The sequence below is a fragment of the Vipera ursinii genome, assembly GCF_947247035.1.
Source record: "Vipera ursinii genome assembly, chromosome: Z".
Classification (NCBI taxonomy): Eukaryota; Metazoa; Chordata; class Lepidosauria; order Squamata; family Viperidae; genus Vipera; species Vipera ursinii.
In genome coordinates this window covers 90,774,267-90,892,958 of record NC_139517.1, presented here as the reverse complement: position 1 = coordinate 90,892,958, position 118,692 = coordinate 90,774,267, and the positions used below count along the sequence as shown (strand labels likewise).

The 118,692-nt window shown below is 39.8% G+C and overlaps 1 protein-coding gene across 1 annotated transcript; it reads left to right on the top strand.

The window, feature by feature from the left end:
• Positions 1-8,408: 8,408 nt before the first annotated feature.
• On the top strand, positions 8,409-89,566 carry STK31 (serine/threonine kinase 31; the record flags this gene model as incomplete). The annotated part of the gene is made up of 23 exons (XM_083376692.1): positions 8,409-8,436; positions 8,511-8,563; positions 8,823-8,921; positions 9,640-9,714; positions 14,934-15,092; positions 16,102-16,439; positions 26,349-26,517; positions 27,376-27,491; positions 28,934-29,093; positions 31,359-31,481; positions 49,386-49,565; positions 50,642-50,758; positions 52,490-52,609; positions 52,912-53,043; positions 59,918-60,019; positions 61,407-61,487; positions 61,886-62,008; positions 67,617-67,742; positions 67,952-68,038; positions 72,112-72,261; positions 79,049-79,174; positions 79,657-79,725; positions 88,941-89,566. 23 exons carry the CDS (start codon positions 8,409-8,411, stop codon positions 89,190-89,192), a joined length of 2,985 nt encoding a protein of 994 aa, XP_083232818.1. The 3' UTR covers positions 89,193-89,566.
• Between the last annotated feature and the right edge of the window lie 29,126 nt (positions 89,567-118,692).

Sequence of the window (118,692 nt, the reverse complement as noted above, 5' to 3'; positions counted from 1 at the left end):
TCTCATGTCTTGTTTTTTTAATAGGATATCCCTTTTTATACCAACCTTATAGATGATAGCTTAAAATGAACCAATCTCTAATAACGGTACTTTACTTGTCTTATGGACTTAGAATTTCAAGAGTCAGACTATTTCTCAGCATTTGTTAATGAGGACTATATTGCTAGATGAGAGTTCTTAAAATTATAACTTTCTATTTTTTTCTCTTAATCTTTTTGAAATGGTGAAACAAGATGTAAGAGGATTGGTAATGCATATTTCATTAATTAGCCTTTTAAACTTATTCAGAGCAGAAACTGACAGTGTGAATAGCACATGGCATTAATAATTGTAAATAGCTTTATTCTTTGCCCCCTTAAGATGAGATTGATTTATGACAGACAAAGATCACTGGACTCCTTTTATATAAGGCTAATTTAAAAAAGACTTTTTCAAAAATCACTGACAAAGTATACACTTCATGAATGTGGGAAAAAGAGGCGGCTTTACCCAGGAAGATTCTGTCTAAGGGTGATCAGGGAATTGTTACCTAAGATCAGGGGGTCTTCAAACTTGGCCCTTTGATGACTTGTGGACTTCAACTCCCAGGATTCCTCAGCCAGGCACGCAGGCTGAGAAATTCTGAGAGTTGAAGTCCACAAGTCATCAAAGGGCCAAGTTTGAAAAACCCTGCCTAAGATGAAACATACACAAGTGTTCTGTAGCAACCATGGCGAGGGAACATGCCCATCGTGGCATACGGTAGCCAAATGGGGTGAAGGGATTTTTCCCAAAAAAACGAAAGGCACAGAACGCTCTGAGTCAAAGGCCAAAGAGCCATTCTGCCCAATCAGATGTGAGAACTACTCTTTGGCCGTTAAATTCCCGCGCAGGCTTAGATTGGTTTAGTGTCTCACGTGATTGTGTTAAGGGCGCAATTTTGGTTGCGTGGTGTGAGTGCCTCCTTCTGCCGTTAGGGTGAGTGTTCGATCGTTTTTCTGTTATTTTTGAAATCCTAATTGGCCGTTATTAAAACAAACAGTTGGCTATGATTAAGAGATAGAGTGAGCGCAGGGAGAAAAAAAACAATCCAAAGAGCATCTCCCACTCACTTGCAAAGTGGTGATTTAATTCTAAAAAGCTGAAGGGCTTCCTCGGAATCGCCCCTTTGCCAAAAACAAACAAACCCCGCGAAGAGTACGGCTGTCTGAATCACCTAGTCTTGGTGAATGGAGAGTGGAGTCTATTAACATTTACGTGTTGCTAGATTGCATCACGCATTAAAAACGAAAACGTGGTCAGTTGGCTAGTAAGTCGGGAGCTTCAGCTGCGTAAGAGTTTGTGATTTACTAAGCGCTGCAAAGCCAGCCTGTCAAGCAACTGTGGTTAAGTAAGTGGCTTACTAAGAGTCCTCGAGATATTTGTATTAGTACCAAATTCGAAGAGGTTCATCCTGTAAGATATCAGCACAACCTCGTGGAATAGCTGTCGTTTTAATAATTTAATGATAATTATATTAAGATAGGCATTTGAAGTTCGATGGGTAAATAAATATTTTCTTCTGGTTTCTTTTCATAAGTGTGAGATAACAGTTGGCTTAAAGTTATTGAATAAATATTCAGGGCTGTAACTGAACAGAAAGTTGGATTTTTTTGCTCCTAGGCCAACATATTAAGCACAGTTCCATTTGTACAGCATATCAAACTTTTTACTTTAACTTTGCTTTGACTTTTGTGGAATGGAGCAAACTCAGTCTGCTTGCTTAGTTTATGGCTCTGTGCTTTGCTAGATCGGAAAATCAGTTTATTCAGTATTCAGATTAAATTTATTGCAGGAACACAGTCACCAAATCATAAAACAGATGACTATATTTTAGCTGAATGTGTTTCATGGTTAATTTGTAGCTTAAGAGGTCATTTGGAGTTGGGTTAATTAAGAGAATTATGATTGTGTAAACCATGAGTAAGTGTATTATACAAACATAACTTCCCTCAGTATTAGGATTGATTAAAAGGATTGAAAATTTTTTGACAAGGTTATACCGCTTTTGTATAAAATCTAAGGTGTGGCTGCATTTGAAATAATGGTGTTTTAAGTTTAGATTCTAGGTGAATCTAGAAGGAGTTGTGTTGAGAAGCTTGTTTAGGAGTGACGAATAAAAAGCAGGGATATCTGACAAAACAGTGGTGCTCTAATTACAAAAACAAATGTTTTTAGTCAGATAGCATTCTTCTAAAACTTAGAAAGTGATAGTTGCATCCATAAGAGAAACCCTTTTGGTATTACTGCTACATGCTAGAGAAATGGCTTGTGATACATCATATTAAACTATGAATTATTTATTCAGGACTTTTTGAATGAGAGAGAAGAGGCTGAATTTGCTTTTGTATGAATAAATAAATGGTTTCATATGACTTACTAAGCCTTAATTAAACTAGCTTCATGGTGTTCAGATATTCCTTGATTTACAACTGTTTGTTTAGTGATCATTTAAAGTTACAAAAAGTGACTTGCGATTGGTCCTTATACTTATGACCATCATAGCATCCCCACAGTCACATGATCAAAATCCAGGCACTTGGCAACGGACATATATTTACAACAGCTGCAATGTCCCAAGGTCATGTGATTGTCATTTGTGACTTTCCCAGCTGGTTTCCAATGAGGAAAGAAAATGTGGAAAGCCAAATTCACTTAACAACTTACGATCCACTTGACAATCATTGTATTAGTATGATATCTGAGCCTTATCTATAGGTTTTGAGAAGGGACAACATATTTTATCCTAAGAAAGTGGCAGGAAGATGGATCTCTAGTTTCCTGTTTTTTTTTCTTCCACTGAAAAGTTGTAGGTAATACAGGTAGTCCTCGAGTTATGAGTGTAATGGAGTCTGCTTCCACTCGTAAATCGAAAACTCAGAGTGAATCTCGTTCCTTTAGCGAGATCACACTCTTTCCTTGTTAAAACGCACACGGTTCGTTAAGTAAACATGAGGTATCTCGGTGGGGAAGGGGGCCATGGGGGACCTAGTGATGGAACAGGCCCCCAAGGCCTCCCTGACCCACTAAGAAACCTCATGGTTTCCCCTCCCTTCCTGCTGCACAGGAGTCCCTTACCTTACAAAATCTGTCTCTGCCAAAAAACCTTTGAGGGAAAGAGAAAATATTTTAAATGCTTTTCGTGCTGACAATGAACGCTGTGGATGCAAGTTCAAACACCCATTCTTTGCAAAAGAGATCATGGCCCTAGAAGCTTCCTTTCTGGGGTGGGGAGCAGTGTTTGCTTCATTTGCATGCCTATGGAGCAAAGCATGGAATCAGAGTCGGCCGGGCGCAGGAACCAATATTGTCAGTGGCCTGGCTGTGCCAAATGCTTGCGTGTGAGGACAGGAATGAAGCTTTCAAATGAGCGGGGAGACATTGCAGGGCCAGGTCCTTTGGACCTGCATCCAAGCCAGCAGCGGCGGCAACCACATGAGCAGCCATGATCCAGCCTCCCCAGGCAGCCACCCAACCTGCCTGACCTAGTCTTTGCCTGGCTGACCTGCTGGCACACATCCTTACTACTCTTCTCCTCACTCAAGCCGGGACAGGAGCTTGGGTTTCTTGGCTCCATCTGAGTGGAGGAAAGCAAAAGCAAAGCAGCAAGATTGCTCTCAAAGAATAAGACCCAGGTGCACTGCTTGCTTGTGTGCGCCAACCTTATTGAGACCAATCCTGCTGCTGTGCCTCCTCTTTCCTCCATGCAGATGGACCTGAGAAACCCAAGCTCCTGCCGCTAATAAACTTCTTATCCAAGGGAGACCTTGGGGAAACTGGATTCTCCCTCTGAGCAAATGTGGCGGTTCAGAACAAAACAAATTCACCGTGTTTTCAAGCGTTACATTCACACTCAGATTGTTGTTGTTAGTTGCGAAGTCATGTCCGACCCATTGCAACCCTATGGACAACATTCTTCCAGGCCTTCCTGTCCTCTACCATCTTCTGGAGTCCATTTAAGCCCATGCCTACTGCTTCAGTGACTCCATCCAGCCACTTCATTCTCTGTCGTCCCCTTCTTCTATTGCCCTCAATCTTTCCCAGCATTAGGCTCTTCTCCAGTGAGTCCTTCCTTCTCATTAGGTGGCCAAAGTATTTGAGTTTTAGCTTCAGGATCTGGCCTTCTAAAGAGCAGTCAGGGTTGATCTCCTCTAGGGCTGACCGGTTTGATCGCCTTGCAATCCAAGGGCCTCGCAGGAGTCTCCTCCAGCACCATAGTTCAAAGGCTTCAATTCTTTGGTGCTCAGCCTTTCTTATGGTCCAACGTTCACAGCCATACATTGCAACTGGGAAGACCATAGCATTTACTGTATGCTCTTTTGTTGGCAGGGTGATGTCTCTGCTTTTTAGTGTGCTGTCTAGATTTCCCATGGCTTTCCTCCACAGGAGCAAGCGTCTTTTAATTTCTTGGCTGCAGTCCCCATTTGTGGTGATCTTGGAGCCCAGGAAAATAAAATCTGTCACTACCTCCATTTCTTCCCCATCTATTTGCCAGGAATTGAGAAGGCCGTATGCCATGATCTTGGTTTTCTTAATGTTTAGTTTCAACACTCTCCTTCTTCACTTGCAAAAAGAGGCTCTTTAGTTCCTCTTCACTTTCTGCCATTAGAGTGGTATCATCTGCATATCTTAGGTTGTTGATATTTCTCCCGGCAATCTTAATTCCAATTTTTGATTCATCTAGCCTTGCCTTTCTCATGATGTGCTCTGCATATAAGTTAAATAGGCAAGGCGACAGTATACAGCCTTGCCGGACTCCTTTCCCAATTTTGAACCAATCAGTGGTTCTGTGTCCAGTTCTCACTGTTGCTTCTTGGCCCGCATATAGGTTTCTCAAGAGACACAAATAAGATGCTCTGGTACGCCCATCTCTTTAAGGACTTGCCAGAGTTTGTTATGATCCACACAATCAAAGGTTTTAGCATAGTCAATGAAGCAGAAGTAGATGTTTTTCTGGAACTCTAGCTTTCTCCATGATCCAGCGTATGTTGGCAATTTGATCTCTAGTTCCTCTGCCTCTTCGAAATCCTGCCTGTACTTCTGGTAGTTCTCGATCCACATACTGCTGGAGTCTAGCTTGTAGGAATTTAAGCATAACTTTACTAGCATGAGAAATGAGTGCAATGGTGCAATAGTTTGAACATTCTTTGGCACTGCCTCTCTTTGGAATTGGAATGTAAACTGATCTTTTCCAATCCTGTGGCCACTGTTGAGTTTTCCAAATTTGCTGGCAAATTGAGTGTAGCACTTTTACTGCATTGTCTTTTAAGATTTTGAATAGCTCAGCTGGAATACTGTCACCTCCACTAGCTTTGTTGTTGCTCAGTTTTTCTAAGGCCCACTTCACTTCACATTCTAGAATGTCTGGCTCGAGGTCAGACATTGTGATTATCAGGGACGTTAAGCTCATTCTTGTATAGTTCTTCTGTGTAATTTTTCCACCTCTTCTTAATCTCTTCTGCCTCTGTTAGGTCCCTGCCATTTTGGTCCTTTATCATGCCCATTTTTGCATTAAACATTCCCTTCATCTCTCCAATTTTCTTGAAAAGATCTCTGGTCCTCCCTATTCTGTTATTTTCTTCTATTTCTTTGCACTGTTCATTTAAGAAGGCACTCTTATCTCTTCTAGCTATTCTCTGGAATTTTGCATTCAATTGGGCGTATCTTCCTTTTTCTCCCTTGCCTTTTGCTTCCCTCCTTTCCTCAGCTATTTGCAAAGCTTCCTCAGTCAGCCATTTTGCTTTCTTGCATTTCTTTTTCTTTGGGATGGTTTTGGTTGCTACTTGTTGTAGAATGTTGCGAACCTCTGTCCATAGTTCTTCAGGCACTCTGTCTATCAGATCTAATTCCTTAAATCTATTTGTCACCTCTACTGTATATTCAACAGGGATATGATTTAATTCATACCTGACTGGCCTAGCGCTTTCCCCTAATTTCTTCAGTTTAAGCCTAAACTTTGCAATAAGAAGCTCATGGTCTGAGCCACAGTCATCTCCTGGTCTTGTTTTTACTGACTGTATAGAGCTTCTCCATCTTTGGCTGCAGAGCATATAGTCAATCTGATTTCTGTGTTGACCGTCTGGTGATGTCCATGTGTAGAGCCGTCTCTTGGGTTGTTGGAAAAGAGTGTTTGCTATGACCATCATATTCTCTTGAGAAAATTCTATCAGCCTGTGCCCTGCTTCATTTTGTACTCCAAGGCCAAACTTGCCTGTTATTCCAGTTATCTTTTGGCTTCTTACTTTAGCATTCCAATCCCCCATGATGATAAGGACATCATTTTTTGGTGTTGTATAAGGTGCTGTAGGGCTTCATAGAACCAGTCAATTTCATCCTCTTCAGCACTGGTGGTTGGGGCATAGACTTGAACTACTGTGATATTGAATAGTTTGCCTTGGATTTGAACTGAGATCATCCTGTCATTTTGAGGATTGCATCCCAGTATTGCTTTTCCTACTCTTTTATTGACTATGAAGGCTACTCCATTTCTTCTGAGGGATTCTTGCCCTCAGTAGTATACCTGATGGTCATCTGAATTAAATTCACCCATTCCTGTCCATTTTAGTTCGCTGATACCTAAGATGTCAATGTTCAGTCTTGTCATCTCTTGTTTGATCACGTCCAGCTTTCCTTGATTCATGGATCTTACATTCCAGTTTCCTATGGAGAAAAAATCATTACAGCATCGGACTTTGCTTTCACCACCAGACACATCCACAGCTGAGCGTCCTTTCGGCTTTGGCCCAGTCGCTTCATTCTTTCTGGCCCTAGTAGTACTAGCCCTCTGCTCTTCCCCAGTAGCATATTGGACGTCTTCCCGGCTCATCTTCCAGCGTCATATCGTTTTGCCTTTTGGTACTGTCCATAGGGTTTTCATGGCAAAGATACTGGAGTGGGTTGCCATTTCCTTCTCCAGTGGATCACGTTTTGTCAGAACTCTCTGCTATGACCTTTCCGTCTTGAGTGGCCCTGCACGGCATACTTCATAGCTTCATTGAATTACCCAAGCCCCTTTTCCACGACAAGGCAGTAATCCATGAAGGGGTCACACTCAGATAGAGCTCCCCATCTCCCCAAGATCTCCTTTGGGATTAAGGGTGTTTGGGGGCCTCTGGGAGCCTTGAAAACGCAGCGAACCGTTGTGTTTTCAAGCATTACATTCGCACTCAGATGGATCTCCTCATGTCCCAAAGATCTCCATTTGGATAAGACGTGTGGCAGCCACTTGAGTTTCTCTGCTCTGTCCAAGTGAAAATAAGCAGAGCCGCTGCTGCTCAGACCAGGATTACTCTGAAGAATTTGTAGGTGCGCTGCTCGCTCTCATGCGCTGGCCTCATTGAGAGCAATCCCACTGTGCGCCTCTGCTTATTTTCACTTGGATGGAGAAATTCAAGCTGCTGCCGCTCAAACACCTCTTACCTGAAGGGAGATCTTTGGGAGATGAGGAGCTCCATCTGAGTGTGAATGTAACCCTTGGAAACACAGTGAATTTGCTTTGTTCTGAACTGGCTCATTTGCTCAGAAGGAGAGTCCAGTTTCCCCAATGTCTCCCTTCAGATAAGAAGTTTAGTAGCAGCAGGAGCTTGGGTTTCTCGGCTCCATCTGAGTGGAGGAAAGCGGAGGCACAGCAGCAGGATTGCTCTCAATAAGGCCAGCAGATACAAGCAAGCAGCGCACCTGGGTCTTATTGTTTGAGAGCAGTCTTGTTGCTGCGCCTCCGCTTTCCTCCACTTAGATTGAGCTGAGAAACTCAAGCTCCTGCTGCCGCTTGAGTAAGGAGGTCTGGCGCATGCAAGCGAACCGCTTAGCCGGGCCACTTACAGTATTGGTCCCTGCGCCCGGCCGACTCTGATTCCATGCTTTGCTCCGTAGGCATGCAAATGAAGCAAACACTTCTGTTCTCCCCCCCCTGAGAATGGAAGCTTCCAGGGCCATGATCTCTTTTGCAAAGAATGGGTGTTCGAACTTGCGTGATATTACGGCACCCAGGAGCTCCCATTGTCAGCAGGAAAAGCATTTGCAAGCTTTTCTACTCTCCCTCAAAGGAAAAAAACTGTGGCAGAGAGGAGACAGATTTTGCAAGGTAAGGGACTCCGGCGCAGCAGGAAGGGAGGGGGAAAGCACTTGTAGGGAGTGGGGAAGGGAATAGGGTGAATACTGTACTGCAGAGCTTCTGCGGTCGCTTGTAAGGGCGAATGACTGCCGTGGTGCTGTAATAGTCATAATTTCGGGAAATACTCATAAGCATTAGGGGGCGCTGATCACGTAACTTTGAACGAGGGTTAAGTGAATGCTCGTAACTTGGGGATTACCTGTAGTGAAACTGCTTAAGTTATTAATAGGCTATTATTCTAATCACTGATTTCTTCCATATTTTAGGTTCTGTCATCATGGAGGAGGATTCAACATATAATAAAGGTACATATATGAAGAGGGTATAGTTTTATTTTTTTAACAGTAAAATTATGATTTGACTATTTTTTCTTTCACAGTCGAAAGTGCAGTTGGCTGTCATGTAGAAGATGCTGTAACCTTTTGGGCACAGGTAAGGTCAGAATTGTGGGGTATTATGAACAGCAATGTTGATTAAATTGAAATTAAAATAATTCATGCTTGAGGTAGTTATCTAAAAATTGAAATTCTTGATGCTTAAATTTGATAAAATCAAGCTTTTTAAAGATACCGGTAAATTCATAAATTTTTACACACAGAATGTTTTATGTTTGAATCACTAGTATTTGTCATTTGTGGTATAAAAACCTTGAATGTATATATTGATTTGGATTTCAATGTGTGTTGTTTAGAACATTAATAAATCTCAGGAAATTTTAAAGATTAGCTCTGGTCTGGCTGAAATCTGTCCTCAAGCCGTCCCAGTTTTTGGCAATCCTGATTTCAATAAGGTAGGTTATGCCCATATTTTCTTATTTTATATAAGCATAAGATAACAGCTTGCAGGGATCACTTAAATTTGTATATTTTAACATGTACTCCAAGGATTTTTATTTGAAGTAAATTGATGAGCTTTTAAATAATATATTCCTGTCTTCTACCTCGGCTTTTAGTACATGCACAGAAAATATTGACTAGTTTTGCATTTCATGCTAAATGATAATATTTGTTACTATTTTCTGTTGCTGTGGATTATTGTGTATAAAACTTTTCACACAGAATTCTTTGTATAAAATTGATTTTTTTAAAAAAAACTTTTCCCAAAGGAGCAAAGATAATTTTTACAATGTTACCTGTAACTTCTAGATTTCCTCCCAATATTTGAGAAGAATTATTTTTTTCTCCATAGTTATAAAGGAGAAACAAAATTTTTCATCCCAGATTTTTTTTCCTTGGAAATTCAGATCTCTAATACCTAGTGGTATTAGGATGAAATTTTGGCTGCAAAAATTATAAACCCAAATAACCTGTGTGCATATCCAACTAGTGAGAATATCAGAATAAGATACTAAGCATGAAAAAACTATGGGATATATCTTTGGCAAATTGCTGGTAATCTTGATTTCTTTTCTGTTTATATTTATTGGGATGTCATGATGACTTTCTAAACAGGATCTAAAAAAATACATGGAAAGTTATAAATTGACCTAAATCTGTTTTAATCCTCAGATATACGGAGGTTGCTTTTCTGAAGATAAATGCTGGTACAGATGTAAAGTACTCAAAATTATCAGTGATGAAAAAGTGAGGATGATATTTTGATTAATAGCTGCTTGGCTTGATTTTTAAATATGATTTTGGAAATACAAAAATGGATTGACAAGAAAAATGAAGTTTTGCAAAGTACAGCAGGTTTAATTTTGTATCCTAGTTAATACACTATTCAAATTTCTTTTGCATTGTTCTGCTGCTGTATTTTAAGAAGTAATGTTATATTTATGGGGAATTCAGTGGTTCTCCCCACTTCATTGTATAATTGGGAGAACTATTGACTTCTGATTTTAATGTCTAGGTCTAAACAGAGAAACTGTTTTTGTACAACTTGGACCAACTTTTTCATCCTATTTTGTTACATTTGCATACTTGCAAATAAGCCCACCAAAAATCTATGGGCTTGACTTTTTACTGACTAGTGTACACATTTGTATTGATGCCCTGAAAATTTTAAGTGCTGTGACAGACATGTCAAACTTGCGATGTCATGTGACATCGTGCAACGTATCGGGACTGTTGCCATTGCTGGCAGTGGGATGGACACGGCTTCTGCATGATGCGTCTAGCCCATGGACCGGCCTTTGCTATGGAGACAGTTATTGAGTCTTTCTATCAGAGCAAGGAGTAGGTGTAGGAGATTTTCAAATAAAAGGCAGGTGTTTAATGGTCAAACAATTCAATAGTGTTCACAGTTCTGATTGAGAGAAAGGCTCAGACATTAACTTTCAAAAAGAGAAAGTTTATGGAAGTGTCCCTAGAGCAGGGCTTTTCAACTGGTGGTACATGGCTGGTGGTATGCGGCGTTGCCTCCCTCCCCCGCTCTTTCCCAGCTCACTTGCAGAAAACATGCTGCTTGGCGGTGGCCTGCAAGAACCCTACTGAGGGGTGTGTGAAGAGCGCAGGCGCAGAGCGAGGCCCTGCTTTCCCCAGGGACTCGTTGTGCAGCAACCAGATTGACTTCTTCTCGTGTGGGATCTGTGTCGCCCTTCCCCCCCTCTTCTTACTTCACAATTAAGTGTGAGCCTGATGGGAATAGAGCCATCCACTCCCTTGGCAGGTACGTGTTTGAGACCACGTTGTGGCCCTGAGCGCCAACCTCACAACCGCACCTCTTTCTTTTCCCCCTTCTCTCTGTCTCTTGTGGTCTTACGCTCTTCCATCTTCTCCCCCCCCTGCGAGCTTGCAATACCCCTCACGGACCTCACGTTTCCTCACGGGGCTTGAGACTTTTGCCCCTCTCTTCTTCCCGAGGTGCCCGGCTTTATTGAGGGGAAAGCAAAGTGGCCAGACGGCGCGCGCCCTCCCAGAGGACTCATCCCATGGCAGCAGGTGGGAATTAAGGCCCACGTTTGTTTTGCTGATGCGCGCCAGGTGAAGCCATCAGAATGTGGGTGTGGAGGAAAAAATGTGCCCGCCTGACTCCACCCCCCCCCACTGTTTCTCAGCATTTAACCCTTCGTAATCTCCGCGATGGCCGGTGGGCCTGCTCGCCAGTTTCCCCTTCCGGGCCAGGAGAAGCACAGAGCGTTATCTGTATCGCGGGCTTAAAGTGTGAAACAGCTGGGCTCTTGGCTGACTGATCACCTTTCTCCCCCCCTCATCTTTTTGGGTTTCTTTTTTAACTTGCCGCTTTAGAGGCACTGTGAAGGCAAACTCCGGGAGGCGTGCACAGGGCAAGTGTCTTGGTCGTCTTCTTCCCCCTCGCTCCGCTTTTTTCCCCTGCCCCTTCCTCAACGGCCTTGAAAGCATGCTGAGGAGGAGCTGGGGCATCCGGCCCTTTTTCTCTCTGCCACCGCTGCCACCGCCCTTTTGAAATGCCAGCATCCGACGAGAAGGCCACAAGTGGCAGTTCAGTCCCTCGCCTTCCTCCCCCGCAACAGGGACGTAGGACTGGCAGCAATGTCCCCTGTGGCGTCGAGCCGCCATTCTGTGCTCCATGCCATGGACTGCGGGGATTCCCCTCCCCACAGCTGCTGCAGGGAGCTCCATGCCCTCAGCTGTGATGACGCCACGGGGATTGCCCTCCCCACAGCTCAATGTCGGGGTGTCCCTCACCACACAGTCTCCCAGCTCTAACGCAGAATGAGCAGCAAAGGTGGCACATGGGTGTGACACTGTGTGCCGGGAGGCCGCATCCGGGGCTGCTAGTCAGCTGGTGATTTCGTACGGCCGGCCCTGACCTCCGCCGATGGGCTCCAGTCCACAGATAGCTCCTGGTGGGTTGATGGCTTCCCGGAAGCTGGGAGGAAGGTGGCAGCCCGGCACTGGGTTCCCCTTTCCTTTGTGTGTCGGGCCCATTGGCTCGACACAACTGTTGCTGCCGTATTCCCTGCAAGCAAGTGAGCTGGGCAGGAGCCCAGGCGACACCGGCACTTGTGGCTTTTCTGCAGCGTAGACCTGAGGGCTGCTTCATTCCCGCTTGGCCTCTCGCAGGACCCGGACTGCCTTTATTGGCGGGAAACGCAGCACTTCTTTCTCCACAGCAATGAAGCGGAGGCTTTGCTCTGTCTGCTTTGCTCTGCTAGAGAAATCCCTGTATATGCAAGACAGGCAGAAGTGATTGCCCTTTTGTAAGCAGGAAATCTTGCGGGTCTCCTCGCGAGGAAGGAAACCCCAGATGCGGGGCAAGTCAGGGAAAGAATGTATGTGTGGTTGGGAGAAATCCCCGGATACAATTCCCATACAGGGATTTCTCTGGCAGAGGATGCCAGCAATTCAGGGTGGGGCTGCGGGCAAGGAGCATCTGGGATGGGGAAACCCCCTGCCCCGTTGCCTGCCTTCTCCTTTTTATCTGCAAGGGGAGGAGGAGGAAGTATTTTTAATGAGGCTTGTATGCCGCCCTATCTCCTGAAGGACTCAGGGCGGCTAACAACAATAAAATACAATAAATACAAATATTAAAAAAGAATTAAATTATGTCGAAGTCCCACTAAAACCAATAAAAACATTTAAAATCATAATTAAAACCCCATTATCATCAGTCCAGGTTGGCCTGTTGGAAAAGATATGTCTTAAGGTCATGATGAAAGGACCGAAGGTCTGGGGCCATCCGGAGCTCCCGGGGGAGCTGATTCCACCAAGCAGGTGCCCCAACAGAGGAAGCCCTCCCCCTGGGGGTTGCCAGCCGACATTGTCTGGCCGACGGCACCCTGAGGAGGCCCTCTCTGTGTGAGCGCACAGGGCGATGGGAAATCGCTCCTGGCAGCAGACGATCCTGCAAATATCCCGGGCCTAAGCCATGTAGGGCTTTATAGATAAGGACCAGGTAGATAGTGCAGAAGCAGTGGGTGAGATTGCAGTCCAACCCAGAGAAGGGGAATGAAGAGCAGGTTGGAGAATGTGTCTTTCTCCCCCCACCCCTGGAGGGAGAAGCCCTTCTTGCTTGCTTGCCACCCTGGCAGCGCCGTGCAAAGCTGCCAGCACCCAGCTACGGTGGGTCAAGCAGCAACCCCGGGCAAAGGAAGGGCGTGCATGCGGCCCCCTTCAAGCATGTGCTCTCCTCTGCCTCTGCATGCGCACAGGCAGGGCCGTGATGTCGCTGGTTCACTTCACCCTCGGCCACTCCGTGTGGTGAGAATCCTCTGTTGCCTGGGGTCTGGGCAGCATAGTACAGGACAATGGGAGGGAGGGAGGGAAGGAAGGAAGGGAGGGAAGGAAGGAAGGAAAGAAGGGACAAAGAGGAGGGAGGGAGGGACAATGGAAAGGAAGGGACAGAGGGAAGGAAGGAGAAAGGGAGGGACAATGGGAGGGAGGGAAGGAAGGAAAGGGAGGAGGGACAAAGGGAAGGAAAGAAGGAAGAAAGGAAGGAAAGGTAGGGACAATGGGAGAGGGATGGAAGGAAGGGATAAAGAGGGAAGGAGGGAAAGAAAGGGAGGAAGGAAAGAATAGTAGGGACAATGGGAGAGATGGAGGGAAAGAAGAGGAAAAGGGAAGGAAGGAAGAAAGGAAGGAAAGAAAGAAATGTAGGGACAATGGGAGAGGGAGGGAAGGAAGGCACCCACCCCAGTCCTACCCCCATCCACCAGAGACCCACGGATTCTCCCCCCCCCTTACAGGCACCCCACAACCTGAGTGATGAGCTGGTCACGCCCCCCCCAGCCATTGGGACACAGAATGTCATAAGTATGAATCAGTTGCCAAGCATCTGAATGACCCTGGGGATGCTGCAACAGTCATAAGTGAAAAATGGTCATAAGTCACTTTTTTCAGTGCCGTTGTAATTTAGAACTAAGTGAATTGTAAGTCGAGGACTACCTGTACTTTATCATTTTTTCCTTTTTGGGGGGGGTGTCAAGTTTTTGACACCTTGCTGGGTGACTGGTGGTACTCGGAGAGTTCCTTATCCTAAAAGTAGTACAATGGGTGAAAAGGTTGAAAAGCCCTGCCCTAGAGAACAGACTTTGATTACTTAGAGCAGACATGTCAAACACAAGGCCCGGGGGCCGGATCTGGCCCGCGAAGTGGTTTCATGTGGCCCACAAAGCCATCCTGGAAACAGTGAGGGAACGGCCCCCTCTGCTTTAGCCCTCCTTCTGCCAGAGACCCTCAGATCTGTCCCACTCCTGCCTGGGGCCCCATAGGCACCCTTGATGCGAACAATGTAGAGCTGGCCACGCCCACCCAGTAGGCCATACGCACTCTAGCCACGCCCACCCAGTAGGCCACACCCACCCTGGCCATACCCACCCGGCCCCCTGAGGGCAACCGCAATGCTGATGCGGCCCTCAATGAAATTGAGTTTGACACCCCTGACTTAGAGTATATTTTCTCTTGTCTTTGTTTATTTTGTTCTATTGGTTGTTTTTATCTGTAAACACATATTCAGTAATTAGATTTTATTTCCATTATCCTTTAGTTGCATGTTTACTTTTATTATAAATTAAAGTGATATTTCTTTATCCAGATTGTTTGCCCATTGAAAACTGATTCCTAATACATTGTGTTATTTATAATGCTAAGCTCCCTGATTTTTACATAATATCCCTATGAAGAAAATCAGAAAGGAAGAAGGCTTTCCTGCTTTGCTCAAAACGAAGGAGCAAAATAAAGGTGATCCTCAAATAAAATAAGTACATGGTATAAACAGAGTTTACTTTGTGCTCTTGGAGAACCCAGTATGTGGGAAATGGTTATAAGATGCCCAGCAAGAAGGGAATGGGATGGAGTATCAACTGGAAAGAACAGGCTTCACTACCTTACAACTTCAAAAGGCAGATTTTATTTTTATCGCTGTTATTTTGCTTTTACAGTGTCAAGTGTTATACATTGACTATGGGAACTCTGAGGTCCTCAGAAGATCAGAAATAGTTGAGATCACAGAAAACTTGCAGTTTCCTGGTGTGGCAAAAAAGTATAAATTGTGGGGATTACAGTTATCAGCTAATATAGATTTAAATCAATTTGATCGGGTAAGCCAGGTTTCATGTGATTATGTTTGTGCAAGTAAATTTCAAATGTAAACTCTATGGTACTTATGATAAGGGTGTGTAGAAAAATGCATATAAAAATTGCAAAGAAAAGTAGCAGCATTAATTCTTCTCTTGGTAGCATTCCTGTTATTTTCATTGTGAACTACGGTATTTATTCTTCCTCTCTATTTTACTGATTGTGAAAAAACTAGTTTGACACAAACATGCCTTTTGTAACATCTTACTGACTTCATGAAGAGATACCTGAACAAGGAAATGAGCTTTTGTTTTCTTCCTGAACCTTTCCCATTTTAATTTCATTTATACAGAGGCAAAATGGTGAAAAGCAGTCTGGGTCATTCATATTTCCCCAAGGGTTGTATAAAAGTGGGTTTCACTTATAGATAGTTTTTAATTTCTGGCCAGGACACCATAAATGGAACATTGCCCTTGATTGCCAGTCAGTATCCTCAAAGATCCTCAGATTATAAGAAACTGAGAATAAATGCTCAGATGAAAGGGATAGGGGGGGAAAAGGCACAATCAGTAACAAAACAGGTATGTTTTGATCTGATCAGGTCATTACTCCATTTTATGCACCTTTTTACCTATAGAGGAATTACCAATTAAGATGAACAGGCAAGGGAGATATCTTGAATATTTATATTAATCACCCAGCTAAAGGCATTCAATTTCTGTTTTATGTATAATGACAAGAACCGTCAAAATATTTTGCAGAAAACAAGTGGATATACTTTCTAGGTTTTGATTAAATGCATATAATGCTAAATTAGATTGAGTGGCTCTGATAGATATCAAGGTGATGCAAGTACTGGAAGCAATTTGTGAATTTGTTTAATTTGTTTTTTACGAGAGAGAGAGAGAGAGAGAGAGAGAGAGAGAGAGAGAGAGAGAGAATATACAGCAGTGCACTTCATGATTTCTGAGATTCTTTAATTGTTATACCATATTTCAACTTCTGTAATACTTTCTAAATTTTATTTTGCAGGGGAGGATATTTCTTAATAGTTTGATATTTGAAAAAGAGGTGAAGATAACACATAAAGCCATGCATCGGGACGGCACCATTGTTGCCCAGGCAGAATGTGGTTTACTGGATGTTGGGGAAGAAATGGCTAAGAAAGGCTTTGTTGAACTTCGCAAATCTCCCATAAAAAATAAATTCTTTGAGACAAAAGTGGATTTCTTTTTGCATAGGAATTCCAAAACATCAACTCCAAGATGGGGAATGAACTCTGTAGCAAGCAGTAGAATGCCAGGAAGTCATGGTGATATGTTTCTGAGTGAAAAAAATGAAAATTCTATAAATCATTTTTCTTCGATTCAGTAAGTTATAGTGGGAAAGGGTTTTCTGTGATATAATTTGAAGGGCAAGGGTACATAATGATTTCTTAGAATAACTATGCAACCTGAACCCATGGGTACAATATACTGCATCCAGTTTTTAATTTTTAACTTGATATAATGGAAAATTATTATTCATATATTAATTACATTAACATAAATGGGTAATTTATCTGAATTTTAAATTTGATCCTCATTTTATTAAAGGTTGCTGTCTTGGTCCCTCCTGCATTTTGGAGCATATTCTCCAGCAGAATGCTGAAAGACCAAGGGTGGTCCAGTTTTGGTTAATTTAGCCTGAATTTTTCTTCAGAAGGAAATGAGAAAAGCTAAACAACTTTTAAGTAATAATTTTTATTATTGTTTTGCTGATATAAAATATAAATAAAAATAAAGACAATAGGAAAGAGGTAAGGGCAAAAGGAAAGGGGAATATAAGGAGGAAGGGGGTCAAATCTGTGCCTTCCAACTTTTTTGGTGCAGTAAGTTAGATGATAAAATTAGTCTCAGCTTTTTACCTATATAAAGATAGTGCTAGCCATTTCTATAACAACTACCTATTTAACCATCAAAACCCAAAATTAAAACTTCATTTTTATGTCTTTTGAGCAGAAACTCCCGAAAGTGGTTTCCAAATGAAAACAAAAATAGTTACATTATTTTCCTTAATTAAAATAATTGCAATAAAGTTCCATTTTTTTCTCCAGATCTGTGTCCAATAGTCATAAAAGAAACTTTTTTGGTTTCTATTTTCTTGTTTTTTATATATATATTTTCTCATTTTGCATTTGAGTATTTTAAAAAGCAATGTGAAGACTGGGTTAATCAATAGTTCAATGGCATACATAAATCTTTAGTATAAACCTCATGTTACAACATCAGATATTTCCTCTCTTTTCCCCTTTATATCTACTATCTCATGTTAAGCTATATTATCAACTGAATAAAAATATCTGTGTTACAATTATCAATAGTGTTTAGCTTATACATATTTTAATTGCCTTTTCATTCTATCCTTATATACAGGCAATGTCCTGTTACTGCTCCCCCCCCAAGCTTTTCCATCAATATTCAAATTACCGTAACATTTGTTATTTATGATTTCCAAGTTTTTTATATTTAGGTGACCAAAGTTTCCCTTATCTCAACTTCTTCCAGTATTCTAAATACACAACTTATCTATTTGATTATAGGTTGACCCTTCTTTGTGGCAGCACCTTCGATATTGGAACACTGTTATTGTGTCACCCCTGGTCGTTCTTTTTATTAAACTAGAATTATCCAATTCTTGCAACCATTCTTTGTATGTTTTAGCCTCCAGTCCCCTAATAATCTTTGTTGTTCTTCTCTGTACTTTTCTAGTTTCAGTATCTTTTTTTATACTGTGGTGACCAAAAATAGATGCAATATTGTAAGAGTGTTCTTATCAAGGCATTATAAAGTGATATTAACACTTCACAAGATCTTGATTTTATCCCTCTGTTAATTGGCTTTTTTGGATCGCATTGGCTTTTGGGGCATGTGCAGCACACTGCTGACTCATATTTAAGTGATTATCTACCAGGACTCCATAGTTACTATTGGGCCAAGTATCACCTATTTTATATATATATTTGTTTTTTCTTTCCTAAATGTAGAATCTTAGTTGTCTCACCATTGAATTTCATTTTGTTATATAGGGCCCAGAGTTCAAGTCAATCAAGATCTTCCTGTATCTTGAGCCTATCTTAAGTGTTGGCTAGTTCTGCAAATTTGATAAGTTTCCCTTCTATTCCCTCGTTTATAGCATCAATACCTTGATAAGATATTAAACAGTACTGGGCCTAAGACAGAGCCTTAGGATACCCCACTGCATAGTTCCCTCTATGTAAATAAAGTTCCATTAAGGACTAAATGTTGAGTGCGATTGGTCAGCCGGCCATGAATCCATCTGGTGGTGATGCTGTGTAACCCATATTTTTCTATCTTAACAAATAGTAGGTTGTTGTCTACTTTATCAAATCCGTAAAGGTAAAGGTTCCCCCGCACATGCGTGCTAGTTGTTTCCAACTCTAGGGGCCAGTGCTCATCTCTGTTTCAAAGCCGAAGAGCCAGCGTTTGTCTGAGGACGTCTCCGTGGTCATGTGGCCGGCATGACTAGACGCCAAAGGCGCACGGAACGCTGTTACCTGCCCACCGTAGTGGTCTCTATTTTTCTACTTGCATTTTTACGTGCTTTTGAACTGCTAGGTTGGCAGAAGCTGGGATGAGTAACAGGTGCTTACTCTGTTACACGGCACTCGGGATTCAACCCACCAAACTGCCGACCTTGACAAGCTCAGCGTCCTAACCCACTGAGCCACTGCATCCACTTCAAATCCACAGAATTTTGGTAGTCTAAAAAGATCTTATTGTCAAAGAATGCAATAAGATTTGTTTGACATGATCTGTTTTTGGCTTCTGGTTATGACTTTGTTTGCCTCTAGGTGTTTATAGATTCGCTGCTTGATTATCTTTTTTATTATCTTGATTATCTTCCCAGCTGTCAGACTGATAGGTCTGTAGTTTCCTGGATCCAATTTTTTTTTCCTTTTTTGAAAATGGGAACTGCATCAGCCCTTTTCCAGTCATCTGATAGTTCCTTAGTGTTACAGGATCTTTAAAGTATGTAGTTTAGTGGTTCTGAGATCACATTTGATAATTCTTTTAGAACCTTGGGTTGTAATCAATTTGATCCTGGTGATTTGAACTTCTTTACAATGAATAGGTGTTATCATTTTCTTACTTATTTAGACTTGCATAGTCTGTATGAAAGCAAGTATTTTTTTAATAGGTTGAACTGTTTTTTTTCTTTTGTGTAAATATAGATGCAAAAAAATGAGTTAAGCAATTCTGCTTTCTCCCTGCTATTTGTCCCCTTCTTGCTGTTTTCTCCCATTAATGGACAATTGTTACCTTGACTTTTTTCTTGTTTTTTACATGTTGAAAGAAGCTTTTTTTGATGTTAATTTTTGACTTTTGTCGCAAGCCTTAGTTTATTTTGAGCTTTAGCTTTCCTGACTTCATCTTTGCAAGTTTTGGGTATTTGCTGATATTCTGCCCTAGTTAAATGCTCCCTTTCCACATTTTTTACTTTTCTTTTGTGTCTTTCAGTTTATCAGAGTTCTTCGTGAGCCATGCTAGTTTATTTTGAGATCTCTTTATTTTTTTTCTTAATTGGAATTGTGTTAGACTGGAGTTTTATAATCTTACTTTTCAAAGTTTCTTAAGCTTCTTGGATTGTTTACCCTGTAAGGATTTTTATCCATGGAATCCTTCTCAAGCTCTTTCTAAGTTTGTTGAAATTAGCTCTTTTGAAGTCCAAGACTCTAGTATGACTTTGTTCTATTGCATATTTGTATAATGTTGAATTCCAGGATTGTATGGTTATTCCCCCCCCCCAAGGTTGCTGTAACTTTGCCTTCTATCATTTCATCTTTTGTTACTGAGAATTAAGTCCAATATGGCTGACCCCCTAATTCTCTTCTCTACCTTTTGGAAGACAAAGTTGCCTGCTAGGTTTGTCAGATATCTCATGAAAAATGGCCTCCATGTTTATGTGTCTCCCACTGCCACCATCGGCTTCCATACCATATGGTCCGACCCAGCCAATCAAGTCACACTCTGGCTGTGGTGCTCTGGCACCTCATGGCTCCTCCTAGTGGAGGCAGACAGTGCTGGAAGGGACCCCGCTCACACCGTACTGCCAGCGGGGCATTTTCAAAAACAAATGAGGATAAGAAGGGAAACAATGGGAAAAGAATGCAACTCTGGAAAATCACTGAATAAGAATAAAACCAATGTCTTGTGATTTGGAAGTATTATTAATAGTACTATACATTAATTATGTATTGGTCAGATATAAAGGTAGACTTACAGTATGAGGTTTAATCAGATGTATTTATTAAATTGGGTTTAACTTAAAGGTAAATTAAAAGTAATCTGTTCACTGACAAGTTTCAACTTTAATTTGTTTCAAGTCAATATCCATATTAAACTCCAAGTGTAAATTTTTCCACCTTGTTTGACAACTTCTTAAAAATGAATCTTTAACAAGCAACCAAATTTTGTTTTATTGGGCCAATTTCATTCTACATAGAAAGCTGATATTTCCACTCATTAAACTAAATAGGTATGTCAATGGTAAATGTTTGAAAAGATTAATAAAATGCCTTCTTGTAATTTAAAGCCACACAGTGCATGGTAACATTAATAGTATTAACTTACCTTGAACAAAATTCTAGTTTTTTAGATACACTATAAATTGAAGGATTTTTTTTTTCCAACTACAAAGGTAAACCTTGTAGGGTAGGCAAGGCGGGTTGTATGACATGTTCCGGCAACTTTTTTTCTTTTTTCTTTTTTACAAAAAAAGCACTGTAGCGGTATGCTCCATTCATGGGTTTCCTCCCACCAAGTTTCCGTAATGGTAACAATATGATATCTACCCTCATGTACTTTGATTTCTATCTCATAGGTGCTTTTTCAAAAGGCAACTGGACTATTTTTCCTTGAGAAAGAAGAAGACAATTCACTTCAGAAGCTTCTGGAGTGAGAAGTGAATGTCTTCTTTTTCTTCATATAAAAACAGTCCAGTTTCCTTTTAAAAAGCATCTTTGAGAAAACTGTGATCTAGATGATTAAGAATATCCATAGACACTTGGATTTCTAGTTCACCCTGTTTATTCTTCATACTTGTGCATTGGTATACAAGTATTTTTGACTGATTTCTTTTTTTCTTTTTGTAAATATTTTATTAGAATTTTTTAACATAACATAAATCATTATAAAACAGAATGTTGTCTTGGTAACATTTATAAGACAGTCCTTAACAATTTCTATAATCTATATTCCATATTTTAATTATTTGATTTCCCCTTTCCCCAATGTATCTTTCTTTGCAAAACATTACATTAAGACAGTTTTATTTGCTTAACAACAGTTCAATATATAGTTTAAATAATCCTGTATATCATTTTAGTTGCCTTATCATAAATCCTGTCACCATATTTATTTCAGCTTATTTCTCCCCTTTTTAACACTTAACTATATTTACCTTGGTGGATTTCATTTTGTTTTTTCCATACCCTCTAATATTTTTATATTTCCCAATCAATAAGTAAAAAAAAGAAACAAAAAGAAAGAAAGAAGAGCAGCTTATTTCTCCCTCCAAATTCCAAATGTTCTTACAAATAACAATCAGTTCAATATTCAACTATATTTACATTAGTGGATTTAAGTACTAAATTACAAACAATAACATATGAAAATATGTATTTCTCCTAATTTAATATATATTTATTCCCTTAATTTCTCATTCTTTTTAACCATAGCTAAGAATGTATTTAGTCTATTTAAAACTTTGAACATTCCATTCAGTAGTTCTAATCATCTAAACCTTTAAATCTCATTCAAAACACATTTTTTAATATTTTTCTTATCATCACATTTAAGTAGCTAAAACGTTTGCTTTTGTTTAAATCAATTCAACTCAGAAGAATAGAAAAAAAACAAAACAACAAAACACAATTATATTGATTTGGAGGAAGAAAAAGAAGAAAAAATTTCCCTCTAAGAGTAGTATATTTCAAAATTTTCCCATTTCTTAGCCATATTCAAACAAATGTTTCTTTTTGAAGTATTCTTTCTGATATATTCCATCTTTTTCCTGATGTTTCATCATCATCACTTGTTTACCTACAGGGAATTTTTTCTCATTTTCCTTATCTTCAAAGTTGTTTAGACGTATTAAAATATTTCCCAATAGAATTAAATCATATTTTTTTATTTTATATGATTCCATCTTCACGTCTCTATTCTCAAAATTATATTTAATCATCTCTACTGTATTTTCCTGAGGAATTTCTTGGAGTGAAATTAAGTTGAATATGAGTTGATTCATACTCTGAAAGTTATTTTGGATTTCTATGTAGTTTAAAGTCATTGTCCTTTGAAATTGTTGTCGCTCATCACATATTTCCTTTTGTAAAGTATTCATTGCTTCAGCTGTGTTAACTTTGTTTAAACAGGTGCATTAAAGTTCAAAGGGAAAAAAAAAGAAGAAAAATCCTCATCCATCAGCAGGTGTCAGCATTTGCTCATTTTTCATGTCTTTCTAGTTGTTTTCTTTCTCTAAAGGGTAAATGTTGCCGCCCGACTGAAAGGGAGGGAGCGAAGTCCCCCTCCCCCTTTCCTTCTTCGGAGATCTCATATTTTGGGGATTTTTTTCTTCAGGAAAGTTGGTAGGATAGAGAAAATCAGTATTCTTACCCAGATTCAAGCATGCTGTTTATTATTTCGCTTAGTTTACAGGGAGTGCAGAATTATTAGGCAAATGAGTATTTTGACCACATCATCCTCTTTATGCATGTTGTCTTACTCCAAGCTGTATAGGCTCGAAAGCCTACTACCAATTAAGCATATTAGGTGATGTGCATCTCTGTAATGAGAAGGGGTGTGGTCTAATGACATCAACACCCTGTATCAGGTGTGCATAATTATTAGGCAACTTCCTTTCCTTTGGCAAAATGGGTCAAAAGAAGGACTTGACAGGCTCAGAAAAGTCAAAAATAGTGAGATATCTTGCAGAGGGATGCAGCACTCTTAAAATTGCAAAGCTTCTGAAGCGTGATCATCGAACAATCAAGCGTTTCATTCAAAATAGTCAACAGGGTCGCAAGAAGCGTGTGGAGAAACCAAGGTGCAAAATAACTGCCCATGAACTGAGAAAAGTCAAGCGTGCAGCTGCCAAGATGCCACTTGCCACCAGTTTGGCCATATTTCAGAGCTGCAACATCACTGGAGTGCCCAAAAGCACAAGGTGTGCAATACTCAGAGACATGGCCAAGGTAAGAAAGGCTGAAAGACGACCACCACTGAACAAGACACACAAGCTGAAACGTCAAGACTGGGCCAAGAAATATCTCAAGACTGATTTTTCTAAGGTTTTATGGACTGATGAAATGAGAGTGAGTCTTGATGGGCCAGATGGATGGGCCCGTGGCTGGATTGGTAAAGGGCAGAGAGCTCCAGTCCGACTCAGACGCCAGCAAGGTGGAGGTGGAGTACTGGTTTGGGCTGGTATCATCAAAGATGAGCTTGTGGGGCCTTTTCGGGTTGAGGATGGAGTCAAGCTCAACTCCCAGTCCTACTGCCAGTTTCTGGAAGACACCTTCTTCAAGCAGTGGTACAGGAAGAAGTCTGCATCCTTCAAGAAAAACATGATTTTCATGCAGGACAATGCTCCATCACACGCGTCCAAGTACTCCACAGCGTGGCTGGCAAGAAAGGGTATAAAAGAAGGAAATCTAATGACATGGCCTCCTTGTTCACCTGATCTGAACCCCATTGAGAACCTGTGGTCCATCATCAAATGTGAGATTTACAAGGAGGGAAAACAGTACACCTCTCTGAACAGTGTCTGGGAGGCTGTGGTTGCTGCTGCACGCAATGTTGATGGTGAACAGATCAAAACACTGACAGAATCCATGGATGGCAGGCTTTTGAGTGTCCTTGCAAAGAAAGGTGGCTATATTGGTTACTGATTTGTTTTTGTTATGTTTTTGAATGTCAGAAATGTATATTTGTGAATGTTGAGATGTTATATTGGTTTCACTGGTAAAAATAAATAATTGAAATGGGTATATATTTGTTTTTTGTTAAGTTGCCTAATAATTATGCACAGTAATAGTCACCTGCACACACAGATATCCCCCTAAAATAGCTATAACTAAAAACAAACTAAAAACTACTTCCAAAAATATTCAGCTTTGATATTAATGAGTTTTTTGGGTTCATTGAGAACATGGTTGTTGTTCAATAATAAAATTAATCCTCAAAAATACAACTTGCCTAATAATTCTGCACTCCCTGTAATTGCTTATGACTTCTGTTGCTTCAGCTATGACTGGATATGGTGTTAGCCAGCCTTTTCTTCCGTTGGTTTCTGGGAGGCTTCTCCTGGACTGTTCGGAGAGACTGCCACCTCTCCTAAGTCCCTGGGATTTCGTTCCTTCATTCCACCCCTTCATGGTGGATTTTGGCCCCTTAGGGTCCCCAACAAAAAGAAATTTCAGCCGGAGGATCCGACGTTTCGAATTCTCCAACTGCTCTGCTGAGAAACAGGAAGCGGAAGTCGTATTTTTGACTGATTTCTATATAACCTGTTTTGTGTCTAAATTCCCCTACATACTTACCACCTGTTTGATTAGTGTACACGGTATGGCACATACTATGAAAGGCTTCATTTTTCTTAATACTAATGTTAATATTCTTATCCTCATAAACATCTATGTTAACAATGCTGACAATCCTATTAGTTTTAGATTGCTGGGAGCAGAAATGTTCTTCACTGATTTACTCTCTGTCCCCATTATTCAGTTTAAATGATTATTCTTCAGAAAACCCTTTCACACTAAGATGTTCATCATTAACATACAACACAATTTCAAATTCCTTTTGAACCACTTCAAATCCACGTATTTTCCTGCCTAAATTTTAAAATTATAAATAAGAAAACCAGGCAACACATTTTTCTGACTCAAAATCTTCTTTCGACTTGAGGTTAGACTTATCTTGAACAAAAGTTATTATTTCATCGTAGGAGCAGAAAAGCTTAGGGGAAAAGCTAAATAAAATATGTTCAGAAAAGGTTAATATTCTTGTGGCTTTTCAAAGCCTAGGTTTCACCTTCTAAGATAGGTTCAGTGAAGCAGGCATTTCTAATATATTATTTTACAACCTAACTCTTTTGCTTAAGTTGGCTGAAGTTTGTGCCCCTTACACCATAGAAAGCCTTGGAATTGTGCTCAGAAATCCATTCTTTGACCATAAGTGGCCGTTGGGGTACCAGTGAAGTTTTACCACAGTAGTCTTGAAATGTAGTCTCCAAGTATATAAAAAAATGAGAAAGTCATGTGAAATTGTAAACCACAGCTTATAAAGCCCAATGGCTTTATGTTTTAAAATCACATAAAATAAACAACATAATAGCTCAGCATGGAAAAAGGTGACTACTTTAAAATGTTGCAGATGCTATATTAATTCTCCTGCTAAAGTGTCTCTCAGCCCAAATAGCTGTATTATTTTAGAATTGCAAGCACATGTTTGGGTTTGCTAGTATTTGTGCCACATAGTCACAATAAATATATATTCAAAGGGATGTCTTAAGCATTGCACTGCTGCAACACAAGCTCAATGCCTTTTGTATGTATGTGTGATTTCATGAAAAATGTGCAAAAGGGCCAGAGCTTATAGCACTATGAGGCTTACGTGAGGTTTTGTAGGCCCTGATTCTGACTCCATGTAAAGCAGCTAACATTTTCTATGGGTTTGAACAAATAATTGCAGAACAAGCAAAAAGGGAGAAAGCTATGTGTTTGTCTTGATTACAGTCAGAGTATCTAGATGGCCTTGAAAAAGCTAAGTAAAATCAGGTACCCGTAGTTTTGGATGATCAACTAAGGTTTTTACTTGAAAGGTGAAAAAAATCTCAAAACAACTTATGTTCATATTATTGTCAATAAAACAAGGATGTGCCACAGATTTCTAGGTATTGAAGTTGAAGCTTAATTATCCAAGTGTTAATGTGTGATGTGAATTTTTTGAACTCATTGGGAGTAATGCCTATAATAAGCTTTTGTGCTAGCTTAGCAGTAGAGTGGAATATACTGGAAAAAGATATTCTTACTTTCTTAGGAAGCAGAGCCATAAAAGTTGTTTTTGTTTTACTCAGGTTTGTTACAACAAAGATAAATTAATTAGCTAGTAAAGATGTACTTGATGGACTTTGGACACAATTCCTTAAAACACCGCTTTAAAATTCCTTTGATAAGTGTGTTCCAAGAATAATAGAATGGTAATTTGTGATTTTAGAAGGATGTCAGATCCTAGCCTGGAAAAGATCAGAGAGGATCAGAAGTTGATTGAGGAGATTGAGAAATTAAAAGAAGAAAAGGTGACTTTCCAAAAAGAAAACCAAATTCTTTCCCATCAATGTGAAATACAGGAATCAACAATACATAAACTGACGTGTGATCTGGAGGTAGGATAAATAGAATGTTGCTACATCCATAATTATGTAATTGTCAGTCTTACAATAATGAAATGATGTAGAAAACATTTTTCCTTTCTCCTTAGTGGAAAATGAAGGTGGATGCTTGATGATCAGTGTTTCTCAGCCTTGGTCACTTTTAAGAAATAGGGACTTCAAGAATTCTTATCCAACGCTCTTAAAGTGTCCCAGGTTAAGAAACACTGACCTTGATGTTCTTTCTTTAATGTGTTAACTTCTGTCAGTGGATTCTGTGGGCCTGACCAAATGTAATTAGTAACGAAGGTGCCTGAGACAATAGAGATCCAGCTAATATAAGCAATTCTTTAGAGTAGCATTTGTTAACCTGGTACCCTTTAGCTCAAGGATAGCTAGTCCACAATCACTTTTACTAACCAAGCGCTTCTGGTCAGGATTGGTAAAAATCACCATTTAAGGCAGAAACCCACTAAAGTATAAGTTGTAAAACAAGCTTATCATGGTCTTAAAATCAAACTCTGAAACTCATCTTCCATGTTGGGGAAATGTTGCCTTGCCTGCTTGTCCAGATGTGTAACATGGCTTCTTTCAATTTGTTTTATCATGCTTACCTTTGCCTTCCTTAGTAATAATAAATGTGGCCCTTGACTGCTGAAAAGCTGCTTACTCTCTGTTTATCTTGGCTCATCGTCACCACCATTTCCAGTTAAAATATTTATGCCAACACTGTTTTCCTTTGTGATTCTAATTGCCTAAAGCAAAAATCTGTGTATGTGTATGAAAGATCTACTTAGTCCTGTGCAGTTCTTCAGTGAAAGATTGATAGCCTGAAAGAAGTAGGGCTAATGCTTTCATTGGTAATCAATGCAGAGAGAGAAGAAAACTTACAAGGAAAGCCTTGATTGTATGGAAAATAGGCTGTTCACTTATGTAGGAACTACAGTGAGAAAATTGGCTACCAGCTTCGAAAAATTGAAAGAAATGAGGTATGCATGTTTCCAGACTATATCTGTAAATGATAATTTATAGCTGATGTAAGTGATGATAATCCTGGAATTTTCCCCCAATATTGGTTTATTCTTATGGTAACCTATGATTTATTTAAACATATTTTATGAATTAGACATAGCAAACTAAGCTGGTGATTATTGAGAGAAATAATTTGAGATATTGCAGTCAACAAAAACTTACTTCTAGTTTCTTGCAAAAAATACTCATTGCAGACAATAAGTTTGCTTTAACAACCGCAGCTTTTGCTTTACGACAGCTGCATTCTCTTAATAACTGCAAAAAAGGTAATAAAACTTGCTTGGTCAAATGGGTGCCTCAAGTTAACGACCATCATAACATATGACAGAAATTTCAGGCTCTGTTATAGTCATAAGTTGAGGACAATATGTATTGGGCCCAGTTAATTGAGTAGAATGGCAGCTTACTGTACTTTTCAGTAATGGTTAGAGACCTTAGTAGGAATGTGTAAAATTTGACAATTCAAGTACACATTATCTCAAAGAACAGTGAACATTTAAACCTTGATTTTTTTAAAGATAAATTCACTGAATGGGAAGTTGTTTAAAGTGTCTTGGACATAGTAGTTCCATAAAAGTCTTTTCTGATCTCTTTGCAGAAAAACATGGTTTTTCACACAATGTCAAATAGCATGATTTACTTAACATAAATAAAAATATAACTATATATAATATATAAGCCAGTGGGTTTGATTATATAAAGGTGGATGATAGTACCAATGTCAACAAATGTAAAAAGGTCTCTGTTTTGGCTGCCATCTTGATTTCTTTGATTTTCTCCTTCCCTCAATACCCCTTGTTGGCATAGTGAAAAATTTGAGCAGATGTGAAGAAAAAGGTGTGTCAGGAGGCAGAGAAAGTAGCTGGAAAGAAAGCAAGACAAAAGGAAGAGTTGGAATAAAAGATGCAAGTGGGGAGGTAAAAGAAGCAGAATAGAAGTTAGCAGCTTGGCAGTCAGTGAAGAAATAGGAAGGAGGGTAGGAGGTTGGGGTGAGGGAAATGAAGGGGAATATGGCAGCAGGCAACCTGATGGGAAGGTGCAGGAAGGAGGAAAGGGAACAAGAGGGTTCAAAACCTGAACATGGTCTGGGCTATAGTTTATGCTTTCCTGATAAATGGTATTGCTTTATCTTTGAATACAGTTACTTAAGCATATTATTTTATTATGTCCCTGATGATGGTATTCCTACATGGGAAGATTTAATCTGTTGTTCCTCTTGTGTATTCTTCTACTGTATGTCAGATAGAATCAGTTATACTTGGGATATTAAGGGACATATTTTATTGAGTAAAAATAGCTGTAAGAGATACATAGCAATGGACCTTAATTATATAATGGATCTTAATTATGTAGTATTATAAATGTTCATTTTTAAATATTATTTTTAAATATTATTCAGGCAAAATCATGCAAGTGCTCATTTTGGAGAAGATCTTTTAGAAGCTGCAAATATAGTTACCAAAGAAAAAATTCTGGCCCTTCAGTCCATGGAAAAGCTGGAAAAGATATGGGCAGATTATAACATCTCCCAGCAAGAAATACGTCTTTGTAAACATGTGGTAGGTGATATATCATTTTATGGCAAATCATAAGCTTCAATGATCTCTCTTAAATTTTGTTCATGTAGCTGCTTATGCTTGTTAGCAAAAGAATTGTCAAGGATTTAAAATGTGACCATGTTTTGCTAATATATGATGTATCCATATTAATTGATTTGATTTTTATCCTACTTTATTACTTTATAAGTAACTCAAGACAGGGAACATTCATAATATTCCTGTTTTTACACAACAATCCTGTGAGGTAAGTTGGCTGAGAGAGTGTGATTGGCTCAAAGTTACACAGCTGGCTTTCAAGCCTAAGGCAGGACTATAATTCATAAGTCCCCTGGTTTCTAGGCCTTAAACATTAGACCATGTTAGAGCTATCACAGGTTATAGATTTTGTGAAGAGGAGAAAGAAACTTACAAGTAATCACTAGGAAATTCTTGCAGCTTTTCTCTTCCCTCTACTGATCAGCAATGGAATAGTTGAATGAAGTCATAATTTGAGAATTTGTTAGACTGCAATAATGTGTGTTTGTGTGAGTGAGCGAGAAAATGAGAACTTAAAAAATTTACAGCTTGCTAGTCAAATGAAAAAATTCCTGTTGCTAGTCCTACTCATTATTAGAATAATCTTCCTAGATGTAGCTACTAGGAAGTTAAATTCAATTTCTAATAATTACATCCAGGAAGATTATTATATTGGGTAGGACCAGTGACAGGAAATTTTGAGTGAAAATTGAATGTAAGGCTTCCGTATCTTTTTTATCATTCATATTATTGATCTTGTTAATTTTATATGATTGTTATGGTCGGCAGTTTGGCGGGTCGAATTCCAAGTGCCGCGTAACAGAGTGAGCGCCTGTTACTCGGCCCAGCTTCTGTGAACCTAGCAGTTTGAAAGCTCGTAAAAATGCAAGTAGAAAAATAGAGACCACTACGGTGGGAAGGTAACAGTGTTCCGTGCGCCTTTGGCATCTATTTATGCCGGCCACATGAGACGTCCTCAGACAAACGCTGTCTCTTCGGCTTTGAAACGGAGATGAGCACCGGCCCCTAGAGTCGGAAACGACTAGCATGCATGTGCGGGGGAACCTTTACCTTTATGCTTATTGCATGTCTGTTACTTACAGATTATTCTATTGATAAATTGTAAATGTTTGCAAGAGAGAGGAAATTCATTTTCCCTGTGTGAGAATGGGTATTCTCTTTATCTCTGTATCCCCTTCCCCCCAAAGGACTCAGCATCTGGATTAAAAAGCTATGTAAATTCATGTAGAAACAGCCATAAGATTTTGGTCTTAAAAGGTCCTATAGAGTAGCTTGGGAAGAGTCCAGTAATTGATGGTGAAATATTTGACTTTAACAAATACAGCTTTTAAAAATAAAATAAAATAAAATAACATTTTAAAATAAATAAAAGGTATGTAAACAAATTAATGTATATATTTTCTTCATTGGTTATCATATGTCAGGAAATAAAGAAAAAGGACTGCTGTGAACAACAGTAAAAGTTTGAAAATTCCCAGAGGGATGTTCTTTCTGTTGTTGCTCGCTTGTCTAACTGCAAGCATTGAGAATTTGGCTGCTTTTGTTTTCATCTGCAGATTTATTTGTACTGGCTTGAATTATAAATATGTACATGATAAAACATTGTAACTGCAGCAGTATCTGAAAACCAACATCTTGGATCAATGTCACTGCTGCATTAGGTTGTAGAAAAACCTGAAGGTAAATCAGGATGCACTGTAGAGAGCAGTTGACACTTCTTGTGATTAAGTTCATTGTCCTATAGTATTGTCCTATATAGGAGGTCCTTGACTTAGAACCATTTGTGATTTAGTGATTGTTCAAAGTTACAATAGCACTGAATATAGTGAAGAGTCCTCACTGTCAAAGCAAAAACATTCTCACACAAACTCACACTTACATCTGTCACAGCATCCATTAAATTACAGGATCAAAATTTGGGTTCTTGGTAAATGGCATGTGTTTATGATGGGGTTGCATTGTTTCTGGATCATGTGATTGCCATTTTTGATCTTTTCAGATGGGTTCTAATAACCAAAGTCAATGGGAGAAGCAAGGTTTGGTTAACAACTGCATGATTCACTTAACAATGCAGTGGTTTATTTAACAACCATGGCAGGAAAGGTCATGAACTTGGGCACAAGTCCTTTGCGTAGCAAGAGAAATGATGTTTCCATTTGTGGTTGTAAGTTGATGAGTACCTGTATCTCTACTGAGGAAGACCTCAATTGTGTGTTCTCTTCTACACAGGATGAAGTACAAAGCTTGATTCTCCAGAGGAATGACTTGCAACATAAATTGCCCCAGGCTTTAGAAGAATTCATTGTGGAAGTGAATGAACTGCCGCTTTCTGAGCGCTTAGAAACATTGAAGGTTGGGTCCAGAGTGGCATGTGTAGTTACTTTATTTTATGTTTATAAGATGCTCTCCAGATCAGATTACATTTGGTATTATAAGTGATATCATAAACAGTAATTTAAGAAAGTCACAGGATCAGTCTTACAGTTCTTTTTGCAGACATTAATAGTTAAATTAACTTCTGAGATAGCCTTAGAACTCCCTGATGCTGTTGTTTCTAATCTGGAATACTGACAAAATTTCCATTATGTTCTACTTTTTAACAGTCTGTGCAGTCTGAGCAGGTCATGCTATTCAAAACAGTATTTAGAAATGGCACAGTAATAAGCGTATGTATGTACATAGCAAACATGCTGTTCCCATTTGGGATATGCTGTGTAATGCAAAGAAAACAAATGAGTAATAATAGATAAAGGAAATTGAAGCTAAGAAAAAAGAGAAAGAAAAGGATCTCTAAATAAATGTACTGTTAAACTTCTCACTGTTCTTTTTTTATATCAGTTCTTTTTTTAAAAAAAGAGATAAAACTAGCACAAACTAATATTTAGAAAAAAAGAAAGGAAAAGACAGGAAAGAATATAAAAAGTAGCTTCTTATTTTCTTTACAGCATTTGTAAGTATATTTATCTTACACTATGGTTACCACATGATTTATATTTTTTCTATAATTATTGTAATAAAAAATATGTTTTTTCTGTTTCACATAGAAAGTCTATGCATGGTTTCTAGTCAACACTAAAACATAGATAATGTTTTTCTCTGATCAAAGCTGCTAATTTGGCCATCTCATCAAGTTTCTATCATCGTCACCATCCATTCTTCCCTTATGAGTAATGTTTGTTTTTGAGCATATAATAGTCTCACTGTTGTTATATGAAAACAAAATTCAATTATTTTTTCTGTCTTATCAAGTGAGCCCCAAATGAAAACCTCTGGTTTCAGTTGTATATTAATCTTTAAAACCTTCTGAATTTGTATATGTAATTGAATCACAAACATTGCTTTTTGCACATCCACGAAACATTATGAAATGTCCCCTTGTTTACATTCCTGACATAAATTTGAAGTGCTTTAAACATTCTAGACCAGACATGTCAAACACAAGGCTTGTGGGCTACAAACGGCCCGCCATATGATTGAATCCGACCTGCACAATTCTCCTGGAAATTACGAATGTCTGGCCCCCACCACCTTGGCGCTGGCCCAGCTGATCACTTGCTCAGTAGGAGGCAAGTGCACGTGGGCTTGTGGAGCCCAGCAACATTTGCAGCTCATTAGCCCCTCAACAGTTCATTAGCCAGGGACATCCAATCAGCTTCACTTGGCCCCTGCAGCGCATTTTCGCACCTCAGGACCCAGCATTTAGGCTACTCCACACTTAGCAGGGGAAACAGGAGCACCGCCGCCCCTCCACCTTCCTTTAGCCCGGGAAAGTTGTCGAGCCCAGAGGTGAATTTTCTACCATTGCAGCCCGCCAGGCATATGGTAAAGCACGTTCAGTCCATCCCGCCTTTCCCCACCTGCATGTTCCCAGCCCGACACACGCCATGAGCCATCCCTGCCACTGCTGCCAAACCTGAGGGTTCGTGGGCCTTCCCCCACCACCGCATGTTCCCAGCCCAACTCACACGCTGCCGTCCTTTTCCGCAGGCGATCCCTGCCACTGCCGCCAAACTGGAGGGTTCATGGAGGGAATTGGGCATGTTCCCAGCCCAATTCACATGCTGCTGTCCTCCTTTTCTGCGGGCTATCGCTGCCACTGCCGCCAAACCAGAGGTTCAAGCCATCTGAGAAGGACACGATTTGGAGGGGGATTTTGTCCACAGGAACTGGCCTTCCAGCATTTGGGGAGCCATTCCCACGACCTGCCACGCCCACGCGTCCAAAAAAAATATCGCAGATCCAGGAGGGGGAGGAGGAGGGAGTGAGGCAGGGTCCGGGGCTGAAAGCTCTCCCCTTCCCATGGCAGGAAAACCCGCTCAAGCAACCCCGCATTTGGGAAGGGCGAAGGAAAACCCTGGCCATTGCAGAGAAACGGGGGTTGCAAAGCCCGTGCACCGCAGCCTGCAGGGTCCTGGATGGGGTGGATGGGGATAGATGTTCCCAGCGCAGAGGGCGCCCCGCAGGGTCCGCCTGCCCCTTGTCCACCACTCACCCCACTTGTCTGATCAGAAATGGAGATAGCTTAACTAGAGAGGCTGAGTAGTCCTTGTGGCTGCTAGACCAGCTTCTGAGTGATGGTGGATTGCTGATTTTTTCCTCCATCCATACAGGATCTCTCTTGTATAAAACATATAATTTCAATTGTATCAAGGAGGGCTGCAGTCACTTGCTTTCTCTCCACAGATGCTGTGATGTTGCTAAACCTGCTCCAAACATCTGGACTTGCAGCATCCTACTGAGCCAACAGAGTGGATACCTAGCGTGCTCACAACTACTTGCCTCACAGTACTTGGGACTTTCTGTCCAGTCTCATCCATATATACATCTGCAGGGAAGAAGACGTGTGCTGATATTTAAACCTCCCAAAATGGCCAAACAGAAAGTGGACTTTAAAAAAAGATGCTTTCAAAAGAGGTGAGAGCCAGAGTACCTGTTTGTTGACATTGAAGATAAGGCTGTGTGCCTTGTTTGTGGAGCTACTGTGGCTGTATTTAAAGAATATAAATTGAGACGGCACTATGAGACGAAGCATCAGGACAAGTGCAAAAACTTGAACGTGGAGCAGAAAGCACAGAAGGTGGATGACTTGAAAAAGAACCTGATGTCACGGCAGCATATGTTCACAAAAGCAAAATCACAAAGTGAAGCTACTGCGAAAGCTAGTTTTATAGTGGCAGAAGAGACAGCCAAATCAGCCCGGCCATTTACAGAGGGGGAGTTTTTGAAGCGCTGTATGATTAAAGTGTGTGAAGTCTTGTGTCCAGACGAAAAGCAAGCTTTTTTGAACGTAAGCCTAAGCAGAAATACTGTTGTTGATCGGATATGTGAGCTTGCCACTGATTTACAAGGACAATTGGTTGAAAAGGGAAAAAGAATTTATTGGTTATTCGCTTGCTGTGGATGAGAGCACTGACGTCTCTGACACAGCACAGCTGACAATCTTCATCCGTGGAGTGGACTCAGGTTTATGCATTACAGAGGAGCTTCTGGATATAAGATCACTGCATGGCACTACCACAGGGAAGGACATATTTGAAGTAGTATCCAAAAGTATACATGATATGAAACTGCCCTGGGACAAACTTATAGGAATCACAACAGATGGAGCACATTCAGTGTGCAGGGAAAAGAGTGGATTAGTAGGAAGGTTGCGAGACAAAATCAAGAGTGAGAATTGCACAGTTGAGCTGACAGCATATCACTGTATTATACATCAAGAAACACTATGTAGCAAAGCCCTGAAAATGGACCATGTAATGCACACTGTAACACAGACAGCTAACTTTATAAGAGCCAAAGGTTTAAATCACCGTCAATTTAAGTCTTTTCTTGAAAAAATAAATTCTGAACTTGGTGATCTCCCTTATCACACAGAGGTGCGATGGCTAAGTCGAGGGAAAGCACTCAATAGAGTTTTTGAATTGCGCATGGAAATTTGTTAGTTTATTGAAAGTAAAGGAAAAGACTGCACGGAATTGCAAGATGAAAAGTGGCTGTGTGAATTAGCATTTCTATGTGACATTACTATTTATCTCAGTGCACTAAACCTACAGCTTCAGGGACAGGACTGTGTGATCACAGACGTACGATGCTGTAAAAGCTTTTCAAGTAAAGCTGCCACTGTGGGAGACACATGCAGCAAGGAAACTTGAGTCACTTTCCCAGTTGCCAAACAATAAAAAACCAAGTCTCCACCACTGCCTTCTCAAATGCTGAGTTTGCTGATAAACTGAGCAAACTTCAGATGAAGTTTACACGTCACGTCGCTTTGTTGATTTTGAAAAACAGAAATTCAGTTTTGGACCACTCAGCAATCCATTTTCAGTCAAAGTGGACAGCGCTTCTGTAAATATCCAGATGGAGCTGATAGAACTCCAGTGTAATAGCACGCTGAAGGGAAAGTACAATTCTGTAGGACCCGCACAGTTCACCAGGTTCATCCCTGAAACAATGCTCCAACTCCGCCTTTAATTTAATTTAATTTAATGGAATTAAAATAAAATAAATAAATAAATAAATGCTCTCCATGTTTGGGAGTACATACCTCTGTGAGCAACTTTTCTCTGTCATGAGGGTGAACAAAAGCACACACAGAGGTCTGCTCACGGATGCACACCTCCACACTATCTTGAGAGTATCCACTGCTCAAAACCTATCCCCAAACATGGATGAACTTGTAGGCAAGAAAAGATGCAAAACATCCAGTTTGGACAAAATGGCGTGAGAACTAAAAAGCTTGTGTTTTTCTTTGTTTTAAATGTGTTTTTTCAGATTTATTTGAAATAAATAGTTTATTTGTTCATATTTGAAATTCTCCTTTTTGCCCCACTCTTAGAAATAATACGCTTCTGAACTAATACGATACAATAGTCTTACATGCAACTGGCCCTTTGAAGGCAACCACGATGCTGATGTGGCAGAAGTTTCCAGGAAGCAGTTTCCTCCAACTTCTGCCTTGAAAGATCTCTGGAGAGGAGCAGGAGGTGGCAGGGAAGCTGCATGAGGGAAGGCTGCTCCAACACACACACACACACACACACACACACACACAAAGCTTGGAGACTAGGAGGCTATCCACATCTGAGCTAACAAACTACCAATCATGCCTGTGCTTGAGAAGAAGACCCTTTCCATCCTCTGTGGATAAAAGTCCCCAAACGTGGAATGCAGTGTGTGTGCATGTGCACATGCTTGGCTGCAGAAGTTTGGGGAGGTGAAGAGCTTGTGGGGCAACGAGTTGTCCCCACATCAAATTAGCCGGTGCAACTTGTTCTCTCCTGACCCAGGTATCTCGAGTCAGCTGCGCTAAATGAGCAGCATTGAGCTGGCCATGCCCACTCAGCCACACCCACTTAGTCATGCCCACTCGGCCACACCCACCCGGCCCTTTGAGGGCAACCATACTACTGATGCGGCTCTCAATGAAATTGAATTTGACACCCCTGTTCTAGACAATTCTGGTGACATATACCATTGATAACATTATTTAATTAAAAAAATCTGTTAACATTTTTAAATAATGTAAACTTCAATCTTTTCAATCCTATTCTCTCACTATTCTCTTTGTATCTTTGTAAGCAAAGATTGTAACTCATTTTATACATTCTTTTACTTGCTCTTCTGTTTAAAATTTCAGCAGAAATATATATACCTTAGCAATAACATGTTTATCATTTGTAGACAATTCTGTTTCAAAATCAGTCCTACAGTGCTCAGACCCAGAGGTTATTAAATTGTAGAATGGTATATAAGAAAACCATTGACAAGTATATCCTATCACCAAATCTGTTCCTGACTTTTTATATTCCATTGAGAAAAAAAACTAATATAGCCATTTGAGCTTACTTATCATTTCTTTTCTACAAAATGATTCTTATGCTGAGATCCACAAAGATATTTTCAAGTATAGTCTAGTTTATATTTCTTCCATATTCTCAATCTGACTGTAATGTATTTTTTAAATTATACCCAATTTATTGTACACTGTACCCAGAGTCCCTCTTTGAGCAAGATGAGCAGTACAGAAATGTGAAAAATATATAGATAAATGTGATTAACTTACCTTCCAAAAATCCATTAAAAGCGTTGGATCTTAAATAGTTGGGTTTTTATATCTCTCTGTAAGAGTTGGTTTTATTTTGGAAAAAGAATACCCAAGATATGAACGTAAAACAGAAACATGCAGGTTTCTATGGGAATTGTCCTATACCACCTTTTGTTTCTATTACTATTTGTAGTATATAGTGTTCCCTAAACATTACTGTATACAATATTCTACTAATATTCTCTGCTATATAATATTTCTACTAACATTACTATTGGTACTGTACTATTATTAGTATGATGGTCATGTTATCCATTCAGTCATGTTCGACAGTGTATTGTTACAGTGGTCTGTTTTTTAATCCTCTCCTTCCCCGGATTTATTTTATTATTATGTTCTTCTTTATTAACAGGGAGCAGGTAAAGCACTAGCACTTTTCCAATATTGGGGTTGGCTTGGCTGTGCCTCTTCTTTTTCCTCCAACATTTCTGCCTCTGTGAAAAAAAACCCGCTTTTTTATTGAGTGGGTTTTCTGGCAGCAGCCACTGTTGTTTCAAAAACATGCATATTTCTTTTGTTCTCCCTTCTTCACCTGTTTCAGAGTGAAGCATTTTATGAACAATTCTGCACGCTGAGCCTGGGAGAGGGCTCAAATAGGAAAGAAAGACAACACAGATACATGCAATTTTCTCTATTCTTCTACAGTGGTACATCTAAAAAATGATTTTTACAATATTCAGTAAAACCTTGGCTTTATCCTACTATAAATATACAAACCACCCAAGTTTCAAATCATGTGCTGTTAGCTCCAAACCTTTTCTACTAACATCCATTCTTTCATCCAACTAAATAACAAGCTGCAAAATACAATTTTAAATAGGGTAATCCCAAGCCTTCTTTTTTTTACATCTTGTAAAATCTTATATTCAATTCTAATTAATACCTATATATTTACTTTCAATCTTAAAACCCATTTTATTCTTTTTTTATTTTATCATCATCATTAGTTGGAAGGGACCTTAGACGTCTTCTAGTCCAACCCCCTGCTCAGGCAGAAAACCCTATACCATTTCAAACAAATGGCTGTCCAGTCTCTTCTTAAAAACTTCCAGTGTTGGAGCATTCACCGCTTCTGGAGGCAGGTTGTTCCACTGGTTAATTGTTCTAACTGTCAGGAAGTTTCTCCTTAGTTCTAGGTTGCTTTTCTCCTTGATTAGTTTCCATCCGTTGCTTCTTGTCCTGCTTTCAGGTTCTTTGAAGAATAGCTTGACTCGCTCTTCTTTGTGGCAACTCCTGAAATACTGGAACACTGATATCACGTCACCTCTTCACTAAACTAGACATACCCAATTCCAGCAACCATTCTTTGTATGTTTTAGCCTCCAATCCCCTAATCATCTTTGCTGCTCTTCTTTTTACTCTTTCTGGAGTCTCAACATCTTTTTACATTGTGGCAACCAAAACTGGATGCAGTATTCCAAGTGTGGTCTTACCAAGGCATTGTAAAGTGGTATTAATACTTCACGTGATCTTGATTCTATCCCTCTGTTAATGCAGCCTAGCACTGTGTTGGCTTTTTTGGTAGCTACAGCACACTGCTGGCTCATATTAAAGTGATTGTCCACTAGGACTCCGAGATCCCTCTCACAGTTACTACTATTGAGCAAGGTGCCACCTATACTGTACATGTGCAGTTGGGTTTTCTTGCCTAAATGTAGAATCTTTTTTCACCATAGAATTTCATTTTGTTAGATAGTGCCCAATGTTCAGGTCTGTCAAGATCCTCCTGTATCTTAAGCTTATCTTCTGGAGTGTGTTGGTTATTCCTGAGAGCTTGGTGTTTGCAAATTTGATGAGTTCCCCTTCTATCCCCTCATCCAAATCATTGATGAAGATGTTGAAGAGCACGGCCCAGAACAGAGCCCTGGGGCACCCCACTCCACACTTCTCTCCATGTAGATGCAGTTCCATTAAATTTTTATTCCCTCATCCTATCTTACATCTCTATTCAAAATATCAAGAACACAAAAAGAAGATAGCTCTGTCAAGTTCCTTATTCACATGATTTTGTTAAATCTCTATTAACAATAATTTGTACATTCTGTGAGGTATAAATCGATTATAGCAATTTTATAACATTCTTCCCAGAATTCATATCTTCCAAAATTGTAAATAGAAAAATTCATTTCAAATTTTCAAAGGGTTTCTCTGCACCTAAACAAATCAAGGCAGTTTTGTTTTGTAATAAATATTTTGGAATATCTAGCAGTTTTGACATCTTTTAATTGTCTTGTAGGTAAAAACCCACACTGATCTTCATGAATAAATTCTTGCAAAATTATCTTCAATCTATAAGCTAGGATTGTTGTAAACAATTTATATTCAATAATATTGTTCTATAGTTTTTTATTAAAATAATATTTTGTCCCTCTAGATATTAGCCTCTAGAATTTTCTTCCCTATAAAATAGAATTAATTGTATTTTGCAAAAGTAGGTATATGAATTCTCAATACCATAGTCTTAGCCCCATGTAAGTAAACATTCTGTCTCAATAAATCTATCATGTTCTAGTCAATAGGCTTTCTGTTTTAGTTGAGGATTAATATATAATAATAATAGTACCAGTAATAACAATAATATTAATATAATAGTAATAATAATAATATAATGTTGGAAGGGACCTTGGAGATCATCTAGTCCAACCCCCTGCTCAGGCAGGAAACCCTATACCAGTGATGGTGAACCTTTTAGAGTACGAGTGCCCAAACCGCAACCCAAAACCCATTTACGTATCGTCAGGTGCCGGATATGTGGCCCATTGGGTGAGTGCGGCCCATTGGGTGGGCGTGGCTGCAGTGGTAACGGCAGGCTGACTGGGACTAAAAAGCTCAATCAATCAATTCCAACTTTGTGAGATCTTTTTTCCCAGCGAGAAGTTGAAATTGATTGATTGATTGAATCTTTTTTTGTACACGGTGGCGGAGGCCTAAAGCGAAAAGGTTTTATAAAATCCAGCTGAAGGCCTAAGACTGGAGAAGGGCGCATGTGCCTACAGAGGGTTTTGCGTGCCACCTGTGGCACAAGTGCCATAAATTTGCCACCATAGCCCTGTACCATTTCAGACAAATGGCTGTCTTAAAAACTTCCAGTGTTGGAGCATTCACCGCTTCTGGAAGCAGGTTGTTCCACTGGTTAATTGTTCTAACTGTCAGGAAGTTTCTAGGTTGCTTCTCTCCTTGATTAGTTTCCATCTGTTGCTTCTTGTCCTGCTTTCAGGTGCTTTAGAGAATAGCTTGACTCCCTCTTCTTTGTGGCAGCCCCTGAGATATTGGAACACTGCTATCATGTCACCCCTCACCCTTCTCTTCATTAAACTGAACATACCCAATTCCAGCAAACGTTCCTTATATGTTTTAGCCTCCAGTCCCCTAATCATCTTTGTTGCTCTTCTCTGTAGTCTTTCTAGAGTCTCGACATCCTTTTTTACATCTTGGTGACCAAAACTGGATGCAGTATTCCAAGGGTGGCCTTACCAAGGCATTGTAAAGTAGCATTAACACTTCACATGATCTTGATTCTATCCCTCTGTTAATGCAGCCTTGCACTGTGTTGACCTTTTTGGCAGCTGCAGCACACTGCTGACTCGTATTTAAGTGATTGTCCACTAGAACTCCGAGATCCCTCTCACAGTTACTACTATTGAGCAAGGTAGCTCCTATACTATACCTGTACATTTGGCTTTTCTTGCCTAAATGTAGAACCTTACTTTTTTCACCATTGAATTTCATTTTGTTAGATAGCGCCCAGTGTTCGAGTCTGTCCAGATTCTCCTGTATCTTAAATCTATCTTCTGGAGTATTGGCTATTCCTGACAGCTTGGTGTCGTCTGAAAATTTGATGAGTTTCCCATCTATCCCCTCGTCCAAATAATTGATGAAGATGTTGAAGAGCACTGGGCCCAAAACAGCCATGGGGCACCCCACTACACACTTCCCTCCATGTAGATGCGGTTCCATTGAGGACCACATGCTGAGTACGACCGGTCAGCCAGCTATAACTCCATTTCTTTTTTTTTATTCCTGCTGAGAGAAATTTTTCATCCAAATTTTTATAAATCAAATAGTTTATATTTTTCTTTATATAATTCTCTTGCAGACAAGTATATTTTGTTTTAATTCTTTAACTACTGAAAAATATCTCTTAAGCATATGGTCCATTTATATTTCATGATAGACATTTGTAATCATAGTTAAGCTAAAAATTTAGTAAAGTCAGTATCTGTAGAACCTAATTCAGAACCATCTCTTTCAGATTCCTTCTGCATCTGTTGTATCCTCTCTTTTTTTGAGGATCTCATTTAACTTTAACTGATCCTAATGTAGTCTTTTCTTTCCCACCAATTTACTATTCTTTTACACATTTGTTCTGCATTTTGAGTTTTGCTCATTTTCTCAATATGACCAAGTCACCTCAATATACTTCTTTCTATTTCATTCCACAGATCATCTATAAACGTATTTTGTAACAATTTAAACTCCCTAACAGGCTTAAGGCTTTTTAAAAAAGTTTTGCTTCAAACTTAATAGTGCATATGTTAGGTTAAACTGTCTCCACAAGATGGCAGTCTTCAAGCTTTTTCAAATGTGTCACTAGCAAAGGAGTATACTGTCAAACCTTTTCACTGGGCATTTACAAATTAAAAAAAAAGATTTTTTTAATCAGTCAAATTGCTGTTTGCCATTGTCTCCTTTTATTCTTTCTTGGAATGGCCTTGCAAAAGATGTATTTAAAATAATTTCATATTCTGTTATTTTTCTTGCCAATGCTTTAGAAAGTCTGACTTTCTTGCTTTAAATATTTTGGAATAGTAATATATGCCTTTAATTGCTTTTCTGCTATAAATTAAAAAAAATTGAAAGGCTGAACATTTTCTTAGAATTGAGAAAGAGGAATAAGAAAATGATATATTGCTTCCTGGAATGGATTTATTCTTCTGCAGTCCAACAGAGTCAATTTTCCATATTCCTGTGAAAAATGAATGTGAGAATTTCTTTCCCATAAACTTTCCCAGCTTTCTAATTCTATGTTATGTGCATAGTTCTTTGTCCATGTTATCACTGTTTCTTTTACTTGTTCCTCTTCCATTTTTAAGCTTAACAAATATTTATAGAGTTTCTTAATCAGTTTTTCATCTGTTTTTAGCAGTATCTGATCGAATTCTGTTTGTTCTTTATAGAATCTCATTGTTTTAGCATCTTTTTCATATCTCGTTTGGATTTGCAAATTTGGCCACCATGATAGATCAATACCTTGTTCTTGTAAATCTTGTCTGTCTTTCAATTTCCCCTTCATTGTCCAAAATATCTTTAAAGGTCACAATTTTGTCATAATTAAATTTGGGTAATCAGATGCTTCCATTGTTGAAAGTCATCCAGGTATCTTCATACAAATTTTTGCTTTTATTTTTTCCCATTCTAAAAGAAGTGTATTTCTTATAAAGTGGTTTTGTTAATATAATTGCTTGGTAGTATAACGTCCAGTCCGGCAGTCCAAATCCTCCACTTTCTTTCGCATTTTCAGTCTGATTCTAGCTTTTTTTTCCTTGCCAGATAAATTTCAGTATTGTTGTATTTAGTTCATCAAAAAAGGTTTTTCCCAGTGTTACAGGTATCATTTGGAATAGAAAAAGTATTTTCAGTAAGATATTCATTTTAACTGATGCTATTCTCCCCAGCATTGAAAATTGTAAATTTTTCCACTTTTCCATATTCAATTTTATTTGTTTTAGCAATCTTACATAATTGTCTTCTTTTATTGTTGCACATCTTGCTGTTAAATAAATACCCAAATATTTAATTTTTTTAAAGTATTTGAAGAGTGAGTGTCTTTTACTCGTCCCAGCTTCTGCCCACCTAGCAGTTCGAAAGCATGTTAAAATGCAAGTAGAAAAATAGGGACCACTACGGTGGGAAGGTAACAGCGTTCCTTGCGCCTTTGGTATCTAGTCATGCCGGCCACATGACCACGGAGACGTCCTCGGACAAGCGCTGGCTCTTCAGCTTTGAAACAAGAGATGAGCACCAGCCCCTAGACTTGGAAATGACTAGCATGCATGTGCGGGGGAACCTTTACCTTTATGTAGTGCTGATACTTTGTTTCCCAAATAAAAGATTCTTTAAGGAAAACAATGCCTCGAAGTTCTTTTGCAGGGTTTCATCTGTTGGAATCATGACACCTCTAGTTGCTGAAACATAAATTGCCAGTTTACGTTGTCGAACACTTTTTGTGCATCGAGAAATATTAAAGACATCTGTTTCCCTGGATGAATTTCATAGTATTCTCAAGCATCTAGAATCATTCTTATTTTTTTTTCTCTGTCTTTTAGGTAGACAGCCATTTTGGCCTATATGTATAAATTCAGACAAATTTCTTTAGTCTTTCTGCTATTATTGAGGCAAAAATTTTATAATACATTTAATAATGATATTGGTCAGTAATTTTTTATTTGCATTAGATCAGAGTCTTCTTTGGGTATTAGGGCAATATTGGCTTTGGTCCATGTATTTGGTATTTTAGCACAGTTCTTTCAATATTGGGCTTAGTATATCTTGTAATGATTTATAAAGCTTTGCAGGTAATCCATCTGGCCCCGGATCTTATCATTTTTTTGCCTTTTTATAGCCTCTGTAATCTCCATCACTGATATTTTTCCATTTAATATATTTTGAATATTCTCTGAAATTTTTGGTAAGTCTGCTTTTTTAAAAAATACTGCTGTATTTTTTTCTTTTCTTTTGAAATTTCCTCTGTGTTGTAAAGTATCTCGTAATAGTCTTTGATAATTTTTTTAATTGTATCATTTTGAAACTAACTCACCTTTTGAGTCTTGCAACTTGTTTATCAGTTTTTCTCTTACTTTTTAAAGTCTATATGCTAACCATCTCCCCGGTTTATTGGCATTTTCAAAAAAGTTCTGTTTAGCCCTTTTAATCTGTTGGGCCATTATTTCCATCTCAGCTAAGTTTAATTTATGTTTTATTATCTCCATTTGCTTCTTAAGTATTTTCTTTTGTGGGTCTATTTGTAATTCTGATTCTTATTTTCTGAATTCTTCCTTCAACTTTAACTGTTTTTGTTTCTTTTCTTTATTCTTTTTAGCAGTATCAGTTATAGCTAACCCTCTGAAATATGCTTTAGCTGTGTCCCACACATTTTGAAGTGATGTCTCTTCTTTTTTATTTTGGAAAAAAGTCCCATTTCCTTTGTCACTAGTTGTATGAATTCTTTTTTCCCCAATATAGATTTGAAAAAAGGACCATCTTAATTTTTTCTTGCCTCGTCTCCAAGTCATCTTTATTGGATTATGATCTGCCCATATATTAATTTCTATCTCAATTTCTTGTATCATTGTGCTAAGTTCCAAGGATGTCCAAATCATATCAATTCTAGACCATGATTTATGTCTATTTGAGTAAAATGTATATTGTAGCTTCTTAGGATTTTTTTTTCTTCATATATCTTGGATACAGAGTTGTTCTGCCATTTTTTGCTAAGCACATTGATTTGTGCTTAGAGTGTAAGCCGCCCTGAGTCTTCGGAGAAGGGCAGGATATAAATGGGATTAAAATAATAAAAATAAAATAAAATAAAATAAATTTTTAAAAACGCTTTAGGTAATATATTTCTTCCTTTCTTCCCTTGTTTATTGCTTTTATAGTCCAAAGTTCCATCTATTATTGCATTGAAGTCTCCCATTATACAAAGATTTCGATAGTCCAATTCTAATATTTTTTATATAATTTTTGATAAAATTGTTCTTGTTTATCATTTGGTGCATATATTGCTACCATCAGTATCTGTTTTTATCCATCATTATTTCCACTATTAATATTCTTCCCTCTTTATCCGCATAAATTTGTTTAGGGTTCATCGTTTCTTTAATGTATAGAGTTATTCCTCTTTTCTTGTGACGTGCTAATGCAAAGTGAAGTTTACCAATTTTCGGTTCTAACAGTTTATAGTGTTTCTTAATATGTGTTTCTTGGAGGGAAATTATATCCATTTTTAATTTTAGTAGTAATGTAATTTTTTTTCCTTTTTGAGGGAGAATTTAGTCAATTTATATTCATTGACAAGATCCCACTTTCCTTCTCCATCTCTTTCAATTATATCTAGGTCTTAAATCTTCTAGTTGATCTTACCTGTCTCTGTTCTCTTCCTCTTGCTCCTTCTTCTATGTCTTTGTTTTTAATTTCCTCCTCTCTTGGTTTGACTGCTCCATCTACTGCCATCTCTTCCTGTTTCTTTGTTTCGCTCGTTGTACCAGATTCAAAATCACCTCCTTCCATAAACGCTCTGTGGTTGTCATAGAATTCCATTGCTTTAAGTGGTGTATCCAGTCTATATCTTTTTGTGTCCCAATAGATTAAAATCCTTTCTGGAATCAGCCATCTAAAATTCATTCCTTTTTCAATTAATTTTCTAGTGAGAAACTGATATTCTCTTCGGGATTCTCTTATTCTCCTAGGAACTTGTTTTTTTTTCTTTGTATTTCAAAGGTTCATCTCCTACTCTTCTCAAAATCTCATCTCTCATGGATCTTTTAAGAAATCTAATGTGTAGTTTTCTGGCAACTTTATTTTTTCTAGTGTAGTTTGAGTTGACACTATAGATCTGATCTAATTCTCCTTCCATTTTCTGTTTCCCAATTCCTAATGCCGCTTGGGGTGTGTGTGTGAAAGCCCTAATAAGCAGGCATATACATAGAATGAAGGCTACTGCTAAGCTTGTAAGCCGCCCTGAGTCTTTGGAGAAGGGCGGGATATAAATGGAATTAAAATAAAATAAAATAAATTCATCTGCCAATAATTTCATTATCAGAAGGTCCTCTTCCTTATCTTCCATTATATTTGAATTCTTAAAAAGTATGAGGCCTTTTCCATTTTCATGACAGCTATTGAGTCTTCTAGTTCTCCATTTATTTGCATCAATTTCTCGTTTTCATCTTTTAAGTCTTCTAATTTCTGGTCAACTTCAGTTGATTTATCTTCTATTTTTTGAATTTTTTGTTGATTTTTTGTAACTATCTGTTTGAAATTTTCAAATTGAGAGTCCATATTATTAATTTTTTGGTTCATTTTGGCTTCTCGTAGCTGCCATGTCAGTAGCAATTGCCTCTTGGATTGCTTGTAGTGACACTTGTGTTTCTTTTTGGAAGTTATTAGCCTTTTCTTGTTGGAGCATTGTATCAACTGATCTCTGATAAACTGGACTTGCAGAAGCAGAGGAGGGAGCAGAAGTTACTTTTTTTCAGCTTTAGATAGATTTGGGATGCTCATCTTTATCTTTTAATCATACTTTATAATCCAACAGGTAAATCAGAATTTGTAATCCAATAGGCTACTAACAAATAGGAGAGGTAAATAGTGAAAATAATAAATAATAAAAAAGAACAAAAGGGGAAAAAGAAAAAAATATACTAAAATTTGTAATCCAAAGTGTTCTGCTAGTAGAAGTTTCTTGTTATTCACTGTCTCAAAACAGCTTGGAAAATTCCAGGTCAAGCTGTATTTGTAATCCAGGGAAATCAGATGAGTTCAAAATAACTTTTATTTGTAATTGTAATGCATCCTGTAAAAAAGGGCAATCCAAAAAAAATCTCTTTTTAGCCACTATCTCCAGGACTATAGATTCCAAGGACATCAACAAGTTTAAACTATAAGCTGTTTCTGGGCATCTAGCCAAGTTCTAGGGCTCCAGTCATAACAGCTTGATAAGGTTAAAACTGAAAGGCTAAATTTAGCTCTTAATTTTGCCACCAGAGGTCATTAGATGTCCATTCCCACCAAACTTTAAAAAATTTAAAATCCAATTGTTTCCAAACAAGGAATAAAAATGCAAAAGTTTCCCAAAATATCCTTCTTCTGTCTCTGTTATCTCCACAGTGTTATTATAAGTCAGTTTTAATTTTCCCCAAAGCTTAAACTGCCGCTTATAGTTCAGGAGGGAGGGGTGGAGAACCCTCCCCTCCCCAGAGCTTGGGGATTTCTTACTTTTGGGAGCTTTTTCCAGAACCGGTATTTTTCACTTGTAGAGAGATAAGGAAAGTAGCCTCACCCAGATCAGCTGTTTTGCTTTCCGCTTGTTTATGTTCGTTGTCTCTGATGATCAGCCGCTTCTGGCTAGCCACATGGGTGCAGTCAGCCTTTCTTCCTGCTGGTCCCGAGGGCTTCTTTGGATCAGGCAGGTCAGCTACCTCTGGCCTGTGATCTACAAAGCGTCATCCCTTGGCCAGTCGCCTCTAAAGGGCGACTTTCGGTCCTATTGGACCCCTCTCCAGCGGATAGAAATCAGGCGTGGGGAATGGATCTTGGGGGGAACTTTGTTCCAGAACGTAGGTGCAGCTATGCAGAAGGTACAGTTCTGGGAATTGAGAAGTGACATTGTTTAATTGAAGGAAACCAAAGCATGTCAAACCTTCAAAATCAAATCAGATGTAGACAGCATCTTGGCGGCACCTTTCTTTTCATGCACTTCAGGGACTTTCCTATATTTTCTCTTATATCTCACTACTACATTCTTCTTACAGATAATTTTCATATCTATTTCTGCTTTTCATTATTTTCAAATAGTATTTAGTAGCCATTAACATCCATGACAGTCGGGTGCATGTTGTGCTATAGTGTTAGAACTGGCAAGCTTTAAAACATGAAATTAGCCTTAGGACCTTCAGTCTTTTGACATTTTCCATCTACAAGCATGAAGCAACTAGATGAGTTGTTTCAAATTTAAATAGTCCTCAACTTACAACCATTTGTTCAGCAACCATTCAAGGTTGCGATGTGATAGAAAGAAGGCATTTTAGATCGATGCTCATAGTTGTAGTTCATGGTTACATGATCAAAATTGGGAACTTGGTGGCCCACCTGCTCTTAGTATTGCAGCACTGCAGCTCACCCCACCTACCATTTTCCCCCTCCCCCATCTTTGCCATTTTGGTCCCCTGCTGACCTTTGCAACCACCTTGTTCCCAGTGTTGACGAGGTCTGCCTGGCCTGGCTGCTGGCTTTGCATACTGGAGAAGAAAAGGTGTAAAGGAATTCAAGCATGTCAAAACACCCCTTTGCACTGGGGAAAAGAAGAAGAAAAAAAGCTTAAAGGAGCCTTTTCTGCAATGCGCTGGATAGAACATGGGCTGCTCTTGGCTTTTTTTCCTTTTTCACAAAGCAAAACCAACCCCATACAACCAGTGGTGAAAAGGGGCATTTTGGTGCACTCCTATTCCATTAAGTTGCTTTGTGTTTATTTTTTATTTTTTGCCATGTTAAGGCATGCCAAGACAGGGCATGCCTTGTGAATAGCAGGAACAAGAAGACTGTTGAAGGTCAACTGTGGTAGTGGAGGGCAGGGTGGCAGCAGTCTCAGAATGTAGGCTTGTGAGGGTGACTGACCGATCTAAGGCAGCTGCAGCTTCCCAGGGTGTGGCAAACTGTGTCGAAGCCATATGGTTCTGTGACTATTTGCTGCCCCACAAGGCAGGGTGCAGAGATGTCATTGGGGGAGAGTTGGAAGCAATCCCCTTACTTTACTGAAACTTGGGACCGGGAGGGATGAAGACCAGGATAGCTTGGATTGGGATGGGTTCTTGGTAGTAACTAGCGAAATTTACTTAACAAGAAGGTTGTAGTCACTAAGTGATGTGGTCATGTGATCTTTTGTTTCTCTGGAATTCTGCATTCAATTGGGCGTATCTTTCTTTTTCTCCCTTGCCTTTTGCTTCCCTCCTTTCCTCAGCTATTTGCAAAGCTTCCTCAGACAGCCATTTTGCTTTCTTGCATTTCTTTTTCTTTTGGATGGTTTTGGTTGCTACCTGTTGTACAATGTTGCGAATCTCTGTCCATAGTTCTTCAGGCACTCTGTCTAATATAGGATTACCTATATAAAATATATATTTTATGCATATTTGAAATTCTCTTCCTTCTGTGTATAGATAAGCAATAATTCCTTCTCTTCCTGATGTATAGGTCAGAAATTAAAAATATTTAGTCCTTAACCTAAAAATTGCTTACAATTTGCTGCTTCAGGTTTTGCTCCATATAGTTATTAGAGGAATCAGCATAAAGCCAGAGGAGCTTGCTTTGTTTTATAATGTATAATTATGGTCCCTTGTTGCTTTTATCGTATTTTCTTTGTTATCTGTTTTGATATTCAGAAGTTGCAAGGATCTTTGGAGGTTGCATATGGACAGGCTGATGAAGCAGAGAGTTCAGAAGAAGTGTTTGAAGAGTTCTTTGAATGGAAGAATGCTAGGTTGGAGAAATTCAGTCGGGTCAGGAATGCTACAGATGCTTCCTTACAAAATCTTGTATTAAGTTTCAGCAACATAATTCAGGTAAAAAAGATCTATATTTAAAAAAGCTTTGTGTTCAGATTATGATTTGCAGCTAATTACGTTTATATTGAAGGTCTGTGAAGGTTCTGGTCTAATTCTTTCTAGATTTTTTGCATCAGATAAACTTGCAACTTTTCAACACTGCAACTAATAGACACCTATTAGTAAAATTAGGCAGTAAAATATAGAAAAGCACCCTACTTTTTTTTTTTGCTATGTGTCCTGCAGTTGAATCCAAAGAAGTTAATTGTTGCTTTTGTGAAAAATATTACATTGAGAGTTCCAAAATGGAACCCTTCATTATATAAAATAACCATTAATATTTGATCAGAGAATTGGTCCAAGATAATATTAGTATCATGATTACATTTAAAATGACAGCTGGGCTGCATTCATGTCTTGCTGGGGAATAATATTCAGCTCTGCTTGACAATATGAAATGGAATCACACTGATTCTTAAATTGTTAAAATGACCCCCATTTCATGGGGTTTGGAGAAATTGAGGTGTTTCAGCTCCTATTCCATTGGCTTGGAAATATGATGCAAACATACTGAATATCCAAATACACTAAGTAGAAAGCATGATCCAGTTCTCAGAGACAAATCATGTTTCCTTGAGTGTCTTGCCAGTTGAGCTATAACTTATTCTTTCAAGTATAGATAACAAAACAACTGTTTACTGTGTGGAACCACTATAACATAGCACTTCTGAAATTTTTTCTGGTGCATGGAATCTGGTGTTGAAAAGGGCTTTTCCTTGGTTATAAAAAAAAGTAAATAAGAACTTAAGGTGATGCAGAGAGATGGATTAATCAACTGGAACATCTTCAACTTAAGTGTTGACAAGCTGCATTGGAGTGTTATGGCTTTATGTACGCGTCAGTATTGACAGTAATTTTTGGAGGACTTGGCTATTTTTTATTTTGCTTTCTTGCTTAAAAAGATAGAAATTGCTTAAGGCTGAACGGAACCAAGTGTAACATTGCAGTTTTCTCATTCGCTATTAACTTTTTGAGTATTACTTTGCAGACTTGATTAATACTTCTTTCTTTGTGTCTCTTTTTTTCCGGTCAAGTTTTTTGATATAGGGTCAGCTGTATTAATGAAATCTGAGGATGTAGCTGTCAATGTAGATGAAGTTCTTAAGAATGTCGAGCTTGATATTTCACAAGAATTTGACATGTTTTTAACAGTAAGCTATATTTTTATATTTTTCCTTTCACATAAAAATCTCAAAAGTGCTTTTTTCAAAAGGCAACTGGGCTGTTTTTTCTTTGAGGAAGAAAAATAAAATGTTTAGTTTCTCAATCAAGAAACTTCATCAATTGTGATGGTGATGGGGAGAGGGATGGAGGATAGGTACTGACAATTGAGACTGGGTGATGGGTGATGGAAGGATAGGTTCTGACTGAATGATGGTGGGGCGGATGGAAGGATACTAATTAAGAAGAATATTTGTAGCTTAGGGTTCACATGATGGGTCCTTGGTGCTCTGTGAACTTGCTTGTTTTCTTTCTTGCAGATGTTTCATTACCCAAACTAAGTAACGTCATCAACCCTAGCACTGATTATATTACCTAGTTTGGATAATGAATTGTCTGTAAGAAAACAAGCAAGCTCAGCGAGAAACAAAGATGGAAGTAGGAGGGTGGGTGGAGGGGTGGTGGTGAAGAAATACAATCCCCCCTCTATCTAGTCATAAGTATCTTTCCATCCCAGTTATTGTTTGATAGTTGTCAAGGTTGCAACTGCTTCTCATCTTGATTTCCAAGATTATTCTCATAGTGCGTTACCATAGCAGTCTGCCACATCATTTACTTCTTCCCAATCATGTAATGAATATGATATATCATGAGGCAACATATAGGGGTTTTGAAGTTATTCAATTTTGAAGAGTACATAGCAGTTGATGGTAACTCTTTAAAGAAGCTGTATCATCTTTTGGGTTCATATGGATATCCTCTACAGCTGCAGCACAATCTCAGAAAAAATACATTGAATTTAGAAAGATGCTGACAACTCTACATTACAAAGCATCCTCAAATCCAGATGTCCGCATAGCTGGAATAGCAGATGTGCTAAATATTGATATATTTTAATGTAATAAGATTTTTGTAACACAATAGAAGATAATATTGAAAATAATTTTATTACCTTTATGTGCATTAAGAACCTGGTTAAACCCCAGGTCTTTTTAAGCAAAGCAAGTTGCTGTTAGTTTCTTGAAAAAGGTTTCAACTTGCTACTCCATTTTTCTTCAAACTTGGAGAAAAGGGCCAAGGATTCCTCATATTCAGTTCTCTGTATTTAAAAATATGTGCAATTCATCTTTTAGAAAAGCTTCGCTTCCAAGACATCATCTACTAAACATTAAAACATAAATTGATTCAGTAGTAAGAATATATCACGATGTTTGTAATAAAGTATTAAAGCCATAAAGCTAACCATAGCAATAGAAACAGCATAGCATGCAGGTAGTCCTTGCTTAACGACTATTTCTTTAGTGGCTGAAGTTCCAACAGTGCTGAATGAATAGTATTTACAACTGGTCCTCAAAATTAGAGACATTGCAGCCCCCCTTGGCAAAATTTCTCTTTTACTCTGATTCAATTGCAAACATGTGAATGCTTGGCATTCATTTATTGAGCTCCTCTTGCCACACAGCCTTGTAACCTGCTTGATCAAGAAGTATGGATGTAAATTGTGTGGATATTATATTTCTGTTGTGTTACTCTAAATGGGAGAATCTTAGTTATTTATATTTGTGAGAATTTGCTTTATGAATGGTGTACTTTCTACTTTATCAAACAAAAATTGATAACCCACCATATTTTTCCATTTAAAATGCACTTCATATTTTTAAAATCAACAAATTTTGCAATGTTGTTATAGATATTTATTGTTACTCTATAATTCCTTTCAGAAGCTAGATGAAAAAGACAAAAAAGTCATCTTAAAAATGTATAATGTGGTTATGCGGAAGGTCCTTCAAGAACAAGATCTAATAAATACAGTAAATCAAAAATATCTTGAAAGTTGTGAGGTCAGTTGTCTAGTTGCTTCTTTGTCATATCCTATAATGTAGAAAGTCATTAACAGCTTTTTAAAAGATACTTATGCATCTTTTTGAGCAATTTCAGTAGGAAAAAATAACATTTAATGAGTCATATAAATATAACAGTACAACCTAGCCTTTATGTTCACTTTTATCACTTAAAAATGTGATCTGAAAATATTAATACTTACATTGTAATGCAATCTGTGTATAAGGAGTAATATTCCTCAAAGTACAGGAGCTTTTTCCATTTTGAAGAAATCTGATTAATAGTGTGTTTTCTTTTTCAGTTCAAAAAACAGATTATGGAATGGCTGGATATGACTCCTAATATTGATGATTTGTTACTGATAAAGAAGAGAATGAAAAACATAAAGGCTCAGCTGAGGTGGAAATTAGTAGAAAAAAACAACTTGGAAGAAGTACGGCAGTGATATTTTGATGTTTTAAGATTCTTATTTTCCATAAGAAATGGTGGATGATGACATAGAAAATGTTGCTTTCTAGCTCTGGAGAAATGTTGTTAGGGACATAATTTATTCATATAAATCCAAATGAAAGCCTAAAGGAATTTATTTTAGAACAAAGTTGGAAAGAAACAAAAATGCAGATTTCTGAACAATTTATTTTGCACTTAGTGTTTCACATTGCTAATGCTCCTCATTCTTGATTATTGCAATTCAAGAAAGTACGTAATTTCTACATGTATTATTGATTTTGCAGTTAAAAACAACAGATACTCCATTTGTCTTGCAGCAGGTTATCATAACTCCGGAATGGATACATTAAACAGTATGATATTGAAAAGCTGTAAAATGTTGATTGTATAGTTAATGTAGAATTAGGATGAAAGAGTTATGAGGAGTACACAGAAACATGAAGGGAGATGCTGAAAAACAAAAAGCACTCAAAACTATATAAATACCCAGGGAGAAATAGGGCTAAAGTGAAATACCACCCACTAGGGCCAATACAAAGGTCAGTTTCATTCAGCATCTAATTTTATGTAATGACTAAAAAAATCAATCAGTGCCACATGACGGCAACAAAAACTACAGTACTTCTCAGCCCCACGTTAACACCTCTAGGCTTGAAAATTTTAAATACCCATATCCTCTGTTAATATGTCTGATAGAATTAATATAATCATTCCCAGTATTTTGGCTTTCAGATCCTTATTTTTATATGTGTCTTTGTGGCTGAAAGTATTTTGCAAACTGTTTTAACAACAGCTGCCATCACCTACAGCCAGTGCTTTTTTTCTAAAAAAAAAAAAAAAAGTGCTGGAACACTCATCTTGGCGGGTGCAGGAGGTGGGGGGGCGGAGGCGCTGCTGCAGTCATGGGTGCGAGGAGTGTTGGCGGTGGGCTGCCCCCTGGGGCTGGAGCCGGCACGGCTGGTGCTGTGGGAGCAGCAGGGCCTGCTCTATATGGCGGGGCTGTGTGGGGCGGGTGGCAGAGGCGGTGCGGGCCAGGCGATGCAGGGCGGCCACTTAGGCTCGCAGGGCGAGGCAACGGTGGCGCAGGTCCAGCACCAGGTAGGCCACCAGCCTGACTGACACGGGTGAGCACAAGGAAGGAGTGCACATGGACTCCGCAGAACCCACCTCCCGCTCCTTGTCCTCTCTTACTTACCTAGTTGAGATGTTGTAGTTAGACAGCAGGGAGGGATGCAAAGTTCCTGCCTACTCGCCTTCGCTGCAGACAACTTGCCGGTGCAACGTTTACCAGCCAGGTCTTTTGGCGCACTCAGCAGCAATTCCTATTGGCTTTCGAAAGCCAATAGAGGGAGTAGCATAGCCTGTGGAAAAGCTTTTTTGTGTGTGTGCAAAAAAACATGCCGGAACGCCATTCTGAGCATTCTATGAGAAAAAAAGCCCTGCTTTTATGTTTTAATCTTATGATTTTAAAAATATATTTTTTTTCTATTGTAAGTTGCCCCAAACCTTGCCATGTGGATTGCATACAAATATTATATAATCGGTAAATAAAGGTAGAACATATGTTAAATATACATCAAATGATAATATGCTTCTCTACAAAGTCAATTCTTGCTCAGTGACAGACCAAGGAGTTAACTCGGAAAGGCAAGAGGAAAATCTAGAAGAGATCTGTGCAACTTGTAGAAGGGAAAGGCCCACACTGATAAATTAAAAATCTTTGTGGTCTGCAAAGGAATGCTGGTGGGCTAATCAATGATTTGGTGACTAGAGGAGCATCTACAGTGTTGGAGCTCGTAGTCATGGTAAGCCATGGAGGCACTAGGCAACATGACTTTCAGGGTAGCAGTAGTGATTTTATTACTTTTTTTTTTTAAAAAAAAGTCTGTGCTCTGTCCAAGTGTGCTTGGTAGGCTGCATGTACAGGCCTAGTCTAGAATTTATTTTGGAGCATTCAACTATCTAGAGCAGGCATCTCAAACTCATTTTGTTTGAGGCAACTTCTTATAAAAGAATTGCCATTAATTTGTTTTAATAAAATAATTTTAATCAATTTTCACTTGGTTTCAAATTAAATGAATTATATTGGTTGACAATGAGATTTGGTTTTTTTAGTACAGTTGCCAAATGCAATAAACTGATTTTAGGTATATGTTACTGGAAGGAAAAAGCAATCCCTGCTGCATTACTGATCCCAGAGACGCATTTGCATGTATGCAGGTATCCTTAGGGTGCCATAGTTATGGATGAGAAATATTGCTTGCAAAGTTGGCATTTCTGGATGTAATACAGATATTTTGGACTTATTTTTGTTTCTTTGCATGTTTGATGTTTTTAAAAAGGCATATGCTACTGACTACGCTTATGCACATATGTAACATCTTTTGCTCGGATACATGATCACTGCTTGTCCAAAATTTTAATGTACAGATAATACCCCCAGAAATTATTTTAGCCTTTTTAATAAATGATGTTATTGATGTTAAGCTCACCATGGAAAACATCATATATTGTTAAGTTTATTTATTTATTTGATTTGTATACCGCCCTTCTCCCTAAGGACTCAGGGCGGTGAACAGTGACATAAATAACAATGCACAAATAGGTTAATTATTTAAAGACTGAAGTGCAACATAACTAGATTCTAAATAGAAGAAGGGGACGACAGAGAATGAGGTGGCTGGATGGAGTCACTGAAGCAGTAGGCGTGAGCTTAAATGGACTCCAGAAGATGGTAGAAGACAGGAAGGCCTGGAGGAATGTTGTCCATAGGGTCGCGATGAGTCGGACACGACTTCGCAGCTAACAACAACAACAAAGTTATAATAGATGGTTAGATTCAAAATAGTTTTCAAGAGTATGTACAAAAGATGTTTTTCCCCTAGCATCAGCTAAATTACACATATTACATTGAGAAAAATGTTTCTCATTTCTTTCCTGTTATCTTTATTGATTTCATTGCAGAGGTTAACATAGGAAATAGATTATTTTGTTATCTAATTTTACCTTCCAAAAGACAGAAGCAGATGAAAAATGTGAGATTCTTTCCTGTTGGCTTTTTTGAATTAGCTGTTTTAGATTCCAAAAGTTTAGTTCCTAAAGAAGTAACCCTATAAATAATTTTAATGTCCTCCTCTAGTTCAGGGTAGGCAACCTTGGCTCTTTTATCACTCAAGGACTTCTAGAATTCCTGAGCCAGCATGGCTCAGCTTGGAAACCTCTTCCTTTCCCCTCAGCATGGCTGGCTCCGGATTTCTGGGAGTTGAAGTCCACGAGTCATAAAAAAGAGCCAAGTTTGCCTAGTCCTGCAATAGGCTTAGGAAAGCCAATAGAGGGTAGCTTTTTTTTTTTTTGCAAAAAAAAAAAAAAAGGTGCCGGAACGCCGTTCTGAGCATTCTATGAGAAAAAAGCCCTGCTTACAGCCATGTTGGCTGATACTGCTGGCAGTTATAAAAGCTGGGATACAACTAATTGAGAAAGTTCCAGATTATAAATTCAGCAGAATAAGTTGATCCCACAGATTTAGAAACTGCAAGTTTAGAATTATCCCTGGTTTACAACATTCTGACCTCTAGAGAGATCACTTAAAAGAAAAAAACCTCATGTCAGTTCTAGAAGGATAAGCATTTTGTGTCTCATAGACATAGAATAATAAGCTGGAAGGGACCTTGGAAGTCTTCTCCAATGCCCTGCCCAAGGGAGGAGACCTTATACTATCTGGGACAAATGGATGTCGTCTTTTCTTGAAAACCTCCAGCGATGAAGCATCCACAATTCTGGGAGGCAAGCTGTTGCATTGATTAATTGTTCTCATTGTCAGGAAATTTCTCTGGGTTGGATCTCTCTTAAAAGTTTCCACCCATTATCCTGCTCTCAAGTGCTTTGGAGAATAAGTCAAGTCTTCCCTTGATTGCCCCTGTACTGGAAGACAGCTATCATGTCATCCCTAATCTTTCTCTTTATTGGGCTGGATGTATCTATTTCTCTTAACCATTAGCTTCCAGATCCCTCATAATCTTTGTTGCTCTTTACATTCTTTGTAGGATATCAGCATCTTTTTTGTATAGTGGTAACCAGAAGTTGACGCAGTATTCCAAGTGCGGCCTCACTATTGCAGTATAGAATGATGGCATCGTGTCTTGTGATTGTGATGATGCAGCTCTGTTGATGCAGCCTACGGCTACATTGGCTTTTTGGCAGCTGCAGCTTACTAAAGCTCCTTTCATTGTATGGTGGCTGGTAGTGATATAAATGGGAGGTACTATGGAGGCCATTTAGTACAACCCTAATACCATCTAGATCACAGGTCGGCAACCTGCGGCTCCCAGCCGCCCAGTGCACGCGCACCTCTTCCAACGGGCAGTGGTGCGCGCGCACCTCTCCAAATGGAGAGTGGCACCGCCTGTTTGGAGAGGTGCACGCGCACCTCCCCGAATGGGCGGAGGTGCGCGCGCACCTCCCCAAACCTTTGGGGAGGTGCGCGTGTACCTCCGCGCGAAGGGGCAGCGGTGCCGCTCTTTGAGGAAGCTGCCGCTTTCGGCAGCTTCCTCAAAGAGCGGCGCCGCTGCCCCTTCGCACGGAGGTATGTGCGCACCTCCCCAAAGGTTTGGGGAGGTGCGCGCGCAACTCCGGTCGTTCGGAGAGGTGCGTGCGCACCTCTCGGAATGGGCAGGGGCGCCTCTCTTTTTGAGGAAGCTGAGACGGGCCGCGGCAGCTTCCTCAAAGAGCGGCACCGCTGCCCATTCGCGCGGAGGTACGCGCGCACCTCCGGTCGTTCGGAGAGGTGCGCGCGCACCTCTCGGAATGGGCAGGGGCGCCGCTCTTTGAGGAAGCTGCCACGGCCCGTCTGCAAAGCTGCCGAAAGCGGCAGCTTTGCAGACGGGCCGTCGCCGTCGGGCAACCGGGAACCGGTTCCATCTCATTTTTAAAAAAAATGGCAGCCGTGTGCGTCCGCGCATGCGCAAAAAACCTTTTTGCGCATGCGCGTGCATGGACACACACACGCGGCTCCCTCTTTTTTTAATTTGTGATGGAACCGGTTCCCAGTGGCTCTTTTTCTTTTTTAGGTTGCCGACCCCTGATCTAGATAAATGACTGCACAGCCTTTGTTGAAAAACTTGGTGATGGAGCATTTGTCTGAAATGGTATAGGGTTCCCTGCCTAAGCAGGGGGTTAGACTAGATGACCTCCAAAGTCCCTTCCAACTTATTATTATTATTATCTATAACCTCAGGATAAGGTTTTTCTATTGTTAAATAGCTTTTATTTGTAAATCATTCAGAAAGTGTTGAAAGCACTATGGAGCAGTATATAAGTGCTATTGCTAATATAGTTAGGAAATTTCTCCTGATGAGAGTTTGGATCTAGTGGGTTCTCAGGAGCTGAGGAGAATAAATCTGTAGACTTGTAGGTCTCCCAAGTCTACAGTTCCCAAGTGTGTGCCTTGCGTGTTTCAGTATATTTTAAATTTGGACTTAACTAAAAAAAACTAAACTTAAAAAAAAGGGACGTGGTGGCTCAGTGGGTTAGGACGCTGAGCTTGTTGATCAGAAGGTCGGCAGTTTGGCGGGTCGAATCCCGAGTGCCGCGTAGCAGAGTGAGCGTCTGTTACTCGTCCCAGCTTCTGCCAACCTAGCAGTTCGAAAGCACGTAAAAATGCAAGTAGAAAAATAGGGACCACTATGGTGGGAAGGTAACAGCGTTCCGTGCGCCTTTGGCGTCCAGTCATGCCGGCCACATGACCATGGAGACGTCCTCGGACAAGCGCTGGCTTTTTGGCTTTGAAACGGAGATGAGCACTGGCCCCTAGAGTCAGATACGACTAGCACGCATGTGCGGGGGAACCTTTACCGTTACCTTTATTTAATAAAGGGGACTATTAAATATTTATTGTGGCCTAACGGCACTGTGATTATTATTGCCCTTAGTGTCCTTAGAGATTCAAAAATTATTGAGTCTCTTAAGAAAATTAAACCAAGAAAGTTTGGGGATCTCTGTTCTAAGTCCTTTACCATCTTCATTGCTCTTCTCTGTGCACTTTCCAGTTCCAAGCTGTTCTCCTTAAATTGTGGTGAGTCAAACTGGACAAAATATTCCAGGTGGAGTCCAGTAGTGCAGCATAGAACTGCTTTGTTTTGATGAATAAAAATGTTTCTCAGTCCTTGTTAATAGGTTTATGAGATTTAGATTTAGATTTTATTAGATTTATATACCGCCCTTTCCCGAAGGACTCAGGGCGGTTTACAGGGCATTTTAAAATCACATCAATATAAAATGCAAAGTTAAAAGAGAATTAAAAGATTAAATTATCCCTGAAAATAAAACCCCAGTTAAAATTCTTAGCCTGGGTCAGAGAGCTCAAAGAGCCAAGTCTTCAGGTCCCGGTGGAATGAGCAGGGGCAGGGGCAGTCCTGAGCTCCATGGGTAGCTGGTTCCAGAGGGTAGGCGCACCCACAGAAAAAGCCCTCTCCCTGGGTGTTATCCGCTGGCAATCTTTTACCGGCGGCACCCTGAGAAGACCTTCCCTCTGCGAGCGCACTGGACGAAGGGAACTTGATGCTGGCAGCAGGTGTTCCCTTAATATGAGAGATCTCATATTAATTGTTATTTGGCCATGAAACTGAATCTGTGTTTTGTCTCAGTATGTAACAAAAAAACCTGAAAGAAATTGGTATTAACTTGGATCAGGCAAAAAAGGAGAAGGCACATTTCATATGGTGACTAGAATTTAATGTAATTTCAGATACAAGAGGGAATGGGTAGGTGAAGAGAATGTAAATAGTATACTCTATGATGGGTATATTCCCTGGTGAAAATAAGACTCATCTTTTGAAGTAGTAATTTTTAAATTTCTGCAGTCTGATAATTACAGCAAGGATGAAATGGTGAAAATAAAAGAAGAAATCAGTGCTCTACAGGATAATGTATTTCAGGAAATATATAAGGAACAAGAAGAATATGTAAGTACTCAGTTATATTAGCATCTATGAAAAAGTCATTTTCTGATCCTGAAGTTCATTTTAGGTATAATGGTATAATGGTATAATGCCTATGAAATTAAGACAGATGTCAGTTCCTTCATCTCAAACAAAATTGTAGCCTTCTGTGTCATATAACTCAAAGACCAGTAGAGCCAAATTAAACATATTTTTCATATTTATAAATGGATATAGATAAAACAGAAAAAAACTGTACTTTTGTTCATGTTCCTCCTAAATATATGTCCAGAAGGAAAAATTGAATATATTGTCAATATTTTAATTTATTTACATAAAGAATTTATGAGGTTGCCCACCTCATCCTAGTGACTCTGGGCACTAGAAATACAAAAAACACAAAATAGAAATAGAAAAAAATAAGTAATTTCTCAATTTTAATGGATATATTATCTGGTGCAAATAATACTTTAATCTTTTGAAGTAATTTTTAAATTTATGCAATACGTCTGATGAGTACAGTAGTTTTGAAATGGCAAAAATAAATACAATGCTGCCGAGTCTGCAAACACGGTTCAGATAAATGCACCCCAAAACATACATATTGGCCTCAGCTAATATCCTGATCACAATGCCTGGGAGAAGAATCAAGTCTTCAGACTTTCCAAGAGTTACCGGGTCAGGGCAAACTGAATCTTAGCGGGACATAGAGATTAGAGAATTGCTCTCTGATTTACCCCAAGAATCTTTGGCATTTTTAAAGTGTCCTATTATATGGAACTGTAAATGGCAGTAGATGGAAAGTAGATATATTCTAAAGAAGTTGGCTACGGATCCCTACTCATGACCTTTTTTCTATCAAAAACTGCCTTATTTGGGGAACAAAGTTAGTAGTGGGTACTACCACACATATACAGGGATATTTTTCTTCCTTTGTTTTTGAGAATCAGAGTTTATTGCTAGATTTGGTGTCAGTTACCATCAAGAAGAAGCTAATGGTTCCCCGTCTTGTTATAAACACAAATAAAATGGGGTTCACACCTGGCTTTGTTCTTAAAATTATAGACAAATATGGTTGATAGTGCAATTATCTATGCTTTGAATTCTCATCACATGCTTAGTTTAAAAAGCTATAAACAACTATAGATGCTGCTCTACCGAAGAATGAAGACACAAGCGGAGCTATGATGATGCCATTTCTTTGGGACAAAAGAGTTGCTACAGAACTAGAAAGTTAAATCTTCTGCATTGAAGGAGGAGGATAAAGAGAGATTTAATTGTCCATGAATATTTACCTGCTCATTGCAGAGTCACTGTTGTGATACTACAGAAAAAAACATGCTTCCAACATACTGCTGGATATTATTTTAATATTGTAATTGTTACTGAAGACTTTTTTTTCCTGATTTAGGAAAAGCTTAATCATCTAGTTCAAAAACGTTTCCCTGAGCTGCCACTCCTTCATCCTGAAGTAGGAATTTTGAAGTATATGGTAAGATTTGTGTTTCCTTTACAAAGCTAAGATTGATTGATGTATCTTTGACAAAAGCAATTGGCAGTACTAGATGTGTTTTAGCAAAACAAAAATAATGGGCAGAAAAGTTGATCAAGAAAAAGGATAACAAGAAAGCAATCTAAAGAACAAGGAAACAAAGAGGAACAGAGCTGACTTTTCCTTTTACAAGAATTCTGTACTGCTGTGTGTTCCAGAGGCAGGAATCTTTTTAACCCTAAATGTGACTCGTCTTATAATCTGCCTGTTAAACAGCCTTCTGAGTAAATGTGGTGACACAAAGTTTTTTACTACCAGAAGTGGGATGCACATAAATATTGTGTACAAGTCTACGATACAAAACTGAGAATAAGCTTTTTTTAATATATATTCTCCAGAACTCAGGAGGTTTGACTGTCAGTTTAGAACGTGATCTCTTAAATGCTGAGCCAGTGAAGGAACTGAGCACAAAACATCCTGTGATGTGCTCCACAATTCAAGGACAAAAGGTTCTCCTGAAGGTATGGTTTCTGAATGGTTAGCTTGTCGTTCTCCGCCCCCCCAAAAGAAATTACTGCTAATAAAAGACAAGCCTTTACGTAAGTTTAGGAAATATTAAAATAGCTGGGCTTATTTTGGAGCTGGAAACTACATTTATATAGTGGATATAAACTGAGATGTAAAAAAATCAGAACAAGATAAAACACTTCAGAATTTTTTCCATCTTTAATATAACATATAAGCTGTATAGTTCAATTGAAAAGCAAATCTTTTAGGGGGAAAAGTAATATAAAAAACATGGTTGCCTAAGTGTGCATGTCCTTAAAGTAATACTTTGCTGAACTACCGTTTGATTTTATTATAGCATTCAATCTTTTGGGCTAGGAGCCTACCACATGGCACATCTTGCTCTGGGAATCTTTGCCCATTTTTCCCTTCAAAAGTATTCCAAATCTATCAGATTGTGCACAGTCCTCTTCAACTGACCTCACAGATATTTTTATATATAATTTTTTATTGATTTTCCAATATTACAATTGTATATTTGAAAAGCAACGTGGTGTCTGGGTTACAATAGTTCCATTTCATACAAATACATGTTATTACAAATCACCAATTTGTTGTAGCCAATATTTCCTCTCTTTTTTCCTTTAATACGTATTCTTATCTAAACATTCTTATTTTATCTATCAGTTATTTAGTGGTTTTCTTACATTTGTCAATACTTTTATATATTTTATTTATTTTAACATTCCATCTTTAAAGCATCAATCACTTTATAAATTTTCCCAGCTTTAATTTTGCATTAATATTAAAGTTAAACGTTTGAAGTTTCTCATTTTCATATTTCTCAGTGACCCCACTTCCCTTTATCACAGTTCTCTCCAATACCTAATAATCTAGATACACATCTTATCTATCTCATTTCCATATCAACAGGTTAATACAATATAATATTCTTGTTTTCATTATAATTTCCACATACTGTAAATTCAATAACCAAAATTTCTCCCATTTCAGCATTTAATGCATCCTTTCTCTTCTCCTTTGTATGTGCTCTCTCATGCTTAGACTTATAATTTTATTCTTATCACTACATCCAAGTATATTAGTTACATTATATCACTCTTAACATATATACGTTTTAGTCAATTTCATTTAAACGGCTCAATATTTCAATTTAACTGTTGATATCCACACATCTAAGTTTTTTAATTAGCCAATATTTTTATCTGCACTTCAAAACAGTTCATAATCCAAATACAATCCTGTCTATTTAGATATTTTCCATTTCAGGCCTCTTAAATATATCCCTCCTTCTTCAATCTTATTCTAGCTTTTTTCCTTTGCCATGTCATTTTCCATTTCTTTGCTTCAGGGTCATCAAAGAGTTCTTGTGTTGTATCATATTGAAGTCACCCTCCAATCTCCATTTTGGAAGGGTTGAGGGGTCTGATAGAGGTACCATATCTTCTCATTATTTTCTCCTTTTGGCGTAGTTGTCCTGGACTGTTTTTTCTTCCATCTGTTTCTCATTTTGATCTTCAGATTCCTTCTGCTTTATGTAACAAATTTTTTCCTCCATCAATTTTGTCATGTTTTACCTGTGCTTGTTGAGTAGTTAGATCGTCTGTCAGAGTATTGTTCAATTTCTTCTGTCATGTTCTGTCCCAATAAATTATTAGTTGTAGTCACAATTTGAGTTTGCTTATCCAAGACGCTTTCTAGTTCTTTTTCAAAAACTCTTATTTCATCACCAGCTGTAGAAAGGAACTGATAATTTGGCAGGTTATTTTCATCATAGCATAGATTTGTTTTTGTATTTCTTCCATGGTGTACTCTCACATCCGGTGTTCAAGGTTAGTCTTATCTTGTCTAAAGTGTTAGCCAAGTCTCTCTCTCTCTCTCTCTCTCTCTCTCTCTCTCTCTCTCTCTCTCTCTCTCTCTCTCTTTTTAGGGTGTCAGATTGCAATTTCAGGTTTAGCCACAAGGTGTCCCTTAAGTGCTTAGAAAATTCTTTTCAATTGTTTCTTCTGTTTTAGAAGAACAGAGCCAAATTTTCAAATAAGGATAGGAAGTAAGGAGTAGATAGTCAAAAGCTTTTAGTCCACAAGTTTTTTTTAAAAAAGGAATAAAGTTCTAGTTGAGGTCCAATTCGTTTTTCAATGTTTCTTTTTAAATTACCCCTGGAAGTTCAATCGCCGCTGTTGAAATCCCTCCCTCTCTGCAGGGGGGAAATTGCTTAGCTGCTTATTGGAGTATAAGAGTCCTGAGTCCTTCGGGAGAAGGGCGGTATACAAATTTAATAAATGAATGAATGAATGAATAAGAGAGGTTGATCTTACCTAGTCTCTTCCATGCTGCTTTATTGTTGCTTGGTGGTAAATGTGACTTCGGCTGTCTGCAGCCTAGTAACCGGCCATGTTGCTATGGGCCGGTCTTTTGTCCGCTGGTTCGAAGGGAATGCAGGCACCAACGGGAGAGTTGTGGCTCCCCCGTGTTTCTGCAAAAGCCCCTTCTTGCTGATCGCCTCTCCAGGGCAACTCTTCGGCCCTTTTAGAGCCCCCCAGTGATGTGAAACTGGACTTGGAAGACGAGAGTCGCCCTCCAAGCGTCCATAACTGCCGCATCAGCAAACTGGAAGTCCTGACCCCACAGATTTTTAATTTGATTTCAGTATGGACTTTGGCTGGGCTATTTCAAAACTTTGAACTTCTTCCGGTGAAGCCATTCTCTTCTTCTTCTTCTTCTTCTTCTTCTTCTTCTTCTTCTTCTTCTTCTTCTTCTTCTTCTTCTTCTTCTTCTTCTTCTTCTTCTTCTTCTTCTACTACTACTACTACTACTATTACTACTATTATTACTATAATAACTTTTATTCATAAAACATGAAACTCAGTCAACTGAACACTCAAATTGACTGGCACTAATGGTTGAGACGGGTTGCTGCCAGCATCCTAGGTATCAACCAGGTATCTCCTTAAAATGTAAGATGTTCCGAGTGGTGCAGTTTTTTGAAGCTTTGCTGGAGTTATTGCAGGAAGTTGCAATTTCTTGATGTATTTTGCAAAGTTTTTGGACATAGTTCCTAGTGCCCTGATGACAATGGGTATCACTGTTACACGTTTCATCCATAATCGCGCAGTTTCGATGGCCAGATTGTGGTATTTTGTAATTTTTCCCAGTTCGTTTTCTTCGACTCTGGCATCTCCTGGTATGGCGATATCAATCAACTGTACACTTCGGTTCTCTATGACTGCAATATCTGGCGTGTTGTGTTCCAAATGGTGATCTGTCTGTATTTGGAAGTCCCACAAGATCTTCACCCTCTCATTCTCGACAACTTTTTCCACCCTTTGTTCCCACGACTTTTCAGACACAGGCAAGTCATATTTTTTACACAATGACCAGTGGATTAGTTTAGCAACTTGGTCATGTCTAGCATTGTAATCAGTTTGCGCGATTTTGCTGCACTCACATATTAAATGCGAAACAGTTTCAACTTTGTCGTTGCAAAGTCGGCAATTTGGATTGTCAGTAAATTTTTGTATCTTCGCTTTCATGACATTAGTTTGTAGTGCTTGTTCTTGAGCAGCCAGTATTAAGTATCTGTTTCTTTCAATAATAATAATAATAATAATAATAATAATAATAATAATAATAATAATAATAATAATAATAATAATAATAATTAATAAAGTTGGAAGGGACATTGGAGGTCATCTAGTCCAACCCCCTGCTCAGGCAGGAAACCCTATCCCATTTCAGGCAAATGGCTGCCCAGTCTCTTCTTAAAAACTTCCAGTGTTGGAGCATTCACCGCTTCTGGAGGCAGGTTGCTCCACTGGTTAATTGTTCTAACTGTCAGGAAGTTTCTCCATAGTTCTAGGTTGCTTCTCTCCTTGATTAGTTTCCATCCATTGCTTCTTGTCCTGCCTTTGGGCGCTTTGGAGAATAGCTTGACTCCCTCTTCTTTGTGGCAGCCCCTAAGATATTGGCACACTGCTATCAACCCCTCACCCTTCTCTTCATTAAACTAGACATACCTAATTCCAGCAACCGTTCCTTATATGTTTTAGCCTCCAGTCCCCTAATTTGGGTCATTGTGTTGAAAGGTGAAATTCCTCTTTGTCTTCAGCATTTTAGCAGCAGCCTGAAAATTTTGTGCCAAAATTGACTGATGGTTGGAACTATTCTTAGTTCCCTTTGTCTTGATTAAAGACCCAGTTCCAGCTGAAGAAAAGCTGCCCCAAAGCATACTACTGCCACCACTATGAACTGTGGATATGGTGTATTTTTGGTGATGTGCAGTATTGTTTTTGCACCAAACATATTTTTTGGAATTATGGTGAAAACAATCAGCCTTTTGACACATGCTTTTATCAGACTTGTGTATGGGAGATTGTTGCCATATGTAATACACAATCAGTACTTGCCAGAAATCCCTTTAACTTCTTTAATGTTGCTGTTGGCCTCATGGCAGCTTCACAGTTTTCTTATTGTTTTTTCCCATCAATTTTAGAGGGACATCCATTTCTTGGAAATTGATGATGCCATTTTTTCCCACTTAATGATGATTATTTTCCCTGTGTTCCATGGTATATCCTAATGGATGCCTTCCAACAATGAGATCCCATTGATGCCTTGTAAGCTCTTTGCAGGCTATGGGTTTTGCTTTAAGAGGCAACTGAGTAAATGTCAGAAAATTCCCACTAGAACAATTAAACTTTATATAAGCTTGATCAGAGTCACTTTAATTAATGACAGGTATGTATTGACTACTTTTTAACATCGGTTTGAATGTGATTACAGCCACATCCCTAGGGTATGCACATTTATGCAGCCAAATTATTCTAGTTTTGTGTTGGTGTTTTTTCCCCTAAACCACTTCAACTCCCAGAATTCCTGAGTCAGCTGACTCAGGAATTCTGGGAGTTGAAGTCCATGAGTCATAAAAGAGCCGAGGTTGCCTACCCCTGCCCTAAACAATTTCAGTTTATTTTTTATTTGTATTATACAGTTTATATGTTACGTTGAAGGTGAAAAAAAATCTGAATCAGCAATTTAAATCCACTTTTTAGAAACCATGCTGGCTGAGATTTCTGACAACCATGCCATTTAAAAAAGCCAATTACTATGGCAACTTGAAATAGTGGTAAAGCTTATTTCTACTTCTAGCTCTCCCCGTGTTAGCAGTCACCGTTCCTGTTTGTTGACTTGACAGGTATTCAGGATCATTTAAAAGGTGACACACATCCTAATCTTGGTGAAAAACAGCTTAGGATAGTGGACAATACATGTCTTTGGATAACTACCTAGAAATTACACACGTGTTTATTTAGATTATAGACTACAGTTTTTGCCAAATGTAACTCCTCTCCTATTCTTATCTGTCCTTCTAAATGTCAGTGATCTGAAAGTGAGAAACAATATTACTAGAATGCAGTTATTTTCATTTAGAAATTGTGGGCTATAGTATGTACTTTATATTCAAAAGCAATAAAGATTCCATTGATTAATTCAGAAAATAGAATCATTATTTGGCAGAAATGGCTCCCTTTTTCATATTCTGGGAAATAGTTTAATAATCTCACAGAACAGCTTTTTACTCACCCGAATTTACCTTTTCAGGGATATATTGTGGATATGAATATTGAAACTCAAATAATAGAAAGAGCAGCAAAGTATCACAAAGTTTGGAAAGAATTAAGGGAGGAATCTTGTTTAATGCAACCAATGTTCCTGTTTTTATGCAAGGCAAGTTGTACATTGAAGTGTATTTTTTCCCTTTGTTTCTTCTGCATAAAAAGTTCAAAGATCTCATAAACAAATCCTTTCCCTGTTTTAAGATAAGACTCTTTAAATTTGTATAAATGATATAAAAACACAAATAGGAAGTGTTTCATTGGCATGATATTTGATGTTTTCTGTTCCTGCACATAAAACTTTTGTTTTTATTTGTTAAGTCGGATCCTATGGTATATTTAATGATTCCATACTATGCTGGAGCAGACCTGGGGACATTGCAGATGACAGCACCTTTAACCCCACAAGTAAGTAATCTGATAGTGTGAAAAGAAATCACCTTCTTGAATTTCTAAACCAACCTTTTACCCTTGCATTCCTTAGTTTGTTAGGTCCACTAACTGGGAATTGCCATTCTAAAATATCTAGACATCATTAAATTTGGAAAAAGCTGTTCTAATTAGTGAATGCAGGTTTTTTTTACGGAGTATATCTTCCATAGCTACACAATCAAAGTAGCTCATGGTTGATATTAAAGCTGTATTTATAGTTGGAAAGCTTCAGAAGCATGCAAATAGTTTTTATGAGTTTTCTATAGATACCTGGGATATTTTTTTGGCTTGTATTATTTTTGTTTTAAAAATACTTCCTTTAGCAAATTAAATTTAATGTCAAACATCTTCAATCCCTTTTCGTAAATTGGTAATCAAAAATATATTTAAGATGCTCCTATACTATATTGATTGATATAGTATACTAGGGCTTTTCAACCGCTGGTAGGCATACCACTGGTGGTACGTTGGCACCTGGCAGGTGGTACGCATATGGCAGCTTGAAAAGCACTGCAAAAAAAAAAGTAAAAGTGGATGAGGTGGTGGCAGTGCCAAACAGGCCTGTGGGAGAATCAGCAGGAGCTGCGCTAGGTGTTGCCTGGGTCTTACTGAGAGTCCACAATTGGCACATGCAGCTACAACTGATTGGCGGCAGGTCTAGGCTCTTTTGCCTCCTACCCTTGGCCACGCCTCCTCCTTGAGCCTCCCGCCTCTGCCCATTTGCCTCCAGCGTTCCTCCTCAGAGCAGCATGCGATTGCCGATAGGTGATTGCACGGGCTTTAGGGGGGTGCAGCTTCTGCCGTTGAAGTGGGGGCATAGGGGGGTGCGTTGGGGTGATGGTTGGCTATTCCCCCAAAGATTCCCTAACCTTAAAACAGCTCTTGGGTGGCAACAGTTACTGAGCATGAGGGGCTCAGGAGAAAGATGCCGGCAATGTTAACTCCCAAGACTGAGGGGCTCAGAGGCAGCTACGAGGAGGGGGGCAAAGAAAGGAAATCAAACCTGATTGACAGGGAGCATAGTAACCCTGGTCCTACTCTGCAGAGGGCAGATCCCCATCATCCCCAGCCTGGCAGGGGTCTTCCTGCTGCACTGTTGCAGGCAAAAGCGGGGCTCTGGTGAGGAGGAGGAGGTGGAGGAAGAGGGTTTAAGCAAGCTTAGCAACCGGAGTGGGGATTCTCCCGCAAAACAAATGTGCTTCGTGGGTAAGCTCCCAGCACGACAGAAGTGACCAAAACTTGCTGCATCCACCAGCAGATAGGTGATGGTGGGGAAATAAAAACCAAACAGCTCCCCCCCCCCAGCCAATCCTCAACAGAAACACTCATGACAACGAAAACCTTGGACAGGGGGAAGAGTGTGGCTGGGCGGGCAGGCGGGTGTCTTGCTCGGCTGTGGCTTGAGGGTGGAAGGGGGCAGTTTCACTCCCCCAAACGCTGCTCTCTCAGGAAAGCAGGATGAAAACTCCGGAAAAACGACAAGGAAAAAAGGTTAAAACAGAACAGTGTCTTGCGTTGTTTGCTTCCTTACTTCCTTCTAGCAATTTAAATATGTAAAGACCACAAAAGAAAAAAAAACAGGCTTTCTTTTGTTGTAATTCAGAAGGTAGAATTCTGGGGGAGGAGGGGGTGTTGTTTGTTTCAAAGGAAGTGAAAGAGGGGCTTTAGATGCGTGGGGTGGTGCACAGGCGAACGGTGATGGCACGTGGGGGTGCAGTCTTTTTAAAACAGCAAAACGAGGCAAAAAAAAAATCCCCCATTTCACCCCCAAGAGCTGGATGCGGATGTGATTTTGTTTTTTTCTTGTTCAGAAGAGACACTCTTCTGTTTTAACCTTTTTTTCTTGTTGTTTTTCGGAGTTTTCATCCTGCTTTCATGAGAAAGCAGCATTTGGGGAGGTGAAACTGCCCCCTTTCCCCCCCCCCCGCCCCCAAGCCACAGCTGAGTAAGAAACCACCCACCTGTGCTCTTTCCCTCTGTCCGAGGTTTTTCTTGTCATGAGTATTTCTGTTGAGGATTGGCAGCATTTGTTTTGGGGGGGGGGATCCCCATTCTGGTTGCTAAGCTTGCTTAAACTCTCTTCCTCCACCTCTTCCTCCTCACCAGAGCCCCCCTTTGTCTGAAACAATGTGGCAGGAAGACCCCTGCTGGGTTGGAGACGATAGGGATCTGCCCTTTGCGGAGTAGGGGCAGGGTTACTAGGTTTGATTTCCTTTCTTGCCCCCCCCTCACCCTCCCTGCCTCCCCTGTTTGTAGCTGCCTCTGAGCCCCTCGGTTTTGGGAGTTAGCATTGCCAGCATCTCTTTCTACTGAGCTCCTTGTGCTGGGTAACTGTTGCCACCCAAGAGCTGTTTTAAAGTTAAGGAATCTTTGGGGGATAGCCAACTAGCACCCCAACACGCCCCCCCATGCCCCCACTTCAATGGCAGAAGCTGCACTCCCTCTCCCCCACAAGTCCCTGCAATCACCTCTCGGCTTCTTTGAGTCAACCAGAAAGAGAGAAGGGGATAGAACAGTGCAAAGATTAATGTCAGAGAAACAGGCACAAGTTTCCCCATTAAAAGTGTGGTAAGTGGGTGTACAGATAGTCATCAACCTACAACCACAATTGAGCCCTAATTTTATGTTGTTAAGTGAGAAATTTTTATCCCATTTTATGACTTTTCTTGTCACATTTGTTAAGTGAATCACTGCAGTTATTAAATTAGTAACGTGGTTCTTAAGTGAATCTGGCTTCCCCTTTGACTCTGCTTGTCAGAAGGTCACAAAAGAGATCATATGACCCCAGGACATTGAAACCGTCATAATTATGAACCAGTTGCCAAGCATCCGAATGTAAATCACGTGACCTTGGGAATGCTGCAACGATCATAAGTGTGAAAAATGGTCATAAGTCACTTTTTTCAGTGCCGTTGTAACTTCAAACAGTCACTAAGCAAACTGTTGTAAGTCGAGGAGTACCTGTATTTTATTACCGTTTTCCATTTTTTTGATCTTCAAGTTTTTGACACCTTCCTAGGTGACTGGTGGTACTCGAATATTGCCATATTCTAAAAGTGGTACAATTGGTGAAAAACCCTGTAGTATACTATACTGATTAATTGGCTGTTGAATATGGAATATTCAGAGAGTTTTCTCCAATAATTTCTCTTGATGTTTGAATGTATGTATGTGAGTGTTGTGGATGTATTCAGTGTCACACTTTGTTTTTAGTGTTCTTTACAAGATGCCTTCTTTTTCCCCCGTGATTGATTATTGAATTTGCTGGCTGGCTTGCTCTTTACCCCTAGCCTAGTGCTTATCCCAAACAGCGTATTTTCCTCCTTCAAGAAGTAACCATCAAGACGTAAATGCCAGCTTCCATCATCCTCATCTACTTTCCCCCCCAAAGGCTGATTTGTGCCTATGTAGGACATCTTAGCCCTCCTGAAGCAGTCTGGCCAAGAAAAAGGAAGAGGTTGCAGTCACTCCCTTCTGACCTCCTTAGTAGCTGAGCAATGTGATTTTTTCGAAATCTACTGTACACCTATTAGTTAATTGTAAGAGGCAAAAGCAATGTTGATTTCAGATTCTCATATTGTAGAACCCATATTTAATGTATGTTTTTGCTGTAAAATTGATCCTAGTTAGCACTTTCTCCCGTTTTGCTTTCCAGAGAACAAAAAGATGTTAGAAATGTTATACGTAGAACTCCCATCTTATCCCTTGTCTAGTCATTAGCAGAGTGGGTGATCTTCCCCAGAAGAATGATGGAGGAATAAAAAAAAAATGATTCTGTTCTGTGGTCTCCAGCATAGTTTAAACAGTTATTAGTTTTTAAAATAACTGTTGACAAAATGTTTTCCACCTTTGAAATCTGAATTAATTGTCTTACACTACTGAATGAAGCCTAGGAAAATTAATGGTTTATAGGAAACTATAAATTCAGTTTGATAGAAGTTTTGAAAGTAGTTTTCCTCTTGTTTTTTCATTGGATGTGTAATAAGTATTTTTTAAAAATCCTTCTGGGAATATTTTGGCACTGATCTCAGGATCTTTTATCACTTTAGGAAACATTAAAAGTAATGAAAGGAGTGGCACGTGGTCTGTGTGCACTACACAAAGCTGATATAATTCATGGATCATTACATAAAAACAATGTGTTTGCATTGAACAGAGAACAGGGAATTGTTGGAGATTTTGATTTCACCAAATCTGAGGTAAAACAATGTTTTCATTACAAATAAATAGGAATTGCACAGTGTAAATTAATAGCACAAATACCACTTTTTGGGATGTTTAAAATCCAAGGAATTTGAGGAATTACTCAGTTTAGTATTTTGATCCTGACATGTTGTTTTTATTTATTAGCAAAGTATAACAGAGAAGAATCAATTCTTCAGTGGCATTATGATGGGGCCTTCCAGAAAAGTAACAAGATGGGGGTCAATCTTTAGAGTAATTATATTGCATAAGGAGGGAGCCATCACCGAGAAAGCCCTATTTCTTGGTCTCAGCAGGTGTATTTCCATAATGGATAGGATCAGCAATATACATTGCCTTCTTGCCCTGGAGAGCTGGGTGGATGTAAATGTGGAAAGGTAATATTTCAAATAAACTGGTCCCTGGCCATGTAGGGCTTTAAAGGTGATAACCATCATTTTAAGTTGCATCTGGAAGCAAACTGACAATCAGTGCAATTTTCCAAAAAGAGATGACACATGCAAATATTGTTGTTAGTTGCAAAGTCATGTCCGACTGATCGCGACCCCATGGACAACGTTTCTCTAGGCCTTCCTGTCCTCTACCATCTTCTGGAGTCCCTTTAAGCTCACGCCTACTGCTTCAGTGACTCCATCTAGCCACCTCATTCTCTGCCGTCCCTTTCTTCTCTTGCCCTCAACCTTTCCCAGCATTAGGCTCTTCTCCAGTGAGTCTTTCCTTCTCATTAGGTGGCCAAAGTATTTGAGTTTCAACTTCAGGATCTGACCTTCTAAAGAGCAGTCAGGGTTGATCTCCTCTAGGACTCCCCGGTTTGAATGCCTTGCAGTCCAAGGGACTCGCAGGAGTCTTCTCCAGCACCATAGTTCAAAGGCCTCAATTCTTTGGCGCTCAGCTTTTCTTATGGTCCAACTTTCACAGCCATACATTGCAACTGGGAAGACCATAGCCTTGACTATACACACTTTTTAGTATGCTGTCTAGATTTGCCATAGTTTTCTACCCCAGGAGCAAGCATCTTAATTCTTGGCTGCAGTCCTCGTCTGCGGTCATCTTGGAGCCCAGGAAAATAAAATCTGTCACTACCTCCATTTATTCCCCTTCTATTTGCCAAGAATTGAGAGGGCCGGATACCATGATATTGGTTTTCTTAATGTTTAGTTTCAACCCAAGTTTTGCAGTCTCCTTCTTCATTCTCAACAAGAGGCTCTTTAGTTCCTCTTTACTTTCTGCCATTAGAGTGGTATCATCTGCATATCTTAGGTTGTTGATATTTCTCTCGGCAATCTTAATCCCAACTTTTGATTCATCTATCCCTGCCTTTCTCATGATGTGCTCTGCATATAAGTTAAATAGGCAGGGTGACAGTATACAGCCTTGCCAGACTCCTTTCCCAATTTTGAACAAATCAGTGGTTCCGTGTCCAGTTCTCACTGTTGCTTCTTGACCTGCATATAGATTTCTCAAGAGACAAATAAGATGGTCTGGAACTCCCATCTCTTTAAGAACTTGCCACAATTTGTTGTGATCCACAAAATCAAAGGCTTAAGCATATTCAATGAAGCAGAAGTAGATGTTTTTCTGGAACTTCCTAGCTTTCTCCATGATCCAGCATATGTTGGCAATTTGATCTCTAGTTCCTCTGCCTCTTCGAAATCCTGCCTGTACTTCTGGTAGTTCTTGATCCACATACTGCTGGAGTCTAGCTTGTAGGATTTTAAGCATAACTTTACTAGCATGTGAAATGAGTGCATTAGTGCGATAGTTTGAACATTCTTTGGCACTGCCTGTTCTGTCCCAGCCTATGACTGTCCTTTTTTGCGTCACAAAAACAACCCCTTTTTTTATCAGTAGGCTGGAATAGCCAACCCCTTTTATTTATATATAGTCCTAATACTTAAGTCCTCAAAACAAAAAACAACAGAATACTTTTCCAACGAATAATTGGTGCAAACAGCAAAACAGAGCAGGAGTTAAACAAGAAGTTTGCCAATAAAAGAAACAGACCATGATTCCCTTGAAGTTCTACAAACGGTTGCCTTCAGCAACCAGCACCGCCCACACTATCCCCTTTTATTAAGCAGCCCCAAGGCATGGCTTCTCAGTGCCTTCTCCTCCTTTCGCTGAGTTGCCACATAGTCTTCCTCTGACCTGTTTTAGTTAACTGCCTTCTATTACAAGCATCGATAATTACGTCCATCTGTGAGTTCTCAGAGTCCGACCCATCCTCCCCACACATCTGAGTCTTATCCAGAACATGATTGGAGGGGCTAGGCCCTTTCTCTGACTTTAAGTCTTGTAATGCATCAGAGCCTCCTTTCGACTCCGATGGCTCTCCAAATCCCTCTTCCTCCTCCTCAGATCCCTTGGACTCAGCTGTTGGGAGCACAGTCTGGCACAGAATTGCAACACTGCCTTTCTTTAGAATTGGAATGTAAACTGACCTCCAATCCTGTGGCTACTGTTGAGTTTTCCAAATTTGCTGGCAAATTGAGTGTAGCACTTTTACTGCATCGTCTTCTAAGATTTTGAATAGCTCAGCTGGAATACTGTCACCTCCACTAGCTTTGTTGTTGCTCAGATTTCCGAAGGCCCACTTCACTTCACATTCTAGGATGTCTGGCTCGAGGTTAGTGACCACCCCATTGTGGTTATCAGGGATGCTAAGCTCGTTTTTGTATAGTTCTTCTATGTAATTTTTCCACCTCTTCTTAATCTCCCTGCCATTTTGGTCTTTTATCATGCCCATCTTTACATGAAACATTCCCTTCATCTCTCCAATTTTCTTGAAGAGATCTCTAGTTCTCCCTATTCTATTGTTTTCTTCTATTTCTTTGCACTGTTCATTTAAGAAGGCATTCTTATCTCTTCTAGCTATTCTCTGGAATTCTGCATTCAATTGGGCGTATCTTTCTTTTTCTCCCTTGCCTTTTGCTTCCCTTCTTTTCTCAGCTATTTTCAAAGCTTTGTCAGACAGGCATTTTGGTTTCTTGTATTTCTTTTTCTTTGGGATGGTTTTAGTTGCTACCTCTTGTACAATGTTGCGAACCTCCATCCATAGTTCTTCAGGCACTCTGTCTATCAGATCTAATTCCTTAAATCTATTTGTCACCTCCACTGTATATTCATGAGGGATATGATTTAGTTCGTACCTGAGTGGCCTAGTGTTTTCCCCTACTTTCTTCAATTTAAGCCTAAATTGTGCAATGAGAAGCTCATGATCTGAGCCACAATGAGCTCCTGGTCTTGTTTTACTGACTGTAAATAGTCAGTCTGATTTCTGTGTTGACTGTGGTGATGTCCATGTGTGGAGCCGTCTCTTGGGTTGTTGGAAAAGAGTGTTTGCTATGACCATTGTCTTCTCTTGTCAAAATTCTATAACCCTGCTTCATTTTGTACTCCCAAGGCCAAACTGCCTTTTATTGCAGTTATCTTTTGGCTTCCTACTTTAGCATTCCAATCCCACATGATGATAAGGACATTATTTTTTGGTGTGGATTCTATAAGGTGCTGTAGGGCTTCGTAGAACCGGTCAATTTCATCCTCTTCAGCACTGGTGGTTGGGGCATAGACTTGGACTATTGTGATATTGAATGGTTTGCCTTGGATTCGCACTGAGATCATGCTGTCATTTTGAGGATTGTATCCCAGTATTGCTTTTCCTACTCTTTTATTGACTATGAAGGCTACTCCATTTCTTCTGAGGGATTCTTGCCCGCAGTAGTATATATGATGGTCATCTGAATTAAATTCACCCATTCCTGTCCGTTTTAGTTCACAGATTCCTAAGATGTCGAAGTTCAGTCTTTTCATCTCTTGTTTGAATACGTCTAGCTTCCCTTGATTCATGGATCTTACATTCCAGGTTCCTATGGAGAAAAAATCTTTACAGCATCAGAGTTTCCTTTCACCACCAGACACAACCACAGCTGAGCATCCTTTCGGCTTTGGCCCAGTCGTTTTACTCTTTCTGATGCTACTAGTACTAGCCCTCTGCTCTACTCCAGTAGCATCTTCCGATCTGAGGGGCTCATCTTCCAGCATCATATCTTTTTGCCTTTGGTACTGTCCATGGTTTTCATGGTAAAGATACTGGAGTGGAAATATAGCAAATATAGTCTTGCTCAAAAGTTTGTAAGCTGTTACAGTTTGAAGCATCTGAAGCTTCTGGATATTCTTCAAGAGTAGCCCCATATAGAGCTCATTACAAAAGTCCAAATGAGGTGACCAGGATAGGGGTGAGTGTGAGAAGGACGGATTGAGTCAGGAATAAGCATTACTAGCATATAACCCACAGTTGTACGAGGACCCTTGTAATCTTGCTTATCAACTGCTCCTCAATCTGGAGTTGCAAGTCCAGGACAATCCCCAGATTACATACCTGTTCTGCCTGGGTTAATGCAAGTTCATCCATAACCAAAGATGGTAATTCACCAAGAACTAAGGAGTCCTGAACCCAAATGTCCGTAAGGCGGGGATCGTGGCTGGAACGTAGGCATGGCTAGAGCTGCTTGGCCCTCTGGCTGTCTTCTCCTGGTCATGCGGCAAATCCGGCAGTGCCGTCTGCCACTTTAAGGGGAGCAGCTGTGAGGGAGGTGCCCGCCGCAGGATTCTGGGCGAACAAAGGGCAGCCCTCTGGGGAGGGACCGGAGCCATGCCCGCCCGCCCGCTCGCTTTTCCAACCAGGCATCCTGCTCGCTTCTTTCAGAGCTGGCCTGGCCACAACCGCTGATGGGGAGCCCTCCTTGCCTGGAGCTGCCACCAGCCGCCATCTCGGACCCTCTGCTGGGGAAGGCAAGCATGCCACCAGGGCTGGGGCTGACAGGAGGTAAAGATCTGCACCACGCCGAAACCAGCCATTTCCCACGTTGCGGCAAATGGCTGGTTTTGGCATGGCATGGTTGTTTGCCTCTGGTCAGAGGGAAAGATCCGCACCACTTGCTGGTTGTTTGCCTCCAGCCAGAGGCAAGAATCCACACCACGCCAAAACCGGTCATTTGCTGTGACACGTGAGGTGGCTGTTTGTCTCCTGTCAGAGGGAAAGATCTGCACCACTTGCTGTTTTTTGCAGCCGGCCAGAGGTAAGTATGTACACCACACAGAAACTGGCCATTTTCAGTGACATGCGAGGCATTGCAGAAAATGGCCGGTTCGGTGCGAAAAATGGCTGGTTTTGGCACAGCAAGGCTGTCTGCCTCTGGCTGGAGGCAAACAGCCGCCTCGCAAGCTGTGCAAACATCCAGTTTGGTGTGTCGCCACTGCTTACCTCCAGTAACTGCTTGCAGTGCGGCAAATGGGTGGTTCGGCGCAGCACAGGTGTTTGCCTCTGGCCGGAGGCAAACAGCCACCTTGCGTATCTCAGCAAATGTCCAGTTCGGTGCGGTGGCTTAACTCCCTCACCCCCTGTAATATGTCTTCCCCCACCCCCTTTAATATAATCTCTTCCCCCACCCCCTTTAATATCTCTTCCTCCACCTCCTTTAATATCAGTGAGGCTCCTCCAGTGGACCATGACCCGGTGCTCGCCCTGGTCCCATCCCCCCTCCACCGGAGACCCAATCTGCCCTAGTCCTGCCCAGCCCTGCACAAGTGCCCCTGACACAAGTGACATCGAGCTGGCCACACCCACTCAGTAGGCCATGCCCTTGCCAGCCATGCCCACCCAGTAGGCCATGCTCACCAAGTGACCCACGACCATCTGGCACCCGATGATAAGTGGGGTTTGGGTTGCAGTTTGGGCACTCAGTCTCTATAAGATTCACCATCACTGCTCTAGAGAGTGCGACCAATACTGTTTCCACTCATGTTACCTTAAAAAGGATCGCTGGGCGATTGTCTGCATATGTAATTTGTGCAAAGTATTTTTGCTTCACTGAATAAATTGCCAGAGTTAGACTTTAATAGCAGTTCTTACCTATGTTCAATTGAATTTGTTCTTCATTTTCTGCTAGTTGTGCTATAGAACAGGGCTTTTCAACTGGTGGTATGCGTACCACCTGTGGTACATTAGTACATGGCAGGTGGTATGCAAACCTGCCCAGCCAAGTGTAGTGGGGGAGGGAATGAGCCAGCACAGGGCAGGACTTACTGTGAGAGTCCTCTAGAGCTGCAGGGCTGCTGGGGCAAGGCAATGGCCCAAAGCTCACTTCTGGCTCACCCGGATGAGAAAGGAGGGGGAGTGAAAACAGGAGAGGCTATAAAAGGAGGCAACACGAATGAGTAAGAGGGAGGGAGGGAGGTCCCACCTTAGCACTTGGCCACCAGCAGCCCTGCCATTGACTTTGCTTGTTAAAAGGTTTTTAAAAGGGGGTCACATGACCCTGGGACACTGTGACCATCATAAATATGGATCAGTTGCCAAGCATCCAAATATATACATGACCCTGGTCATGCTACAATGGTCATAAGTGTGAAAAATGGTCATAAGTCATTTCAGTGCAATTGCAACTTTGAACAATTTTTTTTGGGGGGGTGTTATCAAGTTTTTGACACCTTGCTAGGTACTCAAATATTGCCATATCCTAAAAGTGGTACAATCGGTGAAAAGGTTGAAAAGACCTGCTTTGCCTTTGATCTGACCAGATAAAGAGGGCAAGTTTAAGGAGCTGGAACAAGCAACCAGTACAAGAAGTCTCCTGCAATTGAATCTCCCCATACCTGACGCCACTGAAATATAATATCTGAATAGCATCAATAGCAATAGACTTCATATCCCAGACAATGGGCTCAATATGGCGGGATAAGAGTCAAAGCCTCTATATAACTTCTGGATTGTTTTACTTTCAGAGCAAGCGTGCTTTGTCAGATTTTATGACTTTGAATGGTTTGAGCTTAATTTCCCCTGAGCTAAGAAATGGTCAGCCACCTTCTCCAGCTTCAGATATGTATGTTTTTGGTTGTCTGCTTTACTGGGTATGTAAATCTTTGCTCACAGGCATTGATGTATTGCAGTATGATGCATTTTGCTTCTGTTTTGAAACTGTGTTTGTCTAAGAATTTATATGGTGCTTCTTGGAGAAGATATTAAAAAAATAATGGTAGCCAATGTAATAGAATGGTATTACAGTTTCCATAATTATTAAATCAAGTTGTGTTTACTGCAATTTTTTGTTATACTGTTGGTAATCTTACCAGTTGAGCCAGGAATGTTCATTTTGGGCCAGCTTGATCTCTAAATGGAATTAGTGCATGCCAAAGAAGCCTAACATAGGAAAAAGGGGGGGGGGGGAAGAAGTGGATAGGAGAACAGAACCAGGCAAAAAGTATGCAGGAAATTCAGTGCTGATGGAGTGCAGATGGGGGCGAGGGGAGAGAGAGAAAAAAAAAAGTTTGGGCAGTGCAATGTTTAGTTTATTGATCTTTGGGAATAATTTTGTCATCTTTTAAATGTGCAGCTATTTATTGGAAAGCAAGAATTGAAAACAAATAAAGATGGAACTCCTCAAATTGATGGCCTAGATATGGTATGTTTTTTATCTAAAATATTTTTCATCTAAAATATTTCAGATTCAGTGCAGAATTGGCTGTTTTTTAATGCATGTTAAATAAAAAATTAAGACGTGTAAGAGTATAGTGACATAAAGTGACAACTATTTATACAAAACCTTTCAAAACATTTACATATTGCTGATCTCCAGGAAAATGAAAAGATCGGTATAAAGTATGAAGAACAGAGGGCTACGTATTGTTCAAGTATTGCTAACTAATTTGATTATTTCACATAATTGCAAGGATTGGTTCTGGAAGAATGAAATATTACCAAAATGAATAGAAAACTGGAGCAATGACTGGTCGCTGATCACATAACATTCAATTATGCATGCTGTTCAGAATGTGAATAATTTTCTTATTTTTTTAATATCACAAGAACTTGGATGATCCAAGGTTATGGTATCATGGTTTATTCTGCTTTTAAAAGGATTAGATAAACTTATGGAGTAATGTCATCAATATTCATAGGGATTGTAAATATATCAGACTTTGTATGCCTCTCCTTTGGAAATTGGTATAAATTTGGGTAAACCAATTTTGCAAGATTGGTACATTTTATTTGATAAAATCAAATTTATTAAAAGAAATATTTTTAAAAAATCATATAAAAGTTTATTTAAATTTAAACAAGAAAATATAAATATTCAATGCTAAGAAGAAATATACCGTATATACTTGAGTATAAGCCGAATTTTTCAGCCCACTTTTTGGGCTGAAAAATTCCACTTCGGCTTATACTCCAGTCAACAAAAAAACTTACCGAGGACTTGTGCGCGGCCGAGGCTTTGGTGCTTCCGGGATCGCGCGCACCTCTCCCAAGCCACCGCCGTCCGAGACCTGCCGAAGTTTGGGGAGGTTTGGGGAGGTGCGCGCGCACCTCCCCAAACCTCCCCAAACGTCGGCAGGTCTCCGTTCCTCCGCGCCCTGCCTGCCTGCTTCTTTCTGCAGCGGAAAGAAGCAGGCAGGCAGGGCGCGGAGGAACGGAGAATTGCCGACGTTTGGGGAGGTTTGGGCGCCTCCCCAAACCTCCCCAGGTCTCCGTTCCTCCGCGCAGACCTGCCGACGTTTGGGGAGGTTTGGGTGCCTCCCCAAACCTCCCCAGGTCTCCGTTCCTCCTGCCAACGTTTGGGGAGGTTTGGGCACCTCCCCAAACCTCCCCAGGTCTCCGTTCCTCCGCGCAGACCTGCCGACGTTTGGGGAGGTTTGGGCGCCTACCCAAACGTCGGCAGGTCTCCGTTCTTCCTGCCGACGTTTGGGGAGGTTTGGGCACCTCCCCAAACCTCCCCAGGTCTCCGTTCCTCCGCGCAGACCTGCCGACGTTTGGGGAGGTTTGGGCGCCTCCCCAAACCTCCCCAGGTCTCTGTTCCTCCTGCCGACGTTTGGGGAGGTTTGGGCACCTCCCCAAACCTCCCCAGGTCTCCGTTCCTCCTGCCAACGTTTGGGGAGGTTTGGGCACCTCCCCAAACCTCCCCAGGTCTCCGTTCCTGCGCGCAGACCTGCCGACGTTTGGGGAGGTTTGGGCGCCTCCCCAAACGTCGGCAGGTCTCCGTTCTTCCTGCCGACGTTTGGGGAGGTTTGGGCACCTCCCCAAACCTCCCCAGGTCTCCGTTCCTCCGCGCAGACCTGCTGACGTTTGGGGAGGTTTGGGCGCCTCCCCAAACCTCCCCAGGTCTCCGTTCCTCCTGCCGACGTTTGGGGAGGTTTGGGCGCCTCCCCAAACCTCCCCAGGTCTCCGTTCCTCCGCGCAGAGCTGCCGAAGTTTGGGGAGGTTTGGGCGCCTCCCCAAACCTCCCCAGGTCTCCGTTCCTCCTGCCGAAGTTTGGGGAGGTTTGGGCACCTCCCCAAACCTCCCCAGGTCTCCGTTCCTCCGCGCAGACCTGCCGACGTTTGGGGAGGTTTGGGCGCCTCCCCAAACCTCCCCAGGTCTCCGTTCCTCCTGCCAACGTTTGGGGAGGTTTGGGCACCTCCCCAAACCTCCCCAGGTCTCCGTTCCTCCGCGCAGACCTGCCGACGTTTGGGGAGGTTTGGGCGCCTCCCCAAACGTCGGCAGGTCTCCGTTCTTCCTGCCGACGTTTGGGGAGGTTTGGGCACCTCCCCAAACCTCCCCAGGTCTCCGTTCCTCTGCGCAGACCTGCCGACGTTTGGGGAGGTTTGGGCGCCTCCCCAAACCTCCCCAGGTCTCTGTTCCTCCTGCCGACGTTTGGGGAGGTTTGGGCGCCTCCCCAAACCTCCCCAGGTCTCCGTTCCGCCTGCCAACGTTTGGGGAGGTTTGGGCACCTCCCCAAACCTCCCCAGGTCTCCGTTCCTGCGCGCAGACCTGCCGACGTTTGGGGAGGTTTGGGCGCCTCCCCAAACGTCGGCAGGTCTCCGTTCTTCCTGCCGACGTTTGGGGAGGTTTGGGCACCTCCCCAAACCTCCCCAGGTCTCCGTTCCTCCGCGCAGACCTGCCGACGTTTGGGGAGGTTTGGGCGCCTCCCCAAACCTCCCCAGGTCTCCGTTCCTCCTGCCGACGTTTGGGGAGGTTTGGGCGCCTCCCCAAACCTCCCCAGGTCTCCGTTCCTCCGCGCAGAGCTGCCGAAGTTTGGGGAGGTTTGGGCGCCTCCCCAAACCTCCCCAGGTCTCCGTTCCTCCTGCCGAAGTTTGGGGAGGTTTGGGCACCTCCCCAAACCTCCCCAGGTCTCCGTTCCTCCGCGCAGACCTGCCGACGTTTGGGGAGGTTTGGGCGCCTCCCCAAACCTCCCCAGGTCTCCGTTCCTCCGCGCAGACCTGCCGACGTTTGGGGAGGTTTGGGCGCCTCCCCAAACCTCCCCAGGTCTCCGTTCCTCCTGCCGACGTTTGGGGAGGTTTGGGCGCCTCCCCAATCCTCCCCAGGTCTCCGTTCCTCCGCGCAGACCTGCCGACGTTTGGGGAGGTTTGGGTGCCTCCCCAAACCTCCCCAGGTCTCCGTTCCTCCTGCCAACGTTTGGGGAGGTTTGGGCACCTCCCCAAACCTCCCCAGGTCTCCATTCCTCCGCGCAGACCTGCCGACGTTTGGGGAGGTTTGGGCGCCTCCCCAAACGTCGGCAGGTCTCCGTTCTTCCTGCCGACGTTTGGGGAGGTTTGGGCACCTCCCCAAACCTCCCCAGGTCCCCGTTCCTCCGCGCAAACCGACGTTTGGGGAGGCGCCCAAACCTCCCCAAACGTCGGCAGGTCTGCGCGGAGGAACGGAGACCTACGGAGGTTTGGGGAGGTGCCCAAACCTCCCCAAACTTCGGCAGGAGGAACGGAGACCTGGGGAGGTTTGGGGAGGCGCCCAAACCTCCCCAAACGTCGGCAGGTCTGCGCGGAGGAACGGAGACCTGGGGAGGTTTGGGGAGGTGCCCAAACCTCCCCAAACGTCGGCAGGAGGAACGGAGACCTGCCGACGTTTGGGGAGGTTTGGGGAGGCGCCCAAACCTCCCCAAACGTCGGCAGGTCTGCGCGGAGGAACGGAGACCTGGGGAGGCGCCCAAACCTCCCCAAACGTCGGCAGGTCTGCGCGGAGGAACGGAGACCTGCCGACGTTTGGGGAGGTTTGGGGAGGCGCCCAAACCTCCCCAAACGTCGGCAGGTCTGCGCGGAGGAACGGAGACCTGGGGAGGCGCCCAAACCTCCCCAAACGTCGGCAGGTCTGCGCGGAGGAACGGAGACCTGCCGACGTTTGGGGAGGTTTGGGGAGGCGCCCAAACCTCCCCAAATGTCGGCAGGAGGAACGGAGACTGCGCGCAAGTCCTCGGTAAGCTCCGGGCGGTCACTTGCTTCGCGTCTCCTGAGGGAAGGGGGGGCGACTGGAACGGGCGTGTTTCCTCGCCTGCTGGGCGCCGCGATTTGCCCGGGGAACGCGCGGGCCCCGAATGGCAGCGTGGAGTGAGGAAGCGGACAGCCAGGGCTTTCCCGAGAGCCGCGGCCACACAGGGTATTCCTGTGTATTCAGGCTTGCAAAATGGCGGATCAAGCCTCCGCCGGCGGCGGAGGCTTGCAGAATGGCGGATCGGCTTATACTCGAGTCAACAACTTTTCCCAGTTTTTGGTGGTGAAATTGGGGGTCTCGGCTTATACTCGAGTCGGCTTATACTCAAGTATATACGGTAACTTATTTCAATATAACTTAATGTGGAAACAAAAACTGGTAGCCTAGCTAAAAAACTATTTGAAAATGTAAGACATAGTTCCAATTAGATTATAAAATAGAGACATTACCACCTTGCTAAGAAATTATATTATCTGAATCACATGCAAAATCAGATTTCCTGACCTCCTCCCCTTTGCTAATGGGAGGATTGAAGTTTCTTTTTGTAACAAGGAGAAGCTGCTAGATAAGAGGTGGAGTGTAACACCTCCCAGGTGAAGTAGAAGCAGGAGAATACCTGTTTAAAAGGTTATTTATATAATATAATTATCCCTCCTGCAGATAATTTTCAGCCTGAGGTGAGTGAATGTCTACAGTCTGCCTGACATATGGAGTTCACTGTACTGGGAATACAAATTGTTTCCATAATAAGCCCCATGTTTTGTTGGTGTGGGGCATATCATTGAGGCCCAGTCCCAAATTCAGTGCTTGATATCTCTGTGATGCCCCTCCTCCTTCAAAAAGATTTAAATTAGATGCACCAGTGCTTTCAGTAATATTTTCCCAATTTGCATTTCAATTTTGTTTCTAGCTGTTAATTTATAACAGACTTCTTATGGCACCAACCTAGAAAACAGGAGACTGTGAGTTCTAATCACGACTTAGCCTGAAAGCCATCTGGGTGACCTTGGCTAGTCACTCTTAGCCCAACTCACCTCACAGGGTGGTTGTTGTCGGGAAAATAGGGGGAGGAGGAAGGTATTTGGGAATGTTTACCACTTTGAGTTGTTTATAAAAATAGGGTTATTGAATGAATGAAAATGAATAAATGAATAAATAAATATTAGTCCCAATTATTGGGACTAATAGATTTTTTTGTAACTCTTGCTGGATAAGCATACATATTTACCAATTCTTGTGACTTAAGTATGATTAATATGTGATTTAGATTTTTTTTACAAACCAGTTTCTTTGCATTTTTTCTGACAATTTTTAAATATATGTTATTCCCACCAGAGGATTTACTGATCATATTTTTATTTGTCCTGTTTTAATGTTATTTCATAGGCAGTTCACTGTGGTATAAGCAAAAGCTAGACTGAAAGCAATAGTGTTACTTACAAGAGCAATTTTCTTATAACTTTGACTAGCTTCTACCGTCTTTCCCCAAAAGTAAGACCTAGCTTGATTTTTGGGGGTGGGCTTAATATAAGCCCTACCCCAAAAATAAGCCCTAGTTTTGGGGCGAGGCACACGCCTAAAAATGAAGCTGGGATAGAGGGGATGAAGCTGTCCCACGTGCCAGCACCTGTTTACCTTACCGGTAGGACCATCACAGCCAGGCTTCCCAAGCCCCGATACTTGTAAAGCCATGTGTGTGGCTCATCACGTCAGTGTGACGGCTTGTGGCAGGAGGTTACACAGCACTTCTGTCCGTTTCCGCTGCTCGTTGCAGGACACTGCACAGCACTTCGGGCCATTTCCGCTGTTTGCAGTAGGACACTGCATGGCTCTTTGGTCCATTTCCACTCCTCTTGGCAGCCGCTTGGCGCTTTGGGCTGTTTCCGCTGCTTGTGGCAGGATGCTGTGTGGCTCTTTGAGCCGTTTCTGCTGCTAATGGCAGAATGCTGCATGGCCTCCTGCCATGAGCGACAGCAATGTCCTGAAGAACCGTGTGGTTGCTTGCTGTGAGCGGCAGCAATGGCACAAAGCAACAGGTGGCGTCATGCCGCAAGCAGCAGAAACAGCATTGCAGCTTCTTGTGCGAGTGGCAGAAATGTCCCCTTGCTTGCTGGATGGGAAAGTATTTGGAGGTTTGCTAGCTCCAAATGACTTGATCTCCCTTTTCACTTGATGGGAAGGAAGCTTGCAAACCTCCAAATACTTTCCCACCCAGCAAGCAAGGGGACATTAGGCCATCCTGAGTTTGCAAACTCAAGCAAGTGTGGGAGATCAGTCTGGCTGGAGTTCACAAACTCCAGCGAGTAAGGGGAGATTCCACCCAAGGACTTACCAGACTCAGCTTGCTCCAGGACCTAGCAACATCCAGTCCAACCTTTTTGTGTTTGCAGGTTCTGAGAGAGGCACCCAGCCCGATATAGGATCAGTTTCTTACAGACCCATTCTCTTGGCAATTTAATACTATTTTGTAACAGATTCTATTCTCACAATTCTGTAGAGGTTTTTTTTTCAGGAAGCACAATTTTCAAAGAGGTTCCATTTGTTTATGGAGTTTACAGAGCCTCCTTAAAAAGGGATCCCTCTACAGGTGTGTAACACCTGCTTTATTTGTATGTATTTGATGCTTGGTTCACTGGCAAAATATTTTAACCATAATTTAGAATTTGTTTTAGTAGTGTCACTGTCTGTGATATGCAGGCATGTTGAGGTTTGTCCTGTCTGGATTCAGTGCTCTTAGCTATTGGTTGTACATATAAAAGTCTCTCTATTAGTGCTATTTTCTTTCCTCATTGTTCTGCATTTCTGTTTTATAATACTTTTTTTCCACTGAATTTGCAGTTTATAACAACAATAATATATTAAAATTATATCCCACCTAATTCTCAACAAATCTGGGTGGCTAATAACAACCAAATAAAGAAATTACAGTAAAATCAATAAAACATAAAGATTAAATATGACAAACATAACAGACCAGAAGGAATGAAGTGAAGCCTCTCACTCTCTTTCTTTCACCTGAGTGAAGGGCTTTTGTTTTCCTAAAATAGATAACCTTTATTGTCTTTTTTTACTGTGGGCACACTGGCACACATTAAAAATGAAATTCTGTTGCCTGTTCTCAAAAGTGTACACATACATAACAAACATGTACATAGGGAACATGTACATACCTACACCTTTACATTTAAATAACATATAAATATTAATCACTGTCCATCTAGAATACATAGCAGAAAGAGGAAGTTTACAAGGTTAATACTGTATGGAACAAAACTGGCTGAATCTGGATGTTCTGCTTCGGGTACCACGAAGCCTCCTCCCAGAAGGTAACAGGGAAAACAGGTCGTGAAGAGGATGTGTATCATCCCAGACAATCCTGCGGACCCTGCTCAAGCATTGCTTATATGCTATGTCCTGTATAGAAGGGAGTGAACTGCCAATAATCTTTTCTGCCATCCTCACCACTCTGCACTGCCTTCCTGTCTGAGGCAGTGATGCTTCCAAACCAGACTAATGCAATATGACAGGATGCTCTTTGATCGTCCCTCTATAGAAAGCAGTAAGGACAGGGGAAGGAAGATGTACTTTTTTCATGTGATGCAGAAAATGCAGGCGCTGTGTCCGCTTCACAAATGTCTCGCTGTTGAGCAACCACAGCAGCCTACTCGTTAGCTGCACTCCCGGAAAATGATGGTGCTAACTATCTCCACAGGTGAATCATTAATACTTAGACGAGTGTGGCTGTACCTGCCTTTTCTGAAATCGACAATGATCTCTTTAGTTTTTCCAACATTTAAAACTAGGCTGTTTTTCTTACACCAGTTCACCAAATCCTCTACCTCCTGTGGTAAGCACCCTCATTGTCACCTCGAATAAGGCCCACAACTGTTGTATTGTCTGCATACTTCATAATATGGTTGATGGCAAACCATGTACAACATTCATGGGTCAACAGGGTGAACAGCGGACTTAGGAAAAAATGGTGTTAGAAATATTAGTCCCAACATGCACATGCTGGGGCTTGTCAATAAGAAAATCAAGAATCCAGTTGCACAAAGGAGTACCACGTTTTCCCCAAAATAAGACCCAGTCTTATTTCCTCCTGGGCTCTGAAATAAGCACTATAGGGCTTATTTTCAGGGTAGATCTTACATTACTAGTAGGCGGCAAGCGTGCGGTGGGAGGGGTGTGGTGTAGTCTGCACATGGAATGAAGACGGAGCATGTGGCAATGGGCCAACCTTGGAGCGTTGTGGTGAAGCAACTACAGTATAGTAAAGGTACCGTATGACATGGGCAGGCAGGGGGCATGGATGCTGTTCCTGTGCCAGTCTGTGCAGGGTGTGGCAGAAGGGCGCCAAGGTGGGAATGGCCAGGCTGATGCTCCAGGTGGATGGGTCTTTGCTCAGCACCTTTTTTTTGAACTCTTCAGGAGTCAAAATACTCCCTTTGAATCTGCCATTAAATTAAATCATTAAACCGGGGTGGTGGTGGTGTCAATCTTGATTTCATTGAGGGTTAGTGTTGGGGTAAGGCATTGTGGTTGCCCTGGGAAGGGAGTGAGGGTTAGGATTGTGTCGGGAGTTGGAAAGCAGGTGCTGTGTGGGTCAGAGGGGGGATCTGCCAAGCCTCATGTACTGGTATTGGGCACAATGTGTGATGTGTCATGCCGTGAGCGTCTGAAACCAGCCACAGAACCAGTGGGACAGCGTGAGAAGCTGAAGCAGGGTACCGGTAAGCAGGGCATGTGGGTCAGATTCTCCCTTCCCCACTGGCTTTGTCTCATCGCAGCATACTGGAAGCTTCCCCCCCCCCCACCTCATGTCTGGTAGCAACCAGACGGAATCAGCGGGTGGTCTGTTGTGCAGGCTCTTAAGCAAGGCTTACTTTTGGGGTAGGACTTATATTAGGCCCAACTCCAATACTCAAGCTAGGTCTTATGTTCGGGGTAGGTCTTACTTTTGAGGTATTAAAGCCTAAAAGGCCCAGTTTGTCTATTAGGTGTAGGTGCTGAGGAATGATTGTATTAAATGCTGAATTAAAGTTGACAAAAGTGCTCCAACTCAGATGGAAGACAGAAGAAATACTGTGGATACATTAGGGGAGTCTGCATGATGAGCTCAAAATTTGGAAGATAGTGGATATGTTATCATCATCAAAGGTTTACAGCAGGGGTCTTCAAACTTGGCCCTTTTATGACTTGTGGACTTCAACTCCCAGAATTCCTCAGCCAGGCAGTATGTGGCCACCATCTTGCAGATTTTGTCTCACCTGCAGTAGAGCAAGCAATTTGTTTTTTTTTACTTCAGAGGTATATAATAAAATGTTACACTTTCTGTAAAACAAATATTCCCATTTATTGATTTTGAATAATTGCACTTTGATTGAGTGATGTTTCATGCTGACTTTTTCTTTCAAGGATGATAAAGTTAAATCTCTGCTTTCACAACTCCTTTGCTATGGTAATCGGATGACTGCAGAACAGGTGTTGAATGACGACTGCTTCTTGTCACCTGACCTGATTTCAGTTCCACTGGAAAGTGAAGTGACTGAATATGACCATGGAGAACAGAGACCAGAAGATGTGTTTGATGAAAGGCTGGATGACAAGAGTAAACCTTCATCAGATAAAGATTCAGATGCGGATATGAGTGATCAGAATGCCAATTAACAATAAATAAGATCAGGGTAACCTATACATCCCAAGATAGCCTTTTTCAGGAGAAGATACAAATATATCTTGAAAAATTATATACATATGTTTTGGTATTTTTTTAAAAACAAATGTGATACATAATATCTAGAGATATCAGTGCTTGACCTGAGTTAATACCTTTAGTTTTGTGAATGTTAAAATTTATCTGCTGTCAAGTATTTTCCCCACTTGTCTTCCAGAAGTGAAAAACAACAGAATATTGGATTGAAGCTTCACATGTTACCTTAGAGATTTCTATAATTACTTTATTTAAATTAATCAGAGCTAGTTAAGTTAGCTAAGATTGGAAAATCCATAAATTAATATCTGGTATTGTTTTGAATGTAATGTTGCTGAATTATTTGTAATTCTGTTTCTTCTGTTCAGTTGTCTGTTTTTGCATTAACAGTATTACAGTTATCTGAATAAAGTTTTGAAGCAAATATGTTGTATTTGGATAAATTGTTATTTATAAATTCGAAGAAATTAGGTAGAGAAGATCATAAATTTGTGTAAGTATCCATTTATAAGAGGTGAATCTTTTGCAGTGTCAGGCTGCAACTCACCACTAGATGGAGGTGTTGGCTGTTAAGCAGCAGAGCTGAATTGGCATATTTATGAGCAAATGGTGAAATGCTGCTTTTGACTTTCAGGTTAGCTGGTTGCATATATTGCTGTTTAAACAATTTACTATTTTGTGAATAGGGAAAGGCTGTTTAAATATGTAAATAGGAAAATCTTTTGTTCAGTTGAGGCTGTTATGCAAGGATATCCAAGAGAACATCTGTCCCAGCCAGTTTGCACCACTTTGGCAGAACCAGCTAATTTTTTGTTGCCCAGGTCCAGAGCGTACTTCCAGAAGAGGCATCCACACAAAGAACTAGTTGTTCACATATTTGAATCCCAACACTGATCCATCCATTTTCTTAGATGTTACAAACATCCCAAGTAGCACAGAAAGACACCACAGGACTTCCTATCCAAATGAAATCCAGGCTTAGTGCAAGCAAATTTACCAGTAAAATAGGCTCATTGACCCAACTCTACTAAGCTCTAATCCAACTCTACTAAGTAGAGGTGACTCCTACCCAGAAGGAGTCACCAATATTGACTAAAAATTCCTCATATTCCATTACATTCTTGTCTTCTGCCAAAGCTCCAGCCCATACTAGGGAGGGTGATGGTTGTTTTTCCTACTAGCTGGTGAATTTTAGTAGGAAAAAAAGTTTTCCACAACTGCAGTAAATCCATAAAAATGCACTCAACTCTGGTCTTACAGCTGGCCTTATAACTGGATAAGAAGAGTTCAGTTCCAAGTGCACCATATTTTCTGACCTTAAGCCGGGTGACAAACTGCTGGCCTGTGGACCAGATGTGTCATGGTGAAACTGCACTCACCCCATTTTTGGCAACAGGAAAAAAGTCACCATGCATCGCAACACGTCACGTGACGTGAGTTTGACATCCCTGCCTTAAGGGTTAGTGGAAAGCATTTTTGAAAGGTTAGGAACAAAAATCCTTATAGTAACTTAATTCAAATAAGATTTTTAAAATCAATATCTGCCTTGTTCTGTCACTGATGTGCACCATTATCCCTAAACTGTTCCCCTGCACATGCGTGCTAGTCGTTTCCAACTCTTTCCAACTCGGGATTCGACCCGCCAAACTGCTGACCTGATCCACAAGCTCAGCGTCCTAACCCACTGAGCCACCATGTCCCTATAAACTGCTATAAATAGCATCAAATGAATCAGTTTAGGAAAGGTGTTAGGAATATAATTTAAGAAAAACAGAATGGGACACGTTTCCATGGCCAACTCACTGTGGGACAACTTGCTTTGGCCAACTTGCCATGGGACAACTCGCCACAGGACAATTCAATAAATGCAAAAGTTAAATTAATTTCAATGGAACCAGGGCTAATAATAATAAAGTCAATCCAGAAATACAAGTCACAGTAATTTTGATAAAAATGTGGTCACCAATAATAAAAGTAACTGAATGAAATGCTTAATATAGTGTTGAAGTTGTGCAGTGGCGAGTTGGCTGTGGTGAGTTGTCCCTTGGCAATTTGGTCTTGGCAAGTTGGCTGCAATGGGTTGGGCATGGCAAGTTATCCTAGATCCAGAAAGCTTTCATGTGTAGTATTTAAAAACATTTAACGACTAGGGATTGCCATGATTATCAGCTGTTTTTCTTCTTTTAAAATGTATAAATCCTTTCCTTATATTTAATGATCAGAGCTAAATAGGCAACTGAATATATTTTGTTAAGGAGCCAGCTTTATCTGAATTTTATGTTTCAAAATTTTCTTAATTTGAAATTCGGTTTTAGAAAGAGGGAACCACATTTTAATTTTTCTCTTAAAGCTAGTTTTCTGCCTATGTAGTACAGCATTGTCAGTGTCAGTGCTGGAGAATTCTGGGAGTTGAAGTCTACATATCTTAAAGGTTGCTGAGTTTAAAAAACACGTGAAATACATTCTAGGAATGAAAAATAAAAGATGTAAATGAAATAATTTTAGTACAAAATAGGCTATATAAATATATAATTATGTCACATTATATAGGATGCATGTGTAGTATAATATAGAAATTGGCCGAGTCATAGGTTTTACCACCTGCAATATTTTTATTTCATTGTTCCTACCTATATTTGTGTGTCATCAAATGGAGAGGTAAGAATAGCAGGTAAATCATCAGTGGGACCCAACTTACATTTCTGAATATTCCAAAGTATAAATAGAAGAGGTAGTATATGATCTCCATATCATATTTGCATTATAGCATATCCAAAGAGAATCTAATGAGATTCAGGAAATCTAAATTTTCATACTTAAGAGTTGTTTTTAATTGCAAATGCTGGTTCAGTATGAAAAATTACTGCCTCCTTTCTAATTTTTAATTCTTCTCAAACTCTGATCAGTTGCTGTACATTTTTGTAAATGAATGAATGAAGGCCAGATGCAAATTATGAGATTTAGATGATAGATTTCTTAACCCTAATATATGCACTTGAATGTCTATAAAATGAACTATTCTTTGTTTCAAATGCTTCAAAAGGTTTGGCCTTGAATCAGCTCTGGACAAGCAGTACGGCAACAGAAGTTTTGATGCTCTGAATTCAGCCCTCCAGCTGGAACATAGGCTCTGTCTGGTCTAAAAACCAAGTCAACTTTGAATGTATCAATCACCTTAGTAGATTTATGAAGTTAAATTATTTCAAACTTCAACACTTATGCTAATAAAAATCTGTTATATAAGATGATTTTTTCAAGAGGATTATTTATAGGTACAGGCAGGCATTTTAATAAGCAGTAGGAACAGCCTAATCGCAAAAGGCAAGTGATTTTTTGCATCAGTAGAGCTTCCAATGGATATTTAGAATATATAGGCTTGCTGTAATTATTCACTATAAGTATCTGAATTGTGATTGTTGAATTCAAAATGGGAGCTGTCCATTTACTTAAATTCTACTGATGGAGGAAGCATGACATGGAAAATAAAACCCTTAAGAGATTACATATGTACTATATGGTTATGAGTGTGCATGTATATTTTATATATAATTTATTTTTATTATATACACATTTTATTATAAATATAGTTATTATACATATTATATAACAATGTAAACATGTTTTTGTTTAGTTACTATCAAGTGAGTAACTATACTAGAAAAACAGCACTTCCAACCATAAGAAAAGTTTTTTTATTTTTAAAACCTTATTAGAGATACTGGTTATTTCAGGATTATTCACCAGTAGCCAGTAAAAAGCCTCATAAAACTTCATAACAAAACAATGTTTAATAATAATTTCATTAAACTTGTATGCCACCTGACTGGATTGCTCACAACAATCTAATAAAGACACTGGAATAAAATCAATAAAATGTAGGTTAAAATAATAATACCAGAAAGGTAAAAGATGGCAAGAAAGATGAAGCATGGGTTTCACTCTGCTTTGCTGCAGGTCTGTGTGAAGAGCCAGGCCTTTGTGGTTCTTGTAATATAATGTGAAAATAAGTTTGGAAGATGGGGGAGGGGAGAGATATTGCCTAAAGGTTATAGAGCTGTGGTGACAGTGGGTAGAATGCAGTAAAGGTAAAAGGTAAAGGTAAAGGTTCCCCCGCACAGGTGTGCTAGTCGTTTCTGACTCTAGGGGCCGGTGCTCATCTCCATTTCAAAGCTGAAGAGCCAGCGCTTGTCTGAGGACGTCTCCGTGGTCATGTGGCCGGCATGACTAGACGCCAAAGGCGCACGGAACGCTGTTACCTTCCCACCGTAGTGGTCCCTATTTTTCTACTTGCATTTTTACGTGCTTTCGAACTGCTAGGTTGGCAGAAGCTGGGACAAGTAACAGGCGCTCACTCTGTTACGCGGCACTCGGGATTCGACCCGCCAAACTGCCGACCTTCTGATCAACAAGCTCAGCGTCCTAACCCACTGAGCCACCACGTCCATGAATGCAGTATTGCAGGCTAATTCTGCTGACTGCTGACTCACAGCTCGGTTGACTCAGCCTTCCATCCTTCTGAGGTCAGATTGTTGGGGGAAAGAGGCTGACACTAAACTGCTTAGAGAGGGTAATAAAGCATGATGAAGTGGTATATAAGTTTAGTGCTATTGCTATATAGTAGAGGGAGGGGCCCATAAGTGAAGAACGGATTAAAAAAAAGAAACTTAGAAAAGATCTGCCCTAACTAATCAGATGGTAAAAAGAGAGTACATTTGCACTTTCAGTGCAAGATTCTTGTAGCCTTATAGTAGGGTAGATTTAACTCATGTTTCATGCTCAGTCTGTTTTACAGTTTGATAGTTCTTCTAAATAACGGGTGGGTGGGCTCTGGATCTTGGGGGAAACCTCATTCCAGAGGGCAGGTGCTGCTTTAGAGAAATAATGTTTCTAAGGTCTTGAGAGATGACATTGTTTAATTGAAGGAACCTTGCAGGATAGAATTGGCCAGGAAGATATTATGGGAGACAAACAAGTAACTATGCCCTTTGCCATGGTATTCATAGCATGAATATTCCTTCTTGAGCATTCATACGTTCCTTAACACAAGAATTATGGTAGCAGTGGTTTGCTCAATGTATTTAAAGTTTAGGTTTTTATGATTACAGGAAAGTACATCATTTGCTTCTTGGTTTAGAAAATTTATAAGCTCTTCAGTTTTCAAAGAGTATATGTGTAGAAAGAATAAAGCATAGCCAATCAATAAAAATACATTAAAACCTAAGAAAGGTCTGGTTGCACCTTTTCTAATTTATACATTTTATTAAGAGGCATAACTTTCATGAGCTGCAGCCACTTCACCAGATCTCTTATGAAAACGTAGGCTTTTTAATAAAATGTATTAGTTAGAAAAGGTCCATGCAGACACCTGATTTTGGCCACCATAACTAACACATCTCTCCTATAATATCTACATCTAGTGTCCGTGACACCACACCAATCAGCTCCCAAAGTCCTTCTCAATCAGCTATGTTTTCCCAAAAGCTGAAATAAAGAAAGGGAGGGGGGAGAGGGAGAGGGAGAGGGAGAGAGAAAGATTAACATAAATAAAACTTTATTTTAACAAATAAAAAATAATGAAAAATGTGACATTGTTTTATCTCTTTGCAAATATATCCAGCAAATAATTTTGATTTTGCAGAAGGTCTTGGAAGACCACACAGGGTTCTTGGATCTCATTTTATGAAACACTGCATTAGATAGAACTTGAATGTTGCATTTTCCCCCTAGTTAACTTGCCTCTCTGTATATATTTTTGTAATGGCTTCTTGTTTATGACTTGTTCAGATGACATATTAAACATGGAGTAGTTTTAATAATAGTTAAAGCACCCACCTGGTTCAATATACTTTGCTGGTTGCTAACATACCAAAAGCGATACATCAATATTATTATGGTAAAATGATGCTATATTATGATATTTCTTTCCCAATGGTGGCTTGACCATTATTGTTTGGCAAAGATCCTTGTAGATAGTTTTGTATCTAATTTGTTATACTTTCTGGCTGAAAGCCAACATATATTTTATTAATAAGCATTTTTTTGGTCTATTCATCAAGATTTTTAATTCTTAGTGATTTTCCTTGGGTAATTTTTGGTGTTAGGCAAAACAAAGGAACTTCAGGAATCTGGAACCTCTCCCCTTATTTCAAATGTGATACTGTTAGTGCCTAAGAGTTAGAAGGAGAGAGCTGAAATAATGTTAATTTGAATGTACTAATTCATTAACTTTATCTGTATTTCAAATATGCATATTATACACCAAATAATAATTCAGTTTACACACAGGTTCATTACTCTGCCAGGTTCAGGAGATTCTGCTCTATAAGAGCAATTGTGTAAAAGATTAAAGCATCTTGAATATTGTTGTGTCTGTAAATAGTTGCAAACATGGAAAATAGCAGGTTGCAAAAGTAGGGTTTGAAGCGGGAGATTCTGGTGCAACGATTGGTTAAAGTAACAAGAAGCGGGAAAATAGTGCTTGATGATTGGCTACAGTTTAAACAGTTCTACTATAAAAGCTTGAAACATTTGACAGTTGTCAGTTGACTTATGTGTATTGAATAAACTCTTTCATTGTGAACAACTCTGAGTCTTCGTCTATCAGAACTAAACAATTGGCGACGAAGGTTGGATAGACGGAAGACCAGAGAAGATTGGCGAAACAGCTGGGCAAAGGCGGCAAAATTTGAAAGGTGTCACAGTCAACCAAGCGGCCGCAGCGGAATAAAGAAAAATTCTCCGAATGGCGCAAATCGGGTCATTGAAAGAATTCGACCCAAACTTCCCAGAGGACTGGGAAGAATACATTGGACAGGTCGAAGGGTTCCTGCTTGTGAACGGAATTACGGACGACCGGAAAAAGGCGGCAGCGTTACTGACAATTTGCGGCACACCAGTATATCGGATCGCTGTAGGACTTTGTCAACCACAGCCGGTCTCAAGTGTTCCGTATGCTGACCTGTTAGCCAAACTAAAAGTACATTTCACGCCTAGGAGATCCGAACTCTTTTGGCGTCGTATTTTTGAAAAAAGGAACCAGAGACCGGGCGAATCAATTCAAAAATTCATTGCTGCTGTCAGGGAAGCCGCAGTACGATGCAAATATGACAATTTGGAAATAAGAATTCGGGACCGAGTAGTACTGGGCTTGTGAGACGAGTAGCTGCAAAATAGAATAATCGCCAAACCCACCGGCGATTTGCAAGAAGTGCTGGACGAACTTTTAACATACGAATCCACCGGGTATCGCGACCCCCCCATAGTAGCATGGCCGTGTCTGCCGAGATCAACCAAGAAGGCTATGTGGACTGCGGGGAGGTGGACCAGCAATGGGAAGACGACATCGCCGAAGTTTCCAGACGATTCGGAAAAATGGCGCCAAAAGCATCCCGAAGTGAGGGGCCTGAACCGAACCGCCATCACCAACCCGCAACACCGCAACGACAAACGACAGGGGCCCATCGACCATGGAGAGACTCCACAACGAGACCGCGTGACAATGACAACCGGTGCGGCAGCTGTGGGGGCAACCATCCCCGTGCCACTTGCCGTTTCCGTACCGCCAGATGTAGATCGTGTGGGAAGACCGGCCACATCCAGGCTATCTGCAGGAGTCGTGCACGCGACAACCGCCTTCATGAAGTCGATGTGTGGCCCGAAGGTAAGGTAACCCCTTACTATAGTGGCAAAGAGACCCCTAGACTGAGGGCTAAAATTCCAAACCGCGGGGAGGTGGCGCGAGTCAATCGCAGTAGGAAGGAAAAAAATAGCAATTTTCCAGAAGGAAAATTAAAAATCATAGTCCATTTGCAAGGGGTTCCTTGCAAAATGGAAATAGACTCAGGGGCTTCAGTGTCAATAATATCCAGTGAAACCCTTGAAAGGATTGAACTAATAAGTGGAAGAAAAATTCCACTTAGTTCAACAAAAATCCAATTAACCGATTTTCAAAAAACCCCAATAAAAATAAAAGGAAAGATTACCCTTAGTGTTAAATTTAAGGGGTTTAAGGGGTTTTTAGATCTAATAGTTACTGAGGGACAGAGGACTAGTCTAATTGGCCTTAACTGGTTCCCGGCCCTGGGCATTTGGATTGGGGGAATAAATTCAGTTATTAAAAATAAGACCCTCGAATCAGTCTGCAATGAATTTGCAGACGTATTTGATGGGTCTCTAGGTAAATACAAAGGGCCCCCAATTAAATTTAATCTAGACCCGTCAGTTAAACCCATCAGGCTTAAGGCCCGAAGGGTGCCTTTCGCCCTGAAGCAAAAAATCGAGGCCGAGCTCGACAAGCTTGTAGGCCAAGGCGTCTTAGAACCAGTCGAGGGAGGTTTGTGGGAAACGCCGATCGTCACACCCCTCAAACCTAACGGGGATGTGAGGATCTGCGCTGACTACAAAGCCACCCTGAACCTGGGAATGAAAAAACATGCTTACCCGGTCCCGACGGTGAAGCAGGTCCTCGCCATGATACAGGACGGCGCCATGTTTGCCAAGTTAGACTTGGCGCAGGCGTATTTGCAATTAACTGTTTCTGAAGAGGCTGCAGAAGCTCAGACGATAGTTACCCACAAGGGGGCGTTCCGAGTCCACAGACTGCAATTTGGTATTGCAGCAGCTCCAGGCATCTTTCAAGAAGTGATGGAGAGGACCTTAAAGGGCATACCTGGTGTATGCCCTTACTTTGATGATGTCTTGATAGCTGGGAAAAATGAAGAAATATTAGCAGAGCGGCTGGAACAGGTATTGGAAAGATTTAGGAGGGCTGGACTGAAATTAAAAAAGGAAAAATGTTGCATTGGGGTCAAGTCCACTGAATTCCTTGGATTCAGGATAGACAAAAATGGAATTCATCCTACCCTGATAAAATCAAAGCAATTAAATTGGCTCCTGAACCAAAAAACAAGGCTGAATTACAAGCCTTCCTTGGCTTAGTAAATTTCTACCATACATTTGTGCCACACAAAGCTGCCATTGCAGAACCCCTCCATAGACTTTTAGATAAAAAGACCCCTTGGCAGTGGCTTAATAAACATAGAGTTAGTTTCCAAACTTTAAAGGACATTCTTTCCAGCCAATCAACAGTAACCCATTTTATTGAAAATAAACCAATTTATTTAGCATGCGATGCTTCACCTTATGGTGTGGGGGCTGTTATCAGCCACTTAGACAACCAAGGTATCCAAAAACCAATCGCATATTATTCCAGGACGCTGACCAAAGCAGAGCGGAATTATGCTCAGATAGATAGGGAAGCATTAGCAATCGTGGCAGGAGTAAAAAAGTTCCATGATTACCTTTATGGTAGGAACTTTACCATACTCACTGACCATAAACCCCTATTGGGACTGTTTACCACGGATAAACAGACACCCCAAATCATGTCACCTAGAATGCTGAGGTGGTCCATTTTCCTCTCAGCATATTCATTTTCTCTCCAACACAGACCGGGCAAGGACATGGGACATGCTGACGCCCTTAGCAGACTGCCATTAAATATCACTGAGGAAGACCCTGCCCCTGTGGGACAAATAATGTCCCTACTGGACATTCCTGACTGGCCTTTAACCGCTAAAGATATAGCTGTGGCAACAAATAATGACCTTACTCTAAAGAGAATTATGGCCTGGGTCCTCAGCGGGTGGCCAAATACCAACCCGGATGCCAAGTACATTCCTTATTTTAGAAGGAAAGATGAACTGTCAGTTCATGTGGGATGTGTACTGTGGGGAAACCGTGTGGTCATTCCCGAAATCCACAGACCCTCAATTTTACTAGAACTACATGAGGGGCACCCGGGAATAGTACGTATGAAGGCATTGGCTAGGAGCCACTTGTGGTGGCCAGGACTAGACAAAGACATTGAAGAATGCGTTTCTAATTGCTATTTGTGCCAACGTTCTAGGCCTGAGCAGCAACACACTCGTACGCATAAGTGGGAGTTAGCCAGGAATCCTTGGTCCAGGATTCATATTGATTTTGCTGGACCTTTCCAAGGGTTAACCTTCCTGGTAGTAGTGGACAGTTTCTCTAGATGGTTAGAGGTAGTACCCGTCAGTTCATTAACTTCAGGTAAAACAATACAAGTATTAAGGGGCCTCTTTGCCACTCATGGGTTACCTGATGTAATTGTGTCAGATAATGGGCCCCAATTCACCTCTGTTGAATTCCAGGATTTCCTCAGGGCCAACTCGATTAAACACAAGACATCAGCACCCTTCCACCCGTCCACCAACGGCTTTGCTGAACGGAATGTGAGGACCACTAAAGACGCATTAAAGAGAATCATCCGTGGCGACTGGCACCAAAGACTGGCCGAATTCTTGCTGACCCAACATACGACCCTATGCACGGCTACCGGTAAAAGCCCAGCTGAAATGAGGTGGGGAAAGAGACTAACCACCAAATTGGACAGGTTACACCCTGACAGACTTCTACCAAGTGCGGAACTGGACATTCCAAACAGATCATTCAAAGTTGGGGATTTAATCTGGGCCAGGAATTATGCACATGGGGACAAATGGGTCCCAGGGGTGGTCACTGAAATATTGGGTCCCTTGTCTTACACTACTGAGGGGGAAGGGAATAGGATCAGCAAAAGACATATAGATCAGCTAAGAAAGAGAACTATTGGCTGTATGCCAGTTGAAGGGGATCAAAGTACACACGGGGGAAACTTTGCATCAAGGCTTATTGATAACAACACGCCAGATAGTGGGGAAGCAGAAATGCAAAATAACTCGTCCACAGGTAACCAACAACAACATAGTCAAATTGACTGGGAAATGCCCCCTCTGAGTAGGCCAGCAATAGCGGATCTTCAAACACAACAATATCCACAAAGTGTTAACAGAGAAGCATCAGAGCCAGTCAGCCAAGAGTCCAGGTCCACCAGAGTAAGCCAGCCAAACAGACAAACAGACAGGAATGACTCTAGTATCCATAGCAATAGATACCCTTCTAGAGTCCATAGGCCACCCAAATATTTAAAAGATTATGTCCATAAATAACAACTTCTGGGGGGTAAGGGGTGTTGTGTCTGTAAATAGTTGCAAACATGGAAAATAGCAGGTTGCAAAAGTAGGGTTTGAAGCGGGAGATTCTGGTGCAACGATTGGTTAAAGTAACAAGAAGCGGGAAAATAGTGCTTGATGATTGGCTACAGTTTAAACAGTTCTACTATAAAAGCTTGAAACATTTGACAGTTGTCAGTTGACTTATGTGTATTGAATAAACTCTTTCATTGTGAACAACTGAGTCTTCGTCTATCAGAACTAAACAAATATAGACAAGTACTAACAGGATCACATAGAAGTCATACAATAGTCTTTAAGAAGTTTTTTAAATATATGCAAGAAGTCACACAAATAGTCATACAATAGTCTTTAAGAAGGGTACAACAGACTTTAAGAAGGTTTTTTTTAATATATGTAAGAAATATCCAGGGTTACTTCTGAAGAAAAGACCAATGCCCAAGGGAATCATAGGACAATCTTCGAACATAAATAATTTGGCTTTTTTTTTAAAGAAAAAAGAAAAATTTCTAATAGAAATCTAATAGAAAAATTTCTAATAGAAATCTGTGAATGAGGACTTCTAATGGTTGAAATTATTCTCAAGGCTCTCCATTTTTCAGTTACACCATTGCTAGGATTGGATGTAGAATGTTTCAGAAATCCTGGGGTGATATGTTATGTAATTGGTGAGATTAGTCTCCCCTCTGAAATCAGAAGGGCAATTAAATCTTTCTATGCTCTTATAAGATAAGCTGCTTTCATGACTTTAGCAGACTTAATTGGTTAAAAATTATATTAGGGAAATGAAAGGACAGGGTGTTACTATTCACATTGCCTCAATGATCATTTCTATGATCATAAATATAAAAGTCAGTACATGTATATCTTGACACAATCCATATTTATTTATTTTAGTCAATTTAAATGGTTGTTTATCTTGAAACAACACCAGGCTTGCTCATAGAAGGTTAAAATGCAGTAAGAATGTAGGTTTAAGTTATTTGTATGTAATAGGTTAAGCCAAAATTGTTCTCATACTCTAGGTAATTATGGTAACATTTGATTTTTATTACAATCTCTGTGCATTACACAGATGTTTCTAATCAAGGTAATCTAGCCAGCTTGGCTTGGATAATGAAAAAAAAGTTGTTCATTTTTGGCCCACAGTTGGGTGTGTAAGTCAAAAGTAATATTTTTCTGCCTAAACAGACCAAGAAGTCAGGAGAGCTGGGAATGTATTTGACAGGGAACAGGCTTTGCATACACATTTAAAAGCAGTGCTTGCAAGATCATACTCTGATGCCTTCAAGTAGCCAGCTTGTCTGGGCAGAGTGGGGGTGGGGGATATGAATTTGTATTTTAGACCTAGGTACCTCATGAAAAATTGCTTTGATAATGTTAGCCAATTAAGTTCAGAGAGTACCAAGGACCCCTCAAAATTTATCTTCATTTATTTTTAACAGAAATTGATGTCACAATTATGGTTTGTGGATATTCTGTTCTCCCATTTTTATTTAGGTAAATATGTCTATTTTGTTCACTAATATTCTGAGCATGAAATTGTATTACATTAATATAGTAGATGTACAGCCAGTGAGTGATTGCAACTGATAGATTTTAGACAGGAAAACCTTTAAAATTGCTTTAATTAAAGAGAGATAAAATTAAATAAGGAAAAAAATCTCTAAAGTCCTTATACTTTCAACAGCCACATTCAAGAGGGATATCGAGCTACTGTATTTCACTTTATATTTTCAGCTCACTGAGTTAGCTCACAGCTAACCACGAATAAATTTTGTAACTTTTGTTATCAAGAAGTGCCATTCAATTCAAAGGGGCATTCTTTATATCAGGGGTCCCAAACCTGCAGACCGCAAACTGGTATTAGTCTGCAAACTGTTGGGAATCGGGCTGTGGAAATGGCGGGTGAGTGTGTGAAGTTTCATTTGCACATGCGTGGGATCTGGGTTGGGAGCAGGAAACCATCCCCTCCCACCCGCTGCTGTTACTGCCACTCCTGGTTCATGGAGCCAGAAATATTGGGGATCGCTGCGATATATGGGTGATTTTTAAAGTCAGTTTTACATACCAAAGCCGTCAAACTTCTCAAAGTTTTGATTTAACTATAATTAAATTGAATTATGTACAGCTGCTTCCTCTATTGGTGGTATTAAGTGAGGAGAAAGTCATTCCTATTTGAAATTTTAGGAGGTTATAAAACAGGATCCTATTCTAATAGCATTGTTTTGATTCACCTTTGTAGCTTTGTACATTCTGGTGGGCTAATGCCTCCTTAAGTAACACCAGCTGCCTGCAATTAGTGCAGGTTCGCATCCCACCAGGCTCAAGGTTGACTCAGCCTTCCATCCTTCCGAGGTAGGTAAAATGAGGACCCAGATTGTTGGGGGCAATTAAGCTGACTTTGTAATAATGCCGCTTGGGGTGTGCGTGAAAGCCCTAACAAGCAGGCATATACACAGAATGAAGGCTACTGCTAAGCTTGTAAGCCGCCCTGAGTCTTCGGAGAAGGGCGGGATATAAATGGAATTAAAATAAAATAAATAAATAAATAAATAAATTCTTTTTCATTTTCAAGGATACCAAACTATTGTCAGAATTAGTTTTTGTTTAAATTAATATTTTGTTTCCAAACATGATTGAGAACTTTCCCTAATTTAGAGCTGCAAAAATATAAATGGCCACTTTGCTGTTGTGTAGTGATCGTCAGAATAATTCTCCAAGATGAGATGCTAAGGATAAGTTGGTGGATATCACCATATTGAATGGCAGGAATTCTGTGTTGAAACTATGCAGTTTGCCAAATCTCCCTGTATTTAGTTCCTATAATAACTTGGAAATAGGAAGAATATCCACATTTTCTAAAAACATTGCTTTTTTATTACCTTATTTTTTCTATCCATTTTCTGTCTAAGCGGAATCTTAATGTGATAATCTTTCCTTAAAGGGGAATTATTCCGAACCACTTATTATTTTGGCTGCTCTTTTCTGTATCTTTTTTATAGTAATTGTATCAAACATTACAATTAAGATAAAAATACAATTAAGAAAAATAAAAGAATAAAAAATACAACATGTAAAAAATAAAAAAAATAAAAATATAGTAAAGAAAAAGAAAAATATATAAAGAAACACATCTTGATAAAATGATAAACCTTGATAAAATGCACCAATTTTATATTCCTTTTATTTTTAAAAAAATCTTGATTTTTAATTCCTTCAAATGATGGCTTAAAACTTGACTTTTCCCAATTTTTTCTTTCTCCCTTTTCACAACATTTTTCAAAACATTAACAAATCTCTTATAAATCCAGTATTGGAAAGTTATTCAGGTTGCTGTTTTGGCTTGCATTTGTATATTCCTTTTATTAAGACATCAGCTGGTTTTATTTGTATACCCAGTATAGCATCTTTTTCTATATCATTCTTGTAACCTGCCATTTTTAAGTCCACTTTCTCATCAGACTCAGTCTTGTCTGGTAAAACTTGTTCCTCTTCTATAATTTTTTTAAAGCACTACCTATAATGGCAGACTAAAATTAATTTCTGGGTCTATTTTTCACAAATATCCCTCAATATGTCCAATGTGAAACTATTTTCCTCCATTTTGTATTAGTAAGTCAAATCTAAGTGTTCTTCTTCCTATATTGTAATTAATTTTTTCAGGTTTGCTCCAGTCCAGTTCAAAAGAAAATTTAACTTTCTAATATTAAAAGCAATCCATTTGATATTTATTCAAAAAATGAATGTTTTTAAGTTCTTAATCTTAGATTTAGATTTAGATTTTATTAGATTTATATACCGCCCTTTTCCCGTAGGACTCAGGTTGGTTTACAAGGTGTTTAAAACATCAATACAAAAATTAAAAAACAGTTAAAAATGATTAAATTCAGTCCCTGAAGTAGAAATATAAAAACCCCAATTAAAACTCTCAGCCTGGGCTGGAAAGCTCGAAGAGCCAGGTCTTCAGGTCCTGGCGAAATGAGTGAAGGTCGGGGGCAGTCCTAAGCTCCACGGGCAGCTGGTTCCAAAGGGCAGGCGCACCCACAGAGAAGGCCCTCCCCCTTGTACTTGCAATTTGTTTTGTGAAGGATTGAAAGAGACTCATCTGGTCCTATAAAACCTGTCATTTCTAATAGCTGAAAAACAATTAACAAACCATTTTTGAAAGTGATTAGAAAAGGAAGTATGTAGAACCAGTATCGTTTTAAAACATTGACTGTGGTTTCAGCAAGATGTCTCCTAAAGCTCTAAGCCTGCCAGAGAACCTGTCCTACAGTCTCCTCATGAGGTGCAGCTGACGGGAGAACATATGGGCAATCTCAAGTCATTTCCTTATTCCTCTACTTGCCTGCTTTCCATCACTGTTGTCAGCCGAGTCAACTTTATTTCACATTTTCATCCTGCTTTTTATATCTTTTCCATCCATATAATATACATTTTAATAATAGCTCAATTTTTTTCACAGTATTCCAACTACATTGCAGTATAGATCTATTCTATTACCAGTTGTTTTCCCATACCCTATCCTAGTGATTTCTAGCTAACTCATGCACTTAGATTTACTGTTAGAATTCTTGAACTTCTTTTAAATTCTATATAATTGTTATAGATTTTGTACTTTTATAATTTTGGCTGTAAAAAGATTGGCATATGGCAATACATTTAATATGTCATATGAGCAAAGTCCTCTGAATTTAATATTGCAATTTTGGTCTTGCTATGCTCTGTTAATCCAATTTATATTTTTGTTATGTAGTGTACTTTAATGTTCTTGAATATCAGAATTAGACTTTTCAAATAAAATCCACAGGTTTGGATTAAGGTTTTGTCAAAGTAGACCTATGGGTCTCTCCTAACTATGATTATGCCTAGGTCCAAACCACACTCTATGCTCTTCAATCATCTGAAATGCCATCTATTATGCGACTATATGCTTGTTACTGAAATAGCGAATGAAATAGACTGAATCTAGATTGAAATTACTCGGATGGGATGTTAATGCTGTGTTCTGTGTAACTAGTTTTATTTAGGACCTCATGGTGTACCTGCAATATAAATGAAATAAAAGAGTGGAAATGTGTCTCATTTGACTTATCTCAAAAATTAAGAGTACGTTTCTTCGAGTAGTAACAATGCACCAAGGAATAGTTTTACCAGCAGGCCACACTGATATGCCCTTTTGTCTTCACACTTGAAACTGAAAGATTATTTCTCAGAAGAAAAAAATGGTAGCTCTTCCTGTTGCAAAATCTAATTTGGTCATATATATTATTATTATTCAGATACTATGCTCCAATATTTTTGTATGTTCCCTCCTTGCATTATCACATAGTTCTGCTAATACACCTTAAAATGCTATTTATTTTTTCAAGATTCCCAGAAACAGCATATTTGAAAGCCAAGGTGTTTAGGAATCTGTACATCTTAATGCCAGTATTGCAACAATCCTATCTTCTAAAGAGAAAAACAAGTTTTCATAAACATTTTTGAAGTATTTTGCAAGCTGAAATTTCTAATCTTCTGAGAGAGTTACAAAGATATTTTCCTACAATCAGGGCTTTTTTTCCTCATAGAACGCCCAGAACGGAGTTCCGGCACCTTTTTTGGATGGTCAACCTTGTAGGGTAGGCAAGGCAGGTTGTATGACATGTGTGAGTTCCGGCACCTTTTTCTTTTACAAAAAAAGCACTGCCTACAATACATAGTGTTTTAAGATGGATGCTAAATTGGGTGGATGGAGTGATATAACAGACAATCTCACATTCCTACTTAAATATTGAAATCAACTTGGGAGCTGTCTTAACTTTATAACTTCCAGATGTAATGGAACTGCAACTTCAAAAGTCATCAGCTGTAGTTAAAGCTAGACTTTTGATCAGGCTTCATTTAATCTCCCATTAGAAGTGTCTTGCTTGAATAGACACAGTAATGTAGGTGGACGGGATCAAATCTGTATCCAGACAGGTCATTCAATCAACTTCAAGCAAAAGGAGTACTGTAGAAAATAAAAAATAAGCCAAGCCAGGTTTTTAAGAAAGTAAGACTAGAAAATACAAACTCTGAAATAATAAACACAATGACCTGTTGATATGATCCGGATGTACAGGTGGCCTTCCCTGGTGTAGCAGAACTTCCCAATAACCAGAAGCAAAGCACAGGCAAACAATCCATTAGAATAGATTGGATACACTGATTTCCTTCATCATCAACTAAGGCAAGCATGTCAAACTGCCGGCCTGCGAGCCAGATGCGTCACGCCGAAACTGTGCCCACCCCATTGCCAGCAAAGGGAAAAAAGTCCCGATGTGTTGAACTTTTGACATGCCTGACCTAAGGCTTTTCCACCCTTCATTTTCTCCATGAATAATAGTCCTCATCTTATAACCATTTGTTTAGTGACCATTCTAAGTTACAACACTTCTGAAAAACTTGGCAACTGGCATACGTTTATGACCAGGGCTTTTTTCCTCATAGAACACTCAGAACGGCATTCCGGCACCTTTTCTTTTGCAACAAAAAAAGCTCCCCCTTAGGAGTAGGCAATCTTGGCTCTTTTTTATGACTTGTGGACTTCAACTCCCAGAAATCCTGAGCCAGCCACACTGAGGGGAAAGAGAGAGGTTTCCAAGCTGAGCCATGCTGGCTCAGGAATTCTGGGATTGAAGTCCTTGAGTCATAAAAGAGCCAAGGTTGCCTACCCTGCACTAGAGGATGACATTAAAATTATTTACAAGGTTACTTCTTTAGGAACAAAACGTTTAGAATCTAAAACAGCTAATTAAAGAAAGCCAACAGGAACGAAACTCACATTTTTCATCTGCTTCTGTCTTTTGGAAGGTAAAATTAGATAACAAAATAATCTATTTCCTATGTTAACATCTCTGCAATGAAATCAATAAAGGTAACAGGAAAGAAATGAGAAACATTTTTCTCAATGTAATATGTCTAATTTAGCTGATGCTAGAAAAAATAGTATCTTTTCTACACTCTTGAAAACTATTTTGAATCTATAACCATCTATTACAACTAAATCATTTTAAATTAAACAATTCTTAAGAATAAAATATTCTTAACTTGGACTTTACTTTTACTGTTCGGACTGTTGTGTGTTTTGAAAAATAGATTATTTAGAATCTAGTTATGTTGCACTTCAGTCTTTAAATAATTAACCTAGTATATACATAACAATATATGATGTTTTCCATGGTGAGCGTAACATCAATATCAACATTTATTAAAAAAGCTAAAATAATTTCTGGTGGTATTATCTGTACATTACAATTTTGTTTAGTCACAATCTTTCACTTTTCACATTCTGGACAAGCAGTGGTCATGTATCCTAACAAAGGGATACCTGCATACATGCAAATGCTTCTCTGGGATCAGTAACACAGCAGGAATTGCTTTTTTCTTCCAGTAACAGATTGCTGGGAAATACCAAACATGGCCTTGAGAATTCCAATGTTTGTTACAAATTTTTATGGATGTGGTTGGAAAGAGGCTGTTTGGCGCCGGAGACCACTGCCACGAGGAACACAGCTCCGGGTCGGGGTTCAGAGCAGCTCTGGGTGGGGGCTCAGCATGGCATGGCAACTGCAGGGTGGGGAATTCCCATGGCGGCTGTGGGGAGGGGAATCCCTGCGGCATGTGGCTCCGAGCTACAGGGGTGGGGGTACAAAGGACGGGCGGCGATGCCATAGCAAGACACTGGCATCGCTCCCAGTGACAGCACCTCTGAACGGCACCTTTTTTTTTTGAAAAAAAGCACTGTTTATGACAGTTACAATGTCCCAGGATAATGTGATTTCCATTTATGCCCTTCCCAGCCAGCTTCTGAAAAAGTCAATGTGAAGTCAGATTCACTGATTTGCTGAATGACCATGGCAAAAAGTTCATAAAATTGAACTCATTTAATTTTAGTTTTGCTTAGCAATGGAAATTTTGATCCCAGTTGTGGTCAGAAGTTGAGGATTGTATAAAAAAATCTCCCTCTCTCCCTCCCCCCTCTCTCTCTACCTATCATCTATCTATCTATCTATCTATCTATCTATCTATCTATCTATCTATGTATCTATCTATCTATCTATCTATCTATCTATCTATCTATCTATCTATCTATCTATCTCTATAATCATAATCATAATAGTTAAGTTGGAACATGGAGGTCATCTAGTCCAACCCCCTGTTCAGGCAGGAAACCCTATACCATTTCAGACAAATGGCTGTCCAGTCTCTTCTTAAAAATTTCCAGTGTTGGAGCATTCACATCTTCTGGAGGCAGGTTGTTCCACTGCTTAATTGTTCTCACTATCAGGAAGTTTCTCCTTAGTTCTAGGTTGCTTCTCTCCTTGACTAGTTTCCATCCGTTGCTTCTTGTCCTGCCTTCAGTTGCTTTGGAGAATAGCTTCACTCCCTCTTCTTTGTGGCAACCCCTGAGATATTGGAACATTGCTATCATGTCACCCCTCACCCTTCTCTTCATTAAACTAGACATACTCAATTCCAGCAGCCGTTCCTTATATTTTTTTAGCCTCCAGTCCCCTAATCATCTTTGCTGCTATCCTCTGTACTCTTTCCAGAGGATCAACATCTTTTTTACATCGTGGTGACCAAAACTGGATGCAGTATTCCAAGTGTGGCCTTACCAAGGCATTGTATCTCTATCTCTATCTCTATCTCTATCTCTATCTCTATATCTATCTATCTATCTATCTATCTATCTATCTATCTATCTATCTATCTATCTATCTATCTATATCTATATCTATATCTATATCTATATCTATATCCATATCTGTTAGAAAGAAAAGAATCGAGCACCAGGATAGAAAAATAAACTGTTTAATATGCAAAACACTTAGCTTTCATTGGCCAAACTGCCGATGTTGTCAGAGCAAGAATAGGAGATCTGGGAGTTTGCCTATATAGCTGGCTACTTTTCCAGCCTGCTCATTGAGCGGGTCACCAGTCTTAAACAAGTTCTGATCCTGCAAACACGCAAAGAAATGCGGGACATTTAGAAACGCTACGGCCGTTTGAAGTCAATAGACCTGTTACCCGCACAATGAGCAGGGTGCAAAATCAGCCGGCTATATAGGCAAACTCCCAGATCTCCTATTCTTGCTCTGATGATGTCGGCAGTTTGGCCAATGAAAGCTAAGTGTTTTGCATATTAAACAGTTTGTTTATTTTTCTATCCTGGTGCTAGATTCTTTTCTTTCTAATGTGCACACAACCAGGATTCGCATTTTTACTCTCTCTCTCTCTCATATATATGTGCAATCAGCCCAGGTTCGAATCTCAGAAGGGTATGGCTGACTGATGAAAACTAATAAGTTTGAAATGCATATCAGTCTCCCTTAATTCTTTGTTAGCAATTTACACAAATATATGAGCTGTCACCGGTGTGACTACTGCCTGTCGATGGCCTTCAGGATAGGCTGAAACAGGAAATAAGGATTTGTCCCATGTTTGGGGCCTAGCAAGGTAATCTAAAATAGTTAACAAGCATTTGACACATATCTCCCCTTGCTTCTCAAGCTAACAAAGCGAGAGAGATCCTGTGGCCTAGAGGTGAAAACAACTGCCTAATGTGCAATCAGCCCAGGTTCGAATCTCAGAAGGGTATGGCTGACTGATGAAAACTAATAAGTTTGAAATGCATATCAGTCTCCCTTAATTCTTTGTTAGCAATTTACACAAATATATGAGCTGTCACCGGTGTGACTACTGCCTGTCGATGGCCTTCAGGATAGGCTGAAACAGGAAATAAAGATTTGTCCCATGTTTGGGGCCTACTTTATTTCCTGTTTCAGCCTATCCTGAAGGCCATCGACAGGCAGTAGTCACACCGGTGACAGCTCATATATTTGTGTAAATTGCTAACAAAGAATTAAGGGAGACTGATATGCGTTTCAAACTTATTACTGTAGTTTTCATCAGTCAGCCATACCCTTCTGAGATTCGAACCTGGGCTGATTGCACATTAGGCAGTTGTTTTCACCTCTAGGCCACAGGATCTCTCTCGCTTTGTTAGCTTGAGAAGCAAGGGGAGATATGTGTCAAATGTGTGTGTGTGTGTGTGTGTGTGTGTGTGTGTGTGTGTGTGTTAAGTATTTTAGAATACCTTGCTAGGCCCCAAACACGGGACAAATGGCCATATCAGTTTCCTTTTAATTTTTGTTAGCAATCCAAAAAATTTACACACACACACACACACACACACACACACACGCAGACAGAATAGGTTAGTAACATGGTTTTAAGTAAATCTGGCTTCCCCATTGACTGTTTTTCAGAAGGCTGCAAAAGTTGACATGATCCCAGGACACTGCAACCATCATAAATACATGCCAGTTGCCAAGCATCCAAATTTGATCGTGTAACCATGAAGATACTGCAACAGTTGTAAGTGTGAAAAGTTGTCATAAGTCACTTTTTCAGTACTGTTGTAATTTTAAATGATCACTAAACAAATGGCTGTAAGTTGAGAATTATCTGAATATAAATTTATCAAAACAAAAGTGACAAAAATCATAAAATCAGGTGATCTCAAATTATCAAGGCCTCTCTGTGGCATCGAGAGTAGAAAGTAGAAGCAGCTCTCACCTTAGACTGCAATTGGATTCACCCGATGCACTACGTCAGTTGTTAATGACTTAATTTCACATTTTAACCTAATGCTCTGGTGAACCCAAATGCAGCCTAAGGTTGAGCTGCTTCTACTTGAAACTTTGCAATATATTTCATAAACACAGGCAATTAGATTAGCATACTGTGAAACACAGCTTGCATCACTTAACTATACTTTTAGTCTCAGTGGACATCTCATCAGGATGTATAAGGTTCATCAAAGTCTCTGGGAAAAACAGTCAACAATGTAGTTCAAGTACTAACAGATGCAAAGTTTGGTTTTCTTAAAAGTTCAGAAAACTGTAAATGCATCATTGGGTTTTCAACATTTTTGTAATCAAGAACTTAGATAAGGCAGAATGAATTCACATAGGAAGTTTCAAAATCCCATTAAGCCAACACTAATATGTGAACCTCTTTAAGGTATCATGGCATGTATGGTTGTTGAGAATTGGGTTTGTGTCCATGACTTTGTTGTTTCCCAGAGTTAAGTCTATTTGCATTGTGGATAAAATGCTAACACAAATCTTTAATAATGGTGGGAAAAGCATAAACAGTGACATCCTGTCTCTGAATTTAGGAATGCTCTGAGGGCTAATAAAAATTATTTTCCACTCACTAAATAGAGAGTAAAGCTGCTGCCCATTCTATGAGGGACATCCATTTTCATATACTGCAATGTATGTTTTCATGCAGTTTTGCTGGTACGTAATAGTTATTTAGCATTTATAGTTATTTAGCATTAGTATTGCTTTCAGAAAAAAGGAAAACCAATTTCCACAATTCTATATAATATTTATGATTAGGAAAAGATCATGACAGTTATAAACTTTTAAACTATGTGATTGTAATTTATGTTTTTCCCAATTTGCAACACTTTATTACTATTTTTCCCCCCTTCTTGGCACTAGCTTTTGGATTTCTATGATTTCGGCTCAGTAGCTTTTATAATACAGTTTGTTATCTGGATATCTGATTCAACTGTTTATTTCATTGAAGATACTTACAGTAGATGTGAAATGTGACAGCAACCACCCTTGCCACCCATATCCCTAGGCAGACAACTTGATGTCTGATTAAACCTTGTTGATTGCCCTTATCCATATATCAGGTTCCCAGGGTTAATCTGTACAAAAAGGCACTAGTGTTGCTAACATTGGGAATGTCGGCTTTATTGCTACAGAAACTGTTAACTTAACTGCCTACTGCTTGCTAGCTCCAGGTGTCACCTGCGATTGTGTGTGAAATATTCTCAGCAAAGAGCTGTAGACCATATCTGGAGCAGCCACAAATGAAGGTTGTTTTTTTTCTTCCCTCACAGAGAGTAAAAGTATTGATAAACTCTTTCAAAATAAAGGAGACCATTTGCTTTCAGTGGAATTAGGAAGTGTGTTTTCTTTGCTTTCTTTACAAAGCTCTTAGATGTGCACATTTAATGGATGTTATTAGCATCCAAATTTGATAAACTCTGATCTCATTAGATTTTAGCTTCAAAAATTTGGCCAGCATGGAAGTTGAAATACAACATGTTTGAGAAAGATACTTTATATGTATTTATAGATATAACATTAAATATCTATATTTTCTAGTAGCTTAGAGCTGCTTATAGAGTGGTGTATCCTCAGTTTTATCTCCAATATTATAACCAGTGCTTTTTTGTAAAAGAAAAAGGTGTCGGAACTCACACATGTTATACAACCCGCCTTGCCTACCCTACAAGGTTCCATCCAAAAAAGGTGCCGGAACTCCGTTCTGAGCATTCAATGAGAAAAAAAGCCCTGATTATAACCCTGTAAAATACACTTGGTAGAAATTAGTTCAAAGCAATTCAGCAAGCTTCCATGATGTTTATTGAAATGATATTTACTCTCCAAGAAAGTTTTAAAAAAGATGTTAGAAAGTAAAACATTTTTTAATCATTTCTGAATATGACTGTACCTTTCTACCACTATTCTGTAACCTCTCCAAAGACACTGTAATGACTATAAACATGAGCACTTGCAAGCTTACATGTATAAAATGATTCATGGAGACATGATGTCTGATTTTATCACAAGCCTGGATGCCAGGTGCTCTTAGACTGTGAAGTTGTCTGTTTGCTAAGCTTTCTACCACTTGCCTTTTCTTGGTCCAGCAGAATAAATTTCTCACAAATGATACTGTACTTCTTTAAAGAGCCCTAAGATCTACTTTGCTCAATTATAGTCAGAATCAAAGTCTCCTAAAGGCAAACCACCATGGTTTTCAAATGGCAAGGAATCAGTTGGCATTTAGCCACGTTATTCCCGAATTGTGATGACAATATGACATGAGGAGAATGTTTATTCACATATTAACTCTAACATATCAGCATTTTGCAAACTCTGTGAAATGAATATTTTGGCAAATACGGATTTTTTTTAACCGCAGTGAAGTGACAAGCATGTTTTATGTTTTTTTATTCTGTCATTCCAACAATTGTACAATATATCAAACGCTTATTTATGTTTGCATCTGATAGTTGATTCAGGACAAATTTATTATCATATATTCCAATATATGGTAGTCCTTTGGATCCGAAGAAGATACTGTCATGCAGTCCATTTGTGGATATGTAAGGGGCTCTGTAGTCTCAGTCTGGAATCACAGAGTCTAGTACAAAGTACAGATCCTGGAAAGCACATGACAACATGCAAGTGAAGAAAAAATTGAATAGCACTGTGGTTAGCACACAACCCTATTTTATACCACATTGGAAAAAGCAAAAGGACCTGTCTTGTCATTCTCTTGTGGAGTGGTTGAATTAGCTTCATGAATTTCCTGAGCATCCATAATATCTTAACATGTTCCAGAGGACCTCCCTGTTTATAGTGTCAAATGACTTTGTCAAATCAATGTAGACAAGGTAAAGAGGTTGATGTAGTTCTCCTGAACTTGCCTCCTGACAAATACAGATAGTCCTCAACTTACAACCAGTTGCTTAAATGATTACTTAAGGTATTTTTATTCTAAACGATTACTTATAATTGTTTATACTTAGCACATATATTTCTATTTCTATATCTGATTATTCCACATATTAAGCAAGCATAGTTTACCATAGTTTTTTTGATTGAGGAAAAGTATTAAAACTTTCTGTATTCATGTTCAAAAGTGTGACAAATGAACTGCGTTTTTTGCCATTCTTAATATCAAACCTTATTATAACTCTTATCATAGGATAAAATTCCCAACTTCTTCTTGTTATACCATTCTTGCTGCTGTCAGCATATAAATCGCCAGCTTTTAAGATTTTATTTTCTTGTTCTCTTCAGTGACTATTCCCATAAGTGAATATTTTATAGTATATGATAAAGACCTAAGATTTACAAACTTTTTGGAATACATATTCCATAGGAATATCTATTTCACAACTATGCTTGTGAAATATTTTACTTCAAAGCATTGTACAGTAATTTGCTAAAGTGGTGTGCTGGACCAGTATATATTCAGCTGGTTCATTGTTATAGCTAACTTAAGAATTAAGAACTGTGTTAAAGCTTTTAGCATTTACAGGGTTAATGCTGTTTCTTTAAGAGATGGCTTCTGGGAAATGTGGTCTAGTTGTTAGTAAGTCCTATAGCTTATCTAGCCAGTGGGAGGAGCTTCAAAGTTTATTGCAGGACATCCTGGTTACGTGCCAGACTGCAAAAGCTTTGTCTAATCCAGCATCATTCACGCATCAATTAGCAGTTGTAACTACACATAGCTGAGATGGGGAATTACCCCTTTTTATGTATGAAAATGGACAGATATGATTATGACCGGATAAATCTACTGCAAAGTAAGTCTCTGCTTAGAGTTCCTGGACAATAAATGTTTGTTTAAATCTATTTCATTGAATTCTACTTTCTGTAATCTTGAGCTACAAAGCATTTTAGTTCTGGGAGCCAGAAAAAGTGGACATTGCTACAGAAAAACAGTAAGAATGGAGACTTTTTACAGAATTAACAAAGTTTTCATAAACTAGCTTGAATCTGGGGAATTTTCATAATTAATCACAGTCCCTTTGAGAAAACTACATTTTTAAATGAATGATAGGGTTTAACTGTGTTTAAACAAATTGTAAAACAACTCCAAGAATCACAAGCACATGAAGAATGCCTGTATTCATATAACAGGCATTTCTTTGATATCTGTGGTAAATGTAACTGTAAAGAGTTTGTATTATCTCTGGTGGACTAGTGTTAAAGACAAAAAAAATCTAACAGATTTTTGTTTTAATTCAGAAGTCTAAAACAAATATAAAATTGAAAACAGAAGTTTTTCTTTTAAAACAATTAGCTAATTAATCAAGACCAGGAAGTTAAAGCATTAAAACAATAATAATAGTAAAAAATAAAAATAAAAGACAAAATAATATATTGTGATTGGTGGTAGATAAACAGTGAGCAGTTAAACATTGCTTAATTTTACATACAGTATAACAGAATGTTACAGTATAACATTCAGAGAAACTGCTTTATACTGATCTGATAGCAGTAGTTGCATATAAAAAAGATCAGTATTTCCCAGATATTTCATCAGGTAAGGTGTTATAAATTGAGTCCATGAGTCCTTATAGAAGATGCAGTATAGGAGGACGTGAGCTATAATTTCAGTGGCCCCTTGTCCACAGAAATACAGTCTCAGCTCATATGGTATTTTTTTGTATCAGCTCTCCAAATCTGCTGTGGGAAGTGTGTTGTAGTACACTAAGGTTAATGCCGTTTGGATTTTTTGGATGGTTATTTGATATAAATATGTCACTACTTTAAAAGGGGGAGTTTGACTGCTCAAATAAACATTCTTGGGAAGAGCAGCCCAATATTGTTGGATTTCCAGATCTTTAATATGTGCACACTCATACCCCATCATTAGAAACAATTCCTCAGAGAAACCAAGATACTGGAGTTTTTGTGAGATGATCTCAAACCATCCTGATTTGAAATTTTCTTCTATAAAGAAAGAATTCAGACCTGAAGAAATAAAGAGCAGTTTTACAAAAATGTAAGTCTGTGCCCCTAGTGATTTTGATTAGTACTGCCTCCCTCCTTAGTACTACATTTGGTATGCAGAATGCTACCTGAAATCTGCCTCCTAGGAATTTAGGCTATTAGATAAAGAACTTGAAAAAAACTGAAAATTTGTTATTATACATCTTGACTGTGACAAGAATCGTATATGAGGAAAAGTGGAAAGATAGGTCATTTCCCACAATGGAAATATGGATGGAAAAAAAACCCCAATGGAATTGGCAGAGATGGCAAAATTAACTGCTTTAATTAAATAACTTACCCAGCTTTGTTTCCACCTGGAAACTGCTTCATAACTTAGTATTCAGAATAGAATTTTTTTTGTTGTTGATTATATTAACGCTCTTGTTATAAGATGACTAATACTTGCTAAGCGTGTAAAGCAAAAAGTTGAGATTACAACTGTATTTTGTAATCTATTGCACTGAAAAAAGTCAGAAGTCACTGCTTTCTTTTTTCTTTTTCTCTGTACCTTGTACCCCTTTCCCTTCTACTTCTTTCTATTCTGATAATCTTTGCTTCAATTTGTTAAAATAAACTCTAATTAAAAAATTGAAAAAATGTCTGTCAGTAGTAGTTGAGCCAAAAAAAGTATATTTTGGAGTAGTTATGAAAGTTGCATAGAGAAAATTATGGCTTTGGAAGACTTTAAGAAAGATGATTTCTCGATAAATTTAATAAATAGAATAAAGCTAAATCTATGAAGTAAACACCTGCACTGGGTTCCCTCTTTCCAATATGCAGGTTTCTAAAAAAAAATATCTCTGGAATGAATATTACCTCCTGTCCAAATTAACAACAATTCATTTGTCATTGTCATCATTATCATCATCATTTCTACCAATCTATCTTTTGGTAACCATCAGGAGTGATGTTTTTTTCTTTTTTTATATATCTTCCAAATTGTACTAATGCCTGAGAACACTTTTGAGTAAAAACATTTGTGTCAAAATTGTTATCTTTATTTCTGGAGGAAAAACATAGTATTATTGTATCAATCAATTTGACTGACAAGTCATTTAGTTCATGACATTAATTGTGGTTATTCCCATAAGAAAAAGAAATAACTTTTTAGAAAGCAGAGAAATTTACAAAAGTATTTTTGTTGTAAGAAAGATGAAATATAATGCTGAATGTTGGAATTCATTGATGAGAGTTGGACTAAGCAAATTGAGCCAATCAACTGAAATCTATAGTAGTTTTTTTGAACTGCTGAACCCAGAAGCTAAAAACATTGAGCCTTCAGATACAATCCTATATGTTCACCTTCACAAATATGATGTTATTTATATGTGTTGGACTTGAAATCACATCATTCATAGCAAGCAAAGACTTGTTTATTAGCAAGGAATCATTCGGAGGAAGCTGTTATGCATCTGGCTGAGAACAGCTTCATTTGAAAGAGTGGAACTTATTTAAGTCCATGGAATCATAGAAGTGATCTGCAGTGTTGAACATTTAGGCTGAGGGAAAAAGTAAAGCTGTCCAGCTTTTGAACAGTCTCAGGAAGTGGGAGCCAGGCTGTCTGTTAATAATTGAGCTATTTTCCCAACATTTTATCCTGCAGATGATAGAAATTGCTGAGATTGCTAAATTGACCAGAAAAAAGATGTTATCTGTTTATGGTTAACTGGAAACCTCTTATGAACTTTTGCATAAAACAGAAAAAAATATGAACTTATAATTATGGTTTGGATGATTAAACAGAACAGACCATAGAATAAAAAGAATTATGTTGTAATCATAGAGTAAGAAACATATTTATAAATGACTTATAATTGCTATAAAGATTGGAAGTTACTTCTTTATATTTGTTTTCTTCTTTCTATTTTTTCTTTCTTGAACTTTGATTTGTCTTTGATTTTTTTTCTTAAAGATAGATAAACTCATCTATCATTTATCTGTCTGTCTGTCTGTCATCATCACCTGCCCTCTGGGATGAAGTATTATATGATTGTTGACCTTCTGAGTGATACTCTTCAGGTAAACTGCATCATATTCTATATTAGTATTTTTTTTCCAGATTGACCATGCTTCATTCTTGTCATAATTTCTATGCCCTACACCAGGGGTCAGCAACCTGAAACAGTGAAAGAGCCACTCGGAACCTGTTCCCTCACAAAAGGAAAAACTGGGAGCCGCAAAAAATGTGTGCGCATGTGCGTACATGCACGCATGTGCAGAACAGGGTTTGACTGAAGAGTGGAGCCAAGGCAAGATATGCACCTACCCTACATATCTTGATTGCAGTGTAGGGCACAGGTCTGCAACCCGGAGCCGCGGGTTGCAGACCTGTGCCCTACACCATCACCTACCCCTATCATTTCCTTTAGGCAGCATTTTTTGGATTTCCACCAAACATTTTGTGGAACTCATATTATCTACTTCAGATTCTGCCTTCCTTTCCTCAACTTTCTCTTGCTGAAACTGCTGAACTGTTTGCAATAAGACTTTTTGAATCTCTCTTTTAGAGAACTCCCATTTATCTTGGGCTCTATTCAGAATAAGAGTGCAAAACTTGGGTTGAAACTAAACATTAAGAAAACCAAGATCATGGCATCTGGCCCTCTCAATTCCTGGCAAATAGATGGGGAAGAAATGGAGGTAGTGACAGATTTTATTTTCCTGGGCTCCAAGATCACTGCAGATGGGGACTGTAGCCAAGAAATTAAAAGACGCTTGCTCCTTGGGAGGAAAGCCATGGCAAATCTAGACAGCACACTAAAAAGCAGAGACATCACCCTGTCAACAAA